Consider the following 144,179-nt stretch of genomic DNA (forward strand, 5'->3'; position numbering starts at 1 on the left):
GAGTGTATTTTCTCACGTCCTGAAAATGGTGATGAAAATATTTGATTTTCAAGGAGACTGTTGATGATTCATTTACCAATCTAAAGCACTAGTGCCCCGCACTCGTAATCCATAACTTGAGATGAACACACCAAAGTGTAAATATCTTATCCACCTAATCTGTGTAAAGTTTGTAACACCAAAATATTAACTTCTGTTTTTGATCACTCAGCCTCCATAGTTATTCATGTTGCATGATCTGATTCGCTCTTTTAGAATTTCTCATAGCGTCAGGGACTAGCTCAAAGTAACAGGAGCAACTGCTTCCTTCCATATCCCACATTGAGGAAAACACATTTTGCAAGCCGTCTTAAAGAAACAGGTCAACTTAGTTGAGGGATGAAACTTAAAAGCAAGCTTCGTCACAAAAAACACAGTTCAACACCACCTCGCCCGTCTGCTGGCAGCTCAAAGGAGAGAAAGAGAGGCCAAGACATACTTCACACAGCAGAGACTAAACGCCAGCTTTTATCTTTCCCGCTGGTCCTTAAGGGACCAACCGTGCTGATTTTCCGTCATGTTCCGCGCCACTTCCGTTCGCGCACTTTAATTACGTCAGGCGTCCTCTCTCGCGGTATCATCCGGTTGCTGAGGCCCTGTAATAAAGGTCTCGCGAAATTTGTTCTAGAGGTCCAAGCTTGCTTCTTAGTTTACTCCACCCCACCCCCAACCTGTCCCTCCTTTTCTTTCCAAGTCACAAAATTCTCCCCTTCCCTCCCCCGGAGTTTACGGCCCACCTCCTGTTTCCGATTTCAGCCCGGAACCGGAAGTGTAGTGGGCGGGGCCCAGCGGCGGAAAACGCAGCGGAGCCAGATCCGGACCCGGCTGTGGCCGCTGCCGCTATCCCCGCCACGGATCGCCGGGTAGCAGGACTGCGCGGCTCCAGCCTGAGGGTCGGTCCGGAGGCGGGTGGGCGTGGATCTCACCCGGATTGTCCGGGCGGCACCGCTCCCGGCCCCACCGGGCGCCGCGAGGGATCATGTCTACAGCCTCTGCCGCCTCCTCCTCCTCCTCGTCTTCGGCCGGTGAGATGATCGAAGCCCCTTCTCAAGTCCTCAACTTTGAAGAGATCGACTACAAGGAAATCGAGGTGGAAGAGGTGAGCGAGGCCCTGCATGGAGACGCCGGTACCGGCCCGGCCCGCCCCTGCCTCTGTCTGGTCCCGGCTCTGAAGGTGCCTCCCCGGCCCCTCTAATTCGCGGGACCCTGTGGGGTCCACCCGGGAGACCCAACAGCCTTCACTGACGTGGGAGTGGGGGTTACTCTCTGAGCTCAACTGCTTGGGAGTAGCTGCCTTTTTTCCTGTCTTGAGTACTCTTGCTTTTGGATTTGATATTCCGGTGATAAACAGGAGAATGAACTGGTGAGACAGTGTGGTCCTCCAGTTCTCGTATCTGTAAGTAGTAGTTTCAGCGAAGATCGTAGCCGTTCTGGAGTTTCAGTCCGCTGGACGTGAAGTTCTTAATGGCCAATAATTGTATTATGTTCGACTTCTACTTCAGTATCTGGCATGTAGGGGATGCTCAATAAATGCTTGTTAAATTAGTAGATCATCAAGTCTAATAAAGTGTTTCCCTTAGCATCGAATGGTTCTCAGTTTCTCCGATACCGCACAGCAATACTCGTAATGTTTAAACGCTCGGCTTTCAGTTGGGCTAACGTAGGTGAATTTCACCATAAGTAACACAGACTGGTCTACGATCAAAAGATGTTTCAAGTAGCATATTCTGAAGAGATAACGAATGATCGGTGACAATCAGAATATAACATTAGACTGGAAATCGCTATCAGAAAACCCATATCCTTTCTTTATTCTGCAGTAATTCATTTTAGAACAAGCTATTTCAAAGTGACTTTAAAGTGTTGCTTTTCAGATTAACAGAGAGGTAAATTGGGTTCTAATGACTATAAAATTTAGAAAAGTAAAAGCTGCATATATATTTTTTAAAGAGACTTTAGAACTTGTTAAAAACTTTGGCTGAAAATACTATATCTTACCATTTATTTGCCGTTTTTTTAATTTATTAAGCACTTGCGTTATATATCCCGTGAAAAACCTAGTGAAATATTATAGATTGTCAACAAGTTATGTCTACTTTAAAATTCTAAAATTATTTTTAAGTGTCAGCAAGTTCGAAGTAGTGAGATAACGTTCAACAAATAAATTTTTTTTTCCTGTGCATGTTTTGGAAGAGTAATGGATTACTGAATTATATACTTTTTATCACATAAAGTAACTTTAGAGATCATTGAGAACATCCTCATTTTACAAGATAATATGGTGGGAAAAGCAAGGTCTTTGGAATTAGAGGAAAGTTCAATGTATCAGATATGCCATTATTAGCTGTGTGATTTGGGGCAAGTTTCCTAACCCCTTTGAATTTTAGTTTTAGAAAGGGCTAATAAATTCTGTTTCATCTTATCTGCATAACAGATCTTAGTAGACATTATATGCAAAACACCTACCACAGGGCCTGACACATATTAGGAAACCTAGTTCCAGAGAGGAAATGTGACCTGCTTTAAGGTCACATGGCTAAAAGAAGACCTGTATTTTGAAAAGAGGGGGGAATGTTTTTAAGTTTTTTTTTTTTACATTGAGGCTATGATAAATTCCTTTTCCAGAAGTGGATAGTTGATCCAACTTTCATGGCTAATATTCTTTTTTAAGAATAAAAATTCCATGAGTCAGTATACAAGAATTGCAGTTTTTAAATAAGCGTTTACGTCTCCTCTGTGGTGAATTGCTATGCTTGTAGACTACAAATTGTTATATAATAATAACTTGTGCTTTATGGTCTACCAAATGCTTTCACAAACTTACTTCATTTGGTTCTTACAACCTTAGTTTTTGTATGCTACTTTCTAAAGCTTTTTACATTCTTGATTCATGGAAAAACAAATTACTAAGGAGGTAGTTATCATTTTGATGTTCTTCCCCTAAAGCTATTTCACTTCTGGTTAGGTTTCTGTGTTTCCAAGACCCTTCTCTCAATTTAGATAATGTTTCAATCTTTGTGTGTATGTGGGTGTGCGTGTGTTTAGGACATTTCTGGGGAGTAGGATTTTGTTTTTAGACGAAAATTTGTTTTTAATATTAGGCAGTCATTTGGGTTTTTTGTTTGTTTTATTCCCCTTCATTTTTAATACTCAGTTCATTTTTGCATTAAAGATTGTATTTGGATCTTTCTGATATTGAAAGCATTACATAATTTCCATCATGTTCTTCATTTGCATACATTAAACCAGTGTTACACAATCCAGAGTGAACCAAGGACACTTATTAGCTATTTGTCAACTTAGATTACACTTCCAGTTCAGTTGTAAGATAACAGAGGAAGATGACCAGAAACAAAAACTACTTTATGTTGCTTTCAATATTTTATATTGTATGAGAATATTACCTTCTAAATTAAGAAAATCATATTATGTATTTCTCAATATAATTGAATTGCATTATATCAATATAATTAGAAACTGTAAAAAAAAATAATTCAACCACAGGCCAAATATGCAATCATTTAGTAGATACATATTTCTAAGACATCAGCTGATCTTGCATTTCTAATATTGTAACTCAATAGTATTAGTTTGTCACATCTTAGATTCAGTTCAGTTCAATCAAATTAGGTAAAGTCTCAGCCTCAGAAATCTGCCTAGGTACTTTTTAAAAGTCATTTAGTGTTTACCATCTAGATCTGGCTGTAAAGAATATTGGAATAAAAGAGGGGATGGGTTGCAAGAAGTGTTACACAGGGTGGTATAGTGGAAAGTGTTCTGGACTGAAAATTAGAAAATGTAGATGCTGTACTGATTCTGCCATAATATATTTTTGTAACTTTGAGGAAGTCACCACGTTTTTCTGGGCCTGTGGTTACTTATGTAAACTGAGGGATTAAACAAGATCATTTAAGGTCTTTTCCAGTTCTAAAATGAAAACACATTCATTTTTTCCAGTATTTAACTGTTTTCTACAGTAACCTTAGAAGTTCTTTACGTACAGTGATCATGGTCTCCTGTAGAATTTAGTTGGTGACCAACTAATCCTGGGTTGACCTGGCAAATGATATACCATTTTACAGATCTTGACAAGCAGTCATAGAGTTTGACTTGCCAGAAGCTGCATGCCTAAGTAAATGGTAAAGCTGGGAATTGAATATGAGATTTCTCACTTGTGAGTCAGTTGCCCTTTCCACTGGATTTACAGTGTCACTCAGTACTTTCTGAAGTACTCTATAAACAAACCTAACATGGGAAAGGGGAAACAAAAAACTGATTTCCTTTTTAGTGTACTTGGTCCTGAGCATTTAATGAGCATTCTCATCTGTGCATAATACTCTGAGGTACTATAAAAGATGAATAGGGCTTGGTGCGATGGCTCCCACCTATAATCCCAGTACTTTGGAGGGCCAATGCGGGCAGATCACTTGAGGCCAGGAGTTCAAGACCACCATGGCCAACACAGAGAAACCCTGTCACTGCTAAAAATACAAAAATTAGCTAGGTATGGTGGCACAAGCTTGTAATCCCAGCTACTTGAGTGGCTGAGGCATGAGAATCATTTGAACCCAGTAGGCAGAGGTTGCAGTGAGCTGAGATCACACCACTGCACCCTAGCCTGCACAACAGAGCGAGACTCTGTGTCAAAAAAAAAAAAATAGATGACAGAAGAATCCTAGGATTACCTCCTTAAAATGTCTGACTTAGTATGATATGAGACTGGAGTAAACACAAAACAGTTAACCATAGACCACAGATTTAAAACTGTGAATATAGTGTAAATTAAACACTTAAGCCATAATTTGAAAATAGAGTTAATAACAGAAGGTTCCATTGAGTAGGGACAAGTTTAAAACTAGGTTTTGAATAAGGTGACCATCATGGGTTGGGAAAGTCACTAAGATGAATTTTCTTTGCAGTTGTTCCTCTGCCTGAAGTGCTGTTCCCCCAGAACTTAAAATGACTGACTCCTCACCAATCAAGTCCCACCTCAAATGTTATTAATACTTCCTTAGAGAAGCATTCCCTGAGCAACCTAGATCTTTGTCATTTCTATTATCTTTCATGGTACTTACCAGTAACTGAAATTGTGTCTCTCCTTCAGCAAAATGTAAGGTGCTTTATTCACTTTTGTAACCCCAATGCCCAGAATCTAGAATCTCTATAAATATTTGTTCAATTAGTACATGAAAGTATCACAGCATAATCATAAGAATTAAATGCCTATCTTGTTCTCTTATATTACATGTGATAAAACGAGCTAAGTTACGTGATTTGGCTAAGGCAACACTTACATTAGAAATGAGATCTGAGTCTTGTTTTAATGTCAACTCTATTATAGTTAGCAGATACTTTTGTTTAGCAGGGATAAAAGATGCTGTAAAGGGCCAGATGCTATGAGTAAGCCACGAATGGTAGGTCTTTACTACAGAGTGCTAAAAAGACCCTATTTACAATAGTTGCTTTTGAAAAGGAAGACCCATAATGCTGACCTCAACTATAGTGTAGGAACAAAGCTACTGTATTGGACACATAAAATTACTGCAGCATTTGTATGTATTCTTCAGCCTTGTTAAGGAGACACACAAAGGTTTTGTTTTAAAAGCTAAAATATACTACCAAGAGGAAATATAGATAGAACTTATACAGTTGCATGTATTTTGTAGGTTTAAGTTATAAATATATGGGGAATTGGTATTAGAGAAAAACCTAATTTATAGTGGTCTAAACAAACTGAGTACGTAGATTTGTTAGTCACTATTTAATTATAGATACCTAAAATAAATACATTCTTTGATGTGAAAGTGACCACTGATTTCAGTAGAAATCTGGAATTACTAAAGAGGTAGCTACAGAGATAATTTTTGTATTGTACATGTGTAGCTTAAAAGATAGCATGAGCATATTATTTGAAATAAAAGCCTAGTAAACGGGTGAGATGTATTGTGGCAGGTATTAAAAGACTGCATGAAAAATTCAGAAGAAAGCTTGAATAATCAAAGCTTTACTTTTATGTTATCAAATCCATCTTGTCAGCAGATGGCAGTTCCACTCTACCACAGTTTATTAATAGATATTGAAGTTCTAACATAGTTGGAGGCTCTAAGTCCTAACTAATAAATGTATGATCTATGCTTGTTCTGTCATGTTCTGCATTTCTAGCCAGAACAATGCCAGTATCACCAGGGGTCCATTCAGATAGTTCATAGAACAGAGCCAGATGAAACTGAAGCTATGGTTACTGAACTAAAAATAACATGAATTCGGAACAATTAAAAGAATTATTTAATAATAAATTAAGAGCACAAAGGCATACATCCTTTTCCATTTAGTTTAGGTTAGGTGTGTGTTTGCTTGTTTTCTTTAACATGACTTGTCTGAAGGAATGGGGTCATCTTGCATCATCAAGAAACTAATTTTTAAAGGAATTTCTTTAAAAATAACACATACACACAAAACGTGACTTTTGTTTTTGTGCCTTCAATAGTAATTGCATGGAAATATTCTATATACCATCTCATATTCTTCTATATTTTTATTAAAAAATTAAATTTAAATCTACTTAATTGTATGAGACTAAAGTTTTAGACCCAAAACAAAGAGGATTCAACCATAGGGGGAGCAATGCTTATCATAAAGTAATTAATCAAAAACATTGTGATTTAGAAAACATTCATAAATTTAGAAGGAAATATTTCCAAATTGACCTCCCTTTTATAACCAAAGTCCTTTTTGCATTCCTCTTGTTTTTCACAAATGAAGGGTCATGAAGAATATCTGGAATATTTATTTGTAGATCAACATTTTAGTTGGATGCGTATGGTAGGGGAGATACTTGTAACTTGATATGTTCTCCTTTTTACACTTTTGATGAAAATTCATCTTTGGGGAAAAAAACAGTCATTTAAAATAATGTTGGGCTAGGTACGGTGGCTCACACCTGTAATCCCAATACTTTGGGAGGCCAAGGTGGGAGATTGTATGAGACCAGGAGTTTGAGACGAGTCTGGGCAACATAGTGAGACCCTGTCTCTATAAAAAATTTAAAAAAACAGAAAAACCGAATTGTTAATTATAGTGTGTCAAATAAACTATATTATTTAGAAAAGAATACAATTCAGAAAGCATGTTTGATTTGTGAACTTGGACTAGAAATTTAGTAGTAAATAAAAAGTGGCCTTCTTTCAGTGGTTTACAACTTGAATATTAAGTTTTTTCATCGTTTACCTCCATTGCCAGTATGTCTCAAGAGTGGCCATATATCCCAGTTTTTTCTATTGATCTACCATATGTCAAGAAAAACATCAAATTTGCTTTCTGTAGTTTGTAACATTGGCTTATTCCTTATCTAATAACGTACATAATCTCCTTATGTGTTTTTAGGCTTGGCCTTGGTAGTCCAGACATATTATTATTCTACATCTGATCTTCTCCACCATTTTATGTTCTTGATTAATACAACAGGGAAATTTGTTACCAAGATATTTGCATTTGAAACATTTTCTTAGAAGTATATGTTATATATATATTTTTTAATCTATACACATGTAAGGTTTTCCCCAGTCAGTGGAGTACTGTTTTACATAGCCTGAGAGAGGTGGAATGCAGACAGTAATGAACTTTCTTAACGAGCGTTTCCTGTTGGAGCAGTGGTGTCCACAATTCTTTGTTTGTCTCCTACTGGTAAAACAAAACACTTTCTATTTTGTATACTCAGTTTTCAGTGTGTATGTATAAAATATTTTTAAACAATGGGCGATGAAAGGTTTCATACTATCATTTGATCATGGCTCAAGTTGCAATAAGTACTTTGGAAATAAAACCTTTCTAAAATGTGAGAATTGACTTAATTAAAATGAGATAATATCTGTAAATCTACTTAACTAATGTCAAGTAAACTACAATATACACAAGTGAGGGACCGATAATGGAGTCAGCATTTGACATATTGAACTTAATAAGCCTGTAGGGCCCCCTGAGTCTCAAACCAGTTTTAAATACATCTTGAGCTTGGGCAAAACCTGGATGGGTGAGATTTGAGAGTATGAAGCCATGAGATTAGAGAACAGATTCAGAAAGAAAAGGGACAAGGACAGAACCCTGGAAAGTAGCAGCATCTAAGCTTTGGACAGAGGAAGGAAGAATCAGTGAAGGAGGCTAAAATAAAACTCTTTCTTAAGCAGAGACAGGCAGAGAAGGGATTGTTGACAGCCGTCTTTGGAGACTACCGTAAGCCCTTTATACACAAGCCTTGTATTAACCCAACTTCATTCTTTTTTCTTAAAGGAGATTAGGGCTTTTTAAAACCCCCTTCTAAACAGCTAAAAATCTGATTCAAATATAATCTTTTGAAGAGTTGATTGTTGTTATCATACTTGCTACCTTTGAGTAGATTTTTCTCTGTACCAGGCACTGGACCAAATCCTGTGTGTATCTGGCAGGCCTCTGTTTTGTTGGCACCATGAAACATACCTGAAAGCTGACTCTGATTTACTAATTCCATGATCCTTGAATAGGTAACTTCAGTTCTTGGAGCCTTGGTTTTCTTCTCTCTAAGGTTGGAATAAAAAATCCTATATATTCATGGGTTTATGGTGACAGACTCCATCATGTTTGTAAGAGCTTTACAAGTTATAATACATTATTAAATATAAGGTTGCATTATTGTTATACAGATAATAAAATTGCATTTCTTTAGAATGTTATTTCTTGAAAGGAATGAGAAGTATATTGGAATGCCCTGCCTTGCTACATAGCACCTTCTGCCACCTCTAATTCCCATTCAGATTTCTCCCTTAGAGAGCTAATATCAGAATGCAAAATATACCAGGAAACAACTTTATTTGTTGTATATATCATCTAATTATTCTATCTTCTACTCTTGTGGATATATGCTTATAGTCTTTTTTGTTTAAAGCACAAAACTCCTGTCTATGGCCAGGTGCAGTGGTTCACACCTGTAATCTCAGTACTTTGGAAGGCCAACGCAGGCAGATCGCTTCAGCTCAGGAGTTCAAGACCAGCCTGAACAACATGGCAAAACCCCGTCTCCACTAAAAATACAAAAATTAGCCGAGTGTGGTGGCACAAATCTGTAATCCCAGCTACTTTCGAGTGGCTGAGGCAGGAGAGTCACTTCAACCAGAGAGGCAGAGGCTGCAGTGAGCTAAGATCGCGCCACTACACTCTAGCGTGGGTGACAGAGGGAGACCCTGTCTCAAAAAAAAAAAAAACAACAACAACAACAAAAACTCCTCTCCTTCTGTCTCTATTTCTTACTTGTTTTTAAAAGTTCAGAAATTTAACTATTTTTCTGTAACTACTATTTAATTATGTCATTCCTCTTTTCAACTCAGTAGAGAAAAGCATTTAATCTTGCCACAACAAAGATATTTACAATGTAATACTTATCTCTTTTAAGTATCTTTGTATTCAGAAATTTCAAGATTAATTCGGTTATTTCAGAATTCAGTCTTCCCTCATAAGGATTTTCTTTTTCCCTTGCTCCTACCCAAGATGACTTATGGGTGCTGTGGAAAGCTTCCACAAATAGTATCAACAGCAAGGGAGGGCTCTCTGGTCTGTATGACGGCTTCCACTGAAATATTTGCCTTATTATGTATTGTTAATGGATTAGCCTAATGCAGTGGTTTTCAAACATTGAAACTACCTGGAGGGCTTGGTAAAACATGGATTGCTTGACCCTACCATCAGACTCAGTAATTCTGGGTTGCACCCTGAGAATTTATATTTCTAATAAATTTCCAGGTGATGTTGATGCTTCTGAACCAGAGACCACACTTTTAGAGCCATTGGCATATGCTTTCACTGTCCTTATATCTGCTTTCCTCCTGAAATGTGTTTTTATTTTGGCTTCTCTGACGCTGTCCTAGTTTGCCTGCTACCATATGGACTGTTCCTTCCTATTCCTTGCCCATTCCTTCTCCTCTCTTGTGATCTAAATGTTGAACTGCTTCAGAGCTCAGTTCCTGGACTCCAATATCTCCATATTTATTTTTGGTTACCTCTTCCAACTGATTGCCTAGAAAAACTGACTACATGCTAATGACTCCCAAGTTTGTATCTCTTTGACTTCTCCATAGATCCTGTCACTCACGTTTCTGCCTTCTTACTTGATATCTCCTCTTGGATATCCAGTAGGCATCTTAAACTTCATATGACTAAAACCAAACTCTGAGTTATTTTAAAAAAAAAAAAAAATCTGCATCATTCTTATCCCTCAGTAAACTGTTGTCCAGTCTAGGTGTTTTCCTTGATTCATCTCTTTTCTTCTACACCTGTCCTGCCCCGATGCAGAGCATCAGCAAACCCTATTAATTCCACCTCTAAAACATGTCCCAGGTCTGCCCGGTTTCTGCACTACCATTGACCTTGCCCTCGCAGCTATTGTTGCTTGTTTGGACTGCTATAATGGCTTCCTAATGTGTCTCTATTTATATATACTAGCTTCCCTACAATCCTTTCTTTAAATAAGAGCTATAATGATTTTGTTTAAAGTCATATAACATCCTTACTTCCTTGAATCTTTTCAGTTCCTTCACGTTGCACTTAGACTGAAATTCAAACTCCTTTTCATGGTTGGTAGAGCCATTCAGGATCCAACCTCTGCCTGTCCCTCCAGCCTTACCTTACAATCACTCTTCCCTCCCTCCACTATACACCAGCCACACCAAACACTCCAAGTATTTTTCTAGATCATTACTAAAATGTCAGCTTTCTCAGTGAGGCCATGACTGACTACCTTGTCTAAAATTGGAGTAAGGCGGAGTGCATACATGTGTGTATACACACACAATTACACTCCTTTTCTTCTTAGCACACAACTCCCTTTTTATTTGTCTCTTTCCACAAGAATATAGACAATGAGAACAAGGATTTTGATTTTGTTTGTTCACTCTTGTATCTTCAGTGCCTAGAATAGCACATAGCCCTTAGATGGGGCTCACATATTGAAGTGAATAAGGTAGTGAGGTTTTTCTTTTCCCTTAGGGCAAAGCTTTATATTCGTTGTTGGGTTTTTTTTGTTTCTGGTTTTGGTTTTGGTTTTGGTTTCTTTTGGTGAGACGGAGTCTAGCTCTGTCACCTAGGCTGGAGTGCGGTGGCATGATCTCGGCTCACTGCAACCTCCGCCTCCCAGGTTCACGCCATTCTCCTGCCTCAGTCTCCCGAGTAGCTGAGATTACAGGCGCCCACCACCATGCCCCACTAATTTTTTATATTTTTAGTAGAGGCAGAGTTTCACCGTGTTAGCCAGGATGGTCTCGATCTCCTGACCTCGTGATCTGCCCGCCTCAGCCTCCCAAAGTGCTGGGATTGGTGCATTGTGTCATCCGAATGTCAGATTAGTAACCTCTTTATATGGCCTTTTCAAACTGCCCGGCCTGGAGCTGCCACTAGTCTCTTGGCCATAGCATCCTATTTTTTGTTGTTGTCGTCGTTCTATGTGGCATTTTTTTAGAGTCTGATTTTTTTCTTACTCATCTTTTGTTTGTATATCGATTGTCTTTTCTCCTTCTCCCCTCCCTCCACATACACTAGAAAATGCATTCGTGTAGATCAGATCAGAGCCTTTGTCTTATTTCTTTCTGTATTTCTGTTGTCCCAAACAGTAGCTGGATGTAGTAGGCACTAAAGAAATATTGGTTTAAGGAGTAAACAAATGAAGTTCATCATTCTTTGAACATCAAGCCTCACTTGCATCAGAAAGCAGAAGACCTAACCCATTTCTCCCTGCTTGCTGACTAGGCCTTCCCCTTGGCTTTCATTAATCCTCTGAAACCCAGCTGTGTTCGTCATTAAGTATTTGAGCTAGCTACCATCCCACAGACCTCTCATGTAGGTCTCAACACTCTGCCCTACCACAGCCACCTTCCTGCAGTCAGAAGACTCCTTAATTCTCAGTTACTTTGCTTTTTGCTTCACAAGAGTTTTTCTATATCCCTTACGTGTTCTACTGGGGCTGAGGGAACCCGAGGTAGGGCCTCCCTCGGTCTGTCTTCCTTGCCACAATCCTTACTCCTTTGAAGCTTCTGGTGTTTGCAGAGCATATTCTGTGAGGATGCCTGCTCTTGGGGATCTAAGTGAGAAGAGAGGGGTATGAGTCTTTTTTCTCTTGAATCCCTACGCTAACCTTATCCTGAAAAGGGGGAGGGAGGAGTTTATTAGCCTTCATCATGGACCCTTGCCTTTGGCTCTCTTCAGCTGGTAAGTGTTTAAAAGTTTTTAAGTACTATTATTTAGTCTTTAATTTCTTCTCTACCGCACTTTCATTCCTTGAAGGCAGGGGTCCATTCTTTATATATATTTTTTCTTCTTATCCCCAGAGTATCTACCTTTATGCTATTTTTTAAAATGGGAAGTCATTTTTGATACACAGAAACTTAATTCTTTAAGTATTAACTGTGCTTATAATCTCACTCCTTTGAATTCACAGCAGTTATTATTTCTATCATATATTTCAGGTCAGTACAACCTTGGACATCTTCACCTTTCTTTGTTATAATTTTAGACCCTGTCATTTCACTGTACATGTGAAATATCTTATGGCTCTAATAAGAATGGAGGCTTCTTGATCCCCTGGGTTCATCTTACAGGGATGGGCCTGTTTTGTATTTCAGGGTGTTCTAGAAAATTGCTTTCTTGAGCAAAAAGGAGAAAGTTTATCGTGTCCTCATTTGGCCACATTTTGTTCCCATGGCTTTAAGTCGAAAGCCTAGAATCAGCTCTACTCTCATCACTAGGTGGCACTTGTGAATTACAAATAGTCAAATGAATTTTTATGACAAACGTGTGATTCACAAATATAGATAATGTTTGGAATCCCTGCATGGACATTCTTCAAAATAGAGAAAATGAAAGAAGGGGATTCCTAGTAAGTACTAGTTGCTGTGATGTATTTATAAATACATGGTTGAAGAATAAATTACTTGATAATCATTTTGTATTTAATAGTAATATCAATAGATATAGTCTGGTCTCCATGCCTGTGTTCTTAGACTAATGTTGCCACAAAGTTGAAATTTTTTAGGACCTGCTTGCTATTCATCTTAGTTTATTGCGAAAGAAATGAGTACTACAGGTCAGGCGCAATGGCTCACTCCTGTAATCCCAACATTTTGAGAGGCTGAGGCAGGGGGATTACTTGACTCCAGGGATTCGGGACCAGCCTGGGCAACATAGTGGGATCCCATCTCTACCCAAAAGAAAAAAAAAAGAAAGAAAAGAAATGAGTACTGTAGCTCTTTACACTGATTCATACCCAATTCCAAGCACTTACTGTTCTTCGTAGTATTTGAGGAAATACCTGGTTTTAATTTACAAATCCTGTAGACATTCACCAGGGAAAACGTCAGCACTTCTGTTTTACTGTTGAGAAAACAGAAACTCAAACTTGTCCACCATTAAGAGCTAATTGGTGGACAGAGCCCTGCATTCAAACTCAAGTCTATTGGATTTCAGAGCCTGGGTGTGCTCTTTCATTTATTCTAATGGTACCAGGTAGCCAGTACCCTCTATTCACAATAAAGTAACTGAATGGCAAGTACAAATGTTTGATGAGAGTTGTGAAGGAGAACAAGAACCTAAACCACAGAACACTGAGTGCCCAGGGCTAGGACGAGTAAAATGGAAAGTCATCAAAACAAAGATTAGCTACCAGAGATGTTGGCCTACTTTGCAATTTTGCCTATAGGCAGCTCCATTTCCTTTAAGCCACTGATGAACAGAAGCTGAATATAGAGTATGTTCATTATTACGTGCTCTAGGCTTCAAATCCTGCCTTCTCTGAATATTTTCTGACCATCCAATCTTGGGCAAGTTACCACCATGTGACTCCATTTGCCTTCCTTTTAAATGGAAGAGGATTAAATATATTAATGCATGAAAAGCACATAGAATAGTACCTGGTACATAGTAAATATTCAATAAATGTTAACCATTTGAGTGGATTTAGACATTGAACAATATGGTAAATGTTCATTCTGCCTTATGTGATTCATGAAGTGGAATTTAAGCTATGGCTAGAGTGGCCATACACATCCCAGTTTACAACTAGTATCCTAATATTATTATTATTAATGCCCCCTCTTTAATCTCCAAAGTGCCCTCAGTTAGATAATAACTCATTTGATCAACTAGCTATAGTCAGCTTTGTTATAGAAGAGTTTTGTGCCAGGAATTTGTTCATGTAAGTCTAAAGTGAAAGTTCCTCCAAGGGAAGATACTAACTTCTGCTTCCCGACATGAGGCTTTATATATGTTACAAATTAGGATTGGTAACATTCCGGTGTTACACTACCCAGCATCAGACTGCACTTTAACACTTGCTAGCTATATAGCCTTGGGCAAGTTAGTTTACTTCTTTAAAGGTAGGGACTTCAACTGTAAAATGAGGATAGCATTAGTACCTTCCTCTAGGCCCGTGTAAATGAGATATGTAAAGCATTATTTAAGTGCCTGCTATATAGAAAGTACATATAAATATGGTTAGAGATGGAGATTTTTCACTAAAGAAAAAGGCCTTGATACAAAGTGCTTAGGTTCATTGGAAACTGAGAGATTGGAGTAGATGGTACTGAACTAAGGTCCTTTCACAATGATAAAATCTAATGAATTTACTCTAAGAAGTATCAAAAGCTATTTTTGTTTTCTTCATTTTTTTATATTAAGGAAAATGTCAAACATTTGTAAAAATAGGACACCATGAGAGAGCAATGAACCCATGCAGTACCCATCAGTTGGCTTCAACAATAGTATGACACATGGCTGATCTTTATTTTTATGACTTTTGAAAAATAACTGTAATGGGATATATTTTACACATCATAAAATTCACCCATGTGAAGTGTACAATTTGGTGGGTTTTGCAAATTTACCAGGTTGTCAGCCACCACCATAAATTAGGTTTGTTTGTTTTTTTTTTAAATAATTTCATCACTTTGTCAGGATACCAGCTACTCATTTACTGTTAATTCTTATTTTCACCCTCGGACCCAGGTATCTATCTATAGATTTGCCTTTTCTGAACATTTTGTATAAATGGAACCATACAACATGTGGTCTCTGGTGTCTGACTTCTTTTGCTTAGCATGTTTTTGGAGTTCATATTGTATATGACATATATCAGTAGTTTTTCTTGTGGAATAAAATTCCATGGAATAAATAATACTATATTTTGTCTGTCCTTTATGGCCAGTCTTTTTAACATCTATATTTGTATCCTTTCTCCTCCACTCCCTATCCCTACTGAATTATTCAAAGGCTATTTTTAATTTCTTAAATATGATAGCTGAAAATATTTATTATATGTTCCTGCTTTTTGTTTTTCCAAATCATCTTCTGTGTTCTCATTCATCTTGCCTGTTTTAGTTTTTTTTTTTTTCTCCGTTTAACAAATCACTTTACTTTGTTCCTCCGTGTGTCTTTTTTGGTTTTTCTTGAGAATGAATGGGTGTACAGAAACAAACTTTCAAAGATAGAGACAAGCGTGCATTTAATTATCTTCTCACTTTAACAAAAATTCATACTCGTTCAGTGGCAAATCCAGGTACTGTTGATTTCCACTTTTTTTTTTTTTTAATTTAAAGTCTTAAAGATTGGCTTCAGTTTTTTATATTGGGCTGGATCTATTTGATTCCGATTCTTGTGGTATTTTTTGTTTGTTTTTTTGTTTGTTTAACTCAGGTTGTTGGAAGAGGAGCCTTTGGAGTTGTTTGCAAAGCTAAGTGGAGAGCAAAAGATGTTGCTATTAAACAAATAGAAAGTGAATCTGAGAGGAAAGCCTTTATTGTAGAGGTAAGTTGAGATGTCATTTCTTTTGTGTAGTTCTGCACTTAAGATACTCTGTGAATTTAATATTATGAAAAAGATTGGTTTCTTAGATGTCATTTCTTTGTATACATGAACATCAGCAATTTGGTTTAATCAAAGGTTAGTGCTGTAGGAACATTTTCTCATTCATACTCTTAATTCTGATTAAAAATTAGGGGAAAAGAGACTTAACTACATAAGTGAATTCACCCCTGAATTAAAACAGTTTCATCCATGGAATTCAGATCTATTTCAAGGCATAGTATTTTAATTTTAAAATAGAAAAGAAATGGTATGCTTTCCCATTATCTAACATTAAGAAATTTTATACACTTATTTTAAATGGAATGTTTTTAGAAACTCAAATTAGATTATTTTAAAGAAAAATTATTTCAAATTTGATTTTTCTCATTTAGCATGAAAATTTGCAACTATTCTCTTAGAAATAGACTAGATTGAATGACGAAGGAAAATCCAATAATCATGAGATTAGCATATTATCAAATTTATCCTTTACTAACTTTGTTATTTTGTATTTTGGATCACATTATTTAGTTAAATCAATGTTTTTATCACTATTAAACCTCATTGGCCAATGGATAAGTGGCCTCTACCTTATAAGCCTTCTGAATTTATATCTGTTTTTTCATTTAATCATAATTTCAAAATATGCTTCATATTTTTTAATGTATAACATGGAAAAATGAAGACTTAATTGTGATATGAGAAAGTGATTTATAAGTGGCTGAATGAGTTGAGAAATGCTGATAAGTGATTTGTTGTCAGCATTAAAAAAGATGATTTCTAGTAGTATGTTCTAGGAGTCTGGCCTCAGCTTTGTCTTATGCAATATTTTTATTACAGTTTAGATAAAGCTATTTATCATTTCCTGTTACATTAGCAGTTTCACAAAGCTGAGTGAAATAACATATGTGTTAAACATTAGGAATCACAAGTCAAAAAGATCATAATAGCGTGAAGAAAAATTTTAAATCCAGATTAGATGTGCATGTAATATAAAATGGTTCTCCAAAATTCTAATGAAAAAGACTTCAGTCTCCTATACCTCCTCCAATCTAATTTTCTGCTTCCCAGAGACAACTACTTTGAGCTCATTCCTTCATTTATGTTTGGTGTCCCCAGTCCAGATGCTATTTATTACCCCTTCTCTAAAGAATCAACCTCTAGTCTTTTGCTGGGATGAGAAGAGATAGTCATTGAGCTATTTGAAGTCTAGGAAGGAATCTTTGAGTCTTTTAAGCTGTCCCCTGCCCTGTCCTTTGATTAGCTCATTTGCATAGGTAACTAGCTCTGCCGCCACTCCCCAACCTTTTGGAAGCTTTGTGAGATAAATCTGGTTGCTTCTCCATTTTTCTCATTGCCAGTTTATGATGCAGCTCTTCTAGGTGGCTGTATCAGTTATTGCTAGTCATTTGCTTTCCAGCTTCCAAAAATGTATGCTGTTTGTGCACTTTACATTATCTTCATCCTTCTGAGGTTATGCCTTAAAATTTTTTAAATCTTAGTGGGAATTAGGGAAAGAGGAGGAAGAAATGCTTGTATAATCCGCTATCTGAATCTCAGTGCTGAACCTTAGCAAGATGAAATATAGTAAATATATTTTCATATAGTAAATAAATACAATAAATAGTGATACTAATTCTTCTATTAGGACCAAAAATCCACACATGTTGGCTCTATATAGATAGAGCTTTTTATTAGCATACAGTATGAAGGTTTAGAGACATTAGTGGACTGAATATGAGCCAGCAGCATAATGTATGTAATAGAGAAGAGGAAGAAGAGTGGAAAAAGCGCAGAAAAGAGAGGAGAAGGGAGAAAAGAATGAAAGCAAGAAGCAGTTTGCTGTGGGGCGGGATGCATTAATAGAAAGAAGTTTGAAGACAGGCATGATGGTTCACACCTGTAATCCCAGAACTTTGGGAATGGCAGATGGGTTGCTTGAGCCCAGGAGTTTGAGATCAGCCTGGGCAACGTGGCAAAACCCCATCTCTACAGAAAAATACAAAAATTAGCCAGGCATGGTGGCTGTGCATGTATAGTCCCAGCTACTCCAAAGGCTGAGGTAGGAGGATTGCCTGAGTCCAGGAGGCAGAGATTGCAGTGACCCAAGATTGTACCACTGCACTGCAGCCTGGGTGACAGAGCAAAACCTGTCTCCAAAGAAAGAAGTTTGAGATCTAGAATAAGAGAAGTGAGTATAGCCAAACCCCTCATTGACCTCAGTATGGATCATTGGATCAGGGATGATTAAAACTGAAAGAGGGAAACCAGCTAGTAGGCTATGATAATCACTGCAGCAGTTCATGTTGGGATTACTAAGGCAATGGCAGTGGGAATGGAGAGGAGAGAATGAATTCAAGAAATGGGAAATGGAATGAAGGCAAGTATACAGAGGGAGTGCACATTTTAAGTCAGATAGACTAAAGTTCAAATCCCACTTAACTACAGAACAGGTCATTTAACTCTCTCTGAGACTTAAGGTTAAAATCTCATCTTTAAAATGGAAATGATAATACCTACCTTGCAGAGTTGTGATAATTATACGATATCTCTAAATTGCACATTAGGGCCCCAGGCAGAGTAGCTAGACTGTTCAACCATAGCTATGAAGATGATGATAACAATGATAACATGACTTCTGCTTTGGATAATGCAGCTCAGTACCATCTCTGGGATCATATCCTAACATTTCTTGGCAGAGTTCATCTCTTCTTTATTCTATATACTCATCATGCCTTGTTCATAACTCCTGTTATAGCACTTTGCACATTGATTTAATTATTTGTTTACATGTCTATCCAGCTAAACTGTATGAACTGGAAAACAGGGATTTTGTGCCGTTCTGGGCAGGCACTTGGTATTTTCAGGCTATGATTACAATGCCTGTTACATAGTAAATAGTGATTGTTGAATGATTTAAACAAATGTTTTGTACAACAGTAAGATTTTAATGATACTGTGAAATCAGTACTTCAAAAGTTATCACTTTATAAAAGAAACCTTAATTTCTTAACAGCTTCGGCAGTTATCCCGTGTGAACCATCCTAATATTGTAAAGCTTTATGGAGCCTGCTTGAATCCAGTAAGTTTGTTACTTTTTCATCGTCACCTATGAGAAATGACATGGCAGATGTGTGTAGTTTATGTAGCTCTTTTGTTTTTCTTTTTGGCTTTTTTTTTAAGGTTTTCAAAAATATTATATTTTTTCAAGATAAAAAGGTACCTCCAATACTTTAAAATATCAGCAGTGATCCCAATAGTTCAAGGACTATTACGAGTACGTGTGACTATTATACACACACAATATGTCATCAACACACTCTAAACAGTGAAAATAGAGCACTACAGCATTGCTCCCACATTATTCTTTTTTTTCTTTCTTTCTCTTCATGTATTTATTGAGTTACTTATTTGTTTTTGATATCTTTTTTTATTATTATACTTTAAGTTCTAGGGTACATGTGCACAACATGCAAGATTGTTACATATGTATACATGTGCCATGTTGGTGTGCTGAACCCATTAACTCGTCATTTACATTAGGTATATCACCTAATAGTGTCCCTCCCCTTTCCCCGACCCCACAACAGGCTCCAGTGTGTGATGTTCCCCAACCTGTATCCAAGTGTTTTCATTGTTCAATTCCCACCTATGAGTGAGAACATGCAGTGTTTGATTTTCTGTCCTTGTGATAGTTTGCTCAGAATGATGGTTTCCAGCTTCATCCATGTCCCTACAAAGGACATGAAGTCATCCTTTTTTTTTTCTTTTTTTAAGATGGAGTCTTGCTCTGTCGCCCAGGCTAGAGTACAGTGGCGCAATCTTGGCTTACTGCAAGCTCCGCCTCCCGGGTTCACACCATTCTCCTGCCTCAACCTCCCAAGCAGCTGGGACTACAGGTGCCCACCACCACGCCTGGCTAATTCTTTTTGTATTTTTTTTAGTAGAGATGGGGTTTCACCATGTTAGCCAAGATGGTCTCAATCTCCTGAACTCGAGATCAGCCTGTCTCTGCCTCCCAAAGTGCTGGGATCACAGGCGTGAGCCACCACGCCCAGCCGAACTCATCCTTTTTTATGGCTGCATAGTATTCCATGATGTATGTGTGCCACTTTTTCTTAATCCAGTCTATCATTGATGTACATTTGGGTTGGTTCCAAGTCTTTGCTATTGTGAATAGTGCCGTAATAAACATACATGTGCATGTGTCTTTATAGCAGCATGATTTATAATCATTTGGGTATATACCCAGTAATGGGATGGCTGGGTCAAATGGTGTTTCTAGTTCTAGATCCTTGAGGAATCACCACACTGTCTTCCACAATGGTTGAACTAGTTTACAGTCCCACCAACAGTGTAAAAGTGTTCCTATTTCTCCACATCCTCTCCAGCACCTGTTGTTTCCTGACTTTTAATGATCGCCATTCTAACTGGTGTGAGATGGTATCTCATTGTGGTTTTGATTTGCATTTCTCTGATGGCCAATGATGAAGAGCATTTTTTCATGTGTCTGTTGGCTGCATAAATGTATTCTTTTGAGAAGTGTCTGTTCACACCCTTCACCCTCTTTTTGATGGGGTTGTTTGATTTTTTTCTTGTAAATTTGTTTAAGTTCTTTGTAGATTCTGGATATTAGCCATTTGTCAGATGGGTAGATTGTAAAAATTTTCTCCCATTCTGTGGGTTGCCTGTTCACTATGTTGGTAGTTTCTTTTGCTATGCAGAAGCTCTTTAGTTTAATTAGATCCCATTTGTCAATTTTGGCTTTTGTTGCCATTGCTTTTGGTGTTTTAGTCATGAAGTCCTTGCCCAGGCTATATCCTGAATAGTATTGCCTAGGTTTTCTTCTAGGGTTTTTATGGTCTTAGGTCTAACATTTAAGTCTTTAATCCATCTTGAATTAATTTTTGTATAAGGTATAAGGAAGGGATCCAGTTTCAGCTTTCTACACATGGCTGGCCAGTTTTCCCAGCACCATTTATTAAATAGGGAATCCTTTCCCCATGTCTTGTTTTTGTCAGGTTTGTCAAAGATCAGATGGTTGTAGATGTGTGGTATTATTTCTGAGGCCTCTGTTCTGTTCCATTGGTCTGTATCTCTGTTTTGGTACCAGCACCATGCTGTTTTGGTTACTTTAGCCTTGTAGTATAGTTTGAAGTCAGGTAGCGTGATGCTTCCAGCTTTGTTCTTTTGGCTTAGGATTGTCTTGGCAATGCGTGCTCTTTTTTGGTTCCATATGAACTTTAAAGTAGTTTTTTCCAGTTTTGTGAAGAAAGTCATTGGTAGCTTGATGGGGATGGCATTGAATCTATAAATTACCTTGGGAAGTATGGACATTTTCACAGTATTGATTCTTCCTATCCATGAGCATGGAATGTTCTTCCATTTGTTTGTGTCCTCTTTTACTTCGTTGAGCAGTGGTTTGTAGTTTTCCTTGAGGAGGTCCTTCACATCCCTTGTAAGTTTGATTCCTAGGTATTTTATTCTCTTTGAAGCAATTGTGAATGGGAGTTCACTCATGATTTGGCTCTCTGTTTGTCTGTTATTGGTGTATAAGAATGCTTGTGATTTTTGCATATTGATTTTGTATCCTGAGACTTTGCTGAAGTTGCTTATCAGCTTAAGGAGATTGTGGGCTGTGCCGGGCGTGGTGGCTCAAGCCTGTAATCCCAGCACTTTGGGAGGCCGAGACGGGCGGATCACGAGGTCAGGAGATCGAGACCATCCTGGCTAACATGGTGAAACCCCGTCTCTACCAAAAAAATACAAAAAAAATTAGCTGGGCACGGTGGCGGGCGCCTGTAGTCCCAGCTACTCGGGAGGCTGAGGCAGGAGAATGGTATAAACCTAGGAGGCGGAGCTTGCAGTGAGCTGAGATCCGGCCACTGCACTCCAGCCTGGGCGACAGAGCAAGACCCCGTCTCAAAAAAAAAAAAAAAAAAAAGGAGATTGTGGGCTGCAATGATGGGGTTTTCTAAATATACAATAACATCATCTGCAAACAGGGACAATTTGACTTCCTCTTTTCCTAATCGAATACCCTTTATTTATTTCTCCTGCCTGATTGTCCTGGCCAGAACTTCCAACACTACGTTGAATAGGAATGGTGAGAGAGGGCATGCCTGTCTTGTGCCTGTTTTCAAAGGGAATGCTTCCAGTTTTTGCCCATTCAGTATGATATTGGCTGTGGGTTTGTCATAAATAGCTCTTATAATTTTGAGATACATCCCATCAATACTTAGTTTATTGAGAGATTTTAGCATGAAGCGCTGTTGAATTTTGCTGAAGGCCTTTTCTGCATCTATTGAGATAATCATGTGGTTTTTTGCCTTTGGTTCTGTTTATATGACAGATTATGTTTATCGATTTGCATATGTTGAACCAGCCTTTCATGCAAGGGATGAAGCCAACTTGATCATGGTGGGTCAGCTTTTTGATGTGCTACTGGATTCAGCTTGCCAGTATTTTATTGAGGATTTTTGCATCAATGTTCATCAGGGATATTGGTCTAAAATTCTCTTTTTTGTTGTTGTGTCTCTGCCAGGCTTTGGTGTCAGGATGATGCTGGCCTCAAAAAATTAGTTAGGGAGGATTCCCTCTCTTTCTATTGACTGGAATAGTTTCAGAAGGAATGGTACCAGCTCCTCTTTGTACCTCTGGTAGAATTTGGCTATGAATCTGTTTGGTCCTGGACTTTTTTTGTTTGATAGGCCATTAATTATTGCCTCAATTTCAGAACCTGTTATTGGTCTATTCAGGGATTCAACTTCTTCCTGGTTTAGTCCTGGGAGGGTGTGTGTTTCCAGGAATTTACCCATTTCTTCTAGATTTTCTGGTTTATTTTCTGGTGTTTCCAGGAATTTACCCATTTCTTCTAGATTTTCTGGTTTATTTGCATAGAGGTGTTATGGTATTCTCTGATGGTAGTTTGTATTTCTGTGGGATTGGTGGTGATATCCCCTTTATCATTTTTTATTACATCTCTTTGATTCTTCTCTCTTTTCTTCTTTATTAGTCTTGCTAGTGATCTATCAATTTTGTTGATCTTTTCAAAGAACCAGCTCCTGGATTCATTGTTTTTTTTTTTTTAAGGGTTTTTTGTGTCTCCTTCAGTTCTGCTCTGATCTTAGTTACTTCTTGCCTTCTGCCAGCTTTTGAATGTGTTTGCTCATGCTTCTCTAGTTCTTTTAATTGTGATATTAGGTTGTCAATTTTAGATCTTTCCAGCTTTCTCTTGTGGGCATTTAGTGCTATAAATTCCCCTCTACACACTGCTTTAAATGTGTCCCAGATATTCTGGTATGTTGTGTCTTTGTTCTCATTGGTTTCAAAGAACATCTTTATTTCTGCCTTCATTTCGTTATGTACTCAGTAGTCATTCAGGAGCAAGTTGTTCAGTTTCCACGTAGTTGAGTGGTTTTGAGTGACTTTCTTAATCCTGAGTTCTAGTTTGATTGCACTGTGATCTGAGAGACAGTTTATTATAATTTCTGTTCTTTTATATTTGCCGCGGAGTGCTTTACTTCCAACTATGTGGTCAATTTTGGAATAAGTGCAGTGTGGTGCTGAGAAGAATGTATGTTCTGTTGATTTGGGATGAGGAGTTCTGTAGATGTCTATTAGGTCCACTTGGTGCAGAGTTGAGTTCAATTCCTGGATATCCTTGTTAACTTTCTGTCTTGTTAACTTTCTGTCTTGTTGATGTTGACAGTGGGATGTTAAAGTCAGCAATTATTATTGTATGGGAGTCTGAGTCTCTTTGTAGGTCTCTAAGGACTTGCTTTGTGAATCTGGGTTCTCCTGTATTGGGTGCATATATATTCAGGATTGTTAGCTCTTCTTGTTGAATTGATCCCTTTACCATTGTGTAATGGCCTTCTTTGTCTCTTTTGATCTTTGTTGGTTTAAAGTCTGTTTTATCAGAGACTAGGATTGCAACCCCTGCTTTTTTTTTGTTTTCCATTTGCTTGGTAGATCTTCCTCCATCCCTTTATTTTGAGCTTATGTGTGTCTCTGCATGTGAGATGGGTCTCCTGAATACAGCACACTGATGGGTCTTGACTCTTTATCCAATTTGCCAGTCTGTGTCTTTTAATTGGAGCATTTAGCCCATTTACATTTAAGGTTAATATTGTTATGTGTGAATTTGATCCTGTCATTATTATGTTAGCTGGTTATTTTGCTCGTTAGTTGATGTAGTTTCTTCCTAGCTGCAATGGTCTTTACAATTTGATATATTTTTGCGTGGCTGGTACCGGTTGTTCCTTTCCATGTTTAGTGCTTCCTTCAGGAGCTCTTGTAAGGCAGGCTGGTGGTGACAGAATCTTTCAGCATTTGTTTGTCTGTAAAGGATTTTATTTCTCCTTCACTTATGAAACTTAGTTTGGCTGGATATGAAATTCTGGGTTGAAAATTCTTTTCTTTAAGAATGTTGAACATTGGCCCCCACTCTCTTCTGGCTTGTAGAGTTTCTGCCGAGGGATCCGCTGTTAGTCTGATAGATTTCCCTTTGTGGGTAACCCGACCTTTCTTTCTGGCTGCCCTTAACATTTTTTCCTTCATTTCAACTTTGGTGAATCTGACAATTATGTGTCTTGGAGTTGTTCTTCTCCAGGATTGTCTTTGTAGCGTTCTCTGTATTTCCTGAATATGAATGTTGGCCTGCCTTGCTAGGTTGGGGAAGTTCTCCTGCATAATATCCTGAAGAGTGTTTTCCAACTTGGTTCCATTCTGCCCGTCACTTTCAGGTACACCAATCAGACGTAGATTTGGTCTTTTCACATAGTCCCATATTTCTTGGAGGCTTTGTTCATTTCTTTTTATTCATTTTTCTCTAAACTTCTCACTTCATTTCATTCATTTGATCTTCAATCACTGATACCCTTTCTTCTACTTGATCGATTTGGCTACTGAAGCTTGTGCCTGCATCATGTAGTTCTCATGCCATGGTTTTTGGCTCCATTAGGTCATTTAAGGTCTTCTCTATGCTGTTTATTCTAGTTACCCATTTGTCTAATCTTTTTTCAAGGTTTTTAGCTTCTTTGCGATGGGTTCAAACATCCTTCTTTAGCTCGAAGTTTTTTATTACCGATCATCTGAAGCCTTCTTCTCTCAACTCGTCAAAGGCATTCTCCATGTAGCTTTGTTCCATTGCTGGCGAGGAGCTGCGTTCCTTTGGAAGAGAAGAGGTGCTCTGATTTTTAGATTTTTCAGTTTTTCTGCCCTGGTTTCTCCCCATCTTTGTGGTTTTATCTACCTTTGGTCTTTGATGATGGTGATATACAGATGAGGTTTTGATGTGGATGTCCTTTCTGTTTGTTAGTTTTCCTTCTAACAGTCAGGACCCTCAGCTGCAGATCTGTTGGAGTTTGCTGGAGGTCCACTCCAGACCCTGTTTGTCTGGGTATCACCAGCAGAGGCTGCAGAACAGCAAATATTGCAGAATGGCAAATGTTGCTGCCTGATCCTTCCTCTGGAAGCTTCGTCTCAAGAGGGGTACCTGGCTGTATGAGGTGTCAGTCGGCCCTTACTGGAGATGTCTCCCAGTTTGGCTACTCAGAGGTCAGGGACCCACTTGAGGCAGTCTGTCTGTTCTCAGATCTCAAATTCCATACTAGGAGAATGACTACTCTCTTCAAAGCTGTCAAGACAGGGACGTTTAAGTCTTCAGAAGTTTCTGCTGCCTTTTCTTCAGCTATGCCCTGCCCCCAGAGGTGGAGTGTACAGAGGCAGGCAGGCCTCCTTGAGCTGTGGTGGGCTCCCCCCAGTTCAAGCTTCCTGGCTGCTTTGTTTACCTATTCAAGCCACGGCAATGGTGGGCGCCCCTACCCCAGCCTCGCTGCTGCCTTGCAGTTCGATCTCAGACTGCTGTGCTAGCAGTGAGTGAGGCTCCATGGGCGTGGGACCCTCTAAGCCAGGCATGGGATATAATCTCCTGGTGTGCCATTTGCTAAGACCATTGGAAAAGTGCAGTATTAGGGTGGGAGTGTCCCGATTTTCCAGGTACCATCTGTCACAGCTTCCCTTTGCTAGGAAAGGGAATTCCCCGACCCCTTGCACTTCCCAGGTGAGGCAATGCCCCGCTCTGCTTCAGCTCACACTCCATGGGCTGCACCCACTGTCTGACAAGCCCCAGTGAAATGAACCTGGTACCTCAGTTGGAAATGCGGAAATCACCTGTCTTCTGTGTCACTCACACTGGGAGCTGTAGACTGGAGCTGTTCCTATTTGGCCATCTTGGAACCTCCTGTGTAGCTATTTTGATCTACTATCTTAGATGTATTTCTGAAAGAACAGTTATAGTTTGTTCATTTGACTTGTTTCTAGTCTTTTAGCAAAACAGGGTGTTGGAAGAGCTATTTTAGGTGATCTTGTCCAATAACCTCATCTTCTTATGAGGCTTTTGATATCCTGTGGTAGCACCTACTTACTGACACTGGAGAAAGTCCCCAAAATATCTTGTGATTGTATTTTACATATATCTTCACTCTTAGCGGACTCCTAGAAGACAGTCTTAGGTCATAGATATCTTTTCTTTCCCTAGTACTGTTCACATAGTGGGGGCCCAAGAATGATTTTTAATATATCTGTAAAATCAGGGGAGTGAATTAAAGGCCCTAAGATGCTGGAGCTTCTTGGTTAATGCTTCTTGTATATGTTTCCTTTAGGTGTGTCTTGTGATGGAATATGCTGAAGGGGGCTCTTTATATAATGGTGAGTGTCACTAGACCTGTCTTTATCTAGCAGATTAAAATAATTTGAAAACTTCTAATATAAACCATAAGTTGTTTAACATTCTTCACAATTTGCCATCAGAGTCTCAAAAGGACATGATTTTTAAAAATCTACTAAAGAATAAAAATGGAAAGATAAGATTCTATAACATTAGTTTGTGAAATTCAGAGGTCTGTCAATTTTTTAAGTAGATGGTACTTTGCATTTCATTAAAAGCATTTAAGTAAAAATTTACTTTTTAAATAGATTTTAAAATATCTTCAGATTTTTTTCTTTTTGCCCTCATAACGTTGAGCCTCCTCATTTTAGAACTCTTTAACCATATTTCCATTTCACTCTGCTTTATTTTTTCTTTTTAAAAAAAAAAATTGTGAAAACTCATTTCACACAACCTTTTATTTGTAGCAATGAAAAAAACCTTGTGTAGTTACCTTTGTAGAACAGAACTCTTTTACCCTAAAAATACCAACCATATGCAGACATGTATTGTCTCTTGTAGCACTAGTTATATAAAACAAATTGTTACATCTTATTTTATAATTAATATTATTTTATGTAAACTTTTACTTATATTTACTGCCCATGTGTTCTTCACTGTTGGTGGATATCTAATACCCTATTGTTTTATTTGATTGAACTACTTCTGGTTTTTAGCCATTACAGAAAATACAGGTGCAAACATCTTGATATACATTGTTTTGTTTCTTTCTGTACTATGCTCTGCCTCTCTCTTGTAGTAGTGTGCCGTAAGACTGCTCATAATTTATATTACTTTATGAAAGTCTTTATGTGTTTGAAAAAGTGTGGTAATGTATATTTGATTTTACTTGAATGTAGAAATAACATTTAATAGATGTACTATTAAATGTTACTATTATGGCAGTTATCCACTCAAAATTATTAGATATTTTCATCCTTTTTATTTAGAAAAAAAAATTAAAAGGCCAGGCATGGTGGCTCACGCCTGTAATCCCAGCACTTTGGGAGGCCAAGGCAGGCGGATCATGAGGTCAAGAGATCAAGACCATCCTGGCCAACATGGTGATACCCTGTCTCTACTAAAAATACAAAAATTAGCTGGGCGTGGTGGCACACACCTGTAGTCCCAGCTACTTGGGAGGCTGAGCCAGGAGAATCATTTGAACCCAGGAGGCGGAGGTTGCAGTGAGCCAAGATCGCACCACTACACTCCAGCCTGGCGACAAAGTGAGACTCCGTCTCAAAAAACAAAAAGAAAAAAGAAAGAAAACAATTAAAAGCAGAACTGATAGAGCATATGTATATGTAGAAAAATACCCAGTCATGTATTCTGATAGTGCTTGCATTCACGTTGTGTCTTTTGTTATATGCAATAAAGTTCTTTTTAGTTTGTGCCTTTTTTTTGCAGTGCTGCATGGTGCTGAACCATTGCCATATTATACTGCTGCCCACGCAATGAGTTGGTGTTTACAGTGTTCCCAAGGAGTGGCTTATCTTCACAGCATGCAACCCAAAGCGCTAATTCACAGGGACCTGAAACCACCAAAGTAAGTTCTAATAACGTGACACACCTCAGCCCCTTCCTCCTTCTCTCTCACTCTCGAATTCAAGCTGATTATTGTACAGGAGTTTCTCTTTTCTCTATTTGGCTTACTCAATGTTTACTAACTCACCTTCATCATTGAGTCATTTATCTAAGCTTGTATTTTAGATGTTGTCTTTAGTGGGATTTTTATTTTTGGTAACTTCTACCTTAGATTAGCATACTTCTAGACTCTGTTAGCCTATAAAAATCTCATTTTGTGCCTGCAGTATATAATATTGCTGTTAGACAATTCCTTGAGGGCAGAGACAGGTCTGACGTTTTTCTTGCTGTGTCCCTAACACCTAGCACATAAACATTCTACAAAAATTTGCAGAGTTGTTATTACTTGCTCTTTCAGAGGGAAGTAAAAGAGCATTTCTTGGTATCTGGGTAGAAATTGAAAATATTCTGGATTCTTCATAATGTGACTACTTGGGACTTTAAAAAACTTACAAATTCCTTAGATAAGTATTTTAAAAGACTAAAACTTCGGGGTTTTTGTTTGTATAGATATTCAGTTAAAGAAAATATACACATAAAACATATTGTTTCCTTTTCTCTCTTTTTTTTCTTTTATGCCCCTGTGACAGAGTAAAAATAGTCTCCACATATCTTCTTTACCCTTCCCCAAGCTCCCACCCCAGCACATTAGTCTTTACAGTAGAGATTTCCCTTAGGAAATCAATATAGTCTTCAGTTATTTCATTCTCTTGATACTGGGTTAAAGCATTAAAACATCCCTTCTGGGTGTAACTTGTCACTCTCAGGTCTAATCTGATATACTCTACATAGGTTCCAACTCTTAGAATCACTGTTCTTGCTAGTGTATCTTATCTCTGCTCCCAAACTTAAACTGATTTCTGTTTCCCCAGGTCACTGATAAAATAATGTTTAAGCTTTTATTTTTCCTGAGGCTACTATCTTGGTTACCTGCCTTAAAATTAAGTGATTTCTTAATGAAGAAATCACTCCATCTTTCTTTTCCTGGTTGTGAATATTCCCACTATATTAACAGAGTTGAATTATTAAAGCAAACTCATGAGAATCACAGCTCTTAACCAGCAGCAAATTGACAAATGATCCAAAGGATATAGGCAAGCATCAGGTACAGCCAAAGCATTCTTTTCCTAAAAGAGCCTGAACGCATCTGATGCAACACCCAAAAGTATCCCTTTTCTCCTCATTACAATATGTTTTGGCTTTGGAATAAATTATTAGTTATTGAACAATATATGGAGAAGTATCTTACAAAAGGAAATCATTTCCATTTTTTAACATCTTTTACATTGCACTAATTACACAGCTTAAACGACTATCCCTAATCTTCACCCAACCGTGCCACATAAATTTTAGGTTTATTTAGTCAACCTAGTTAGACCAGATGTATCCTTCTAAAATCATTTGTAGATAGACACTCTTCTTTTGCTAGTAAATACCATTAATATATTTACAGAAGGTCTGGTCTAGGTCATGTATTCCAGGCCTCTCCATGATTGGATTCATTTTGCAGATCATCTTTGGAGCCCCTGGTATACAAGTTGAACTTTAGAATCAGAATTGATTCTAATGCAGAAAGTACTGGGTAAAAGAAAGTTCTTTGGAATGGCTATGCTTTTATATACAATTGGACGTACATGAATACCTGCTATATCTTTTTTTCTTTCTTTCTTTTTTTGAGATGGAGTCTTACTCTGTTGCCCGGGTTGAAGTGTAGTGGGACCATCTCAACTCACTGCCACTTCCACCTCCCAGGTTCAAGCAATTTTCCTGCCTCAGCCTCCAGAGTAGCTGGGACTACAGGTGCCACCACGCCTGGCTAATTTTTTGTATTTTTAGTAGAGGCGGGGTTTCACCGTGTTAGCCAGGATATTCTCAATCTCCTGACCTCGTGATCCGCCCGCCTCAGCCTCCCAAAGTGCTGGGACTACAGGCCTGAGCCACCGCTCCCGGCCAATACCTGCTATATCTTATTGTCAGTGGAAAACCTACAGTTTCTGTGGTCAGGAAGAGTTCCTCAAATGGTATCTAAAGAAGGTACCTGATGATCTAGGGAGGTGTTTTATACACAATCAAGTTGTGCTTGTGCTTGTATTTTATCTTTTGCAAATTTATTCACATGTACATGAGAAATAAGCCTACAAAGATAATTTAAGTTCAGATCTCAGTGAGCCTTGAATTTCCTGTTCAAGGCTGGTGAACTTTTGAAGTCGAGTAAAGGAGTACTAACATAAAACTCATTCGGGAAAATTATCTTGAATTATCAGAAATTATCTTGATATCTTGAATATACCAGTGTAAAACAAGGAAACTAGTTACAGAGTTCTTATAATTTTCTTGGGTAAAAAGTGTAAGAGTTTGAACAAGAACATCGAGATGGGGGAAAAAGTTTTGTTGAAGTACATGTAGAGGTATACTGGATTTAGCATTCTTTTCATTGGAATGATTATGAGAGTCTTTTTGGTATTATGGAACTGTGAATAGTAGTTTATCTGGCTTATTTTAGTCACATTGGACTAAAAGAAGAAATTTCCAAATAATCTCTCCCAATATAAAAAGTTTATAAAATTTGTAATTAAAATGAATTCCTATATACTGCTATTGGATATATTACTACAATGTGATTGTGCAAATTATATTACCCATTTCTATTTCTGTTTGTCGTGAAAAGCAAAACATTGTAAGTAAGAGTATGCTACTTGGTGATTGTAGTTGGGTAACAGTACACTTAGGAAAGTCAGAATCCTAAGTTCAGAAAATTTTCCGGAAGTCTCTCATTAGGTCATTTTAGCTATAATAGATTTTTATTCCTCCCACACATACATAGTCTAAGCACAAAAATGGTTTTGGGATTGAGCATTTTTATAAGTATCTTCAAAATAAAGATATTAAATTACAAACCATTTTTTTCCTTCTATATTGGCTTATTTTCTTTAATTAAATTATATAGTGTTACTATTTTTTAAGTAGTACATATTTATGATTAAACTCTCATTTTAGGATACCGTAATGTTGACCTACTAGAAGTTTTTTAAACCCACATTTTATTTTGGCCGGAGAGAAGTATAGTCAGGAAAGATTATGGAGCTAGAGATGAAGACATCAGAATGTGAGTCTAGCAGCCTTCCAAAGAGAGCTAGGTTATGGTCAATTAATTTTTGCTTATATTTCTCTGAACTATTAGGCTTTTATAGTAACTACGTAAATTAGTCATTTCACAGAAGTTGAATGATAACATTCATTTTGCTTAACCTTTTCCATTTCCACAAATGTCTCTTCTTTTATTGAGAATAAAATGTTGGCCTTGTAACTTTTGATGTTTTTTGTTTTTTTTAAACAGCTTACTGCTGGTTGCAGGGGGGACAGTTCTGAAAATTTGTGATTTTGGTACAGCCTGTGACATTCAGACACACATGACCAATAACAAGGGGAGTGCTGCTTGGATGGCACCTGAAGTTTTTGAAGGTAAAATGGCAAAAGTATGGTATGTTTGATAATCTCCCTCACTCCTTGTGAATTCAATATGTTTTTATAGATTTCCCCATTTCCATGGTTTTACTTCTGCATAATACATAAAGTATACAATGAAATCTAAGGGGATATTAAATGTAGTGTTATATCCTAAATTTTATAGTAAGATTTAAATCTTCTATGCAGGTTCAAGCATATGTACAGTTGATCGTCATTATTCACCAATTTCTTAATTGCAAAATTGCCTATTTGCTAAACTTTATTTGTAACACCAAAATTAATACTCATGGTGCTTTCATGGTTATTTGCAGACAGTGCTTTCATGTATTCGCAGACAGTGTTCATGCACTGAGCAGTGCACATTTTGAGTCATCTAACACATGTTCCCAGCTAAGCCTGAACAAGACAATGCTCTTCCGTCTTGTTTCAGCTCTCATGCTGTAAGCAGGTGTCTTTTTTGTACCGTTTAGAGCCCTTTTTCATTTTTGTGATTTTTGTTGGTAATTTTGGTACTTAAAATGGCCCTCAAGCATAGTACTGCCTAAGTACAAGAAGGCTGTGATGTGTCTTAACAGACAATATACATGTGTTAGATTATCTTCATTCAGGCATGAGTTACAGAAATGTTGGCTATGAGTTCAATGGTAATGAATCAACAGTATATAAGAATCAGGTGTCTTTAAGCAGAAACACACATGAAACAAGGTTATATATTGATCAGTTGACAAAAACGTGGTGACCAGAGGTGCACAGGAACCTACCCCTGTATTTTCCCTAGGAGCGATGATTCGGTCTTCACTAATTCAGTGTTCTCAGAAACTTTATAGAACATAAATACCAGGAATAATGAGAATTAACTGTGTTTTTGTATTGGTTTCCTAGCAATTAAAAATTGAGAGCCCTACAGTTTAAATGAGGATGCCTTAGAAAGAATGCAAGTGGCCGGGCGTGGTGGCTCAGGCCTGTAATCCCAGCACTTTGGGAGGCCAAGGCGGGCGGATCACGAGGTCAGGAGATCAAGACCATCCTGGCTAACACGGTGAAACCCCATCTCTACTAAAAATACAAAAAATTAGCCAGGTGTAGTGGCCAGCGCCTGTAGTCCCAGCTACTCGGGAGGCTGAGGCAGGAGAATCACTTGAACCCGGGAGGCAGAGCTTGCAGTGAGCCGAGATCGCGCCACTGCACTCCAGCCTGGGTGACAGAGCGAGACTCTGTCTCAAAAAAAAAAAAAAAAGAATGCAAGTAATTGGACAGAAATAAGATACTAAGAATTACAAATAAATTGCTTGACCACCAATAAAGGTCAAGCTTATATGTTTACCTTCTTTTATACCTCCATATGTCACTGAAGTTCTGAAAGAGTTGTCTGTAAATTATATACTAGGTTTGTGTATAAAAACATCAAATTATCTTTTAAATGAGAGAAGTGGAACTGAAGATGTGTGATTTGTATGTTAGGAAGTGTGAATGCCCATAAAATTCAGATACATTCAGTTAATCAGACTCTGGTTATAGCGTATTTCTTTTATTTTTGATGACTTTAAAGTTTTTGGGTTTTCTGTTTGTTTTTAGCCACCCCAGAGAAAGAGAAATTGCAACGCAACTAGTCACCTGAGTGGAGCTCTTTTGCCCTAAAATTCAATTTAATAATGAATGAACAATCAGGTGTTATATTACATAAGATTAAATAATGCCTCCTGTTTCATATACAGAATGTATACATTTGACATTGTTTTAAAATTATTTACTTATTTAATATACTTTTATGTGAGTTAAAATGACCTAATGTTACTGTATGTGGAGAGCAAAAAGATTTGTTTATACAAAAGACTAATTTTATTGCTCTAGACAACCCTTAATTGTCTAGAGCAACAAAATGCAGACTGTTAGGCTGTGTGTCTTCATTTCTGAAAGATGTCAGTCAACCTGTAGCCCAAATTAGATTGTAGCATGGTTGTAGTGCTATATTACAGTGTACTGCTTAGCATGTAAAGCTATAGCTATAATAATTGTTCATTCTTACAGTGGGTTGAGTTTTTGTTTTTGGGAGATTATGAAGGGTGTTTACTGTGCTGATTCAACCACCTACTTAGTTTGTAAATTTTGCTGTATAACTTGGGTTATCCATAATTTTCATTACTTACAACTTACATGTAAGTTACAAATTAAGAATTTCCCTTCACCATATATTAAGGAAGAAATTGTAACACTAAATTAGAAAGTTCTTCTGTTTTGATAGCAGAGTAGTGCTGTCCATCAGAGAATGGGAAGAAAATTTAAGATTAAAATGTAACAGAAAGGAGGCTAGGCACAATGGCTCATGCCTGTGATCCCAGCGCTTTGGGAGGCCAGAGCGGGAGGATCAGTTGAGCCCAGGAGTTTGAGACCAGCCTGGGCAGCAATGCAAGACCCCATCGCTACAAAAAATTTAGAAAATTAACCAGTTATGCCAGCGCATGCCTGTAGCTTCAGCTACTCAGGAGGATCACTTGAGCCCAAGAGTTTGAGGCTACACTGAGCTCCAGCCTGGATGAGAGTATGAGACCCTGTCTCAGAATAAAATAATAATGAACAACATAAAGGAACGTACAGATGTTTCATACTCTGCCCCAGAGAAAGTATCAGTCTAAATACATAAAAGTCAAGTCCTATGCCTCATGATGAAAAGATAGAAAATAACCAAGTTTCTGAAGTAGATTTTCTTAGTGTATCGTTGATACTTAATTTAAAAATGTACTTGTTGAAAAGACAAAGTACTTCAGAAAGAGTAGTTTCTTAGTTCTATGTGTGACAGCCTTGTTTTTATCCATGATACCCATTCTCAAAATGTAAGCCATTGTTTCTGTAAGTCATGTGGAAAAATAGTCTTTAGGTTATATACCACCTTTTTTTTTCTAGGTAGTAATTACAGTGAAAAATGTGACGTCTTCAGCTGGGGTATTATTCTTTGGGAAGTGATAACGCGTCGGAAACCCTTTGATGAGATTGGTGGCCCAGCTTTCCGAATCATGTGGGCTGTTCATAATGGTTCGTAAAACGCAATTTTTCTTAAATGTACTTACTGTGTTTTCTACTTGGAAGACTGCTCCTGTCCCCTTCCCTAAATAATATCATTTATCTGTAACATTAAAATGTACAATTCTTTGTTAAGAGACTCCTTTACCATTATCAGACTCTGCCCTGTCCCTGCCCCAGAGTCCAGCAGAGCAGGATTAAGAGTAGTCCTGGTCTACACATGCAGCTGAGGATGTTCACTGGCTGCGCTAATTAGGGAAAGGCCATCAGTACACAACCAGAGCCCACTGTCTAGGTTGGCTGTCTCTTAGGGAGAAACCTCAGGCTAGATCCTGGAAAAAATAAAAAAATACATACATAAAATCTCTGACATGGTTAATATAACTGGAGAGTTGTAGCCCTTTTCTCCTGAAGAAGCAAGGGCCTCATCAAGGAGAAAAAGCAAAGCATAATAATGCTTCACATATTGTTCCTGTTTATATTCTCACCTACCCTTAGAAGGTAAGTACTGTTGCCTCATTTTACAGATTAGGAAACTGAGGCCTAAAGAAGTTAAATAACTTGCTTAATATCACAAGATTAGTAAGTGGTAGAGCTGGGATTCAAATCCAGATGCTTCTGACTTGAATGCTCATATCTTCAGTCATATTGACTTATGGACTCAATGTCCTTGCATCCATCCTGTTTCTTTTATAGTTCTGGTATTGTTTTTAACCACATATGATGTTAGAATGCATCCTTCATTAGTAAAGTTACTTTACATTTGCTTGGGAAAATAGCTTTTCATGAAGGAAAATTACTTAGCTTCTTAACTTTAGCGCCACTCTTATTTCATTTCTATGCCTTATTTATAATCATGTAACTAATGGCCATTTTTTACATTATTCCACAAGTATAAAAACAAATGTCTGCCTAACTATTTAGGTCGTTCATAGATTTATCAAACAGTACCATCATCTGAGTAATCTTAGCTGTTTTTACCAGTTTCCTATACTGCCTTTAATATTACTACCATTAGTATCATTGTAGAGACTGTGACAGCATTGACCAGGACAGCTTGCTTGCTTGCTTTCTGTCAGTTTTCAGTAAATAATTGAACGTCCATGAGGTAAGGAATAAAAGAACTAACTTATTAATTGATAAAATTACAAAGCACTTTTATTACTCCAATATAGATCTTAAACTACAAGATCTATAAAATAAATACCACTTTGGAAATATGTACAAAGAGTTTGCATCATTCTTTGGGTAAATACATTCTTCCCCTCTTCCTCTAATTTTCAACTGTAGGTACTCGACCACCACTGATAAAAAATTTACCTAAGCCCATTGAGAGCCTGATGACTCGTTGTTGGTCTAAAGATCCTTCCCAGCGCCCTTCAATGGAGGAAATTGTGAAAATAATGACTCACTTGATGCGGGTATAATCCTTCTTTTGAGGGGCTTTGGATTTAGGGGAATTTAATATGTGCTGAGTTTTAATGATATTCTGCTTTATATATTACTATGTTTTCTAAGTGAGAATGGGCATTTATTACTCATAGTCAGAAGAGGAAACATTATTTTGAGAGGAAAAATCTAGTTCTTTATCACTGGAAAGATGGCTGGACTAGGTTTCTAGACTTGCTTTTTTCTTTTTGCTTACATTAGTGGACAAGTATGTTTGTCCCTGGGCCTGTTGCCTCATCTGTAATGCGGGAGAAACTGAAATAATCTCTAAAGCCGTCACAGGACTTAGATACATTAATATTATGACTTCAATATATGCTAAACTAAATTTTACATTTTTCTGATGCCAATTTTCATCAAGCGTTTAGTCATTTATGCAAGGCAATAGGTTGCATTCTCAGACACATTTATTTGAGTGACTTTTACTATTTGGCCTATTATCAGGTTTTTATATCCCAGTAAAAAGTTAAACTTCCTTCTATTTAGAAGAACCCTTTTTAAATTATTATCAAATTTTCCTAGTCTATGAATTAAGCACCATTAGAATTATTTGGAATATTTTACACGTCTGGTTTTTGGTACATTAACAAAAACTGTGAAGTGATATCTTGACTTTAAAAAGTTCACGTATCTGTGAAAGTGCCTGAATTTTGGAACAGTTTGTTCAGTAGAAGAATCTTACAATCTTCTTAAATATAGACTGAGTGATTTCCTAAATGGTAAAAGGTTGTTTATTCAATCTATTAAAAATTTCTTAGGCAAAGCAGCTTGAACTAATCTACTAAAAGTTTACCATCATATTTGGATACCAGTCATATGTAGAACCTTTTGCATAAGAAAACAACTTAGTCTCTGTAGTCAGATTACTTAAAACTTTGGGATATATAAGTTGTTGAAGTCTGTGCTTTGTCTAATTTGAGGAGAATACCTTTCCTTTTTTTCTCTAAATTCTAATATTTTTGTCCAGCATATACTTTGAATATTATGCCTCCAGTTTGTAGAAAGATATTCATAATCTATTCTCTTAATATTTAAAATGTTCTAACAATTATTCTATGGTATAATAGTCTCAGTTATCAGACTAACAGTCATTGCAACAATACGGAAGTTTACATCACTATTGTGAGAACATGCATATGTTTTATATAATTATGAGAAATGATACTATTTTATTTCATATGTTTCTCTAGAGAAATATTTGCTGTTTTCTTCAAGACTATCTAGACTCCAATGTAAGCTAGATTCTTAGGTAGGTGCATGGCATTGATCAAAGTTGAAATCCAAGAGTACATTATTGTAATCTTTGTAAAATAAAAAATTTAGGCACCTACAAATTTAGTATATACCTTAGGGAAAATAAAGCATTAACAGGATTTAATTTGTATTAAGGAAATTTTAAGCTGTGGTTTACTTTTTTATATATAGTACTTTCCAGGAGCAGATGAACCATTACAGTATCCTTGTCAGTATTCAGATGAAGGACAGAGCAACTCTGCCACCAGTACAGGTAAATGGATAGATTGGAAGAGTATCAACTCGATTTTTCTTTCGTCTCTATTCCCGTGAAATTATAATCAAGAAGTAATGAATAATGTCCCCATTTACATTTTAATTCCTTCATTTCATATGATTGACTGCAATTTAAGTTTACAGGTGCATCATTCTTCATGAAGATACCCTGATTAAAGAGTTATTGAAGACCTGCTTCCAAGTCTTGGAATTCCTACATAATTATGAATAAAAAGATGGCATATTGTATTGCAGTAAATGTCATTCTTAACTTTAAAGATAACTTTTAAATGGATACTACTAGATCAAGTGGTATTAGAAATTATTGTAAATGTATTTAACACATTTCTTCATCATGAACACCCTAATTTTTGTTCTTTTCTACAGAGACTGTGATTTAAGAAGCTATGTTAAAAGTTCCTTAGTTTTCCGAAATGTGAAGTAGTAGTGGGACATGTAATTTGTGGTCATCAAAAAGATAGTAGAAATAATACTGTAACTTAGAAATATTGTACTTCTCAAAATATAGTGGCATTATAAGCATTTCATTATTAATTAAAACTAAAAACTACATGTGTGTCTATATGCATATGTATTTACCCTGCATTTATTGACGAATACTTTTACTGATCTATTTCTCCCACCTCAAGAATAGTTTTATTTATTTTGAGATGGTTTATGGTTTGGCTAGTTATTCTCAAATTCCAGTTTTACTGAAAATATTTTGAGTTGCTCTGAATTCTAAAATGTACTTCTCTAAAATTCTATAATTTGCATCTCCCACGTCCTCCAAACCCTCTCTTCGTTTCCTTACTGTGACCTTGAGGTTTTTTAGCCTCCCACCTTTTCACTGGTCCTCAGTCCTCTTAGGTCCTTTTTTATTTCTCCCTCCACTTAATTCCAATCAACTATTATAATTCCTTTGGGAATAATTTTCATCTTTCTAGCCTCTCTCTCAAGCTTGCTTGGCTAAACCACAAGCCTAATAAAAGCTAACACTCGGGTTACCCCTTGCCTGTACCAGTGCAGGTGAATATGGCTGGAGATATCCTCACATGCATGTTTAGTGCTATTGGACAGTTGTACTATATTGTAGTTCATCTCTTTCCTCCTATATGTCTTAATTTTATACTGTAGCCTCTCCTCGGGCTTCAAACACCTCCTCACCACTCCTCACTCTCAGCTGATTTTGTTTGCCCTTCATCTGAGAAAAGTGGAGTAATCAGAAGACAGCTTCCACAACATCTGTGCCCATCTACTCTGCCTTCTTCTGTTACTCTGGCTGAACTATCCATACTTCTGGCCAAAGGTGTACCTTTCTGCCTGTGCATTATATCCCATCTGCATTATATCCCATCTACTTTTCTGAGCAATTCTCCTCTCTCTCTTGCATCATCAGCTTTAACTTTCTACTGGATCATTCCTGGAACATACGTAGTCTGTATTTGCATTCTCTAGCTTCTCTTTTCCCCTTCTTTCTTGAGCCGACTCCATTCAGACATATTATGCCAGTACTTCAGAATTGTTCTTGTCAAGGTCACTAGTTATCTCTACATCACTACATTTAAGGAATCATTTTCATTTCTCATCTTGACTCTCAGTAGCACTTGATCTAATTCATTACTTTCTCCTTCTTACACACAGCACTTTATTCAGTTGGCCTCTGAGATACCATACTAGCCTAGATTCCATCTTACATCTCTGGCCATCTGTTCTCAGTTTTCTTTGCTGGTTATTCCTCATCTCCCCAACCTAGAAATGTTGAAGTGCCCAGGGCCCAGTCATTTGGCTTCTTCACTTATCTGTCTGCACTCATTTCCTTGGTAACCTCATCCAGTATTGTGGTATTATATACCATCTGCTGGCTCATAATTTTTTCCATCTTATACCTGAACTCTATACTCATATATCCAACTACTTTCTATACATCTACTAGAAACTCAATATTTTCCAAACAGAGTTCCTGATACTTCCTTCAAACTCAATCTTCCTGTAGTCTTTCCCCATCTCAATTAATAGCCCTCAGTTCTTCTACTAGCTCAGGTTAAAAACCTTAAGTTATTCTTGACTATTAGAAGACTATTTAGGCATCTTGGTTCCTTTTTGTGCTAGCCTTAAGTTTTGCTTAAAATGGGTTTGTTTGGATATCTTCATTAGCTTGAAAAGTCTTATTTCTGTTCCTGCCTGGCTAGTTTATAAAAGAATGTAAGTTACATAATACTAAGTGAAGCATTTTTATTATTTCCAACCAGTAGTCATAAATGTTTCTGCTTTTCCTAGGCTCATTCATGGACATTGCTTCTACAAATACGAGTAATAAAAGTGACACTAATATGGAGCAAGTTCCTGCCACAAATGATACTATTAAGCGCTTAGAGTCAAAATTGTTGAAAAATCAGGCAAAGCAACAGGTTTGTTTTGTTATTACAAGTAAAATTGGTAACCTTAACAGTAGTCACAATATTATACTAAATGAAATTAATTATTTACCATCTTCTATTTTATAAATCCTGAATTTTCTTCCTGAAACATATAGAAGAGCTTACAAATAGAGACTTGTAATGAGATTCTCCTACCATTTATTACCAAATGGTTTTTCCTTCTAATGATTGCTACCTTTGCCAACTCTAACTCCCTATCTATAATAATCCTTAAATGTAATGGTTGATGGTTAAAAATGTAAAACGGATATATTTTGGCTGTGCTGCCCAGTTAGAGGAGTTGTCCTAAGTGTATCATTTCATGCTATTCAGATTTATATTTTTGCCGTTGTTGATTTTTAAAAATATTGTAAGGAGTGAGTTTATTCATTTTGCCTGAGGCATTTAGGTTAATGAATAATTGGGGCTTTTAGCCCCAGTTCTAGTGACTACTCTTTCATAAAAACAGTATCTGCAGCTTGCTTTCCCTTACTGCTGTAGCTCCCTCTCGTGCAAACTTCCCTCTCCTTTCAGAGCAGAACAGGATCCATCAGAATCCTACTTGCCATCTTCCTCCTTTTAGGTTGCCTAAGACTGCTAAATCTAAAGAACTTCAGTAATTCAGATTGACCTGTAATTTTAACAGAGTGAATCTGGACGTTTAAGCTTGGGAGCCTCCCGTGGGAGCAGTGTGGAGAGCTTGCCCCCAACCTCTGAGGGAAAGAGGATGAGTGCTGACATGTCTGAAATAGAAGCTAGGATCGCTGCAACCACAGGTAAAAAGGAACTACAAGTCTGAAGAGTGAAATGTATATAAGCCTTTTTGGCCATGGTAGTTTCAGTTGTCAGAGGTTTTGTGTGTGTGTCTTTTTTTTTTTTTTAAATAGGAAGTAGGTTTACAATATATTTTTCTAAGTTACTAGCAATAATTTTGCATTTATCTCAAATTCCAAATAAGGAAGGTATGACTTGTAAAATTATTTGGATGAGAAAGTATGCCTTCCTCATTTACAGATTTTATCAAATGTAATTCTTTCTGCTCAAACATGAGTTGAAAGTCTGAGTGAGAAATTCTGCCAAAACCGGAATATTTTGGGGATTTTGAGTGATACTACTAGATTTTTGTGCTGAACTCTAATAATAGCAAATATTTTGTTTCAAATTTAACAGAAAAATGTATTCCAGATCCACGTATGATTTGACCTTCTATCTGCTCCTTCATTCCAGTGACAAAATATTAGCTAAGCTGGTTATGGTTAATTTTTTTAATTGTAAAGTAAAAGATCATAATTTTATTGGATCTTGGAAAAGCTAGCATTTAAATTCCATTGTTCAGTTCTTAAAATTATTAATCATGGAAGAACTGGTCAGCACAAAAACAATTACATGTTTTGTTACCTAAGTAAACTGGCAACCTAATTTTCTGACCAGGTTTCATTTTAGTAATGCTGGTTTAGTTTGGACTTTGTTGTTTTTTGCTGATTCCTTCCAGGGATTGGTGGGAGCTGATTTTAAAAGTAAACACATTTCTGTTGTGGAAAATGTGGAAATGTAAACAAGCCAAAAAAACTTACATAATTACCCCACTCAGAGATAAACACTTAACATTTTTGTGTATTTACCCCAGTCTTTTAACTATATATATACGTATAAATGTGTATTTCTATGTGTATTTGCATCTTTTTTAACTTAGCTAACCAATTTTTTAGGTATTTTTTTCACTTATTTGGTTTTTTTCTAAATAGAATATTCTTATTGTGTGTGGAGCTCTTTCAGAAAGAAGTTGTCATGATGGACCATCATACTATACTTGTCTTCAACTAATCATGATCATTGATTTTTATCAGCTAGTATTAGAATCCGTTAGATATAACAGATTTCCAAAATAACAGTGTCTATAACACATAAGCATTATTTTTCAGACATAAACAAGTCTGAAGGTAGTGGGCTCTGTGATCTTGAAGTAACTGGTCTCCTATTTCTGTGCCGTAATCCCTATTGTATAGCTTCCATTCTCAAAGTTATCCTGTGCTCCAAAATGGTTGTTAAAGTTCCCTTTCATCACTTCTACATTCCAGGCAGCAGGAAGGAAGACATGGGGGTAGGGCAAATAGGCATCCAAGTTCTTTGAAGGAACATTCCCAGATGCCTTTCCTAACAATGTCCACACGTCATTGGTCAGAGTAACATGGTCGAATGGCTACACGTAGCTCCAAGGGAAGAGGAGATCTGCCCTCTTTTATCTGATGACTTTTCTGTCCTAAATAAAATCAGAGTACTATTGCTAAAACAGAAGGGAAGAGTAGAGACCGGCAGAAGATAGCTGTGTCTGCCACAGATGGATCTTCAGAAACTATCAAGTTGAGAAGTCACCAGCCACTGACAAGCCCAGAGTCTCCATGAATCACAAGTATTTCTTCGGAGCAGGGTTGTCTCACTGTAGTGTCAGATGAACCCTACTCACAGGGACATACCCTCACGCTTTGAGGAACCCTTTTCACTTCAGGCATGTTATTAAGGATAGATCTGCCACATTCTGATTGCTGTCTCAAAACTGAAAATTGTTATAATAATGGTTTCATGTCTTTGCTGGTATCATATTTCTAGTCAAGCACTGGTTTTTTATTATTATTTACAGAAATGACTTTGCAAGAAGGATAACCACACACATTAAAATTACCCTATCTTTTTTTGCCTAAATGTAGAACAAATGCTATTGTACATCCTTTGAGCTTTACACAATTTATATTTTTTCATGAATTGTCTTACTTGGAAAGATTCATACTTTCCAGCCTTTTGACAGACTTTGTGTTTACTGTGAATGTACCCTAAACTTTGGAAAATATAATAAATATTTGGTTTACTAGAAATATGTATGATTACAAAAGTATATACATTTCACACTTTGATTCAATAATTAGTATTTAATCATTGAATTTTACTTTATAGCACACTTCAAGAATCACCTAACTTGAACATATATTCCTGTGTTTGTGTAATTAAAACAAATATGACTACTTACTTTTTAATGCCTTTCTTCCTTTCCTCCTTCGTTCCCCCACCCCCATCACATATCAGTGATTTCACTTAGGTAGAGTGTTTCTATGAATATATTTGAAATTTTGCTTCCTCATTACCCTGCAGCTTTGTCTCTGTTCTTTTTATTTTTTCTGCTGATTAAAACCAGTGTGTAAGACATCTTGTGTTTGGTAGTTGTTTGCTCTTTAATCTCGCCTTTTCTGAGCATGGATGAAAAGTTAGGTAGTTCTGCATGCCATTCTGCATGAAATGTTATTAACATGAACTATTTGAAAATGAGTCTATTTTTGTAGTTAATCATTTTCTGTGTTACTGTTTGTGGTTGTTTGCATGTATACTGTATATATGTGTTTTTGCAGCCTATTCCAAGCCTAAACGGGGCCACCGTAAAACCGCTTCATTTGGCAACATTCTGGATGTCCCTGAGATCGTCATATCAGGTATCACAGACCACCTGAGTTGGTCTAATAACTGTGGAACCAGAATAATGATCCCTGGTACTTGTAAAATGCTTCTTGCTCCAATTTTTACAGGACATGAAAAATGGATACCTTGCATGCAGTAATTAGGGAGACATATTGAAAAACTACATTTATTCTGAAGCAGTCTTGAAAAGATACCTCTGATCTGCAATAAATGAGCATAAAATAGAAGAGAAAGTAAACCTTTTTGGAGAAGGGAGAACACCAACCCAGAATTTTACCAACTTCCTCTCTACTTTTAAGTGAGCACATGAGCTTAAACCCAGACCTTTTTTGCACCCAACAGAAAGAGGAAACTCCTAATTAAAATTTGTTCTTTTCCTTGGCTCCTTTCCTTCCTGAGTTACTGCTTTTGGGGTCCCCTCTAGACTTTCTATCCTAGCCTCTTTCTGTTGGTAGCAAGTGAATACGAAGTTGAGAGAAGAGAGTTGCTAAATAGCATTTCGCCTTAACCTAGAAAACAAAAAGTAAAGCTAAATGAGATGTGCTGTTTTGCAGGGTATCTTGCCAAAGAATCATGTAAAATAATTGGTCAATTCTGATTTTTGTGTATTATCAGGAAAATCTCATAAATTACATGTTTTTATACCTAACTTACACATGGTACTTTAGTGTCTAAAATTGGTAAACTGCTTTATTCTTATGGTGATCATTTCATAGATGAATATGTTACCATTTTTAATAGAAATTTAAATGGCATATTGACCTTCAATATTGATTAATGTGTTATCAAAATGATCATTTATTTATCCCTTTAGGTTTTTCTCTACCTCTTTACCCAAAATCTTGATAAGGAAATACATATTTTCCACACATGTTCATGAGTGTGAGTTAGATGAATTCTTCAGCACGCTGTCTTTTACCTGTGATTGTTTTTAGTAGTGTTGATACTCTAGTTGAATACTTAATGGTTATTTTCTCCTCTACTAAACTGAAAACTATGTGAGGATAGAAACCATATTTTTGTGCATTATTTTTTTGTTGGTGGTGGTGGTTATTATTGATTTTATCAGCAGTTGCTGGCTCAGTGCTTCACATATTAAGCATATTAACATAGTGTTTAATAAATATGTTTATTAAGTAAATGAACAGACTTACTAAGCATCTCCACTGGTGAGGAACTAGCATACAAAAACGAAAATATGAATTATACAATTCTTATGTGCCATTTTGTCTGTACATAACTATTTTATATTTATTTTTCCCTGGTTATCAAAGTGGTTTCTTATTTTACAACATCATCACTATTGCTATTTAAAGAATAGAGTTAACCCATTTTTCACTTGGTGATTTGTACTTATTGAATCTGGACTGCTTTAGAAATGAGATTATTTTACATGGAGATCATTTTACCTCCATGCTGAAAGGTACTGTGTATAAGGGACTAGTACTTTAAAGAGGTGGAAGCATTTAAACTTACATACTGCTGAACTGTGATTCCCTTAAATGTTTGAGGGAATCAGGAAAACTTAGACAGTTGGCAGTATAATCTTATGGCTAAGCATTAAGAATAAATTTATATGTGGCAGTATAGCCCATACTGTACAAGATAATGGGGGAGGGAAAAATAAGGAAAGAATAATAGTTTGCAAATGTCAGGTACTACTGGCATCTAGTAGACAGAAACCAGGGATGCTGCTAAACATCCTGATTTGTACCAGGCAGTCTCCTCCAACAAAGAATGATCTGATCCAGCCCAAAATGTCAACAGTGCTGAGGCTGAAACCCCCCGATTAGATGTTCTTTGTGCCCTACAAAGTAGCTTAAAGTACATATTATTTCACCTTTTTGACAACCTTATAACTAGGTTATCAGATGAAATTAAAGCCGTTTAACAGATGAAGAACTTAGATCTGATGATGTTTAGTAGTTTTTACAGAATCATATAGCCAGGACCATGACCTGGATCTTTGACTCCAAATCACATCCATTTTTTGTTCTTTTGTGTAAGTCAGAGAAGCTAGAGTAATTTCTTCTTGCTTTCTCTTAGTGTTCACATTAAGGAGAGCTCTTCAGCCAGGGAGATCCTCTTTTATGACATTGGGCCTTTATGGAATCAGGTAACCTTAATTCTCTTAATTGCCAGAGCAGCAGTGCTATTCATGTGAAAATATTATTCAGTAATACCTTTAATTTTTTTTTTTTTTTTTTTTTTTTGAGACGAGTCTCGCTCTGTGCCCCGGCTAGAGTGCAGTGGCGCGATCTCGGCTCACTGCAAGCTCCGCCTCCCGGGATCACGCCATTTCTCCTGCTTCAGCCTCCTGAGTAGCTGGGACTACAGGCGCCCGCCACTGCGCCCGGCTAATTTTTTGTATTTTTTTTTTAGTAGAGACGGGGTTTCACTGTGGTCTCGATCTCCTGACCTTGTAATCCGCCCGCCTCGGCCTCCCAAAGTAATACCTTTTATTAAACATTCTTTTTAGGCTTCTCCCCCCTCAGATATCAAACAACTTACTCAGATGCACTTTTTTTAATAGAAGAATACAAGCTGTAGAATTGATACTAGTCGTCATAAAAGCCAGTTATGAATGTGCTCATAGGTAATATTTTTTAATTAAATATAAAAATACCGCCCACCCTTTAGGAATATCTCAGATTTCATACATGACATTTTAATTATAAAGAAGGGTGATAGTTAATTTCCAAAATTTCTTAATACTTTCTAGAATTTTTTTTTGTTCTAAGTGGATTTCCCACAAGCTTTATGGTGTTAGCAAATACGTCTTGATATATTCAAACTGTTTAATTAGCATTGAAACCCAATTGCAAGCATTCTTTTTAAATATAGCTTTTTTAAAATCTTATTTATATGGATAAGTAGTTTCAATAATACTTCCCTTTGGCCAAGTGCAATATACTAAGTCTAATGTACTTCTTGGAATGAACTACCTCTCTTAATAAGAGCAATCCTTCAAGCATCACAAAAAGGTTTTGTATATACATCTTTATAGTCACGAAAATGTCCAACCTAGTCATAGATAAAGAAATGCGAAGACCCTAATCTTGTTTTTTGCTTGCTTTTCAAACCATGTATACTATGCCATCAGTCAAATGTGAAAGAAAAAAGCAACTTAGCAAAACAGCAGTATTTATCAATTTAGTAGTCTCTCTGGTCATACAGAAATTAACCTTTAATACCTTAGGACTCCCTGTGGGTCAGACTGTAAAATTTTTTATACCTCTTCTACCATATCACTGGCTCTGAAGAAGAATTGGCAAACCTTTGTATGGTAATCCTTCCTTCTTTCCACTGTCCATCTGCCCTTAGAAGAATGAGCTTTATAGATTAGCCTGGCTCCTTTTTACAGGGAAGACACGCAGCTAAAAGCAAATTACCAGTAGAATGTGTGACATTTTGCTGACTCTTCCTTTGTAGAGGAGGTCCTGCCAAGCGGCAGTGTGCTACCTAAGCAAAGTAAATGTAAATGTGGAAGTTTGTTGCCCAGTATTTAGACCTTTTGAACTACAGTATTCTAATACATTTGCTTGCTGATAAGTTGGAAGGGACTTAGAGAAAAAAATAGGTTTTCTTAAATGTTTTTTGTTAAAACTTGAGTTTTAAAAACCTTATCTTTTCTCCTTTCAGCCAGTATATCTAATTTGTTACACTTACATTTGAAGAAAAGGGAATGGGTGGCAGATTATCGGATTCCTTGAAGTTTTTCTAGGCTTTTTTTGTTGTAGGACTTTAATAAGGGCAGTAAGAACATAGATCTTTGTTTTGCTTGGATTTTCTTTACTTTCCCCCATATTTTCCTTTTGTCACTATCCAAGCTTCCAAGAATCTATTTTTCACCCACCTTCATCTCAAATACACAAATGAAATAGATTATTGTGATTGTGAAACTATATAATACATTCAATGCAGTTCATCTGATGTTAGAAGAATACCTAAGTTTTACATTCCTTTTAAAAATCCAAGTGTCAAAGAGGAACAGGTAGAATGCCTAAATATTACCAAAAAAGAGGAACAAACTTTTCCAGTTTAACATGTAGAGTAAGAGAATAAGTAGTTAAGAAAGCGAATTTTTTTTTCATGTTTGTAGCTTCAATAATGGAAGATGGGCACTTCTGCTCTGGAGCCTTTGTGTGAGTAGTTATAGCATTTAAGGAAATAAACTGTAATGATAATGCATTCTAAAACCTACTGGAAAAAAATACTGTCATATACTTACCACCTATAAACGATTTAATTAAACATTAGTCTTCTGCACTTCTACTCTGATATAAAATTTGTTGTACATGGTTCATACCTGCTTGTTTGCTTTTGTAAAGTGAAACTAGTTTCCCAAATGTGATATGCAAGAGTAAAATTTTCTAAATTACAGAAATTTTTAATGCTATTATATCATCATAGATAATTCTGAATTTATTTCTTAGTTCAGATTAGATTATAATATTTGATTTCATTTTAAGTACTTGAAAACTATCCATTCTATAGATGAGCATTGCTTTGAAGTGCTTCAATTTGAGAACCTTGAACATTGTACCTTTTGTTATTTCTAAGCCCAAATAATATGGCATAACATTCGAGAGCAATAAAATGCCTTGACCAAAGAGGATTTTCTGTCTTACATACTGTTCTTAAGGATATGCAAGAGAAGATTGAATATACAAATGTTTTTGAGTCAGATCTTACTGAAATATGTAAGATTTTTGTCTAGTTTCCTGAAGAGCCTGAACTTAATTGATATTTATTGTTTGTAATATCATTCTTAAAGCTAAAAAGAAACCTTAGGTGTCCTTATGATTTCAGCCGCATTTAGATCAAAAACTTAACACGTATTCGCTTTTAATTTCAGTCAAGGACGTTTAGCTCTATTGTATATTGGTTTTTTAACTTTTTACTAAGAGTATGATACGTAGTAAATTGTAATAAGTAGAATGTAGAAAGGCCCAAACGTTTTAACAGAAAAATAGATGGATAGTTAGGCTTCTAATACTTGTATCTTGTTGCCCTCCTTCAGAAGTTTCAAATGTCAGGTATTGGCAAATAAATTACCTAGGTGGGGAGGGTTTTATAGAATGTTTAAACAACTGGAAGCAGAGATACTTTTCAAGGACATGTGAGCACTATTTTGCTTTCTCCACCAGGATGAAAAGATCACTCTTTTAATACTATATTTGGTTCAAGGGCTGGTCGATAACTAATGTTTGTAAGCCTATCTTTAACTGGAAGCATGTAAGTTATTAAATATTTCCCCCAAACTACTGCAGCACCAATATGAAGAGGCAATGAGAGACAGAATTGAGTTTTTCTAGATCTGGCAAGTTCTTACCTAGCACAGGTAGTGTCATTAGCAGTTGTAAGCCTTTGATAGGGATCCTGGGGTTAAGGGGTGCTATATACTAAGATGTACTGTACTAGTTTCTGTATATAGCCACCTCACTTTCAATAAAATTCTGTATTTGTGGCAAATTAAATAGGGAAGTTAATCTAACTTTATAATGAATATTTAGGTGGCCTTTCTGCCATATTGAATAGTCTACCAAGATCACTTTTTGTAGTCTAAAAAAATTCAACTCTAACCTAATAAAGCTGTTTTATTGCAAAGCAAATAAACCACCTGACCGACCTTTCCAGTGAAAGAGCCAGAGTTTGTTGAAATTAGTAAAGAAATATGAAACTTTGGCCACCTAAATGAGAACATATATTTTAAAATTACATGTTCAGTTTACCATGAAGCAGTAATGTGATGCTACTATATCATGCTATGCATTTTTTTTTAATCTTGGGTATTTTACACATGAAGAGAATGGTGTCCCATAATTTGTAATATTCAAAACTTGTGAATCTCAAAATTTCTAACATTTAGGTTAAGAGAGGTCTCCCGGAAAATGTAGTGCTGATTTTTACATGAAGACAGTCTTCAGGAAGTTTTAAAGTAGAAAATAAGAGTAGTGTAAGTCAAGGAAAACTATGAGCTTAACTGATAAGAAAAATTATAGGAGTGACTGTCTGGGATCTAAGCCAGCAGTCTCTGGAAGAACTCCGGGATAACTTTTAAATACCAGCTCAGGAAATCAGTTGTACTTAAAAGAGCAGCTTTTTTGAAGAGGGGCTCTGTCTTAATGACATTACTGTAAAAAGAATGGAACTGACCCCTAAGTTGCTTTCTATTTGCAGGGGGCAGGAGTGCAGATTTAGTATGCACTGGCAATGTGATGTATTCTTAGAAGTCATTCTAAAAAGTGTAATTTGTTCTCTATTATAAGACATGAACATTCCAGAATTCATTACAGAATGAAATACTCAAGATAGCATATGCAGGTTTCAGATTCCTTGATCAGGCATCTGTTTACATCATGCTGTCCTCCTTTCTACTACTTTTTCATCTACACTACCATGTATAATATAGGTATGTACATATCAAAGGACCAAAAAAGGTAAAATGAGTGAATGTCTAAATTAGTATTCTGTTGCAAAAAACTTCAGAATCAATTCAAATTTACTGAGAACACACCCAGTAATTTTCATTTGAAGTAATAGGAGGTTGATTTTTCTTACATTCATATTTCTAAATTATGACTTAAAATTTAATATTGGAGCAACAAGTATTTGTTGATTGCAATCCTGTTTTGCTTTGTCTGAACTATCTGCCAGATGGTTTCTGCCATGGTTGTGCTAATTAAAATGCATTGCCTAACACTGCTTGCTTTGATTCATGTGGTAGCTTAAAGATTTTTCGTTTTATGGCATTTGTTAACTGTCAGCTCTTCTTTACCTTACTTCCTTAAAAGTTTTTACTTCCCTTTTCTCCTATTCTTCCACCTAAATTTGAGTTCAGTTTTTGTTATTGCAATGGTGATGTAATGGTTTATAGACACATGTGTTGGGTGGTTCCTCAGATTCACAAATGTTGCCGTGTTGCTAATCTGAAAAGAGAATTCCAGACACTTTTTCAAGCCTGTCTCATCACCGCTAATTTTAGAATGAGTGTGTTGAATGAAATGTGCCTAAAATTGCTTATTAGTCATGGTTGTGGGGATCCTTTTTGTCCTCGGGAAACAGGGGTAGTTGAAAGTATTCATAAAAGTGATCTAGTGGGTCTAATTCAATACATGCACAGTTTATTGTTTTAATTTGTAATGAAAAGTTGAAATTTTTGGAATAAAATGACATTTGAAGTAAATTTGAATTCAAATTATGCAAAGAATCATAAAACATAACTTAAAATGGAAAAAACTGATGATGTCTTACATTTGCAAGAGGAGTTACAAATTTGAGTTTTTATATTCACTACATATATTATTCCATTAAACATTCTTATTCCATTGTAAGGTCCTTTTAGTTTATCTGCAGCATAATAATGGGGTCATGTGGGTTAAGGTGCTAAGTTATATTGCTGATTGGTTTTAAAAAGATGTTTCTATGAAAGATTCTGGAAGTCTAAAATTTTAAGAATGAATTCTGTCTACTAATCAGGAAACTACAATTAGAGTGAGTACATGTTCTAAGTGTTGCCACTAGTTGAGAAATTACATAATACAGATTTCAGAGTCAAAAGAATTTCGAGTATTGTATCAGCTGTTACTGAGTATTTTGGTGTTTCCTTTTAGACAGCTGAGCTTTCATGTTAGAAGATACTGCATAAACAGCCTTATTCCCAAATAAAAGTGCTGAGTGAAGCTATTGCTCAATTCATTGTTTTGCTGAGGACTTATATGTGTATAATTCTTTCATAAATTGATTTTTAATTAAATAAATTATAAGCATAGAAGTTTCTAAAGCAGAATTAACAAAATAGCCCATTTCAACAAGCTGTGTATTTGAGAACAGAGTGACAGTTATTAACATCCAGTGGGAAATTAAGAGTTGTTGTTCACAAATAATAAATTACTGGATTCTGACAAAGACTAATGGGGATTAAGTAAGCGTGACTCAGTATAATAAATTTAAGCCTAAGCATCTTTTAGACCCTGAAATGAAAAAGATATTGCTGCCAGTTAAAGTCAGTTGTGTCTTACAACCTGCTAGCTGTCTTGCTGTAAAAACTGTAACGTAAGGCCCTTGAAATAGATGCCGTCATCAGCCCCAGCCCCCAAGCATTCATCTATTTAAACACATGACAGAAGATGGTGGAAGAGAGTTCAGCAGCTATTCATGTGGTAGAAGTGGTTATTGTATTAGGACATACTCTGTTGTAGGCCAGCAACTTTTGAGTTAAAACACTGCAGCTGTTTCTCTTCCTTTCTTTACATCTTTCTCTTCCTTTTTTTTTTTTCTTAGCAATAAACTCACTTTTTTTTCCCCCCACAAACATTTTGTGTAGATACAAGGAGCAACAAATTCCAACTTTCTGCTGTAGCAATTACTCCCTTTTTGTCTGTTTGAATAGATTTTAGTATTTTACTTTTTTTCTTCTTTTTAAAGGCAACGGACAGCCAAGACGTAGATCCATCCAAGACTTGACTGTAACTGGAACAGAACCTGGTCAGGTAAGACAGTATTCAAATTTTCTATCTTTGAAGAATACTAGGCAGAAACCAAGAATTAACTGTAATCTACTCTGCAAAACTAGTTTTATGAGTTGACCTAAAGTTGTGATAGAGAAATTCATTGCACCTGAACTTAAACACTTAGGGGGAAAAAACATAGGTGCCATTGTTAATTTAACTTGAAAGATAATTTCTGAAAGTAGGTTTATTAAACTCCATGAAAAAGTAAATTGTTCTTTAGCACTGTATATGTGTTATATGGTTTTTATATACGTTTTAGTAAGTATTCGATTTTATAATGTAATGATTTATCATTAAAGTGTCCTTTAAAGTTAATCATTAGTGTGTCTCCTTTTTACTAATAAGGGTAACAAACATTTCCCCAATAAGTTGCTACTCCTCTAGGGTCACATAGGGCATTGGCATACGTGGAGAACTCTAACATCTTTTAACTTGGCATATCCACTGGATTAATATTTTTTTCAAATATCCTTAAAATAATATTTACTGAGCAAATGTGTAAACTCTCGAAAGCTTCTATTCCAGTTGTTAAGATTTCATTGTTTATATTTCTGGATCCTCCTCTAAACTCTCCTTATCTCTTTATTACTGCTCTGCAGATGATGCAGACAGTGTTATAATTTAAGCCATTACTGATTAGTACAGAGTTTTAACCCACCAGGTATATAAAAGTAGCTCAATCATTGTTTTTTCTATTATTCAGATTAATACACTTGACATATATAATTTATTATATACTATATTCTGTAAAATGAATGAAGATTAATTATGAGGTGTTTGTTTTCAGCTGTATAAGTTTTATGAGAGCAGCATAAAAGTAATGAAATTAATAAAGTAATGAAATTATTATGTATTAAGAAGTATTAAGCATTAAATTATTCAGTATTAAGTAATGAAATTATTACTTCATGATCCATATTTTTATAAAATTTTACCATTTATATATTAAAAACAATCTGATGTAATTTATGATAATGTATATTAGTACTTGTCATCCTAAAAAGGTATTTTATTATTATATCATTTTCATAATATACTTTAAATTTTGGAGATTCTTTGTAGTCATTAATAAAAAAGCCTTTTATACCCATCAACTTAACCAGCTTACCAAAAACCACTTCAAATATTTAAGTGGTGAATATCCTTGATCTTCATTTATATCTGGAAATATGTTTATTTCACAAAATGCTTATAAACACACATATATAAATAAAATATATATAGACACATTAATTTATTATGTTTTGTGATACTAGTGACTCTAAATCTTGATTTCATTATTTAATGATAGTTTTTTTCGGTATATCTGTTTTGTTAAGACCCCAGAACTTTTGGCTGAAGTTTCCCATTTTCTCCCCCTCAGATACTTAAAAGTTGTAATCAGCCCATTTAGTAACAGATAGTTTGACATCTGCTATTTGCTTTGATTCTTTGGAGGCTTGATGAGCTCAGCCTTTTAAACTCTGTTTACTATTGCCACTGATATTCCAGTTATGAGAACTTCTAGCCAAGTGTTTGACTAGGAATGAGAAGCTTGCCCTAAGACATATCAGGAGCAGCTACTAGTTTGAAAGCTTTTCTGTAGACTCTAGAATAAAGGTGTTGCCATAATTCAGGACTGATCTTCCCACACCAGGTCTTACTTATTTCTTCACAAGTTCCACATTATTTGAGATTTTGGTTGTTATCCTTTTAATTCACAATACCTTCAGGTAGTAAAACGCTGGAACTGAGGCCAACTATGAGTGTGGGACAGTTATTTGTGGAACTGTCATAGACCACTCTGAAAGATTTGGGGTGAGGGAGAGTTTGATATGGCAGTAAAACCTGTTTTGAAACAGGTGATATATGACCATTGTGTAGCCACATTTTAAAACTGATCCACTCTTTCAAAATTATTTCTGTTATAACCTTAAAATACCTAATGTTCAGCTTGGCATGAGGGTGGCAAATACTAATCCTAATGTGCTATGAAAACATTTCTCCCAAAAAGTGTATGATAAGTGACCATTAAGTCTTTTAAATTACTCACAAAGATAATATTCATTTGAGGAAGAAAAGTATTCACAATATGTGTTTTCAAAATTGGAAGGTGCCGTCCTTTTTGAAGTCTGGCTAAGTGTGATTAGGCAGATGCTCAGAGTTAATTTCTTTTTCTTTTTCTGGCCATGGGAATGCATGAAGAAAAGACTCTGGCCCACTGAGTACAATCATCAGAGAAGAGAGAGAGAACTTCCTAATAAAATGTAATAACATTACATCTTGTAGAGGAAAGTAAACTGATTGTACTGTGGCTCTTGACTCAAAACATAATCTTAGTAAAATCACTTAGAATTTCCAACTGTAAACTAAAATTAAATTGGTTTTTCTGCTGCCATTCATTTGAGAGGAATAGTAAATGAAGCAAGCTTCTTAATTAAAAGTAATGATATAAGTATAGTTGTAAAAGATTGCATTCTTACAACATACAACTCACTTTTAAACATGGTTTTTTCATTAATTCAGGAAGCTTTTTAAATGCTCAATAGATGTGACTTCCTAGAAGCTTTGAAAAGATACTGAGAAAGAAAAAAGCAGTCCCTGACATCCAGGAACTGATTTGACACTGTGGCCTCACTGTTGTTAGAAGCTGGCGTTACTCTCAATGACTGGCTGTCAGAGCTAGACCATGTTACTGTCTTATTGGACATAATCTCTCAGAATACCAACATCAGACAAGATAATGCTGAGCCCATGATAAAAGGAGACAAAACAAGACTACATCGGAATGTTTTCTAAGCACAGACAAAAACAAGGTCACTGTGCCACCCACAAAATACTTAACATTGTCCTCTCCCAGCTATTAAGAGTGACTGCTGCTTCTGTACCTATTACAGCTTGGTCCTCACTCTGGACTGCCCTCCCTGTGGAATTGCCCTTGCTTTCTGACAGCAGCCAATCTGGAATGAACCCCTCCTTCCTTAGAGTTTCCCCAAAATCACCCAACCAAAGCCTAAATTCTATAATACATTCTTTTTCTAAAACCCTCTTACTGATACAACCCATGCTGCCCCATGGTAAGCGTTCTCCTTCACTGCAATAAATATCAAACCCAACTCTTTCCACTATTGGTGTGTTCCTGGCAGTCTTTGGCTAGAGGGCTTTGACAATACCAATAAAGCCTAGTCCCCAAGCACCTCATTTGGAGAGATCAGACTTATGCCCAAATCAATTAGAAAACTAGAGTAATAACAGCTTCCATTTGTTGTGCACTGACTTTGTGCCAGATAGGCTCTTAGTATACATTATCAGAATGTTAATCCTGTTATCAGGATCTTAATCCTGTGAAGTTGGTACTTTTTCATCTCATTTGCAGCCAAGTAAAGTGAGGATGAGAAAAACTGACCTAAGTCTCTTACTTCCTTATACTGCCAGTAATTCTTATAACCAGGTTTTGTATCCAGACCTGATTCCAAAGCACACAAACTCTATACTCTAATCATTCTATCTTGCATGTGAAACTAGATGTGATGCATGCTGTTATAGCCCTAGATCTCTTACATTTGGGTATTTTAGCTTCTAATAGTCTGCATTGTCATTAATTATTTAAATAGTTGTTAAGTGATGATGAATTGTAGCTGTGTCATATCATTGAGCAAGGTTAACCTATCTTGGTAATAAATTTCTACCGACGACCGCACAAATTTATGTTTTATACACCTGGGTAAGCCATTCTGTGTTTCACTAAAACAATATACATTCTTATAAATGCCTGAATACCACTTCTGGAATTGTATTCAGTATAGATCTATATTCAAGAATTCTCTTAGAGGGGGCTTCAATCAGTGAAAATTATGACTGCAAGATGATACAGTTATGATTATTTAGAGAAGTGGACATATTACATTTCCATATGGACCTTATAATCTACTTTTATTGTCAAATATGTGACTTTGGGCGAGTTCTTTAATTTCCCTGAGCTTCTGCACCCTTATCTACAAATAGGGACCATAACACCCAGCTCCCAGAGTTCTTAACAGAGGTGAAAGTACCAGGGCACACAGTAGATACTAATCCATGTTGTATGCCGGCCTCTCCACAGTGTGCCTCACCGGGCTCTTGACGCCACTTCCTTGCTCTCATGACAGTGTGTTACCATCCAGAAACAAAAGGAAAATAGCACTTGGAAAGGGAAAGAAGTAAAACCCACCAGTGTTGTTTCTGTTCATAAGGAAACCTTGTGTCGAGGATCATGGAAAGGATTTGCTTTAAAGGTCTCGTCGCATATTGAGTGATATTAATATACATTGTTATTACGTATTTAAGGGATGTGATTTATCATACTACTTTTGTCCATCTTCATTCTGCACCTCCTTTTGTGTAAACAAATGTTCTGTTAAACTCTAAATCAAAAACTTACATAATAGTTTTGAATAATTCCTTCTTCATACTATACCTTTCTACTGGAGAATAGACACCTTTCTTTTTTTTCTTTTTTTTTTTTCTGAGACAGAGTCCCCCCGTCAACCAGGCTGGAGTGCAGTAGTGTGATCTCGGCTCATTGCAACCTCTGCCTCCTGGGTTCGAGTGATTCTTCCACCCCAGCCTCCCAAGTAGCTGGGATTACAGGCGTGTGCCACCATACCTGGCTAATATTTTTTTTAATTTATTTTTAGTAGAGACAGGGTTTCACCATGTTGCCCAGGCTGGTCTTGAACTTCTGACCTCAAGCGATCTGCCTGCCTCAGCTTCCCAAAGTGCTAGGTTACAGTCGTGAGCCATTACGCCCAGCCTCTGTTGGAGAATAGACACCTTTCTATTGTAGAAGACCATGTAAGAATAATAAAATTCTGAAATTCCCTTATGAAACACTGTAGTGAAGCCAAAATTAGATCAAGCCTACAGACCTTTAGATTAGAAAGAATATTTTCAATACAACCTTCATGTATAGATTTAATTATCTGTGACTACCATATAAAGTACCCATGGAAATCCACATTACCAACTTATACCCATTTTAAAAATATTTATATTATTGAGAAGTTACTTTAGCAAAAATATCATATAAGTCATCATTTAATCTCTGTGTTTTGTGCTTGTATAATTTTAGCTACTAAGATTTCTGAGGGTATTAAATAGGTTTTAAATGTCAGTCTAAATAATAACACTGGGCGTAAATTCCTGACTTATGAAAATATTTTCCTAGTCTTTCAGGTAAGATATTAAAAGCTGAGCCTTATTTTTGTCTGTAAAATAACTTCCAATTCCTTTTTATAAATATAGGGATAAATTTCTGGTCAAAGGCCAATTCTAGTTCATGTCTACTGATGGTAGACTGCCCCTGCGGTTTAAATTTGGCTTAGTATTCTTTTGCTGCCTTAAATTGCTGTGTTGCGTTTCTGTACTCTTGGAACCACTTTCATATCCAATCCTTTTAGTAAGTCAGGTTTGCCTATATCTCTTAAACTTTGCAGTTAATGTGGGGATAGAATAAGTAATTGTAAATGTCTTAAAGGAAGGAGCAACTTAAATGAGTTTCAATAGTTTGAGAGCATTTGTGACTCTTAGAATTTTATCAGTGATTTTAAAAAATAGCTACTATAAAAACTTCTTCGGTAGTTGGTTACAAGCAGTAACATAAATTCAGCCACAGACTACTTTTGAATTTTTTGGTTAATTGTCAGACGTTATGTGTTCCTCTTATTTGTGTCTTGTATTATTCACATATTCAAAAACTACAGTTATGCCTTGTTTTTAAATATTTCCTTAGTTTTTTATACAAATGTATTAGCATATTATTTATTGAGATAGACATTTCTTAAAATATAAAGATTTGTTTATTAGTTTATGGATTTAAATCTAACTCTATGCTGATCTAAAGACAGTTTTGAAACTTGCACTAAAAGTGCGAGTCTTATATTTCTTAGTTTCATAACTGTTAGAAATGACAAGGGGGACAAACAAGCATGCATAGAAGGTGTTAAGAGTTTCTTGGAAAGTAGAAGGTAAAAAGAAACATGTAGCAAAGAATCGTTTTGCAAAAGATTTAAACTTAAGGAGTAGTACTGTGAAATTCGTATTAGGGCCAACTTATTTGTTTTAATATTGCAAATGTTCAGTGGCGTCTTTTTTAAATATACTGAATCCATTCTCATTTTTAAAACCTAATTATTACTTCTACTGTATCTTGTTGATTTCTCACAACTGATACTGATTGTCACATGTCACAAACATGTTTCTCTTTTTAAAATGTGCATTAGCAATACACTGACCCATAAATATGTACCTACTATATACCCACAAAAATTAAAAATTATTTTTAAAAAAATGAGAGGAAAACAAAGTACCTCTCACTGTTTATTATCCTGAATCCATTGTGGGTTTTCAAGGCCTGAAATCATAGAATTTTAGCACTATATGGAACACTTCTCATCACATTCTTAACCCAGCCCCAACCCCTCTCCAGATAAAGAGAGGTTGAAGTGATCTAAAGCAGACATTACAGCATAATTAGAACTCACATACGATGGATTCTACTCAAAGGTACTTTTGTATTGCATTTCGTTTTACTTGTTGCAGTCTTGAATTTGAGTGTTTTATGTTAAAGCTAGATATGAAATTCTTCATGAATTTATTTTATGTTTTATTTTCTATAACTCTGTGTACTTTTTAAGTTCTTTTTAAGTCTCCTTTTTGGTACTCAGTAACACATCAAGGACTTTTTAAAAAGTCCTTATGAAATCCATTTTGGAGACTGGGCGCGGTGACTCACACCTGTAATCCCAGCACTTTGGGAGGCCGAGGCGGGCGGATCATGAGGTCAGGAGATTGAGACCATCCTGGCTAACAAGGTGAAACCCCGTCTCTACTAAAAATACAAAAAAAAAATTAGCTGGGCACGGTGGTGGGCACCTGTAGTCCCAGCTACTCAGGAGGCTGAGGCAGGAGAATGGTGTGAACCCAGGAGGTGGAGTTTGCAGTGAGCCGAGATCACACCACTACACTCCAGCCTGGGCAGCAGAGCGAGACTCCGTCTCAAAAAAAAAAAAAAAAAAAGCCATTTTAGTTTCTGTATCATTTGAAAGGTTTTAATATATGAAATATTAATATGTAGATAAGAATGCATATAATATATAAGTTATGAAAATAATAAAATGAACACTTGTGAACCCACCACCCAGCTTAAGGAATGGAACACTAACAATCCCAGTGAGGGTTGGTCCCTGTGTGTTCCTCACCTGTGACCTTCCCTGTCATTCCCCCACCAACCCTCAGTGCCACATTCTGTCGTATATCATGTTTCCAGATATTATAAATACCTTTTATCTGATTAAGAAATCCCCTTCCCACTGGGCACAGGGGCTCACACCTGTAATCCCAGAACTTTGGGAGGCCAAGGCAGGAGGATCGCTTGAGCCCAGGAGTTCGAGACCAGTCTGCACAACATGGGCAAGACCCCATCTCTACACAAATATATTTTTTTAAAAAATTAGCCATGCATGGTGCCGTGAGCCTGTGGTTCCAGCTACTCAGGAGGCTGAGGTAGGAGGATTACTTAGCCCAGGAGGTCAGGGCTGCAGTGAGCTGTGTTGGTGCCATTGCACACCAGCCTGGGCAACAGAACAAGACCCTGTCTCAAAAAAAAAAACAAAAAAACAAAAGAAAGAAAGAAAAAGAAATTATCTTCTCATACATAGAATTTAAGTTTGTTAAATGTATTTTTTATAAGTAGATGTTAAATGCTTTTTCTGCATCTGTTGAGGTTTTGTCCTTTAATCTGTTGATGTAATGAATTGTATTAATGGAATTTCCTAATGTCAGATGAGTGACCTTTGCAGTCATTTGCGAAGTTGGATAAACCAAACTTTTTAATGATTTTTATTGCTTGTACACTGCCACATTATATTTGCTAATATAGTTTTTAGAAATTATGACTTTTGTGTCTCTTTTTATTTTTATTTTTTTATTTTTATTTTTTGGAAGTGAGGTTCAGTTGTAACTTTCTTTCTCACACTGTCCTTATATATTGATTTTTACTGCCTTCACAGAATGAGTCAGAAAGTTTCTTCTTTCTTTGTTTAGGATAATTTAAGATTGGGAAAATCCTTTTCTTGAATGTTTGATAGAACTTACCTGTAAAACCCTCCACTGTGCTTGGTATTTTCTATAATGTATAGGAATTTTGGAAACTTTTTTTTTTAAGAATGTGTTCATTTTTATAGTATTGTCTCTGATTTCAAAATACTATCTTTTACTATTTTTCATTTTGGGAGGCGAATTCTTTTTTTTAACTAAGGTCTCTAGCTTATAAATTATCAGTGTTTCTGGTTTTTTCATATATATATTTAGAGTTAAATATTTTCCTCTAAGTGCTCTTTTAGTCGCATCCCCAAGTGTTAGCATGATCATGTTAAAATTCAGTTCAAGTATTTTCTAATGTCCCTTTTGTTTTCTTCTTTGACCAATGAATTATTTAGAAGTGTTTTTCAAAACAAAAGATTTTTAAAGGTTTTGAAATCAGTATAAAAAGTAATTAAATTATGATACTGAAATGTTTTTAACTTTTTTGAGATTTGCTTTATAGCTTAGTACATAATCAGTTTTCATAATCAGTTTTCATCAGTGTCCCATGAATGCTTAAAAAGAATGTGTATTCTTCATTTGCTAGGCATAAAGTCACTTACGTTTAGATTAAGCTTGTTTTTTAATGGAGTTCAAGTTTTACTGTGTGTGTATGTTTTATTTTTCGATCTCCTTTTATATAATTTACAGAGGAATATTAAAATATCTTACTGTGGGGCTGGGCACAGTTGCTCACACCTGTAATCCCAGCACTTTGGGATGCCAAGGTGGGAGGATTTCTTGAAGCCATTAGGTCAGCCTGGGCAACATAGCAAGATCCCATCTCTACAAAAAGTTTAAAAATTAGCCAAGTGCAATGGCATGTAACTGTAGTCCCAGCTACTCGGGAGGCTAAGGCAGGAGGATCACTTGAGCCCAGGAGTTTGAGGGTACATCCTTGAGTTTTTTTGCTTTATCTGTTTATATGTACAGCATATAAATTTTGAATTGTTGGCCAGGCACAGTAGCTTATACCTGCAATCCCAGTGCTTTGGGAAACTGCGGAGGGAGAATCACTTGAGGCCAAGAGGTTGAGACCAGTCTGGGAACATAGCAAGACCCTGACTCCACAAAATATTTTAAAATTAGCTGGACACAGTTGTGTGTTCCTGTGGTCCCAGCTACTCAGGAGGCTGAGTTGGGAGGATCGCTTGAGCCCAGGAGTTTGAGGGTATAGTGAGCTATGATGGTACCACTGCACTCTAGCCTGGGCAACAAAGCAAGACCTTGTCTTTAAAAACAAATCTCACTGTGATGGTGGATGTGTCCTTTTTCCTTGCAGTTTTTTTGATTTATCTATTTGTACATATAGCATATAAATTTGGAATCGTTGGCCAGGCACAGAGGCTCATGCCTGTAATCCCAGCACTTTGGGAGACTGAGGCAGGAGGGTCACTTGGGGCCAGGAGGTTGAGAGAAGCCTGGTCAACGTAGTAAGACCCATGTCTACAAAAAATAATAATAATAATTTTTAAAAAATAAATTTTGAATTGCTGTATTCTGAATTGAACCACTTATCATATTTCTCTAGTAATATTTTGCACCCTAAAATATATTCTCTCTGATATTAATATAGGTATTTTATTTGGGGTAGTTTTTGCCTGGTTTTCTTTTTTTATCCTGTAACTTTCTGTTTTCTCTGTCTCTGTAAATTAGATATATCTCTTATAAATAGCATTTAATTCATCCTGACAATCTGATTTTTTTTTAAGTATCTTAACTGGAGAGTTTAATTCATTTACACTTATTATGGTTACTGATAAGTTTGCTTTCTTATGTTTTCTCTTATTTCTCTTTTCAGCTTTCTTTTGAATTGAATAAATTTATTTTTAATTGTATTGTTTTCTTTCTGGTTTGGGAGTTACATATTACTACTTTTTGTAAATACCTTTGAAATTTTAACATTCATGCCCAACCTAGTAAAGATCTGTACAATACAAGGATTTTTAAATCAGTGCTCTTCATGCTTTTGCTATTGTTATTTATAATTTTAGTGCCATCTTATTTATTTGTTTGATACTTCTATAAATTCACTGTTTCCATCACTGAATGTTTTCAGTGTGTAGATTTATTTTCTGTTTATCTCTATTCCTTATTGTGTCTTGATCCTTCCATCAAGTAAAATTTTTCTTCTTCCAAAAATACGTGCTTGAAAAATTTCTGTGGTAAAAATGTATGGAAGGTAAACTCAGTTTTTGCCCATCTAAGAATGTTATTTTGGCCTCATTCTTCAAATTTTGTTGGCTAGACAATTCTAGACTGGCAGTTACTTTCTTTCAGTACTTCGAAGATATTGTTCTACTTTCTTCTGGCTGCTTTTTCTATCTCCTATTGATTGTTTCCTAGAATTTGAATGTATACGTTCCATGTTGAACTCAATTTGTGAGCTTCTTCCTATTTCTTATGCTTGAGATTTGTTGTGGTTGGAATTTGTTGTAATCTGCATCCAAACTGGAAATTTTTTGTGGATTCACAGTTAATACATTTCTCCCTTCCACCCAGAGCCACTAACCCAAGAGAGACAAATTGATTTCCTGTCCGCTTTTGTAGGACAGATTTTTTTCCCCTAGTTGTGTGACCTTTTCTCTGAGAATGAAGCCTTTGCTGAGCTTTAGCTTTAAGCAGAGGTTTCTGCAGTCTTACTTCCATCCTACAAAGGCCCAAGGCTTTATGATCCATTCCTCTGAGTGCAGCATCCTATGAAAACAGTAGCTCTAGGCCATTGGTGTTCAGTTGAAATTCCCAGGGCTGTCAGCTTAGGCACTTGCTAGTTTCCTGATCTTGTTTTGTTTCTAATCTCAGAGTATTTCTTAGTTTCTTGCAAGTTCATCAGTTTTTAAGAGGTATCATGTGTGAGTGCATATAAATTTTTACATATATATAAGAGAGGATTTATTTTGTTGTTTACAAGAGTTTTTTGGAGATCTCTAAGTCTCTTCTTTGCCTTTTAATGGAAACGTTCTCATTTTTTGATCAAAAAATCACATTTTGTTTCTCCTGTCACTTCTTGTCGTAGGTGAGCAGTAGGTCATCCAGTCCCAGTGTCAGAATGATTACTACCTCAGGACCAACCTCAGAAAAGCCAACTCGAAGTCATCCATGGACCCCTGATGATTCCACAGGTGACCAGTCTGTTTCTTCATACTTACGAAGTTCAATCAATCATGTTTATATTCATTTTCATTTGACCATGTCATTACTCTAATTTTTACAAAGGCAGGCATTATACTGCTGTTTAGATTTTTATATGAAATAAACTATTTAGGAATACGTGTTAAAATGCCATTTTGAATACAGAGACTGCCTTGCCTTCTGTATTTTTTTTTATCCAGATACTAAACATGTATTTTAAAGATCATCTGTCTGGGGTTTTTTCCAGTTGCAAAGCATATTGAATTCTTGATACTTCAGCCTGTGATTTTCCTACTAGATGCATCTTACTAGATGATAGTAGTAAAGTCATTATTTTTTCAGTAACCAAAATCGGAGAATGGTAAAAATCATCCTTATCATCTTCCTCTCAGTCTTTTGTTCTAAGGACATAAGATGTACCTTAAGGTGAAAAAAATTCTGACCGTTGACCTTTTGAATTATTTTTAACTGATAAGAGACCCCATTTTCAGTTATACAAATATTCTATTAGACCTTTAAAAGCCTGTGAAGAGTTATTAAAGCTCCCCAACATGAATAACTAACTGGTCACAATATTAGTATTAATGTCTACCTGCCTAAAGGTAGTGATGGCACTGTTTCACTATGGGCAAACAGGAAATGATGTGCCACAGTAGAATTAATTTTTCCTCTAACTTTAAAAGAATACCTTGATAAATGTTCTTAAGTGTACTTATGAAATTTTTTATTTATATTAAGTCATGAAGGGAAAGATGATCTCTTAAGCCCTTGGAAAATTAAAGCATTTGGTATTTTATATAAGATCGACTGTTATTAATAGTAGCAATTAGATTGAAGTTTAAAAGTCAGCTTTCTGCCTTTACAAACTAAAATACAACTCAAGTATTTATAGTTATCTGATGTGGTTTGGTCAAGTTTAGAATTTAATTTAAAAAATTAACTGGGTGGTTTTTCTCTGTGTCATGTAAGATAGAACTATGTTTAGCCAGGGTGTACTCTCCAGTTTTAGGAAGTTTAAATTTAGTGGTGGCAAAAACTCCTGTTTCACCCCTAGCACAGCCCAACCTAGGACTGTCCAGAGCATTCACCACTATGCAGCACATGTATAGAATTCATTATAGACTTGCTCCTCCCCAGTGGTAGACAGGGAAATGCTCTTACCCAATTTTATCATTAACATTCATGTGACAGCAGCTCTTTTTGATTTCTGAACCCTTTGGCAAGGGAGTACGCTCCCTGACATTACAGCATTTGCCCAGGTCTGGTACTCAACTCAGCAGAGCCTCCTGTCTTCAGTCTATACTAATCTATATATGCCAGTCAACAGTGTGGCAGATTGTGACTTCATGGGGGTAAAATAAAAAATGTTTAAGCCTCTGTCTCACATAACTGCTACATTTCTGCTTCATGTGTTGCTTCTACCTTCCAACTCCTGTCCCACTGTTGCTTTTTTGTACCTAGAAATACCACAAAATACCAATTGCTAGAGATAATTTGCAATATCAGTTGAATTTTGTCTTTGCCTCGAAATATATTGCAAATGTGTGGCTATAATTTTGAATACATTTTGAAAATGGATGCTCTGGTTTAAGTTTATAATTAATTCAGCTTTGCGGTATTTCTAAGAAAACTATTGATAGCCAAGCTAATAGATTGGGAACCCTAAATTAGGGAACAGATAGGTAAAGTCTTTTTCTTTGCAGGCCCACTGACCAAGGAAAAAATTAAGAGTGTAAACCTAAGTTAAAACAACCTAATTAAATTTTTTTTAATTTGAGAGGTTTTTGCGTATTTTCAGAGAAAGCTAAAGAGCAAAACAATTTAATAATCCTAGCCAATAATGAGTGCTCTTCAGTTCCTATTTATAATATAATGGGTGTTTAAAAAGATACACATACTGAGAGGATCTAGTGAGAGAGATATCTAGACGCACAATAGAGGGAGCCGCAGAGGGGGAAACTCACTAAAGAATTTTCACCTGTGCTTAGTACTTTGTGAAGATGTATTAATATAAAGTATAAGGCATGACCCCATTCCTTGCAGTCTGGTTAGAGGCATAATACTGACACATTAAAAATAAACTTATACTATATAATAACTTACTAAATTTATAGTACAAGCTGAGTGTTTCGATAGTTATAAGAGAAATCAATTAAACAAGACCTGGCATGGTCTCTGACCTTTTCATAAAATGATGAGACTTGTTCTTTAGTCATAAAGCAGAAAGGAGAAGGCAACATTCCACTGAAGGGAATGCATACTCAAAGAATATGAGATAGTAACAAGTGTTGTGTTTGAAGGGTCAGAAAAGAGAGTTTGCCTAATTTAACCAAACCGACATGTGCCTTGACATTCAGGAGAAGCAATTAGATTTGATTAGCAATTGAAACACACACACACACACACACACACAACTTTCATTAAATAATCTTCCAATCTTTGACCAATTATTGCTAGTAGGGACTGGAAGTTCAATTTCAATTTAGTTTGAAAGTGAGAAAGTGAAATCCCACTTACTTGTTTTAGAGAGAAGATGAAATTCAATGAAGGACCTTAAGTTCCCCACCATAGAAGGATTTTAATTATTTGAATAACACAATCCTTGGACTTTTTTCCCACTCTCAGAATACCGTGCAACATTGATGCATTATACTTAATTCTAAAATACATATCAGATACAGGGTGCTGATATAATGAGATAGATAATGTATCAGTGATCTAAGAAAGAATAATAGGAATGGAAATCTTAAATTGAGTAAACTTTTTCAAGACACTTAAATTTTTCTAGTAAATCAGAAGGAAATCAGTCGTTTTAAATCAGTTTTAGTTTTGTGGAAAGCAGTATTTATGTGGGAGCATAGTTTGAAACTACTGTTGGGGTGGGAGGAGAGTTGGTCAGAGAAATAACAAATTAAGTGTATTTCTTGTTGAGCCACTTCAGAAAAACACACATTTATGTTAGTACTGTGTATGAGCTTTAATGGTAAGTGCCTTAAGTCTCTACTGTTGTTCTGTATTGCCCTCCAATATTTAATAAACATTATTTTTCAATATGCAATTCATACTGTACTGTTTTAAATTGTTCTTTCTTTCTAATTCTCCATTTAATATGAATGATAATGATAACTACCATCATGTGTTGAGTGCTTAATATACGCCAGCATTGCATGGTGTTCCTCACAGGTATTATCTCATTTGGTCTGATTTTGCTAATTAGCTTTTGGAGTTTCTTGCAAGCACATTCTCAGTGGCTTTAAAAAAAAAAAAAAGCAAAAAAAGAGAAAAAAAACTGGAATATCAGCTAACAATAAATTGGAAGATTACTGAGCCAGCAACCCATCTTGAGTTTTTTTGGATTGCATACAGTGCATCTGCTGTCATCCTGACTTGCCTTTATCCACACCACTCCTTCAAGGAGTTATTCGCCAGAAAAAGGCTGAACAGCTCACTCATTTAGCTCATTTTTTCTCTACTAACAGTGGGAAAGCAACTACTTCTGAAGTAGAAAATTCTATATTACTTCAGAGTTATTCTGCTTACTTCTGGAACTGTTCTACGTAACCATTAATGTTGAGAAGAGACTATCCCATGCATCTCAGTCAAGTTGTATGGCGGTTTTACCTCTTTTGAAATATAAACAAAAGCATTCTATTCAAATAATTTTATAAAATTGACTGGTTGTTTGAATTAATCAACTTACCTGTTTTGGGCATGACATTGAGCCACAGGTTTCATCCTCTTTTTGGTCCCTTACTGTTCATATTTGTAATACACTCTCATCACCAACATCTCATTTTCTGCAGTGATTCTTACTAGGAAGGGTGAGATGAGTGGTGGGGGTCACATTATAACCTATATAAATTGAAAGTGATCTTCTGGAAGAGAATGTATCTCTGCTTTCTCCCTTTCCCTGTTAAGGAACATGGATATTAACAGAGTTGACATAGCCTTCTATAAAATAAACTTAGCATGATAAAGAAAAGAGATGTGGGGTTTGATTAGATAGGGTCAATTAAGACTGAATTTAAAATATAAAGGTCTCATATCACTGTTTTTGTTTTTAATTAACTCAGAGCTTAGAAGCTCTGATATATTGTGTTCTATTCAGTTTATAGTCAACTTAAATTATAGATATGAGAATATGATTGCATTCTAATATCTGATAATTGAATATCCTTTTTTTAACCTTTAGAATTCAGAAACAGACTCTTCCATTACCAATAGCCATAACTTTTAATTTACATAATATTTACTTTAGGAAAAAAAAAGCATTTCATTCATGCTTTCTTGCTGTTCATTTATAACTATTTGTGACAGAAAATGAATAAAATACCTGCTTGATTCCAGATACCAATGGATCAGATAACTCCATCCCAATGGCTTATCTTACACTGGATCACCAGCTACAGGTAAAGGAGTACTTTCTCATTGGAAGCTGACTTTTTTCTTCTTAGAGACTTTAAAGCTGATAATTGTGTTGCCACCCATCATTCTATAGTCCTTAATTTATCCTTTTAGTTGGCCTCCTTAAACTTTTTAGAATCAAATCAAAATAAACAATTTTTTTGGTTAAGTTAATTAAACATTAAATTGGCAGACTCATATTCTTTTCAGTCATCTTAAAATCCTCCAGTATCTTTCCTTAGTACTGCTAAGCGTTACATTTTCACTGTTTAATTTTAGTGCATTAAAACAAAACTCATAGGTTTATTTCTATCTAATACATTTGTGATACATTCTCGTGTTCGTAGTGACTGAAAATGTAAATAATATACTTCAGTGCCTCCTCATGAGTATGAGGTCTATAAACATCTTTTAGTTTGATCCTGTTTGCAACCTGAAATGTCATACCAGAGACTACAACTCCAACAATCATGGTTCTCTGTAACAAACTGTTAAAACAGCAAGAGTAAATTTAAATGCTGAGTTAACTCTGACAAAAGGACCCTGAGATTTTCTAGGGCATGGTTTAACAGTTATTTTTAAAAGATCATTGCTTTAGTGCTATAAAAATATATCACAGTCTCTGTGTTAACTCTCAGCCAGATATTGAAATTTGATGTAATTATGTTTTAACATTCCTGATTATTTTCAGCCTCTAGCACCGTGCCCAAACTCCAAAGAATCTATGGCAGTGTTTGAACAGCATTGTAAAATGGCACAAGAATATATGAAAGTTCAAACAGAAATTGCATTGTTATTACAGAGAAAGTAAGTTATTTTTTATGAATAAAAATAAAAATACATTAGTATTTTGAGTTTAAAATATGATAAGGTGCAATGAAAACGTAGTTTTTAGAATTAGTCATTAAGTATACTTTCAACTTGTTTAAGCTTTAAGCACCCTTTTACTAAAAATTTTTTATGCAAAACTCAATCCTTTTGACTATATCATATTAGTGCTATGGAAAATAAACTGTTGCTCTATACCCATTGTTTTATGTTCTCAGAGCTGTTTAGATTTATTGGTATAAAGACTTACTGTTTTCTTGTACATAGATAAAATAATTTGATTTACTAACATTCAGTTGTGCCTTATCTTAAAAACATTTTTGTAGATACACTTTTTCCAAGTGTATGTTTAGGATTGGATTACTTATTAAAAGACTGTATTTCATAACTGAGTGTTTTTCTAAGGTGTTATAGAAACTGCCTTCCTCCCTTTTTAAAGAAATCCAGTCTAATTTCCTTACTACTACATTCACAGTTCTTAAATATGTATGTATCTTCAGTTTTCTTAAGCATGACCTTCAGGAAGTTTTATACTTAGGAAACTAAATTATTAGTGGTAACTAAAATGAAGTGTTAAGGAAAAAATTTTGGCAACTTTATATATGTATGATAATAGGATTCCCTTCATTAATTTTAATCTAAATAAAAGTTTTTTTTCCTAAATTTGTGAAAAGCTTTCTGTATGTGCTTCAAAAACAAAGAGAGAATAGATTGTTTTATCACAATTTATTGATACAGTGATTTAAATGGAACCAACCTAGTATTTGAAAGGTAAGCCTAAATAGGAAATTAAATACTACAGTCTGGAAATCGTAGAAGTAATTATGGAACTGCTGGCACTTTATGTTGAAAAAGCTCGATTTCTTATTTCACGTATTTAACCTATACTTTTGCCATACTTTAATCATTTGAAAGAAGAATTCTATGCTGGGAAAAAACAAATGGTAGAGTAGGCTGTTGGCTGTGAAAACTGTGACAGTTTTAATTAATTTTAAATACTTTCAGAAATAGTATTAGGTAATTATTTTGCTTAAGGACCTTTTATTATTCATTTATATCCAGTAGCCTCACTTTAGGAAATGCCTAAAGATGCATCTTTTTTGGGAATACTTAATAGTTCCCGAATAAAAGGGACTTAAATAAGTTTATCAGACTATAAAAGAATGAGGGTCTTTCCTGAAAATGCTTGCAAATGTAAGTATTTTAAAAGAAGTGGTACTTTGTAATTTTTCTCACTGCTTTAAAATGGGAAAAAGCTTTAAATTCGATAGCATTTATTTTAATTAGCTTGCAAATTTTCTGTTAGCTTACCACTCTCTACTATAGTTAAGTAGGATTGTGACTTCAGAATGCGAATGAGTATAAAAGTAGAATGTGAATGATAAAAACTTCATGATATTTTCCCATAGCCAGATAGAATCTTTCCCAGCCTTTTTTCATCCTTCCTATACAAAAAGAGGATAGAAAATGAAATTTTCTGAAACTTTTATTTTACCATTTTATCTGCTTCACTATTTATCCAAGTACAGTTACTTAATAAAAGGATTATGATATTTATATGATTACACTAGAAATAGATGAGAGTTCTACCCCAGTCCATAATTATGCTTGAGCAGTGTACCTAAGATGCAAAATGATAAACCCAGAATAAAAATTCTCATTAATTGAGCTTCCATCATCAGCCAGTAAGGTATGAATTTTTCCATCATGTGTAATATTATGTGGTATTTGTTTGTAGGCAAGAACTAGTTGCAGAACTGGACCAGGATGAAAAGGACCAGCAAAATACATCTCGCCTGGTACAGGAACATAAAAAGCTTTTAGATGAAAACAAAAGCCTTTCTACTTACTACCAGCAATGCAAAAAACAACTAGAGGTCATCAGAAGTCAGCAGCAGAAACGACAAGGCACTTCATGATTCTCTGGGACCGTTACATTTTGAAATATGCAAAGAAAGACTTTTTTTAAGGAAAGGAAAACCTTAAAATGACAATTCATGAGTGTTAGCTTTTTGGCGTGTTCTGAATGCCAACTGCCTATATTTGCTGCATTTGTTTCATTGTTTATTTTCCTTTTCTCATGGTGGACATACAATTTTACTGTTTCATTGCATAACATGGTAGCATCTGTGACTTGAATGAGCAGCACTTTGCAACTTCAAAACAGATGCGGTGAACTGTGGCTGTATATGCATGCTCATTGTGTGAAGGCTAGCCTAACAGAACAGAACAGGAGGTATCAAACTAGCTGCTATGTGCAAACATCGTCCATTTTTTCATATTAGAGGTGGAACCTCAAGAATGACTTTATTCTTGTATCTCATCTCAAAATACTAATAATTTTTTTCCCAAAAGATGGTATATACCAAGTTAAAGACAGGGTATTATAAATTTAGAGTGATTGGTGGTATATTATGGAAATACAGAATCTTTGGGGATAGTTCAGTGTAAGGGCTTTGATGCCAGCATCCTTGGATCAGTACTGAACTCAGTTCCATCCGTAAAATATGTAAAGGTAAGTGGCAGCTGCTCTATTTAATGAAAGCAGTTTTACCGGATTTTGTTAGACTAAGATTTGATTGTGATACATTGAACAAAATGGAACTCATTTTTTTTTAAGGAGTAAAGATTTTTAATTCTGTGATTGTGTGTATGTGTGTTGAAACTGTAAAGCTTTTATGACTAATATTAATCTCTTAAATGAAATTAAAAGGCAAAAGAACATGATTGAGCTTAAATGATCATTTCTTCCTGCAATGATTCTTGGATTGTTTTCTCATGTATTTGAAACAAAAAATGAAGAAAAATAATGGAAAATGGAAATTATTGCTCCAGCTAAAAAAGGCTTGGGCTTAAATTTCTTTTTATGATACCAAATGAGGAATAAACCAGGCAAATCAGAAGGAAGTTAAAAAAGTAAATATAAATTCAACAAGTATCCTAACTATCCTGGATATTGAAATATTTGATTTTCCTTACAATCCCATAGAATGCCTGCGGCCTTTCTACACTTTTAAAATAATTTCAACACTTACAGAGTATTTATATTGTTACCAGTAATTTTGCTACCAAAACCTTCAGAATAACTTTAATAATAATATGACATTGAAATAATAGACTATGCAAACTATATTTTTTCAGTTGGTGTTAAAATAAGTCACATTTTGATACCAATACAAGGTGTCTTTCAAACAAGGATGTCATCAATCTGATTTTTATAGCATTAATGTTTTAGGAAGAAAAAGTTCAAAATGAAGGCATTAATTGCTGTGATTATTAGAATTCTGTCATGACCGTATTGCAGTTTTTGCTCTATTTCAGATAAGCAAGATCTAAGAAGTTATCAAAACTATTCTTTAAAATGCTAAAGCAGGTAACTTTTTCTTCCATTATTTTTTCCTCCTACCACTGAGTTTTATAATGAATTCCTTGTGTATACAAGCAATACAGGTGAAGGACAGTTTGTACTAAACTGTTATTTTTAGCTTCTTCAAAAGCTATTTTAGAAAGCTTCCCGGAAATAAATGTCTTCTATCATTTAATTTAAATAAAAGGAGTGTTATTGTTCCCAAATAATTTGATTACCTAGCTGAAACAGATATTGGGTTCAGCATAATAATAGTAAAATAAAATCGGCAGAGAAAATAACTGTAGACTAGGATAAAGCATGACTCCTCCATAGCATTGTTGCTTGTATGTACATGTCACTCCACTGAAAGGGACCTAGTCGCTTTAAAGAGGCCTTTTATCTCAGAGCACGAGATATCCAAGCGTGAATGCTAAGGCTTGATGTTGCCATTAGGATTTAGCATTCAAGATTTCAGATTTTATTTCTAGTCATTGATGTGTTTTGCTGTATCATAACACACTTAAAGGGAAATTTTATTACAGTTTTTACTTGTAGTCATTTCATAAAAATATCCAAATAGCTAAATGGAAGAAAATAGTAGATTTAGTCATGGTACCAAATGCAAGAGGCTGTTGAACAGTTGCTTGTTTGTTTACAGTAAGTTCCTTGGGATTTTCAGTACTGTAGTTGCCCTGGACAATTGAGTACAGTTCAGCCTTACTCTGTTTTTAAGTAGTTGTGTTGTCAATTTCATGCTTTTAAGTCCTGATGATCCCTGGAGATGGGAGAAAAAGATACCGGGGATAATTAAAATCCACAGCCAGTTTCATCAGTGTCCTTATCCATCAAACCTGCAAATAAAAATGTTAACAAGGAGCCAAACTTATTCGCTCTGGTTTTACAATTTATTTTGACCTTCCTTTTTTGGGTGGAAATCGCAAACAGCCAAGCAAGTGGCTGGAATGCTCCAGTCTAAGAAATTCAAAAACAATCACTGAGTAAGCCCTAATTACATTTTACTCTTGCCTCCAGGGAAAGAAAGAAAGCTTTTATCTAATCTAGTGGGAAGTATTCATGAGCAATAAAAATCACTTTTTTGAGTTGAATGATAATCAGTTAAGAATATTTACCGTATAGCAACACAGCGTATAAAGATTTGTTAAAAGTTGTTTACAAATGTTTGACTATTTTTGCTGAAGTATTTTAGAGTATTGAATGTCTTCTCTCTTCAAGTTTCTTTCATGTTCCTAATTTCAGCTCCTGTAGCCAGAGATCACAGGTCTTCCCTGTGAAACTTTGGTTTCTTTCTATAAATGTGTGTGGTTTTCAGCGCTCAACTCCTGTCTTCAAATGGTAGTAAGTTCTCCTTCTACTTCTGTCATTCAGAACATTTTATGTCAAATGATGTAATGCAGAAATTCTTGTCCATACTTGTAATTGAAGGAAGCTTTTTAGATTTATTTTTGTTTTTAATAAAATTCAGATTACTATTCTAAACTGGTACGTAAAAGTGGTGAATGACTTGTATCAGCAAATGAGCTGTGAGGTGTTCTGCTGTAGCACCGCGTTTACCTTACACAGAATCTAGTCAAAACTGAAATGGCACTTTTGTACGACAATCAGGGTTTTTAAGAGGCTGGGTAATTGGCCGGTTAACACATCATCTCTTGCATTTCAACGTTTTGTGTTAAATGGAGCTCTTCACAATTTCGTGAGTCCTAATTTGTATGAAGCACAACACGTCATATATCGCTAAGTGATTCTTCTCATCAGAAAGCTGTTTTCTTAGAATATTTCTAAGTTAAATTAGGTATTTCATTCCTTTATCAACCTGCTGGCTTTCCAACCTAAACATATGCACACATTCTTATAAACTCTACCTTCATTTAAGTAAATCCATCCATTCATTTGCTCATTCTTTTAATAAATATTTGTTTATCATATATTATAAACTGCACTGCTATTACCAATACCAAGTTACATGTCCATTTCAGTCACAGTAGTTAGATAGTATTCCCATCTTACAGATGGGAAAATAGGCTCCTAAAGGTTAAGACTTGTGCCTAAGTCTGCTTTTCCATCATCATCTGTTTCAGGCAGAATCTCATGCATGGGGACGCCGTGGCCACTGTTAGTCCATGATGCAAAGAAAGCATAGGAAAAATCTTAGATTGAATGGCAAACAAAGGAAGAGAACGAGATAACATAACTAGAAGATGCAGGGGCTTTGTGACCGCTCTATAGATAGCAACAAAGCCAACACTGAGACCCACCCCTGTGTCTTTTAAAACCCAAGTCTATTATCTAAACAACTTTGCCATGCTGTAATTTTAAATGCTCTCCAAATTCTGAGGTGATTTAGCTTTCACATTGACTTATTTGGCAGGTGGGAGATCTGCATGGTTTCAAATTGGGGTATAATTCATGTATGATAAACTGCATCCAATTTTTTAAAATGCAGATATCCTACCTGCCAAATAAGTCAATGTGAAAGCTAAATCACCTCAGAATTTGGTGAGCATTTAAGTAAAAGTGTGCTGCTCACAGAGTTTTGACTTATATATTCACTTGGGAAACCACACCAGCAGTCAACATCCTCAGTATGTCTACCACCCCCAAAAGTACCTTCTTGCCCCTTGCATTTGAGCCGTCCTCTCACCCCAGTCCCCAGACGACCACTGTTCTGCTTTCTAATAATATAGATTAGTTTGCATTTTCTACAGTTTTACATAAATGAAATCCTAAAATACGTACGCTTTACTTCTTAAGCCTTTTCCCCCACTTGAGTAGTTTTTGTAATTCCTTTGAGAGGAATTTTCAATCTGTTGTTTTTCTTTTCTTTATTTTTTTAAGTTGCAGCTGCTTTCTGTTTGCTCAAAATCCCGGGAAAGACTAGGTTGGTTGTTATGCCACAGAACAATTTGCAAAACAGTATTTTCAGTAACAGTGAAGATAAGTCTTTGTAAAACTGTTTGACACTGTCTTACACAGATGTTGTCAGTGGTCCTTCCTGATATGGTGATGCACATAGAAATAATATTTGCATTGGCAGATGATATAACGCTTAACACCAGGCCCTATGCTCCTTTTCCATCCATGACTAGACACTGATCTTGGAGGTTCCAACACCCCCTGCCATGCAGTCCCACCAAAACAGAACTTCAGTTTAAATGACCTGCCCATCAGTTACTTTAGGCAGCCTTTAAATCAGTAGCATCTGTGTTATGCATAACTTGAGTCTTCCAAAATACATACGTCCACTTTTCAATGAAGCTTTTTTGAGAAATGAATGGCTATTTAACTCTATTTGAGTGTCATGGTACTTTCAAATTTCCAAGTCATGAAAGGCATTCCTTTTCCTTTAATTTAATGGTTAATGATATCTTATCAGTGCCATATAGCAGCAGGATTATTGCTTTGAAAGCACCAGAAATTACTGAGTAAATGCTGGATATTTATCCTCCGAAAAGCAACAGTAACTTACAAAATGCAGTTACTTTTCAGACTTATTGCCTGTTTCTATTTGTGGATACCTCTTCTTTAGTTATTACTGGAATGATTACATTAATCATTGATTGGCCCATTTACTAAATTCAAATTAAGAGACTGAAGAAACCTGAAAATGGGTGTGACTTAGGTTGTAGAATTAATGGTGGTATTCCCTCATCACATGCTCTAGAACCCTTTTGGCTTTTAATCAGTTTCCTACAAAAGTCCTTAACTAAATATCTATCCAAAATGTGATAGACATCTTACTTAGAAAAATTGACACCACTCTTGTTCCTTTTGCATGTATCCTGAGAATATTATCTGAGTTGCATATGAAATGGATGAATTATATGCTTACAAAGCAGATCTACTTCTGTACATTGGGCCCGTGATACTATTAGTACATTCTTAGAATTATGTAGTCAGATTTCAGTTTCACTATCTTCGCATTCATGGTTCCAAGTTTTATGTTTAGGAGGACTGAGGAAGTAGTATAGATTTCCTTGGCCTACACCGAACATTTCTTCCTATTGTACTTTCTTTTTTATCCGTATCAGAAAATTCCTTAACCTCAGTGCCTCAGACCATGTTCACTATCTCTCTATATTCACTAGGATGTAAGTTTGGCTGCTGCCCAAAATAATGGCTGAAACAAGTTAGCAGTTCTTTTTTTCTCATATAAAAAACTAAAATAGTATAATTCTACACATCTGTGTTGCCGCCAAAGGGAAGAGGAAAAGGATAAGAACTGGGAAGGTGCACATCATTTACACTTATGTTTTGACCAGAACGTAGTCACATGGCCACTCCTAGCTGCAGAGAGGCTGGGAAACATCTGTATAATGGATAGCCACATGCTTCACTTAGGAGATCAGATAGAGTTAAATTACAGGTGGAGGACTGAAAGGTTGTAGGGGACAAGAATAGCCTCTGCCACACTCCCTTGGGAAGGAAAGTAGGCCACTGCCTTAACCACTTCCTCCTTCCCCACTCTCCACAATAAAAGGGGAGCAGGAAAACTTGGCCTCTCCTAGAATGCACCAGTAACTTGCATCTTCATTAATGTAAAACTCTGATCAATATGGTGTACACATACCTGGAGATTTTCATGTATTTATAATTGATACAGCTTGGAAAAATAAAACTTTAAAATGTATTTTAAGTTGAAACACCTTAGCTGGAAACTAGACTTGAAATCATTTAAATATTCAGTATCAGACAGTGTCCCTTAGAAAAGAAACTTTGGTAGGAAGTCCATTATGAAAAGAAAACAAAATTTAACTTACAAGGATAAAAAGGTGTTAACAAACTTAGAGATGTCAACAAAGACAAAGAGAAAGAAACTAACATTTATTAAGTGTATATTATGTTTCAGACATTTCTTAAATGTGACCCTTGCTTTAGAGGTAAGCTGAAGCACAGAGGAGTTTGAAAGTTTGCCCAGGTAGTAAATTATGGACTGTAGTTCAAACCCAGGTCTTCTAAGCCTTAAGCCCTACAAAACTCTATTTTTAATTAGTGTAGAACTTGGAGTGTATTTTCTTTTTAATAAAAGGGAAGAGAGCTAGAGTCCTAGGCTCATTCACAAAAAGTATATTTGATCCTTAATATAAATGAAATAATAATGCCATTGAATGGAATAATTACAAAAGCCTCTGAGAGAAAATTAAAAAGTGAAGTGGTTAATGTCCAGATGTTGGCATTGTGGTGATTTTTCCCTTTTAAAAGTTATTTCCCTTCTTACTGTTTTCTGTGCAATAAAAATAAAAACCAAGATGTGGGGAAGTCTTAGACAACACTCTGACCAAGTTTTATTGTTGTGGGGAACTCCAGAGGACAGCTTAATGGGCCAGGTACCCAGGCCCTTTGCCATGGACACAATTACATTCAGCCTACAAGAGCTGGAATTTCTCATCCCACTATTGACCCCAACCTGGATCCCTCCAGGTAAGGGTGGATCTGAAAGGAGGGGATTCTAAAGGTATTCCCATGGATTTGATGGGAGAAATGCTGTTTCCAGAGTTTGATGGGAGAAAGTATACATTCTGGGGAAATTCTGCTTCACAATGACAGTGTAGGACCAGGGATATAACTTTTTTCCCTATTCCCCAAGTGATTCTGTTGCACAAATGTGGGAACCACCAAGACTTCTGGTTCCAAAATGGTAGCACAGAAGCAAGCTTGCTTTACTCCCCACCCCTCTAACTCCCACACACAAAAAAAGACAACATATAGTGCTGAAATTATCACCAGCAATATTCTAGAATTAAATATAAAGAAGATATAGTTCCTAGAACCATAGAGAAGTTAAAAGACCACGTAGTCAGAGAATTGGACCTCCATGTCCACAGTGCCCTTCCCCCCAAAATTTCACCCCCCAGCTCAGAGTTCCTACACTGGAAAAAGAGATCAAGGTTAACAACCACCTTCCCCACCATCTTGAGTTCTCTGTCAGGAGACCTGTTCCTGCCTCAACCCATGGGAAGCATCAAGAGTGCCTGAAGGGAAAAATATCCCTGAGGTCATCCAGAGACAAAGGCAGGAGGCAAGCCTTGGCAGCTCTGTAACTCAGCCAAAGGAAATACCAAATCAGAGTGGCTTCTCAGCAGCATCAGGGTATATAAGGTTCATTCCACAGGCTCCCTGGGCATGAACCCCTGGCCAGCCTTCCCACACTACCAAGATACCCCTTTGGGTACCTCTCTGCCCCCATTTGGGTGGGTGGCAAACCTGGGCTTAAGACACCATCTAGTGCCAGAAAAGAGGCAGCGACTTGGGGGTGGGGGGGGATGGGCTGGGAAATCAGTAGGTCGATGGCAAAAAAATCTCTAACAAACGTATCCAAAAAAAAAGCCATACAGAGAAGACAAGAGTAAATAACTAATGCTTTGATGCAAAGACATAAATGTATATCCACAGGAAACATAAGCAAACAGGGAACTATGACCTCCCAAACAGACAAAATAAGGAACCAGGATGTCAACAAGGTTGTGATATGGGAACTCAACAAGTATGCAAAATAACAGTTAAAATGAAACTCAGTGATCCTCAAGATAACACAGAAAATCAATTCAGAAATTTATCAGAGAAATTTAACAGAGATTGAAATAATAAAAAACATCTTGGAATTGAGAAATATTTGCTGAATTGAAAAATTCCCTAGAGACTTTCAACAGCAGAATAGATCAAGCTGAAAAAGGAATCAGTGAACACAAAGATAGTCTGTTTGAAAACAGAGGAGAAAAAAGAATTAAAGTAACATACCAGATACAGAAAATTACCTCGAAAGACCAAATGTAAGAATTATTGGTGTTCAAGAGGGAGTTGAGCAAGAGCAAGGGGTGGAAAGCTTATTCAAAGAAATAACAGAAACCTTTCTAAAACTTGAGTAAGAGATAGCCAGATACCGGAAGGTCAGAGAACACCAAACAGATTCAACCCAAATAAGACTACCCCAAGGTATATAATCAAACTTTCAAAAGTCAAGGACAAAGGCGAGACGCGGTGGCTCATGCCTGTAATCCCAGCACTGTGGAAGGCCGAGGCGGGCAGATCACTTGACTGCAGGAGTTCAAGACCAGCCCGGGCAACATGGCCAAACCCCATCTCTACTTAAAATACAAAAAAAAAAAAAAAAAATTATTAAAATATAAAAAAATTAGCTGGGCATGGTGGCATGCACTTGTAGTCCCAGCTACTTGGGAGACTTTGATAGGAAGATCGCCTGAGTACAGGAGATGGAGGTGGCAGTAAGCCAAGATCACGCCACTGCTCTCTATCCTGGGTAATAGATTGAGACCCTGTCTCAAAAAAGAAAAAAAAAAGTCAAGAGTCAAGGAGAAAAGAATTCCAAAAGCAGCAAAAGGAGAGAAGCAAATAATATATTAAGGAGCTCCAGTTCATCTGGCAGCAGACTTAATGGACACCATGCAGGCCAGGAGGGAGTGGGATGACCGTTCCAAAGTGCTGAAAGAAAATAACTGCCATCTAAGAAGGACACAACCATCAAAACTATCAAACAAGAGAGGTGATCTTTGTAGATGAGCAAAAGCTGAGATAATTTACCTCCACCAGACCCATCTTACAAGATAAACTAAAAGGAGTTCTTTAATCTGAAAGAAAAAAAATAGATACAAAAATCCTCAACAAAATACTAGCAAACTGAATTTAACAACATATTAAACAGATCATTCACCATGATCAAATGCGATTCATCCCAGAGTTGCAAGGACGATTCAAAATATGCAAGTCAATAAACATAATACATCACATTAACAGAACCAAGAACAGAAATCATATGGTCATTTCAATAGATGCTGAAAAATATTCAATAAAATACATTCCTTTATGATAGAAACTCTAAATAAACTGGGTGTAGAAAGAACATACCTCAAAATAATAAAGGCCATATATGACAAACCCACAGCCAACATACTGAACAGTGAAAAATAAAAAGCCTTTCCTCCAAAATCAGGAACAAGACAAGGATGCCCACATTCACCACTTTTATTCAACATAATATTGCAACTTGTGGCCAGAGCAACTAGGCAAGAGAAAGAAAGGGCATCCAAATTGGAAATGAAGTTAAATTAGCCTTGTTCACAGATAACATGATCTTAATAATTAGAAAAACCTAAGACTCCAACAGAGAACTGTTAGAACTGATAAATTTAGTAAAGCTACAAGATAAAAAATCAGCATACAAAAATTAGTAGCATTTATGTACTCCAACAGTAAGCCATCTAAAAAAAGAAATCAAGAAAACAATCTTATTTACAGTAGCTACGAATAATATAAAATACCTAGGAACCAATCTAACCAAAGAAAGATTTATAAAGGAAAACTATAAATCACTAATAAAAGAAATTGAAGAGGGCACAAAAAATGGAAAGATAGTTCATACCCATGGATCAGAAGATGTAATACTATTAAAATGACAATACTACCCAAAACCATTTGTTGATTCAATGTATTTCCTATCAAAATACCAATAACATTTTTACGGCAATAGAAAAATAAAAATCCTAAAATATATATGGAACCAAAAGAGATCCCAAGTAGCCAAAGCAATCCAAAGCAGAAAGAACAAAGCTGGAAGTATCACGCTACCTGAATATTTTTTAATATTCTAAAAAGCTATGGTAATCAAATCAGCATGGTGTTAATACTAGCATAAAAATATAGAGAGGCCAATGTAATACCATAGAGAACTCAGAAGGAAATCCATGTGTTTGCAGGCAACTCATTTTTGACAAAGTCTCCAAGGACATACAATGGAGAAAGGAGAGTCTCTTCAATGAATCATGCTGGGAAAACTGGATATCCATATGCAGAAGAATGAAACTAGACCCCTATCTTTGACCATACACAAAAATCAAATCAAAACGAATTTAAGACTTAAATCCAAGACCTGAAACTATGAAACTACTAAAAGAAAGTAAAGGCTCCAGAAAATCGGTCTGGGCAAAGACATTTTTTGTGTAAGATCTCAAAAGCACAGGCAACCAAAGCAAAAATAAGTGGAGTTACATCAAGCTAAAAAGCTTCTGCACAATAAAGGAAACAATAAAGATACAACCTACAGAATGGAAGAAAACGTTTGCAAACTATTTGTCTAATAAGGGATTAGTAACCAGAGTACACAAAGAGCTCAAACAACTGAATAGGAAAAAACAATACAACTTTAAAATGGCCAAAAGATCTGAATATACATTTCTCAAACAAAGACACACAGGTGACCAATGGGTATATTAAACAATGCTCAACCTCACTAACCATCAGAGAAATGCAAATCAAAGCCACAAGGTAATATCGTCTCACCCCAGTAAAAATGGCTTTTATCAAAAAGGGAACAATTTGGTGAGAATATGGAAAATGAGGAACCCATGTACATTTTTGGTGGAAATGCAAATTAGTACAGCCACTATGGAAAACTGTATGGACGTTCCTTAAAAAACTGAAAACAAAACTACCATGTGACCCAGCAACTCCACTACTGGGTATATACACAAAAGAAAAGATATCAACACATTGAAGAGATATCTGCACTCACATGTTTATTGCAGCACTATTCAAATAGCCAAAATATGGAATCAACCTAAGTGCTCATCAGCGGATGAATGGATAAAGAAAATGTGGCATACAGAGTAAATGTAAAACTATAAATTATTAAGTCAATGCCAAAGTAATTGTGGTTTCTGTTGTTACTTTTAATGGCAAAAATCGCAATTACTTTGGCACCAACCTAATTTTAGAGATATACTACTCTATAATTAGGTTTATCACAGCACTGAGTAAAAAGAGAAAAAGACAACTTAAATACTCATTAATCAGGGTTAAGTAAGTTATAGTAGAGCTACACCATGTAATACTGTGTAGCCATTAAAAAGCATGATATAGTTCTGTTGGTGAAATCTGTCCATATTGAATCCCTTAAAATATTAAAAGATGGACACACCAAGAAGCAGGGTTTATAATACAAATGCAACATTTTCATTCATTATGTATTCATTAGGTAACATGTTAATTATGTAAACAATTATGTAAGCAATGTGCTGAATTATATAATCAATTATGTGATATATTAATTAAATAATTTAAAGGAGAGAAACTAGTTATATCAATAGATGCCCAAATGACATTTGATAATACTTACAAATAAAACAGGATTAAAATGAAATTTCCCAAACTTGATAATATAGAGGGTTCATGAGACTCTACTTAAATACTGTTAGAATTAATAAGAGAATTTGATAAGGTGACTGTATCTGATATATATCAAAATCAGTAGTTTTTCTTTATAATAATCGGAAGTAAAAAATGATGTTTTTAAAAACTTAGTGGCAAGAGCAATAAAATTATAAAATATCAAGAAAAACATTTATCAGGAAATAGCGCTAAAGAGGCTTCATTAATAATGCAAAACAAGACCTGAATTTAACATTTTCCTAAATGATAAGACAGTATCAAATATTTGGTATAGATATACATGCATATAGATTATGTATTTGTTTAATGCAATTTCAATTGGAAATCCAATGGAGTTGAGATTGGGTTTATTATGAACTGGACAAAATGATTTTAAAGTTCTTAAGAAATAAATGCTCAAAGGTTGAGGTATAATTTATATGCAAACTGTACATGTAAAGTGTACAATTTGATAGGTTTTGTCAAAATGTATTCTCCTGTGAAACCACCACAATCAAAATGGTGAGTTTCCCCAATCCCAAAAGATTCCTTGTTCCCTTTGATAATACATCTCTCCTCCACCCTCATCCCTAGGCAACTACTGGTCTACATTCTATAACTATAATTTTTTGCATTTTATAGAATTTCATCCTACAAGATGTAGTCTCTTTTTGGCTGACTTTTTCACTCAGCATGAGTTGATATTCACCCAAGTTATTAACATATATTAATAGTTTCTTCCTTTTTTAAAGCAGGATTCCATTGCATAGGTGGAACAAATTTTGTTTATCTTGTCACCTATTGATGGATATTTTGAGTTATTTCCAGTTTGGCACTCCTACAAAAATGAGTTGATATGGATGTTTGTGTACAAGTCGTTATGTAGACCTGTGTGTTCATTTCTTTTGGGTAAATACTTAGAATAGCTGAGTTTTATGATAGGTATATGTTTAACTTTTCAAGAAACCGCCGTACCTTTCCAAAGTACTATGTGATTTTATATTCCCAGCAGCAGTGTATGAGAATTGTGTTTACTCCATATCCTTGCCCACACATGGTATAGTCAGTCTTTTTCATTTTAACCATTCTAATAGGTGTGTGGTGGTACCTTATTGTGGTTTTAATTTGCATTTCCCTGATGACTACTTTTAGCCCCTTGGCATGTACTTATTGGGCTTTCATATAATTTCTTTTGTGAAGTGCCTTAAAATATTTTGCCCATTTAAAAAATTGTGTTGTTTCCCTTCTTCATATTGAGGTGTAAGACTTTGGTATATTCCTGTTACAGTTTGTTGTCTGATATTTGTGCTGTGAATATTTTCTTTTATGCTTGCCTATTTTCTTACTGATATTTTTCAAAGAGAAAAAAGTTTAATTTTTATGATATCCAATTTATTAATTTTTTATTTTATGCTTCCTGTGTTCTGTTTTGAAAAATCTTGCCTACCCTTCACAAAGATTTTTCTTTCTGTTCCTTCTGGAAGTTACTTATTAGGTTGGTGCAAAAGTAATTACTTTTAATGGCAAAAACTACAATTGCTTTTGCACCAACCTAATAGTTGAGCTTTTACATTTTGGTCTGTGATCCCTTTTGAGTATTTATTATCTTTGGTTTAAGGTAAGAATCAATGTTCATTTTTTTTTCCATACAGATATGCAGCTGTATTCCAGCACTATTAATTGACTTTCTTTTCCTCATTGAATTGCCTTATTGCTTTTGTTGAAATCAGTTGACCATATGTATATGAGTCAGTTGGATAATTCACTATTTTTCTCCATTGTTGTAGCTTTTTCCTGTTGTAGCTTTATAGCACCTCTTGAAATCAGTAATGTAAGTCCTCCAATTTTGTTCTTTTTAAAAACTTATTTAGTAATTTCTGCATAAATTTTAATATCAGCTTGTTAATTTTTACCAAAAAAAATGTCTGTTTGGATTTTGATTGGGATTGCCTTAAGTTTATAGACCCAAGTTGGGGAAAATTGACATCTTAACAATGTTGAATTTTCCAATCTATGAACATAGGAATTGTCTCCGTTTAGTTAGATCTTTTCTAATTTCCCTCAGCAATGTTTTGTAGTTTTTAGTGTAGAGATCTTGGACTTGTTTTGTTATAGTTCTTACTTAGAAAGTATTAATATATTATTAATTTTGTTATATTTATTATATATTATATATGATAATAGATACATAATATATTATATTTTGTTATTACTTAGAAAGTATTAAATATAACAAGGCAAGCATCTATTAAAAGTAAAATTATACCCTTGGACACAACATTCCTACTCTGAGGAATCTGGAGCATTAAGAACATCTGTATATAAAGACATAGATACCAAGAAGTTATTTGAAACAGTGTGTATAATGGCCCCCAAATTTTTTATTTAAAAAAAACCTCAACAACAAAAATGTCTATCAATAGGGGGAAGATTGAACCAATTATGGTAAATTAATATTGTATTTTTAAAGGAATGTATTCAATCTATATATATAGATCTACATGGATGTCTGTGACCTATTGCTACATGAAAATAGGACATTGAAGAGCAAATATTCTATTTTGGTTAAAAAAACTTAAGCAAGACAAAAATATTATAATATGACATGCATATGAATACAGAAAACAGGAGGGAAGGATGCTCTTAACAGTGTTTATCCCAGGAAGGGTGGATGGTTTTGGAAAGGTTATTACCATTTTTCTTATACATTTCTTAATCACTTGACATAAAAATACATGGTATAGGCATTATAGCATATATAATACAACTGTCCCTGATATCAACCTGCTATATTTACCACAGTCTGTAAATAGCATGGCAAAGAATCTAACCTTTTGAGGAGAGATGTGAAGAAAGGAGAGAAGACACAAGAGCCCAGCATAATGAATCAGTCTGTAACAATTGAGAGAGAACAAATTGTGACTAGCAGTTTTCCAGATTATTCTACAGTAATAACCACCTACATATACGTGAATCATAAATCTTTCTGCAGCCCAATAAGGTTTTCAATCTGAAGTACACAAGGAAAGCTACAGGAAGTGGTATTGTCTCTTTTGAGGGAAAGAAATGGAGGCACATTCATTAATCTCTGAGAAACAAATCTCAATCTCTGCTTGCCCTGGAGACACTTAGTTTATGGAGTTGTCAACAGACTCATCAACAGAACATACATATGAATCTTGCACAGACAAAAGCACCTTTATGCCTAACTGATCAGACACTGAAATTGGGAACCAAAGGAGCATGTCATCTTCATGCTTACATACCTTTAAGAACAGAGTGAAATGGCCTTTAAACTTTGCTTAGTCATTCATTCAAACAGATAAAGGGAAAGTTTCCTGCTGTGCTCTTGTTCAGGCCTTGCCAATAGATGACACTTGCCAGCCACTTGGGGACATCACAGCAGACCAGAAAAATTACCCTAGAGAAATACCTTAGTTTTAAACATGGTTTAGCGTATTTGCACGTTTGGGAGGCATCGGGTTAATCTACTTTTTCCCATATTAGCCATGCCAATTATTGCAGTTAAAACTGCATACTCCTAATTTAGGTGACTTTATGTTAAAATCAACAGAAATCACACACTCTTTGGGTCGGTCTATAAATCAAAAATATAGGAAATATGCATTTTTTTCTTGCCTAAACAAGCTTGTAGTTGAGACAATTTTGCTGCCTGAAATGTTTAAGCATTGTTGCTATAATTGGTCCTTAGAGCTTCATTCCTTAGTGCTTCATTTAGGCTTTCAACAACCTGCCATTCCCCGTAAATAACAACCTGTCATAATGACAAATGTGGAGGTGGTTGGTCCGAAATGCAAAGTATTCAGGCAGGCTGTTGTAGCAGACTGTTCCGTGGGTAAGCAAGAGGCAGGTTCATCAAAATGAAACAATGAAACAGCCAAGTTTGCCCCAACTCAGAGACAATGCTTTGATTATTTGAGAGAAAAAATGTCTTATTTTGTACTTTTTTTCCTTTTTTTAATTTATTGTATTTATTTATTTTTTTTAATTTTTTTTTTTCTTTTTGAGATAAGGGCTCCCTCTCGCCCAGCCTGGAGTGCAGTAGTGTAATCACTGCTCACTGCAGCCTTAACCTCCTGGACTCAAGTGATCCTTCCACCTCAGTCTCCCACATAGCTGGGACTTCAGGCACGTGCCACAACACCCAGCTAATTTTTCAATTTTTTGTAAAAATGGAGTCTCCCTATGTTTCCCAGGCTGGTCTCAAACTCCTGGGCTCAAGTAATCCTGCACCTTGGCCACCCAAAGAACTGGGATTACAGGCATGAGCCACCATGCCTGGTCATTATTTTACACTTTTAAAAAGCCAAATGGGACCACCAATTAAATATTTATTACTTAAAAGGTCTCCTTTACCACCTTTGTTCCAAATTCTCTTATACTGCTGGCAGTTAGGAGTAGGGCATTTTAGTAGCCACAAATATGTGACCTTTCATCTTACAAGACTGTCCCTCTTCAAGCTGATTTTAAGAACATGTGGATATGCTCCCTTTAATTATTTTTATGAGTAACATTTTTTAGTGATCTTTATATGTGTGTATATGTGTATATATACATATACTGCATATATGTAAATGTGATTTATATACATATACACAGAGGGATAGCCCAGATCCAATTCCAAATGCCTGTAATCTTTCAGTATTGTTAATGTTACCATCTCCATTCTCCACTAGGGATAATTCATTTCCTCCATTACAGATATTTCAGGTGTTAATGATAAAAATGTATCAAAATATTGGGAGAAAAATAGAATTAATGTGAATTTGTTTATTCCTCCTTTTAGAAAAGATGCTAAATCCTCTCACAGTTACAACAATATTAACATAAATTCTTCACAGTCATCTTGAAAACATTACCTTGATTTAAGAATCAGTAAGTATCCTGGGAACAAAGGTAAAGGTCAGGCTCCCAGTGGAAGATCTCTCAGACAGTAGGAAGAGTCCTTGTGCCAAGTTACTGCTGCTCTGTAAAGGGATGCATATATATATACACACACACACACGCATATACACACACATATACACACACATATATACATGTATAGTGTGTATATCTGTATAAAAGTGTATATATCTGTATGTATGTATACATATGTACATATATATGTATTTACCACATATACGTATATACATATATACACATGTGTGTATAAGTGTATATATATATACATGTGTACATATATGTGTACATATTTACAATGTATATGTACATATATATTTTCTTTTATATAACAAAGAAAATTATACAGAATATGATATATATGTATATAAGTTTATATATATATATATATATAAAGAAAAAGAGGAAATGGAAAAGGGAACAACCATAGTAATGGGGACACAGACTATTCACTGACATGACAATCTCCAGTTTTTATTATTTGTAATTCCAAGGTAGGCTTGCCAACTAATGAGTACATTTCTACTTTCTCTTACATCAGCATTCATAAAATTGCACTAGGATGCAGGAAAGGAGCTGCAGTCATCAAATGAGTTTGACTTTGGAGCCTCAAAACAGGATGATTCGAGCTGATTGCATGAGCAAACAGCAAAGATCTGGGAGGCAGATGCGTGCTGGCCCTCACTGGACACCGCTTCGCAGTTTGATCTGGTCAAGCCTGGCCCCAGTTTCTTCACTAGGTGAACGCAGAGGGATGGCCCAGATCCAATTCCAAACGCCTGTAATCTTTCAGTATTGTTAATGTTACCATCTCCATTCTCCACTAGGGATAATTCGTTTCCTCTGTTACACATACTTCAGGTGTTAACGATAAAAAGTGTATCAAAATGTTGGGAGAAAAATAGAAATAACGTGAATTTGTTTATTCCTCCTTTTAGAAAAGATGCTAAATCCTCTCACAGTTACAACAATATTAACATAAATTCTTCACAGTCATCTTGAAAACTTTACCTTGATTTAAGAATCAGTAAATATCCTGGGAACAAAGGTAAAGGTCAGGCTCCCAGTGGAAGATCTCTCAGACAGTAGGAAGAGTCCTTGTGCCAAGTTACCGCTGCTCTGTAAAGGGGTGTGTTGGCAATACCAGCTCACTAGCAAGTCTTTAGGATAAAATGGCAGGGTAACATTCCCAGATACAATATACGACCCATTGTAAGTCTTGTTATATAAACCTGAGGGACACCGAGAAAAACAGCTGCTTCCAAACATAAGTGGAAATTGAACTTAATACTCTAATCACCATAAATTGGAGCGATTATTTTTGTAAAACCATAAATGTACACTATGACTAAATGAGTCATTTACAGAATATCCCTTCAGTTATTAACGTGGCATGAATACTAATCCCTGAAGATTAAGTTGAACACTAATCACTTTGAACATTCAAGGACCTTTTGTAATCCTGACTTTTGTATGTACATATGGTAATTTCCCCTGTGATAGCCGGGCATAGCTAGTAGGGCAGATCATTGCCATGTAAGCAATAATGCGTGACAAGGCATGCTGTAACAAGGAATGGGGTTTCCATCTTTTCTCCCAGTTCCCCCCTCCACCTTCATTCCCCATGTGAGCTTAATTAAAACTCCTCAGAACTTGGCTCTGTTTAACGCAAGGGCAAAACAAGCCCAGAAGTGCTGACAAGCTCTTCCACCTCTGCCTGCGGGGTCAGCTCATTAAGGGCCATGATTTTATGGCACATGCATGGTGGCCTGGCCACAGGTTTGGAGAAGCCTCAAACCAATAAGCAGAATACACCTTAGTAAATTAACAATTTGCCTTACCTTTTAAATGTCTTTTATTGATGAATTTTAATTTTTAAGATAATTCATGCACATAGTTTCTAAATCAATTTTTTTTTTTACAAAATGAGCAGCTGCTGCCCAATCTCCTGCTCTGAAACCATTTCTTCTATTTACCCATATGTGTAAATAACATGCTTATACTGCTATTTCCTCATTTATCAATATTGCACACCAAAATTTTGACTAAACCATTTCTCAAACCATTTCTTCTATTTACCCCATATTTGTAAATAACATGCTTATACTGCTATTTCCTGATTTATCACTTTTGCATACCAAATGTTTGACTAACATGATAGTAATGGAGGATTTAGCTGGTTTACGCACACCTCTGCCATCTCCTTTACCCTCTTATCCCTGTAGCGTTGGATCACAATGTTAGAATCGATCACAGTAAATATTGCATTATTATTTTATAATATCAAGCTTATGACTATATAATTTATGTTTACTGCTGATTCAAGTAATGTAGTGCTATGATTGCAATGGTCTGAATGTTTCTCTCCTCTCAACATTTATATATTGAAATCTCAATCCCCAAGGTGATGCCATTAGAAGGCACCTTTGGGAGGTGATTAGTTCATGAATGTGGAGCCCTGGTGAATGGGATTAGTTCCCTTATGAAAAAGAGACCCTGGAAAACTCTCACCCTCCTACCATGTGAGGACACAGTGAGAAGATGGCAGTATGAACGAGGAAGCGTGTCCTCATCAGAAGGCAAATCTGCCAGAACTGTGAGAAATAAGTTTCTGTTATTTATAAGCCACCCGATCTATGGTATTTTGTTGTAACAGCCTGAATGGAATAAGAAAATAATTATATTGCCTTTCTCTTAAGATTATTTGTTTTCTCCTGGTACATTTTTCATTTGCCCATAGATTTATCACCCTTTTAAATACGTGCTTCAACACATGTATCACCCACATCTGTCAATAATTTTTCAACGCCAGACTGCTCAAACACCAGACCTCTCAGATCCATTTCTCCTTCAAAGACATCTTTCTGCAGCTGCCTCATACAATTTCTCCAGCTCCAGTACAAACTCTGTCTAGGCCGGTGCTGAGCTGTCATCCTGTGACTTCCTTTTGCTGTTTTCTTGGGATGGATCCCTACTTCCTGGATTTCATGTTTTTCTTTTTCATGGCTTACTCTTTCATTCACTGATTTTGCCCAATGGTTTCATCAGAAAGGGCACAAATGAGGTAAATTTTTAAATTCATTATACGTCTGAAAGTATCTTTATTCTACACCAGCTGCCCAGTGGCCCCTTTCTTTCTTTCTCCGAAGATGCACCCAAGTTCTGCAGTCCCTGCCTTCTTACTCAACTGTTTTTGGTACAATTTTAGACTTGGGGGACTGGTCTTTTCAGCATTGAAAGGTCCATCCTGTTAACAGTTAAGGAAATTCTTGCCTAAAAAAAAAAAAAAAAAAGAACCCTTGGGTTTTTTTCTGTACAAGGACATGGATTGGGATGAGGGGAGGGAGAAGGTACGAGTGAAGAACTCAGTGGCCTGAAATCAACTCTCTTTGGACTATAAGGACTTGGCCATTTTCCACAACAGAAAATGTAGAGGAATGCTGTCTTGTGCTCCCCCTCATCCAGCACCTTCTGCCCTGTCTCACCGTGGGCCACAAGGTATGGTGGCAGGTCTCATATGCTCCAACATCTGGCCCTGAAGAATCATGGTTGGCCAATCTCAGAGGGAGGAATGAGCTGCAAACCTATAAGAAAATCAACACCAATTATTCAAAGCAATTCTACATACTTCTGACAAGGAAGCAGGAAGGGGAATCTAGAGTGCTGCTCAAATTAAAGAGAAAAAGAGAAGAAAGATTATTGGCTACCACCATCTCACTCACCCTTCCCCCTTGCCTGCCTCACTCTGTAGAGGCTAGAAACACAAGATTTGCATTTCCGGCTCTTGTTGCAAATCAGAGTAGCTGAGTGACCCATATTTGGCCAATGAGTACTTGGGGAGCAGGCTGCTGGGAGGCTTCTGATGGAGCCTTCTTTTTCCAGACAAGCAGAGGCTTGGGAGGAAGCAAGCTCTTGCTCTCACCTGTCCTTCCTTTTTAGGATGTGCTGTGAGGACCTAGTGTCTGCAACTATCATGTATGAAGGTGACAAAGAGCCCAAATGCAGCTGAAGGAGCGGAGAATGGGAATGACCTTGATGGGCTGCACCAGCAATCCTGAGACCACACATCTAACTTCTTAAGGAAGCAATAAATGTCCCTTTGCAGTAAGTTACACCAACTCAGGTTTTCTGCCACTTGTAGCTGAAAGTATGCCTAACTGATGCCAGGAGTCATGGAGAGCCTTTCCTATACCACCATGTCCCTGCCATGATTGTTCATTTGCTTGGTTCAGTCCTATCCACAGATGGGGGATGTGGGTCATGCAGGGACTTACCATTGACTTCTCCTTACTGCTGATCTAACTCTGAGCTTGTACCCTCATAGGATGACTGCTTCACTTTAGGGTTGGAGTCCTGCCTTGATCTTCCCTTGCTGGCCCTAAACCCACCAATGCCCATCATGGAATCTGAAATTTTATATACCCCATTCTGTCGGTAGGGACCCTCTTAGCAGCACACCCATCCTTCTTGGGCTGGGCAATTCCATGCTAGTCTGGATAAATATGGTCTGTTCCCAGATGTCCCATCCAGCAGCTCATGAGACCCTGTCACCCTCTGGTGGACCTTTTCAAGGTCAGCTACTTGCCTGAATGATCACACCATTACCTTCTACTGGGCACCTTGCTCTCTGGACACCAGAGTCCTCCTGCCTGGATAAACTTCTTTCCTGACCTTCAGCTGAGTTTGCTGACCTTTCCTTCCCCAACCCTTGTTCAATCTCAGAGAGGTGCCTGGCTCCGTGTCCTGCCCCCTGAGTAACATCACAGTACCCAGCAGATGGCATCTAGGCCAAATGACTTCATCCCTTACATGGCTTCTAGTCTGATTAAATCCCTCATTCTATTACCCATTATATTGCAGTTATAACTACTTCTACTTACTTTTCAGATGAGCAGAGTATAATTGCTCAATAAACTGAAGGTTAATCAGAAAGTGGATAGAATAAAAAATGTCTCTATCATGTAGTTTTGCTTAAAGAAAACAAAATCATCCCCTCAAAAAATACTTTCCATTCCTAATTATTCCTAATACTGTCCCAGATTATTTTTTATCAATTAAAGGCTTAATTGATATGAAAATTAAGTTTAAGCTGTAATGCCAGAGAATGTTCTCTTTTCCTTTCTTTTGATAGGTGGGGATTTTTTTCAAACAGGCTAGGGATTCAAGAGAATATTTTTATCTGTTAAATCAACATCATGGCTATGATAACCAGACCAAGGTTCCCAAGGCTACTGTGACTCCAGAAGGATGTGTTTTGCTCCCGTGGGTGACTGGAGTGCAGCAGTCTTCCTGGGCCCGACATTGGCTGATCTGTCTTCACTCAGCAGATAAAGGAGTAGGTGGGATTGTGCAGACAGGAGGTCGCAGCAGCCGCAGCTGCACAGCTTCTGTTGCTTCCTCTTCCTCAGATGGGATTTGTTACTGGTGCAATTACCAGCCACTATTCTGAGTGTATTACAAGTATGAACCTACTCCATGATTACAAAATCTTTCTGAGTTAGGTACCATTATTATCCGCAGTTTACAAATGAGGACAGTGACGGAGTTCAGAACACGCTACCCCAGAATACGTCATCTTGGCATACTATGTATTTTAGACTCGAAGGAAATTGAGAAAACCACAAAAGCAGAAGGTGACTCTCTGATCTTCCGTCGCCCTCTTTCCCCTGAAATGGGCCATTAAACCTCACTGACCTTCCCCTGAAAATTGGTCGTAAAACTCTCGTTTCAGAAGGACCCTCCCTATACCCGGAAGAAAAAAATAAGACACAGAGAAGACTGAACAAACAGACCTTACTAAATTCTGCCCCCCGCCCCCACAGTTTATTACCATTAGACCATAGCCTTTCGTCCTCCAGTCATACTTCCGTGCAACTATCCATAAAAATACAGAGCCCCCTCTTACTCATGGAAATACATTCCAACATCCCGAGTGGATGCTTGAAACCATGGATAATACTGAACTCTATATACACTGGGGTTTTTTCTGTACATACATACCTATGACAAGTTTAGTGTATAAATTAGGCACAGTAAGAGATTAACAGCAATAACTGATAATAAAGTAGAACAATAATAAAATATAACTGTAATAGAAGTTATGGGAATGTAGTCTCTCAAAACATTTTAATATACTCACCTTCTTGTGATGAGGTGAATATGCTGGACAAAGGATGTTTCACATCCTAGGTGAAACACTCAGAAGAGTGCACAGTTTAAAACATGAATTGCTTATTTCTGGAATTTTCCACTTAATACTTTCAGGCCATGGTTGACCTCGGGTGACTGAAACCATGGATTAGGGAAGACTACTATACACGTATTTCCCTGTTTCTTGAAGTCTTCATTTCTGAAAGCTCCCGTGCCCCATAAAACTTATATTAAATAAGTTTGTATGCTTTTCTGTTGTTTTTGTTCATTTGTTTTTAGACTGGGTCTCACTCTGTTGCCCAGGCTGGAGTGCAGTGATGCAATCTCAGCTCATTGCAGCCTTGACTTCCTGGGCTGAAGCGATCCTCCCACCTCAGCCTCTCTAGCAGCTGGGACCACAGGCACGTGCCACCACACTTGGCTAATTTTTTGTATTTTTTGTAAGGTTGGGGTTTCACCACATTGCCCAGGCTGGTCTACAACTCCTGAGCTCAAGCAATCCGACCGCCTCAGCCTCCCAAAGTGCTGGAATTACAGGCTTGAGCCACCGTGCCTGGACTTTTCTCTTGTTAATCTATCTTTTGTTATGGGAGTCTCAGCCATGCACCTGATGGGTAAGCAAAATATTATGTTTGGTCCCTATCACACAAAGGCGTGGGGAGGTGAAACGGTTTGCCTAATGTTACTTAGCTAGTGAGTGGCAGAGGTGGGATCAATGTGGGCAGTTTAGCTCTGGACTCAACATTGTGCTGAAGTCTGAACACCACTCCAGGGGAGACAGTAGGTGAATGTTTTGAGAAAATGTAAAAGTCCTGAAAAACATTGAAATGAATTTTTTTCTGAAATTTTTTCCCCAAAAGAGGAAAAAAATTGGCCAGCACTTATAATCTGAGTATGAGATGTTCATTAGAATTATAATATCTTGATTAAGAAATCAGTTATAAACTGGCAGTTTTCATATTAAAGAACTAGAAATGTGATCACGGAAAATGAGGGAAATTTTTCTGCTAAAAAACATTTCAACATTTTCCAATGTGTTCTCTTTACAAAGGAAAGTAATGGTGAGAGGCTTGTTCACCACTGAAAAGTTTGGAGAACTAAAACATAATTCAAGCTTTATAAGGATAGAGAGATTCTGAAAAGTGGGAAAAGGTGAGCACTTCAGTAAGGGGCAGTATCTGTGGGAGATGGAAACGAACATCCTCAGGAGAAAAAAGATAGGGGTTAAACAAGAACTCAAGGGAAGATTGAGGAGCACCACTTGAGTTCTAATTCACTTCTCTTGAAAGAATTCATTAATTTACTCAGGCGCATGTGCTAGTGACACCAGGACAAATGAGTTTCTGCCCTAAGGAATTCATTACTTAAGGGAAAAATTCAGGGGGATAAAGGAGGCTGTGGCCACCTGCTATGTATCCTCTGTGGTAGAGTTAGGCTCAAAGTGCTGCAAGGTGCTTCAAAGTCAGGCCCTATTAAAGCCTGGAGCCAGGACAACATCTGGAAGGGGGTGATGCCTTAGCAGAATGCTGAAGATTGGAGAGAACTTGGCCAGGCAAATATGGGGAAACATGCCCAAGGAGGAGCAGACTGTTCCAAGGCCTGAAGAAAAAGAGCTCACCTCTTGAACTTCCTATGGCTAGAGCAGAGAGTGTGAGGTGGGCAGAGAGAGAGACACGCCAGGGGATCTGGGGAGGGACTAGGTCGCGGAGCCTTGTGTGTCCCCTGGAGGGATATGGACTAAATTGACAGCCCCAGGGAGCCTTGGTCACCATTGTCCTTCCCTGTAGCTGCTGTGATTGTGCTCCTGTGGGCCATTTCCACAGAGCAGCAAGAATGAACTTGAGAACAGATAGATTGTTCTGTCGTGGTCCCTGGCTGAAAGCCCTTCAGTAGATTTCCCAAGGCATTTGGGTTAAGATCGGGGACATGTTGCATGACCTACAGAGTTGTACCACATCTGGCCCCTGCCTCCCCTCAGTTCCATCCCATACCCTCTTCCTCTTGCCAGGGACATGTTCTTCCCTACATCCTTCTCCCAGCTAGCTCTTGCTCAGTCTTTAGGTCTCAGCTCAAAACCATCCTTGATCTCCAATCTAATTTAAGCCCCTTGTTATACTCTTTTTTTAAATGGAGACGAAATTCACATAACAGAAAATTAACCACTTTAAAGCGTATAATTCAGGGTGGCATTTAGTACACTCACAATGTTGTGCAACTACCATTTCTATCTAGTTCGAGAATGTTTTCATCACCCCAAAATAAAACCATATACCCATTAAGCCATCATTCCGTATTTCCTCCTGCCCCCAACCCCTGGAAACCACCAATCTACTTTCTGTCTCTATGGCTTTACCTGTTCTAGATATTTTATTTAAAAGGAATCCTATCATATATAACCTTCTGTGTCTAGCTTCTTTCACTTAGCATAATATTTTTAAGATTTGTCTCTGTTTAGCCTATATCATTGCTTCCTTCTTTCCTATGACTCAGTAACATTCATTGTAAGAACAGACCACATTTTGCTTATGCATTCATCATTGATGGACATCCGGATTCCTTCTTCCTTTTGGCTATTGTGACTAGTGCTGCTGTGAACCTTCAAGTGTTGTAGATACATTTGTTTGAGTACCTGTTTCCAATTCCTCTGAGTATATACCTAAGAGTAGAATTGCTGGTGATTTAGTAACGCTATGCTTTATGTTTTGAGAAACCTCCAAACTGTCTTCCACAGTGGCTATGTGCCTTCCAACTTTTTTTTTTTTTAATGTTTCTGTGCATCTTCCTGTTTCTGTTTTTTACCTGCCTTGCAAGCTCTGTGAAGGTCCCAGCCAAGCCTGGTTTACTCACCACTGTATCTCCAAGGGCTAACAAAGTAGATACTCAAAAATATTTGTTGGCTAAATGAAAAATGAGTGAATGTGACAGATCAGTCTAGACAGATCTTAACTGTGAGTCTAGACAGATCACTCCGGATGCAGGGTGGTGGGTGGATTGGAGGGGTGAGTTGTTACAGAGACCAATAGGGGCCACTGTGCTAATCAGGAGCCTGACTGAACTCTTCGACCGGGTGAGAGACCGGCCTGCCAGCTGTCATCGCCGCAGAGCATGGCTCCCTCACACTGCACAGCACACTGCAGTAGACCTGTTTGCTTGACTTCTTCCCCCGCTGGGCTGTGAGTTTCTACGGGCAGCTATCAAGTTTTCTTGACATTGCCAAAGTATATAGTAGATTCTCAACCAAGGTTTGCTGAATGAATGAATGATGAATTAATGTGAATGGAGAAACAGATACTAGCTGTATGATCTTGGGCAAGATACCTACCCTTTTAAGTCTTAGTTTCTTCAGTGGTGAAATTGAGACAGTGATGTTCCCTGCCTCATAGGATTCTGGTGAGGAGCAAAAGAAATGAAGCCAATAGGGCTTTTGGCACAGTGCACAGTGCTGTGCATTCTTTATGACTCTGAGGTCGTAACTAGAATGAATGGGCCTAAGGTAAATGGACAAAGTTTCAATTAAAAAAATAGAAGAACATTCTAATGTAAACTTTATGAGAGTCAGACCACATCTATCTCACTCCCTTTGGTATCCCCAGTACCCCCTGCACAATGTCAAGACAAACTGTTGAGTGAATGTTTAGTAAATGAGCCTGATCAAAGTGGAACGGGCAGCCTATGAGTAGAGAGCTACTCATTACTGAATAGAATGTAGGCCCCTCAACCTCAGACTTCTCAGCCTCCAGAAATGCAAGAAACAAATCTCTGTTGTTTATAAATTGCCCAGTCTCAGGTATTCTGTCATGACAGAACAAAAAGAACTAAGACACCTGCCTTGGTAAGATGATGGACAAGTTTGCACAGAGATCCCTACATTTCTGAGATGATTCTTGTTTTGTGATTCCTCTTATAAGACGGTGAACTTCTCCAAGGCAATGATTGAGAACAAAGGAATACAAAAATGTCTCTAGAGATAAGGGCTACAAAATATAGTATTTTTATGCTCTCTCATGGGAAAAAGGAAGCATGCATTCAAATGCTTCAAAACTGAAGAGGCCAAAGGAAACCAAAATTTGGAATTTTCTTGGGAGTCTAAGTTTAAGGAGGAAGGAAAGCTACATAAAAAGTTAAGAGCCTAAGACTCTCATCAAATTATGCTTCAGTTAATATGCTTTTCCATAGCAATTGCAGATACTTTCATATTTGCCAGTTGTACAATTCTGAATATTATTTTTATTGTGGTAAAATATACATAACATAAAATTTACCATTCAACCACTTTAAACTATAGAGTTCAGTAACATTATGTACATTCACATTGTACCATCACCACCATCCATCTCCAGAACCTTTTCGTCATTCAATCTAAACATTACTTTTAAATATAAATATTTTACCTAGGAAATGTGTTCAAAAGTTGGAAGTATACTATTGATCAGCAATTAGCAATTAGCTTTTTTTTTTTTTTTTTGAGATGGAGTCTCGCCCTCTCATCCAGGCTGGAGTGCAATGGCGTGATCTTGGCTCACTGCAACCTCTGCCTCCCGGGTTCGAGCGATTCTCCTGCCTCAGCCTCCCAAGTAGCTGGGATTTACAGGTGCACAACACCAGGCCCAGCTAATTTTTTTATATTTAGTAGAGACGGGGTTTCACCATGTTGGCCAGGCTGGTCTCGAACTCCTAACCTTGTGATCCACCTGCCTTGGCCTCCCAAAGTGCTGGGATTACAGGCATGAGCCACCACACCCGGCCAGCAATTAGCTTTTTTGAAAAAAGGAAAACCGGGCCAGGTGCAGTAGCTCATACCTGTAATCCCAACACTTTGGGAGGCCAAGGAAGGAGGATCACTTGAGCCGAGGAATTCAAGGCTGCAGTAAGCCATGATCATGCCACTGCACTCCAGCCTGGACAACAGAGTGAGACCCTGTGTCTAAATAAATAAATAAATGGAAAACCAAATATAATGTTATTTTTGTCAATATAATCAGATGAAGTTGTTATCAAGAGGAGTAAAGTAACTGAATTTCCTGAATAGAAAAGGTGTTTTGAAGATATTTTCTATGTTTATTAACTGTTGTTTAAATGTCCTTTATGGATCTGGAGAAACAAAAAATGATATAGATTTTATGCATATAAACCATGCTGGTCAATAAAAATCCCCCAAGCCTTCTATGTCAATAGCCAATAAATGCAGCTTTATAATCATAGGTGCTACTAGAAAAATTAAAATCATTAGCCTCAGGTAATCTGGTTATTTGCTTTATTTGCAGCTATTTGAAGTACGGTTGCTTTCACAGCCAGCAGTATTAGCATCTCCATGTGCCCAAATCAGAATCCTACAGATAAAACTTGAAATCTACTAACAATCAAAGTCATTTTTGACAACAGAGTTGGTTCCTATTTCTTCTCCAGATGACCTCATGGGGCATCTTGAATCAGGCCAGCTCTGTGTGCAGGGCTTCACAGGGCCTGAGCTGCACAGATCACAGTCACCTGGGAGGCCACACCATGATGGTCCCACCACAGGGCCTAACAAGAGTGCACAGCTGGCCCACCAAGACCGATTATAATCAGCTTCATATTGTTTTATTTTACTCCCTTCATTTGATAGAAACAAAATCACCAAATCCAAAAGATTACTGAGCAGCAAAGGTGAATGAAGCAGACAGCTAATATCAGACACCGTTTCAAAAGCAACTGCCCGGATAAGCCTCTAATGGAATTTCCCAGTTTACAGCTCTGAAGATGAAGAAGGCAAGTTACCATGGAAACAAATAGTCTCTTTAAAGAGAGACAGGCTCTTCTCTTAGTCTGAGCTCTTTCCAGAAGGGAGGAGGGGGGAGGTGGAAAAGGCAGGCCAAGGATCTATGACTAGAACAATGAAGGGAAGTTTTCTTCTCATTATTAAAATTTTACCAATGAAATCTGTGTGGAGGTTCAGCTCAAGATTCTTTCATTTTCTTGGCTATACCATTAAAAACTTCAAGTTAGACATTTTGAGATACTTAAACAGGATGACTTTTTACTGATAATTTCTTTAAATTGTTTTTCTTTATTCAGTTAGTAACACATGCTGGTAATATGTGGAGCCCTCCAGTACAATTACATAAAAGACAGAAAAGAATCACGTTTGCTCTTCTTCCACCTCAACACACACTCTCTGAGGTAACAGCCTGTTGTTTCTATACCTCTGCCTTGTCTATATATACATTTAAAAGAATATTTCCAAGCAAAAACCACACAACTTAATTTAAAAATGGGCAAAGGGCTTGAATAAACATTTATCCAAAGAAGATATACAAATGGCCAATAAACACATGAGAACATACTCAACATCACTAGTCATTAGGAAAACATGAATCAGAATGAGATCTCACACCGAGATACCACTTCACATACTTTAGGATGCCTTTTATAAAAAGAATAATAATAGCAAGTATTGGTGATGATGAGAAGAAATTGGAAGTCTTGTGCACTGCTGGTGGGAATATAAAACGGGGCAGCTACAATAGGAAATAGTGTGACAGTTCTTCAAAAAACTAAAAACAGTATTGCCATATAATCCAGCAATTCTACTTCTGGATATGTAACCAAAAGAACTAAAAACAGAGACTTAAACCCCCATTTGTATACCCATATTTATAGCAGCATTATTCACAGTGGCCAAAAGGTGGAAGCAACCCGAGTGTCCATTGATGGATGAATAGAAAAGGAAATGGGGCCGGGTGCAGGGGCTCACACCTATAATCCCTGCATGTTGGGAGGTTGAGGGGAAGGACCACTTGAGCCCAGGAGTTTGTATATACATACAGTGGAATATTATTCAGCTTTAAAAATAAAGGAAGTTCTGACACATGCTACAACAGGGATGAACCTATATTAGGCTAAGTGAAATAAGCCAGTCACAAGAGGACAAACACCATATGACTCCACTTCTAAGAGGTTTCTAGAGTAGCCAAATTTATAGAAATAGAAAGTTAAATCGTGCTCACCAAGGGTTCTGAGGAGGGGACTGGAGAATTATTGTTTCATGAGTATAGAGTTGCAGTTTGGGAAGTTGGAAAAAACTCCAGAGACAGACAGTGGTAATGGTTGCACAACAATGTGAACATACTTAATGCTATAAATCTGTGTACTTAAAAGGAGTTAAAAAAGTTAAACTTTATGTATATTTTAACATAACATTTTTTACTTTAAAAATATATATGCAGATGTTCAGGAGTGTTGGGTTTTGTTTTTGCTTTGCTTGCTTTCTCTTACTAAAAGAGAGTTATAACATACATATACTTCTGTGAAACAAACCACAACCCTTAATGATACAAAACAGCCAGTTAATCATGCTTAGAATGAGGGATTCTATGCAGCAGAAATTTGACTTTGGCACAGAAGGGACAGCTGTGTCTGCTCCATGGCATCGGAGGCCCCCTCTGGAAAGACTCAAAGACTCAATAGCTGGAAGCTGGAATCATCTGGAGGTTTCTTCACTTATGTGTCCAGCACTTGAATCTGGGTCCTCACCTGGACGGTTGATCGGAACACCTATCTGTGGACCCTCCATGTGGGCAGCTGCTTTGCACTTCCTCATAATGTGGCAGCCACATCAAAGGGCCACATTCCAAGGTGCAAAGCAGAAGTATATAGAATTTTTACAATCTAACAGTAGAAGAGAAACTTTACCCAAAATAAATTTAACAGAGTATCTTTGAGCAAAGAATGACTTGAGAATTAAGTAATCCTCAGAACAAGAAAAGGTTCCAAGAACGCCACTCTGCAACATGGACAGTTGAGAGAAAAAGGCCAGAGAAGGCAGAAACAAGGAACAAAAAGCAGATTGGTCATTTCAAAGCTATTTTCCTTGTAAAGCAGAGTGGATTTTCCTATCCTGCTGGCCAAAAGTGATCTGTTTCAGAATTTGGCTATTATTTCTCTCTCTTTCCTGATTCCTGGGAAGGTCAGACAAATATTGGTGTGGTGATATGAAACTTTGGCATGAGTGATGCTGTTTTGGTTTGGTCTGTTGAGTCTGCAGGAGCTCAGTCCAAAATAGTGAACTCCTGTAAACTGTACTTAACACTAGCCTCACAAGTTACATTGTGTCACTGCCAGAGGCCTTGGACCCAGAGTGACTTCCTCTTGAATAGGGGCTGGGTAAAATGAGGCTGAGACCCATTGGGCTGCATTCTCAGGAGGTTAGGCATTTTTAGTCATAGGATGAGATAGGAGGTCAGCACAAGATACAAGTCACAAAGACCTTGTTGATAAAACTGGAAGCGGCGTAGAAGCCAGGCAAGACCCGCCAAAACCAAGATGGTGATAAAAATGACCTCTGGTCACCCTCACTGCTCATTATACATTAATTATAATGCATTTACATGCCAAAAGGCACTCCCACCAGCACTATGACCATTTACAAATGCCAGGGCAACATCAAGAAGTTACCCTGTATTGTCTAAAAATGGGAGGAACCCTCAGTTCTGGAAATTGCCCATCCTTTTCCTCCAAGTAGCTATTCTTCTGCTCCTTTACTTTCTTAATAAATTTGCTTTCACTTTACTCTGTGAACTCACCCCAAATTCTTTCTTGTGCGAGGCCAAGCACCCTCTCTTCTTGGGGTGTGGATCAGGACCCCTTTCCAGTAACATCACTTCTACTATGTTCAGCTGAGGCAGTGACAAAGGTCTGTCTGGGTTTTGGGGGAGGAGCTCAAAGGAGGAGTGTTAAGGTCCCATGGGAAGAGGAGCATGCAGCAGTGGCAATCTTGTGACCATCTTTGGAAAATTCAATCAGTAAGGTGTAATTTCTCAATTTTTCTCATTTCTCTATCATTACAAAATTACTTAAAATCCTAAAAGTAATATAAATACAGTAACAAAACTTAGAAAACATAAAAGAAAAATCCATAATTGTCCTCCTTCATGTAATTGCCCCACAGGTTCTTCCTGCCTGCTGCACGGACAAAATCAATCCACTGACACCATGGCATTGCAATAAAGAAAGAGTTTAACTGAGGTGAGACTGGCACACCAAGCAGGGGAAGGAGTTATTATTCAAATCAATCTCTCCAGAGGCTAGAAGGTTGGGGGGTTTTCAGGTGGTTTGGTGGGCAGGGGCCTAGGGAAAGGGTGCTGCTGATTGTTGGGGGATGCAATCATAGGGGTGTGGAAAAGGGTCCTTATGTGCTGAGTCCCCTTCTGGGTTGGGGCCACAGAACTGGTTGGGTCCAGGTCCAGGTGGGGCCATCCAGTCATCAGAAATGCAAAAGCCTGAAAAGATCTCAAAAGGCCAATCTTAGGTTCTACAATAGTGATATTAATTACACGAGTAATTGGGGACATTTCAAATCTTGTGACCTCTCCCATCCCCTTAACCTGGCGGACTTGTATTAGTTTTACAAGGGCAGTTTTGTTTTTGGGAAGTGTTGTTATATTTAAACTTTAAATTTCTCCCAAAATCAGTTTGGCCCACACCCAGGACAGCTTGGAGGATAGAAGGATAGCTTGTACAAAGAGTTTAGGGAGATTTTTTAATTTTTCTTCTTTACATTTTTTTGAAGAGACAGAGTCTCACTCCATCACCCAGTCTGGAGGACAGTGGCCCTATCACAGTTCACTGCAGCGTCAACCTTTTTCTATTTCCCCTGTGGAATATAAGCTCAAAACTTTTGTTTTGCTTTCACACTGCTGATAAAGACATACCTGAGACTAGGTAATTTATACAGGAAAAGGGGGTTTATTGGATGTACAGTTCCACATAGCTGGGGGGGGTTGGGCTCACAGTCATGGCAGAAGGGAAGGAGGAGCAAGTAATGTCTTGCATGGATGGCAGCAGGCAAAGATAGAAAGCTTGTGCAGGGAAACCCCTCTTTATAAAATGATCAAATCTCCTGAGACTTATTCACCATTGTGAGAACAGCACGAGAAAGACCTGTCCCCATGATTCAAACACCTTCCACCAGGTCCCTCCCACAACACTTGGGAATTGTGGAAGTTACAATTCAAGGTAAGATTTGGGTGGAGACACAGCCAAACTATATCACCTACTCCTACCTAAAACTCACTAAGAAAGATTACATCGAGGCTTCCTTAGTCTTCCATCTTCTCTCTCTAGTGAACATGAAGCAGAGCCACAACACACCAATTATGGAAAGTGCTGTCAGCATTACTTTCTGACAGTACTTTCAGAATGTCAAGTAACGCCTACTTCCATAGTTGCGGAAAGAGGAAGCAGGTGACTGCCCTGGGCATAGAATGCCAGCAGGTGAATCTTAACTCACTTTTCTGCTACAGAAGGTTGGCTTTGGCGTTTCTACAGAAAACAGGGATCTAGCATATTAAGTTAAAAACAGCCATTCCCAAACACTAATCTAAACTACTGCCAGTTTTCACTGGTCTCCTGTAAAATGAGAAAAATAACTACAATGTGCTGTGTTTTTAATAAAACTATATTCAATTAAAAAAAAAAACCTGGGCTTTATTCTGAAACAGTTCCTTATTTTTTAGTATAAAACATTTATTTTCTTTAAGGCATAATTCTGGCCATATATTTTCTTCGTATTCCTAATTAGCAAGATTAAAAGATGGCAATCCTACAGTCATTCCCATATTGAGTTTCAAAAATGTTACCAATTTGTGACACCCAGTGATCCCCTCCAAACGACTGCCTTCTGGGGACTCTTTGGGGTCCTTGTGCATTGCTTATCAAAAAGGGATTCCCTTCTGAGGTCAGAACAAACTGCTTGGCATGAGAAGCAGGTCCAAAACTCTGAATTCTGCCTGTGACAGTCCAGTTGCCTAGACTCGAACAAGTCATTTATCCTCAGGGCCTCTTAGCCATCAAATTCAGTCAATAACTCGGGCTTCCCCCCCACTGGGCCGGGAGAAGTGAAAGGCTTAATTGTGGCAAGAGCAGAGCGCTGTGTAAGTGCTGAGTGTCTTCATTGTGCAGCATCCTAGGAGCTTTCCTTCACAAAGCCTGCTCAGCAGGTCCTGTAATAGCTGGAGAAAAAAATGTGAGGAGGGAGACTCTAACACATCAAGTATTTCCCTGGGAGTTTCTCATTTCAATGAGAAGAATATTCTCTAATTAAAATGCCACTACATTTTTTTAAAACAAATTGCTGTCTAATTTCCCTTTGATCTTTTTTCTTCATTTGGGTTGTAAGGTTTTACAGAAACTTCCCAAACGTTTAGAGTCTGCAGTTATTTTCTTTTATTCTGATTAAACTTCAAAGGACAAAACAAAAAGCCATCACAGCAAGCTAAGCTTTTTTTCTGCATATGCAATAAGCGTCTATGGGGCATCTCCAGCGTGCCTGTCATTGTGCTGGGTGTTGGAGATACAAAGATGAATAAATACAACACAGAACTTGCCCTCACTGAGTTCAATGTTTCCAGGAGGTGATCACACCATCAACAGAACACTGGAATGCAATGTGGTAACAGCAGAAACACCATCACGCAGCCATCTTACATAGGGCACTGTGACTGAGCTGACACTTTAAATGAAACTTAAAGGATGACTAAAATTCACCCAAAGGACAGCAAGGACATCCCAGGCAGAAGAGATAACATATAAGCACAGGTTCGGGGGTGGAAAACATCATGTCATGGCCTGTGTGTGTATGTGTGTATGTGTGTGTGATTCTGTCTCCGTAATGAGAAAGGGTCAGTGTGGCTATGGTTTAGGGAGACTTTACTGAATGACATGGGCACAGGCCTGCTAACCTGAAGCAGACCATAAAAGAATTCCCTGAGCTTCCCCTAAAGTAGGTCATAAGGCCCTCGTTCCATGGGTGAGGAAACGATATTACCTTCCCTCCCCTACATTGTTATTGTGGGGTGTGACTTCTATGCATGAAGCAAGGCCAGCCACATCTTACATCACAGATGGGTCAGGATTCAAAGGTTTACTTTAACAATCTGGAAAGAAATTTAAAAATGATTCCTGCATAAATAAATTAGACTTTAGTGCGTGTTTTAAACACAAACACCCCTACTGAAGGATTTGCAGATACCTTTGCTGACCCTGGAGGGAAGAATTATCTTGCCAACAGTTCTCCTGTGTAGTGATTTGAGGGGCATTTGCCCACTAGGGGCCAACCCAGGGCTCAGAAGGAATGACTAGAAATCTTGTTAAGATGAAGATTCTGATTCAGTGGGCCAAGATTTATCATTTCTAACAAGCTCCAAGGTGACCGCCAGTGCTGCCGGTCCACAGACAACACTTGAATATTGAGATCTAATCCACTCGCTGCCCACCCCATCCCCCAGTCTTGATGGCACAGCAACTGAGACGAACCATAGGGATTCACTGCCCTCAACTCCATGGCCAACAGTGCAGAGGCTGCTGGAAGATTGTCCAGATCCTCCCTGCACCCGAGGCACAGGGTCCCATCCAGCAGGAGTCCAGCCAGGCCCTCAGGGCTGGCAGAGAGCTGACTAGTATGTAACTAAGTCCACGGACCCAGAATTGGATGGTGGGGAGGAAAGTGGGGAGGAAGGAGGTAGAAATTGTGGGATGGAGCTGGTGCTTGCTCAGAAAATGGGCCCCGATATCTCCTATGGAAGGAGCTAAGAAAGATACTAAGGGACATAAAAAGAAAGATAGACGAGCTTGGACAAGGGACCAGGCAGAGCCTCTGAGTCATGGCATCAAGCACTGATTTTGTGCCAGGGACTGTTTGCATGCATCACATAGATGTCACATTTCATCTCCACACAACATCCTTGCAAAACAGATTTTAAATCCCTGCTAACAGATGAGAAACTTGAAGTGCAGAGCAGTTCAGCAAATCACCCAATCTCAGCTGGCACACAGTGGAGCTCAGCTCACACCCAGGTCTGCACAATGTGAAAGCCCAGGTCTTTCAGGTACCCCCTGCCCCCACTGTGCACTATCTTCATAAAGATGGATGATACAGGACGTTGTGCCCTAGGGGAGGGTCTTTAGATATCTGAATCTGAAAGCAAGTGATATCAGTGATGACTGAAAGAGGTGCTAGGCCAAGAGAAAGCAGGTCAAGAGAAGGTGACATCTAAAGAAGACCTGAGTATCTGGAACTGGACCACCTTTGGACAAAGTGACCTGGTCTTCCTGGTCCTGAAGGGAATTTGCCTTCACGTGAGCCAGCCAGGGATTCATGGCGCCTCATAGTCTTGGCATGCACTGGTTGGTGGGCATCTTGGCAGAAATGGAATATTTACCTGAGAAAAAAGAAGACAGATGTATTAGTTCATTATCACACTGCTATGAAGACATACCCAATACTGGGTAATTTATAAAGAAAGGGGTTTAATTGACTCACAGTTCCACATGGCTGGGGAGGCCTCAGGAAACTTACAATCATAATGGAGGATGAGAGAGAAGCAAAGTCACATCTTACATGGTGGCAGGCAAGAAAGACAGCAAATGAGTGAAAGGGGAAGAGCCTCTTATAAAACCATCAGATCTTGTGAGAACTCACTCACTAGCACGAGCAAGGCTCATGGGGAAACTGTCCCCATAATCCAATCACTTCCCACCAGGTTTCTCCGTAAACATGTGGTGATCCTATGGGGATTACAATTCAAAGAGAGATTTGGGTGGGGACACAGAGCCAAACCATATCAACAAAGAACTAAATGGAAAAGACTATCACATGACAAGGTGTCTAGAACACAGTAAGCAATCAACACTTGGTAGCTGCTATTTACTACTATTGTTGTGGTGGTGGTGGCTGTTGATGAAGATGAAGCTCAGGACATGCTACCACAATACATAGCACCTCAGCATTTTAGAAAACAGAAGCAGGAAGGTCTCTCTGACCTTCTCCTGCCATTCTGCCCTGAAGCAGGCCATGAATTATCTAACCTTCCTCTGAAGTAGGTACAAAGGCCCTCATTCCATGAGTGAGGAAAAGATACTACCTACCCCTCCTTACACTGTTGTTGTGGGGTACTATTTCTGCACATGCCTAATAACCAGTCAGCAGTACGCTAGGAACATTCTCAGGCATAATTATACACAGAAGATTTCTGAAAATCCAAAGTCTGCGTAAGTCCAGCTAGCTGGCCAAACAAATCAGCCAAAGTTGCATAACTTATTATGAAGGTGCATTCACCCCATGGTGTTTTACATCACTTTTATTTAGGTATCAGGATGATGTTAGCAGGTGGTCAGTCACTGCTTATGCCTACTTGTCCCTCCTTACTGAGTTGTGATAGTTTAAAAATTGTTTTTCTAGATGGAGGGAGTCTCCCTGCCAAAAGAGTCTCCGCCTGGAGTTGAAAGACCCACACTGCTCCTCACTGATGTGCTCTCAGTCTCATCATCTGTAAAATGGGGACAATCAAATCACACCTGTGCTGCCCACCTCAGGATCACTGCTGTGAGGACCGAGCAACATGATACATGTGAAAGAGGGGCAAAATGGCCACGTCCTCCACAAGTAAAAGCCATGCTGACTTTGCAGACGTCTTGCCATTCTATTCTAATTTGGGCACTAACTCTTTATTAAAGCTTTATTTTTATACCTTCTGTGTTTCCTCTAAATGCCTCAGATTCTCTGGGGAACCAGCTGGCATTTACTTCCATGTATACCTCCATAAAAGTTTACATGGAACTTAAATGAAAACTTACATGCATATATCATTCATATGTAGATATATGTATGTATACACACGTAATTTTTATATATACATAAAATTTCTTCTCTGTACTACATTTAAAGGGCTTCTTGTTAAAGTGGATGAGATGTTTGCACAATCAGTTTAAAAGATTATTATTTAAAAACGGAAATTGCCCAAGGCAGACAACTGGAAATCATTCCTCACTGCAACTCAAAGGGAGGAAGTCGTCTAATTCTTGGGAATTTAGACACTCGTCTAGTAATGTAGCACAAAAATGGGCCTGGCTCAATCTGCTCTTCACATTTTGGTAATTTAAAAGGACATAACGGAATTTTATTTTAATGGTAATTGCAAACTCATGCAGAAAATGTAAATGCACATTTCATGATTAGCTTGCAGCATAAACTATGGCTTCTATTAATGTATTCCAATTTGTAATTCTTTTCACAGTATGAGATTTGAAAGCTGTGATTAAAATTAATTAGGTTAAGTAAAGTTTATCCCCCCTGAGCACTGCTATTGGGAACAAGCAAGAGGAAAATGCGAGCTACATCTGGCTCTGCAGGAAGCTGTGTCTTCACAAGAAGTCGGCTGACTTCTTTTCTCCCCACAGAGGTTGCATGCTGCTTATTTGGCATATCTCAACCACCATGTATCTCCTCAAGGAGCTAATTGAACCATTAAACTATTCTTTGCTGGCTCACAAAACCACATAGGCTGTGACTACATCATCTTCAAATAATGATAGTAGGTGGATCCATCAATTGTTTAAATACAGTAAATCTTGCGGGGGGAAACGCATACACCTGGTAAACCTGAGGTAATGGTGGTTACCCCAAATCCAGTACCGTAATTGCTATAGAAGAGGTGCCAAATGAGGGAACAATCATAAAGACAGTAACTAACACCAGTATGGGCCTCTCTGTTTTACACATAACTGTCTCAAACATTACCTCACTGGATCGCCTTAACGATCCTGAGAAGTTCTTATTATATAGTCCCATTTTACAGATGAGGGTGCTGATGTTAAGTGAGGAGCCCAGAATCAAAGGGCACTGGAGAGTAGACCAAGGTCTTCAGAGTTCCCGTCCTATGCCCCTTTGCGCTCACACACCACACTAGAGAAGTTTAAAATTATCTAACAGTAGGTTTACAGACTATTGACCCTTAGGATCTTGAACCTATCACTTCAACACAACACCCAAATTTTGTGTATCAAGAGCTTGGCACATTTGGGGGCAGAGCTGGTGTAACTGTTGCTATGTCAAGGAGAAAAGCACCCACAGAGAACGGGCCCATGTAAGCACTGTTTGATATTCCTGGAGCAGTTGATTCACGGGAACAAACCCACGTTCTGAAACCAAAGGGTCTCCAGAGACAGAGACTATTTCGCTCAAATTCAGAAATTAAAAAGAAATGCAAAGAACGTGTGCTTAGAAGCCAGAGAACATGGGGCCAGGGAAGCAGCATGCTAGAAAGAGGAGAACAAGTGTCTCCACATTTCAACCTCACAACCATTTACTGAGAGGTACACTTGGGGAATTAACTTCCATTTTTTTCCTAGAGAAAACAGAAGGTTTAAGCCACTTCCTCCAAGTTACACTGGGAGTTGTCACTCAAAGGAGACTTTGAACCCCTAGGCTGGTGCTCTTCACTCTGTTTTGACTCTCACAAACTTTTCAGTGCTTTGTTGGGGGAATGATGAAATTAAATTAGGAAATTAGCATGCCAAGTTTTCAATAACATATTCATCTTATTAAATTTTCATGAGGAAGATGCTGACTTAATGATTGACTGCATAGCTCGGACTATGGGATCCAGGACCCTTCCCAGAGCGGGCCTTACTTTTTTTAACCACTAGGTGGCAGTACAAGCACAGCCTTCCAAAGACCCCTTAACGTTGCCTGCTCTCAGCGGTGACGGGAGAGTTTTCTTACCCGGGCAGGGTGAGTCATCGCACAGCTCCAGTGTGTGGTGTCGCTGTCAGTGTATTTGGTAATCTGGAGTTTTCTCTGTGCTCTCCAGCCTCACGAGAGGCTGTGTAGTTTTGCTGGGGAGATACCTACTCTGGGATCTTGAATATAGTGAATGAGAGAAGAGCTTAACTGGACTCCCCACCGTTTAAATACCAAGTCATTTCCATCCTTATGAATAAGCAGGGCCTCTCGGATCCAGAAGGCGACACTTCAGATCTCCTCTACAGAAGCAACTCCTCAGGCTGCAAACACTCCAGTTCCTTCCACGTTGTGACCAGCCGTAGAGTACGCGCTGTTAAAAGGAAATCAGAGACTCAGAGGTAGGGATTTACTAGCAGCAAATTTCTTCCAAAACATGATGTTCAGCACACATCTCAAAGCATCTTTTAGGATGATCCAGCCTGCTTGCCTCTAGAAAGGAGCACCCTGCACCAATGTTATTAATATTAGTTAATGCACATTGGACACACAGTAAGTGCTACATTATATACTTTATGTAGATTATCTGGTTTAATCTCACAATGGCTTTAAGAGGTAGGTGTTCAAATGGCCTGATTTTCAAACAAGAAGGCTGAATATTAGAAAGGTGAAGTGACTTGCCCAAACCCCAGAATTTGAAATCAGGGCTCTCTAATTGAAGGTTAGAATTTGACTCACGATATTAGTGTTTAGCACATCGTTTAACAGGGCATAGCATCTCACTTCACCCATCTCTGCCACAGAAGGTTGCACACCCGTGTTCTGGTTCAGAATTCTTTGGTGAGGTCAAGCAAGATGGCAGGAGGGAGAGCGTGAGCTGACCCTCCCCACCAGCCTGGAACCTGAATGCAGTTCCGACAGGCCTGGTTCAGGAGAGGTTCAGCTCAACGACCCCATCCCTAGGGCCAAGGAGGCTTAGCAATCATCAGTTTTGATCCTGACAAACAGAAGGCTGAGGTGGCGCAGATGAAGAGGGAGGTGGCTCAGCAACACACCCAGTACATATGCAGTGATTCCTGTGTGCTCGCCTCATCTTAGTGAGTGTCCTAGTCCATTTCCGCTGCTATAACAAAATACCTGAGACTGGGTAATTTATAAAGAAAAGGAATTTATTTCTCCCAGTTCTGGAGGTTGGGAAGTCCAAGATCAAGGTGCTGGTAGGTTCAGTGTCTGATGAAGGCTCATTCCTTCCTCATAGATGAGGCCATCTAGGTGTTGTCACGTGGTGGAAGAGCAACAGAGGAGTCTAAGCTGGCTCCTTCCAACCCTTTTATAAGGCACTAAACTCTTCATGAGGGTGGAGCCCTCACAACTTAACCACTTCCCAAAGGCCCCACCTCTTAAGACAATGCAGTAGAGATTAAGTTTCAACACACGAATCTGGGGAACATTCAGACCACAGCAGTTAGTTTTATCAAATGGCAATCCCTGTTTCTTCTTTGTGCCTCTGGACTGAAACTTTACTTAGCTCTTAGATTCATTTTGAAAATAACATACCGCAAGATCAATTATCTTAATTTCACTCATGGAAACACAACCTGGAATTATAAATCTTCCTCTAGGTTTATTTCCCAAATGCTTGTTCATGATGATTCTTTCACTGGTCTGCATCAAAATGGGCACAAAAGGACAGTGTGGTAAGTTTTTCATAAAGCTACATTTGGGGTTTACAAGATAATTGCTTGTTTTGAGATTCTGTCCTTTCTATTTCTTCATGATTAAAATGTTTCCCTTAGGGAGCAGTGGAAGTTGATTTATATCTTAATGATGTCCCCTGGCAAAATAAAAACTTGGCAAGTCAATGGCTCTCTCCTGTTTTCTTTTTTAAAGGCAGGGTCTCATTTCGTTGCCCAAGCTGGAACGCCCAGAGTCTTGTTTTGTTGCCCACACAGTGTGATCATGGCTCACTGCAGCCTCAACCTCCAGGCTCAATCAATGCTCCCACCTCAGCCTCCCAAGAAGCTGGGTCCACAGGTGTGTGCCACCACACCTGGCTAATTTTTTTATTTTTTGTAGAGATAGGGTCTCACTATGACTGGTCTCAAATTGTACTCAAGCAATTCTTTCACTGCAGCCTCCCAAAGTGCTGGTATTACAGGCATGAGCCACCACACTCGGCCTTCTTTTTCTTTTTAAAAAATTTTACAGATGAGAATTTGGGAATCGCAGCTCTGGGCAGTTTTCAAACTTCATTCACCTGAGCATCTAAGAAGTGTTTTATATACTGTCATCTAGTGGTCATCCCAGCTCACCCTCGCCAACTCTTCCCTTTGAGAACACAAATGGTAGGACTATGGAGCCCCAACGTGTGTGTGTGTGTGTGTGTGTGTGTGTGTATGTGTGTGTACATTAAGATGCCGACAGCAGAGATGTGCTAGTATAAAAAAATGCAGGTTTTGAAGATTGCGTAGAAATATTCAGAGGGAACAAACCTCCTGCACCAAACTCATGTGGGCAGAATTGAAAGCAGGCGCGTAGGATTAGCAGTCTATTTTTTTCCAACGTACCCAAAGGGCAGCAGCACAGAGACTTTCATGCTCAGGAGTGTTCTCAGCTAAAAGGACATGAAAAGTTCTAGAAGAAAAGTCTTCAAAATTGCAACCAAATGTGTTCACAATTGAACAACAGAAAATACCCCTTCAAACTCTCAGAAGACCTGTCAACCTTTCAAACATGGGTAAGTATATATTTCTTCAAGAGCCTGGTGCCCTAGAGGCAGGAGGGGAGGTGGTGCGGGTTTGCAAGTGTCAGACAGTCCTTGCCTTTTGAGTATCCTCCATGTACACATGGCCTGTCCACTAGTGCTCCCACATCCACCTCTGTCCTGCCCTCCATGGCTGCTGCAGTCTCTGCAGCTATCTCCCCTCAGCCTCCCATTGACATCCTCCTCCCAGCCAGCCGTTCCCCCTCCAGACAAAGGGGACTCCATTTCTCACTGTTTACTTTTTTTTTTTTTTTTGAGATGGAGTCTCGCTCTGTCGCCCAGGCTGGCATGCAGTGGCATGATCTCAGCTCACTGCAACCTCTGCCTCCCAGCTTCAAGCAATTCTCCTGCCTCAGCCTCCTGAGTAGCTGGGATTACAGGCACCTGCCAGCACGCCTAGCTAATTTTTGTGTTTTTAATAAAGATGGGGTTTCGCCCTGTTGGCCAGGCTGGTCTTGAACTCCTGGCCTCAAATGATCCAACCACCTCAGCCTCCCAAAGTGCTGGGATTACAGGCATGAGCCACCACCCCCAGCCCACCTCGGACTGTTTAATAACAGAGAGATTAAAAGGGAAAGAAGAAAAGCAGAGAGATGGCAAAAAGCCCCAAGGCTGGGGACACAGGAAACTGGTGGTTGGCTCTTTAGAAGGTCTGCATGTGGACAGCCCTTCTGAAACCCAGAAGACCACATATAAAAGGGATTTCAACCATAAGGTGTTCTGTAATTCACCTGAGTCATTTTCAACTGAAACATAGAAAAGCAGTTTTTGGACCTTGGTGCACAAGCAGGCGGCATATAACTTGCTGGCAGTTATGTTCTGAAATGCCACGTGTATTGCTACTGTTTGAAATTTGAAACACATTTACACACAAACCCAGTGAATGACAGCACTTAGGTTCCCAGGCTAGCTCAGGAAATCCCTTTAAGCTTTTCTGTATTTCTGAACTTTGGTTCTGACCTCCTTCAAGCCACCTGAGCTTTCCCTATGCTGGGCAGAGGGTGGGGATGAGGAGGTTCTGCAGAAACTTAATTGTTAATTCTTTTAATGATTCTCAAGTACAGACCCTTAGCACATCAGGAAAAAAAAAAAAAAAAAAAAAAAACTAGAAGTAAATAAATCTAAATATCATTAATCACATTTGCCAAGGGGATGTGTTCGAAGAATTCTTTTTTTTTTTTTTTTTTTTTTTTTTTTTTTTGAGACGGAGTCTCGCTCTGTCGCCCAGGCTGGTGTGCAGTGGCGCGATCTCAGCTCACTGCAAGCTCCGCCTCCCGGGTTTACACCATTCTCCTGCCTCAGCCTCCAGAGTAGCTGGGACTACAGGCGCCCGCCACCTCGCCCGGCTAGTTTTTTTGTATTTTTTAGTAGAGACAGGGTTTCACTGTGTTAGCCAGGATGGTCTCGATCTCCTGACCTCGTGATCCACCCGTCTCGGTCTCCCAAAGTGCTGGGATTACAGGCTTGAGCCACCGCGCCTGGCCTCGAAGAATTCTTAGAGAAGGCAGCAGCCAACCAATAAAGAAAGAAATTCCAAGAGTGAAAACAGAATTGTTATGATGCCCTGGCTCTCCTGGGCTTCTGGACACCAGGGTTTACTTTCAATTGTTTCAGTTTTCTCCTTGACTGTCTGCCAGTCAGACTGTATGCTACAGAACAGCTCTGCACCCCTATGGGTGTGGCTTACAGTTGGTACACAATAAGCATCTGATGATCCGAACTGCCAAAACCAGACATAATCTATTTCTTTCATTCATTGTATTTACATTAATCAAGTGCCTACTATGAACAAGGTGTGTGCTAAGTAGTAGGATCAACAGCGAGCAAGGCAGGTCAAGTCCCTGCTTTTATAGCTTGTCTAGGCTAAATACTGAGTCCTCCAAAGATGTTTATATCCCAATCCCCAGAACCTCTGAATATGTTAGCTTACATGGCAAAAGGAATTTTGCAAGTGTGATTGTGTTAAGTATCTTGAGATGAGACGATTATCCTGGATTACCTAGGCACGCCTGATGTCATCACAAAGATTCTTCTGAGAGGGAGGCAGGAATATGGGTTAGAGAGCTGAGGACCACGATCCAAGGAATACAGGCAGCCTGTAGTCCCTGGGAAAGGCCAGGACACAGATACTCCTCCGGAGCCTCCACAAGGAGCAAGGTCCTGCTAACATCTTGATTTTGACCCAGTAAAACTGATCTTGGAATTCCAACTTCCAGAACCGTAAGATAGTGAATTTGTGTGTACTTAAAGTCACAGCGTTTATGGTAACTTGTTACGACAGCAATACGGAATGAATACAAGCCGAATGTAGCTTTAGTTTATGAAACATCTTGCCTCATGTTTAACAGACATTTAAAAAGTCCCAATACAATGTGATAATGCAAGAAGTATAGAGTGCCATTAGCTCATTCACCTTATTGTGGCTTCGCAGACTGGCTTAATAATTTATTCTTCTCTTTGCCAATCAGAGTACCTGCCTATCTGAGGCTATACCTTCCTTGGGTAGCAGGAATCCAGTTTGTAGCTTCCAGTGCCAAGGCCTGAGGCTGCGAATACTTATAGAAATCATTGAGTAGTGAATCCCTCACCATCGTGACAGTTTGTACTTAGGAGGAACGTTGCTCCTTAATTTTCAGTCAAGTTCAACTTGGTTTTGCAGTCGTGGTACCTTTAAGAAATAGAGGGGAGCTCTTATTTGCATCCCCTTTTTCCAAAGGGGAAACTGAGGCAGCAATCTCCTCAAGTTTCCTTCACCACCCAGGAGCAAGAATGTGAGCTCAGCTCTTTGACACCTAAAACAAGGGTGTTCCTCTGGCCTCTACTTACTGTTTCCCAAGGGAATAAGGAGGCAAGAGAAAAGGATTACACTTATAGGAGGAAGGAGATTGTCAAGGTACCAGAGGGAGAGGAGAGGAATTTTGGGGGGAAAAAAACTAATCGTTAAAACCTATGAAATAAGAGAGACCTCAGTTTTAAAACTTAAAACCTGGGGGAAAATTTGACAACTGGATGCATTTCATTTTGAAACTTACTTAACCCTAAAAGTCAAAATGAAACTCCAGGGGTGCAAACCCACAACAATCAAAATAAAAACAAGTTTTTACAAGCCTGCTGCAAAGCTAAATATAGATTTTTAGCTAGACCTACTCACCTCCAAGTTCATGACTTTTTTGAACGATTTCAAACATTATGTCAAAAAAGAATGTTAAGCAAAAGAAAGGTAGTTTTATGTGGGAGGTGGAGGACAGGCTGGGCTGTATAAATATGTGGGAGGTGGAGAGTTTTTTGTTTTGGCCCCTCCAAACCGTCGAGATGTTTTCAAATACCATTTGTGGTCACTACACTGGTAATATTTTCTAACTGTGGTCAAAACAAGCTGACTAAAGGTTCATGTATTTGTTGCAGAAGGAAATGTTGCTGTCATGTGCCACTGCCTTAGTGCACAGGTGCCTTCTGTCATCTCCTTTATGACCTTGTTTGCTGGTGCATTTGGATGCAACTCTCTTCATTCTGATATGATGAAAAGCAAAATTAAAATTGGAAACCAGGCCGCTTGTGGTGGCTCACACCTGTAATCCCAGCACTTTGGGAGGCCGAGACGGGCAGATCACCTGAGGTCGGGAGTTCGAGACCAGTCAGGCCAACATGGTAAAACTCTGTCTCCACTAAAAGTACACACACACACACACACGCACACACACATAAAGGTTTGGTGTGGTATCAGGTGCCTGTAATCCCAGCTACTTACTCAGGAGGCTGAGGCAGAAGAATTGCTTGAACCTGGGAGGTGGAGGTTGCAGTGAGCCGAGATCACACCACTGCACTCCAGCCTAGGTGACAGAGCAAGACTCCATCTCAAAAAAAAAAAAAAAAAAAAAAGGAAACCAAAGTCCTCTGACTTCAGCTGGGAACACTAGGGCCCTTTCCTTTTTCTCATCCCGTAGCACCTCTGGGCTGAGGAGAAGGAAGTGGGAGGGTTCAGGATTGACAAAGATGAGGGCGTCTCTAAAACACCCTGTGCCCTTGTGCAATCTGTTCAAAATCACCCGTGGCCTGAGGGTTACCCGGAACAATGGCCTCAGGTTCGTCGCCTTGTGGGGAGGGCTTTGAACCGGGGCGTTTGAACTGCTGAGCAATTTCTTATTAAGGCATGAACAGAGTCAGCTGGGGTTTTAGGCTTTTATTTGTGGTGGGCTGTTTTCCTGCCACAGTTGTTGTGGTTTACCGTCTACCTGAGTGTTCAAAACTGCTTTGCAAAATCCAGTGACTTTGTTTCAGATCAGGCGCCTCTCCTGTGCCTGACCGGCCTTGGTTCCCCGTGACACGCCGCTGTCCCATCTCTCGGGCCTCTGTGAGTTACCATCAGGAGAATCAGCTGGTGAACAAGCACTAGCATTCTCAGACCTTCAGCATAATGTGTGTCTCTAGGAATGGTCATTTGGGGAAATCTAAGATGGACCTCCAGACTGCTGTGCAAAAGATAATTTCACAAACTGGGCAACAAAAGCCAATCATCAAAGCATGCAGTGCAAAAAGGAATGTTTTGTTCGCTTGTTTGGAGACAAGGTCACACTTTGGAACCCAGGCTGAAGTGCAGCCCCGGCCTCCCAGGCTCGGGTGATCCCCCCACCTCCACCTCTCGATTAACTCAGACTACAGGGATAAGCCACCACACCCAGCTAATTTTTCTATTTTTTGTAGAAACGGGGCTCTCCTTATGTTGCCCAGGCTGGTCTCAAACTCCTGGGCTCAACTGATCCTCCTGCCTCAGCCTCCTAAAGTGCTCGGATTATAAGCACAGGCCCCTATGCCTTGCCAAGAATTGTTAAATTAAAAGGCTTAACATTTTGCAAACCACTCCTAGAGATTTATGCTAAGGAAATAATCATAAATATGTAAAAAAAAAAAAAATAGTCACAAGAGTGCCCACTAGGAGCTTGTCTATAATAACAAAAATGGGGGGAAAAACCTCCTAAATAATCAATAGGCTATTGGTCAAATAAATTATGTTAACTATATTATTGCCATAGTCAATAACTAGCATTTACTGAATGCTAACTATGTGCTAGGTGTTATTAATTGCTTTATGTGTATTATCATCACATTTAATCCTTTAAACACCCCAGGGAAATGACACTTAGAGTACTCAGGAAGTAAGGCTCTCAGAGACGCTCTCTTAGAGGTACTCAGAGAAGTGAAGTTCCTTCTCCATGGACACAGAGCCAGGGTAGCAAGATAAACAATGACTCCCCTCCCCCAAATTCACGTCCACCCACAACCCAGAATGTGACCTTATTTGTAAATGGGGTCTTTCCAGATATAATTTGTTAAAGATCTTGAGATGAAATCCCCGTAGATTTAGGGTGGGCCCTAAACTCCATGACTGATGTCTTTATATGAGAAAGGAAGGAGCGACTAGAGAAACACACAGACACAGAGCAGAAGTCCATGTGAAGGTGGAAGAGAAACTGGAGTCACGTGCTTCCAAGCCAAGGAACGCCAAAGGTTGCCGGCAGTCAGCGGAAGCCAGGAGACAGGCAGGGGACAGACTCCCTCTCAGACCCTCCAAAAGGAACCAACTCTGCCAACACTTGGATCTTACACTTCTGGCCTCCTGAACTGTGAGATTAAATTTCTGTTGTTTTAAGCCACCTGGTTTGTGGAAACGAACACAGCTAGTGAGTGGTACGCTCCGGATCTGAACCCACAGTGACTCCAGAACCAGAGCTCTTCCAGCCCACTATGCTGCCTCTAACAGCAGGGCCCAAGACTGCATGTACAATATCACATTTGTATAAGAAATGTGAATATATGCATGGAAAAGAAGTGGAAGAATAGACAGCAAAATGTTTCTTTCTGGGTGGTGGGATTCCAGATGGATTTTAATTACCTTCTTTTGCCTGTCTGCTTTTTCTTTTTTCAGCACTGAAGTGCAATACTTTTCATAGTGAGATACACTGAAGGATGTATGAGTAAAGCAGCATCGTGCTGTAACTTACTTTGAAATCATTCAGACAAAAAACTAATAATGTAGATACACATGGAGAGACAATGATAGAGTAAATAGGGAAATCAACTATTGGAGAACCTGGGTAAAGAGCATGTGGAAATTCTTTGTATTATTTTTGCAGCTTTTCAGGAATTCTGAAATGAGTTCAAAATTTTAAATTTACCAATTTTTTTTTTTAATTTTGAGAGTCTTAACATGAAAGAAGTCCACAGCTGAAACAGAAATGACTTTATAAACATAAATACCAAGAGGACTGCCAAGAATTAGAAAAGTTTGAGGGACAGAAGAGAATATTTGTGTTATAGCAAAAATAACTTTCAAAGGAAAAAAAATGCAGAGCGTAAGAGAGAGAGACAAAGAAAGAGGTAATAGAACAAAGCCATGCCCAGACAAAGTCCCTGTTGAATGATAGGCTAGGATAGGCTGTGCAGCCTCACTCAGCTCTCAAATATCATTTTTTGCACATACTTAAGACCCTATAACATAGGGTGCAGCCTAGACAAGAAGTCAGAAGATGAGGGTTCGCCTGACCTGCAGGAAGGGAAGAGAGGCCAAGATCATCTTTACAGTGTTTTCAAGCTCTGACAGCAGCTTCGAGTCACTGGTTACTCATCCCCATAGAGGGTGTTCATCAATAATTCTACAGGTGACATTTAAATATAATACAGATAGAGACAAGCCAGAAGAAGGTTTTGTGGTCGTTAGAAAATGTTAAAGTATTAACAAGCTACTCGATATTTTTATTTTAGTAGGACAGAGATTCTAATTATGTGCCAATTTTAAAGCTCACTTCCAACCAACATGTCTCGTTTACCATCTGGGCAAATACAGGGAACAGTATGTCCGTAATGTGGACTTATCTAAAAGGGGAAAAAGTCACATTACTAAATGGCATTATTTCAGATGGCCCACTTCTCTCTCACGGATTTCTATAAAAATCTGTGGCCATTACAAAAACTAACCTAATGCTATTGGCATCATTCGACTTGTGTACAAGATATTGTGCAATGGAGCTAGTTCTCATCCATCTGAAGGAACTGCTTGTTCCTTTCATTCCAAGTTGGTAAGGGCCAGGGCTAGGGCCAATGGGCCTTGGGAGTAGTCCCACCCTCAGTCTCAAACAGCAGAGGTAAATATATGGTTTGGCAAAAGCAGACCGAATATATTATGTGCACTTAATTGAGTCAAAGAACAATAGGTCCGTTTTTATTCTACTCTCAAGTTGTTTCATGTTCAGCATTCCTTCATCACAAAGGTTTGCTAATTGTTCCAATTTGCAGTGCCAAGTAATTTGTGCCTAGTAATTCCATAAATGTTGGCATTTCTGGGTTCCTACAAAGCAATCCTACTTCACAATGCCTCCAAGTAGCCATTTGTAAGGAAATGGTCCCCCAAAGAGCACAGGTAGAGTGCGCACCCTGTCCTGCCATCACGTGTGCATATTGTATGTGTCCCTGAAGACACGGCGAGTACACAATGATGTATCAGCTGCACAGGATGCCACCCACAGACCCTCCAAATAGAAGGACCAGCAAGGGGGAGGGTGTCTGGGCAGGAGGTTTGTTGTGTGTATATGTATTTTTTCCTAATGTATTTAAAACTCATTTGAAGTACAAATGGGAAGATTTCTTTTTAGCCTGACTTCTTATGGAAAGAAAAGCAGCGTCTTGGTAAGATTCCAGGCCACCAGCCCCAACCCCACTTCAAGCTGTTTTGAACCCTTTTTTTTCTGGTTTTATTAACACTTTCTCCTTGGAGCCATCATCATGAGGTACAAAGAATGTTTCCCTTTAAGCCCCCAACCCTTCTTTTCAAAGTAAACTCTCCTCCCAAAGCCTGTAGTGGTCAAGGCATTTTGGATTTTTGTTCTTATTGTGTGTGTTACAGCAATAGCGCTTACAAACTTACGCATAAAGCATGACCTACTGATCATAATGAACTCTGAGTCTAAGAGTAGTTTTTAAATCAGTTAGGTCAGCCAACCTTAACAGATAAATATCTGTGGAGCTGGTGACATGATTAAGATGCTTTCATCCAGCCTGGGCCACTAGACCCACAGTCCTGCAGAGAAAGGACTGAAGCCATTTACTGATAAATTTTTAATGGATCCGATGATAAAGTTAAAACCTTGCTTCTTGGAATAACACTGAAAACAGTGTTATCTTTTCAAAAATGACTAGTGTTTTCATGATTTTGGTTGAGACTGTGTTTTCATATTTGAACTCGGGGCACTTCGCCTACATACATTCTCCGGTCTGTGTTCCTCTAGTCCACTGATAAGGGAGGGAAGAACAACATTGTTGCATTTCTTTGTATACTTCCAGGGCACAAGGATTACATACATTGTGTCTGATGAATTCCATTTTGTCCTAGACTCAGAAAAATGTTTTTCCCTGAAGGTTTACACATTGAGTTCATGATGCTTGGGGCAAAGGTATCTTTTATAGCATTGGACCCCAACCTTTTTGGCACCAGGGACCAGTTTCGTGGAAGACCGTTTTTCCACATAAGGGGTGTGGAGAAGGAGATGGTTTCCAGATGAAAATCATCCACTTCAAATCATCAGGTATTAGATTCTCATAAGGAGTGTGCCATCTAGATCCCTTGTATGCACAGTTCACATTAGGGCTCTCACTCCTATGAAAAATGATTGCTGGTGCTGACCTGGCAGGAGGCAGAGCTCAGGTGGTAATGCTCACCTGCCACTCACCACCATCACGACCCCGGGTTGGGGACCCCTGTCTTAGAGGGTTACTTATCTCTGAGACAGTGATTCTTGAACCTGCAGTCAGTGCAATGGTCACCAAGCTAGCAAAAGTGCCTTGGGTTTAGGGAGGTGACTCACAAACTCCAGTGTCCGTAAGAATCACCCATCAGTGATGGAAGTAGTAAGAGTGTGGGCTCTGGATGGGTGTGGTGACTCATGCCTATAATCCCAGAACTTTGGGAGGCCACGGTGGGAAGATCACTTGAGCCCAGGAGTTCAAGACCAGCCTGCACGACAAGTGAGATCCCATCTCTACAAAAAATTAAAAAATAAAAATGTGGGCTCTGGAGCCCCTACCCCAGGTATTGGTTCTGTAGGCTGGGGGAGATTTGCATGTTTAGCAAATACTCTGGGTAATTCTAATGCACACAGTTTGCATTGAGAAACACTGTTCTGTAAATTCTGATGGAGAATATTTAGACATGTGCTTTATAGTTTTCAGATTTTCCCTTCAAAATTGTATTATTTCAAATATCTTTCTTAATAAGAAACATTTAGGACATGAAAAGATAACCAACACCATTAGTCATTACAGTTATGAAATTGAATTGAATTATGTAATAGAAAATTGCAATGAGACACTACTATACACTCATTAGAATGGCTGTAATCAAAAAGACTGACAATGCCAAACATAGAGGATGTGGAGGAACTGGAACTCTCACATACTGCTGATGGGAATGCAAATGATAAAACCACTTTGGAAAACAGTTTGGCAGTTTCTTAAAAAGTTAAGTATATACTTACATATGACCCAGTAATTGTACTCCTAGCTGTGTACCCACAAGAAATGAAAACATGTCTACACAAAAACTTGTACATAAATGTTCATATGAGCATCATTCATAATTGCTCTAAACTGAAAACAACCCAAATGTCCATCTACTGGTGAATGGACGTACAAAATGGGATATATCCACACAATGGAATATTATTCAGCATTAAAAGAATGAGCTTCCAATACATGGTACATGGATGAACCTCAAAAACATTATGCAAAATGAAATAAGCCCGACACAAAAGACTGTAGATCATACGATTCCATTTAGATAAAATTTCTAGAAAATACAAATCTATAGAACTCTATAGAAAGCACATCAGTAGTTGCTTGGGGCGAAGAGGAAGGATTAACTGTGAATGGCAAAAGGGAACGTGTTAGTGAGATGAGATGTTCCAAAACTGGACTGGGGGAATGCAGAACTCTAAAGTTACCCCCCCAAAATCATTCAACTATACAGCTACAGGGATTAATTTTCAGGTAGGTAAATTATACCTCAAAAAAGGTGTTCGAAAAAAGAAGACTCCCCCAAATGGCAATTGAATGGTAGATGAGTGAATGAATCTAACAATTAAACAATATTTCAAAGTATTTAGGAGATGGCGTTCAGATATATATATCTCTATATGACTAGGTAGTGCTTTCTGCATTTTGTTATCAGTTATGGTCAAATGTCAGTCTCGCTCGTAGGTGGCTTTTCTTCTTTTCAACTCACTCTGAGTCACAGTTTCAGCCCCAGCCTTCACTAACTTATCCACAACTCGCAAGCAGCTTTCGTCAATTTTAACTACCGTGAGGCTCTTCCCCTTTAGGCTAAGAGGCTATTAGGTCCTTTCAGCTTTCCTAACGGCCAGAGAGGACAGCCCACCATTACCTCTGACTCATCTGCTTGCTTTTCCATGTGGCAGGAGAAGAAAAAAAGAGTTTTCAGTCACATTGCATGTCTCAGTGTCAGCAATTCAATTGTTCCCTTAGCAACCATCGCTTTTACCGCTGGCTTTCTGAGACACACTGCCTTCTCAAAGAGCTGAGAGTCACAGAATGTCTTGGTGCATGCCAGAAGCTGTTTTCTAAAAAGGCCAGTATGTCTTCTAGAGCAAATCCTTTTGAAAACAATGTTCAAACATAGGATACCATTTTTAGACAAGGGTGATAATGGAGACAATGCTGAGGAGATGATACTTCTTGGGGTCATTTGACTTCCACTGAGATAAGGGGTGTGTGCAGTCACAGACTCCCTGCTCCCATCCCCGCCGCTGGATGTGATGGGTCACAGGGAACTCAAGAGTGGAGAGGAGGGAGAATGACTCTGGGCAGAAGGAATGCAGTGACTCTCCTGCCCATGGAGGGATTGATGGAGATACTGCTTTTGCGTATGAAGCATCCAAATTTACCATTTTCTTATCTGACTCATGGGAGTATACTGCCCCGCCTACATTTCTACAGCCAGGTGACAACTAAGACCAAGGGATAGCTCAAAAGTGTGGTTTCCTTTATTATTCCATCCATGATTTATTTTCAAAGAGGACCTTGTGATGGTTAATACTGAGTGTCAACCTGATTGAAGGATGCAAAGTATTTTTCCCGGGTGTGTCTGTGAGCGTGCTGCCAGAGGAGAGTAACATGTGAGTCAGTGACTGGAAGAGGCAGAGACCCACCCTCAATCTGGGTGGGCACCATCTAATCAGCTGCCAGCTCTGCTAGAATAAAGCTGGCAGGAGAAGTTGGAAGAGCAGACTTGCTGAGTCTTCCAGCCTTCATCTTTCTGCCGTGCTGGATGCTTCCTGCCCTCAAACATCGGATTCCAGGTTCTTCAGTTTTGGACTCTTGGACTTACACTAGTGGTTTGCCAGGGGCTCTCAGGCTTTGGCCACAGACTGAAGGTGGCACTGTCAACTTCCCTACTTTTGAGGTTTTGGGTCTTGGACTGACTTCCTTGCTCCTCATTTTGCAGATGGTCTCTTGTGAGACTTCACCTTGTGCCGTGTGAGTCAATACTCCTTAATAAACTCCCTTTCATATATACATCTATCCTATTAGTTCTGTCCCTCTAGAGAACCCTAATACCTGTGTTTAAAAAACAAAAAGCAAATATTATCGGTTTACTACTATTTGAAAAGCAAGGACATCTCAGAATGTAGAGATCATGTGAAGGTTGTCCAGAAAATATTTCTCAAACACTTTGAACCGGATGTGGAGTCTGTGATAATTTTCTACTTCACAGGTCCATCTCTAGGAATAAAATATCTTACTAACAACTTGATAGTTTTTTTTAATTAGTAAGAGTAGAGAGGTATTTTAGCACTATTTAACGGTACCTGTACTTCAAACAATTGATACCAAATCTCTTTAATGAAACTGTGCTAAATATTAATTCTTATGTACTAGAAGTTGGGTAGATTAATTACAAGATTCTGGTAACTGCCTTATTTTTATTTTTTAGAATTTCATATTTCTACTTTTCTTTTAAATCAGTTCTCTCAGGTTTTCTTTGAGAAGTGCAAATTAAGGAGATTTTCCTATATACAAATATTTCAAAACTGTTAAGCCAGGGTCTATTGACCCAGTGGGCTTTCAGAAAAGGGAGGAAATCCTCTGTTGTATTTTATAATCTGCAGGAGAGAGACTCCTGGCTGGTAACAGTGTGCCCCTGCTACACTGTTGCCAAGAATCCCAGCTTTGGGGCATGCTTGTCTCCAAATCAAGGTGTTTGAAAAGATTACTTTTCAGGCCCATCCGCTTCCTTAGGTTTTCCCAAAATAATACTAAGTTACCAAGAATGAAAAATCCAAACCACAAGATAAAAGTTCTAACTCCACTCAGAAGGCTCTGAAGATAAGATCCACGGGCGATTTATCTTGCACAGCCTACGCGTAAACACATTCAATCTTTCCCCACCCACAGAAAGACGAAGAACGATTTACTTTTCAGTTCAGAAAAGGAAAAAGGATTCATAACAATTTGAGTTTGCCTTCAGGAAATCAATAAAATTTGGGACCGGGTACAGTGGCTCATGCCTGTAATCGCAGCACTTTGGGACGCCAAGGCGGGCAGATTCCCTGAGGTCAGGAGTTCGAGACCAGACTGGCCAACATGGTGAAACCCCATCTCTAATAAAAATATAAAAATTAGCTAGGCATGGTGGCGCGTGCCTGTAATCCCAGCTACTTGGGAGGCTGAGGCAGGAGAATCACTTGAACTAGGGAGGCAGAGGCTGCAGTGAGCCGAAATCACTCTACTGCACTCCAGCCTGGATGACAGAACAAGACTCTGTCTCAAAAAAAATAAAATAAAATAAAAAGTTTTCTTATGACAGAGGAAGAATATATGTCTTCTTAATTCCTCTCTTCTTAATAAAAACCACCACTTCTCGCTGAAGCAGGCAGACATGCGTAGGTCTAATCTGTGGTCACTGAGCTACTGAAGAGTAGGGCTTTCCTGACATCTCTGGGTGTATTCCCTCACCTGCAAAGAGAGGGGCTAGAATGAATGTCCTCTGGGGTCCCTCATGGCTACGATCTATGTTTCTATCTACTTCCTTCTGGTGGACTGCGGAATTTCAAGGCTTTCAGCTTGTCTGTCCCCGCTACCCCCACCTTTTCCTGGGGACCTGTTTCTCTCACATGCAGTGTTCCTGCCTTTCAGTGGACACAAGCATTTCTTCTCACCACCAGCAAAGTCCCAGTCAGAGATGTGAAAGGGAAGAAGGAAAAAAATAGACACAAACACATACATGTGAATACATGCACATATAAAAATATGTGTTCTAGAGCAGATTCAGAGAACTGGGATAACCCTGAGTTTAGTGCTCTTTCATCTCATCAAGTCTCATCAAGGTAACTCTCCTAGGCAGGAAATGACCCAGTGAACATCCTGCCCAGTCACATGGGGCCTCCCACACATCCTGTTCCTGGCTGGGGAAGGCTTGCCTGCCACCCAGCTTGACTTTTTAGGCTAGAGTGGCTGACCGATTGGGTATCTCCTAACCATTTCGCAGTTTCTATAATAAAGTTATAGGGCAGCGTGTCTCAGGAAATGGCATGCTACCACCCAACCCCTCAGTCCCACTCTCACACATGCGGCCTTCCTAGTTCCTTAGTAAAACTATATGTTAAGAAACTGCATGTCCCGTGCTCATTTGCCCTGAGTCAAAGGCTGATAGGAAAGCCTGAAGCTACTCACTTTCACAGTTGTCTGCTTATGTTACAAACAGGAGCCAATTTATTATTTCCAGGGGTTTTGTTGTGGTTTGTTTTTGGGGCAGGGTCTTGCTCTGTTGCCCAGGCTGAAGTGCAGTAGTGCCATCTCAGCTCACTGCAACCTCTGCCTCTCATGTTCAAGCAATTCTCTTGCCTTAGCCTCCCTAGTAGCTGGGATTACAGGCATGCACCACTAGGCCCAGCAAATTTTTGTATTTTTTAGAAACAAGATTTCACCATGTTGGCCAGGCTGGTCTCAAACTCCTGACCTCAAGTGATCCTCCAGCCTCAGCTTCCCAAAGTGTTGGTATTACAGGCATGAGCCACTGTGCCTGGCCTATTCCTAGGGTTTTTCACTCTCATTCAGGAAACAAGAAACAGAAATCTCCCCATGCTCTTGTCTCAGGTTTGGTCATCTGCTCCTTTCCCCATCAAAAACAGGTCAGAGCCAGGATGATTCCCATGTTAGGTGAAGGCTTTGAGACTGTGACTTGCTGTCACTTTTTTAAATAAATGAATTAATGATCAATTGCTGTGTGACTGCCAAAGTAATACTGATGTTCATTATAGACAATGGCTTTCTGGGCTATCACAGCAGGGACTGGGTAGGGGTATGGATATTGAAGGTGTAGAATTGAAAAGGGGCAGGAGGGAACAATCAAAAGAGGAAAACAAAGAAAGACCACAGTATGAAAGTATGTAACTTATGCATATATACATGCATCTATTAAATCATATTAAAAGATTTGGAAAATATAGAAAAGTTCAAGGAAAAAAATTAAGTCTATAACTTTGCTTTGCAGAGAGGACCTTTGCTAAAACTAGGAGTATTTCATGTACCTTATTTTGTTTGTTTACATAAATGTAATGTAAGCCTCCATTTCTGTAACCTGTCTTCCTTCCAGCTAATAATATATCACAGACCATTTTCATGGCTAGTAGCTGTGGGTTCCAGGCAAGTCTGAGCATCTTGAATCACTCCAGAAACCACTGCAACGATTTATTACTTATTTTATGACCAAGGATGCAACCTTTGGTTTACCTGGGTTCAGTGATAGACTCACTCAGTCCTCAGATCCTCAGAATTATAGCCTATGAGAGCTCAAAGGGACCATGAGTGATCCTGGAGATCAGGCCTCTCATTTCAGACGAGAAAACTGAGGACTGAATCAGAGCCAAGCACAGGACTAGATCCAAATCTGCCACTCAGGGTCTATTTCACCCTTGCACATCCAAAGGATGAAAAGTCTAACAGCAAACAGCCCACAAGAGGACTCGAAGTGGAAAGGGATGTGCAGCCTTGTACAGGATTTTACTTAGTGGTGTGTGCTCATCCTCACAAGTGGAAGGAGAGGCCATGGCTGGGGGATGGGGAGGGCATGGGCTGGGGATTTGGCAGGATACAGTGGACCAAAAGCCCAGCTGTTCCAACACAGCAAAATGCAAACTCTACTGTTCCAGAGAATGGGGCCTCAGGTGTTGGAGGTGTTAGCTCTGTCTTCTGTGTGAAGAATTGGGCCACTTCTCAGCCCTCTCCTCAGCTGCCACCCTGTTCAGGGCCACCTCCTGTTTCCTGGATTATTGCAGGGGCTCCTTACTGGAATTCCTGCTTCCACCGTGCCCACCACAATCCTTAGGCTGAGCTCTTACAAAAGCCAGCCAGACCCTTTTAAAATACAAAACCACTCAAAATCTGCAGTGGCTTTCTATCTTACTCAGGCCAAAAGGCAAAGTCCTTCAAGTATCCACAAGGCTCCACCCTGCTCGCTTGCTTCCTGGTCCTCCCACTGCTTTTCTCTCCTGTTTACTGGGCTCCTGCCACGTTGGTCCCCTTAGTGTTTCTCAAACTTGTCTCCACTAGAATGTAAGTTCTAGGAAGCCTGGGATTTTTGTCTGTCTGTTTACTCAGGCAAGCCCCTTTCTTGCTAGTCATAGAAACCAACTACAGCTAGCTTAAGGGGAAAAAGGAAACAATTTACTACAAGAACTCGTGAAATATAACGGCAGGAGGGAAACCTGGACTTAAGAAAGGATTGGATCTCTGGGAGAAGGCTCTGCTCTCCTGTTGGCCTCTGAATCATAGAATAGGATATGACCACTCTAACTCCAATTCATTTATTTAATTACTACTTTTTTTTTTTTTTTTTTTTTTTTTGAGACGAGATTTCACTCTTGTTGCCAAGGCTGGAGTGCAATGGCGTGATCTTGGCTCACCACAACCTCTGCCTCCCAGGTTCAAGTGATTCTCCTGCCTCAGCCTCCCGAGTAGCTGCAATTACAGGCATGAGCCACCATGCCCAGCTAATTTTGTATTTTTAGTAGAGACAGGGTTTCTCCATGCGGGTCGCGAACTCCCAACCTCAGGTGATCTGCCCACCTCAGCCTCCCAAAGTGCTGGGATACTACTAATTTTTGTATATTGTAGTGGCAGGCACTGGTGTGCGTGCTTGGGCTGCGTCAGGAACAATGCTACATTCTAGTAGGAAAGGTAGACCATGAGTGTAATCAATGAGCACATATAGCTTGTTAGATGATAAGGGTTGTAGAGAAAGAAGGATGGAGTGGAGTAAGAGGGGATCCAGAGCAGGAGGTGGCCTGAACAGGGGTGCTGTGGGCAGGATGCACTTTTAAACATGGGCAGAGTAAACCCCAGGGAGAAGGTAAGACTTGAGGAAAGACTTCTGGTCACCACAGAGACTGACTTGGAAACCCCCAGGTGTTGTCCACCTCTGGTCCAATCAACTGTCACTAGGGAAGGCAGAGTCCCATGAAGCAAGCATGGTTTCTGGATGGAGTGGAAAGGTGAAAGCCATTCCCAGAGAAGACGGAGTTATCCTGAGCTGGGAAGACATCTCCAAATGTATCTTCCACTAGAGGGATTTAGGGACCGTCTGTTCTTACCGCTGGAGTGCCAGCAGTGACTTTATAGCCTGCTTTTTTTTTTTTTAAGTTGTACTCAAATTAAACTGTTCAGGTGACTCCCCTGTTGGAAGTCTGTGGTGAACCAGACACCTCGCCCCCCACCCTCACCCCACAATCCTGCCACATTTGTGGGAAGGTGGTGTGCTGCTAATTTCCTGCTGAATTGCTGAAGACAAGAGGATAGAAATGGTGATATCATAAGGAAACTTGCTGAATGCATATTGACTCAGAATGACTGAAAATGATGCACCACATCCCCAACTGACAGGCTGTTCCTGCCTCCTGGGGCAGGGTGGCCCATTTGTAGGACAAGTGAACTCCTTTCTCATCCCTACCCTAAGGATTTTATCCCTGGAAGAGCAAAAAGTCACAGAGAATTAAGGGCTTGAGAGGGAATAAGGCATGAGACATATTGGATGACATAATGGCAAAAGCTATGCAATTTGGGTTATTTCCTTGTAAGGTAAACAAAAACAGGAATGGAAAATTTGATAAACCCCAAGTCCTCTACTGCTTTGCAAGAAAAGCCTGAAAGAATTTTGAGTCTGGAGGATGAGCTCAGAGGACCCTCAGATATTTACAACCTTATCTGAATTGTTAACCTTTGAAGAGGAGAGAAGTGATATTTATAAACTGATGAACTTAGAAATGTTAGGGCCCCATTATTAGAAGCAAATGACGTGAGACTCTTCTGGAGTTTCATGTAGTTTACTATGGCTGTGAGGTCATGGCAGAGCTCTAGGCTGACCTCTGAGTTTGGAAATCTCTCCCCTGCACTTCCCACTTTACAGGATTTGCAGGCAGCAGACACTAAAGTCTTGACATGTGGAACTCCTTGCTGGTGGAGAAAAATGCTGCAGGTAAGGTGGAGACAGAGTGGAACTAAAGGATGTTCTTTGTTTGCCATGGTCAAAAGAAGAGTGTGTGCATGTTTATGGCTCCAAGTCCCCGGGGCGTTTTTATGGGGGCCGCCTGCCCAAAGCCATCCAAACCTGAAAGAAAGTCCCATTCTGGCTCACACCAACCTACGGGAGCCAGAGGCTCCTGGGAGCTTGTTGGTAAACAGAAGATGCATTGTCCCTGGGTCACCCATGATGGTCTGCCTCCTGAGAGTAAACAATTAATGCATACAATCCCAAGGAACACTGAGGATTTGCAGGAGTCAAAATTAGGAAAATGTCTTCTGATTTGCCTTTGAGTCTCAAGAGAATGCTAAGCACTGACTAGCCTGCAGATCTTGTTATATTTACCTGGGCTTCCCTTCCATAGTTTGAAGCAGATCCCTCAGAAGCTGTCTCCACCCACGGGTGGCTTCTGACTGTTCAAGGGATCATACAGCAAAGACTTCAAAAGCATTTTGGAGAATCCCAAGGCCATGAGAGGTTGGTCTGTAAAGCTAGGGGATCTTGGTTTTATAAACCCAGTAGAAAAATATCCCCATAGGTTTTCTGGAACAGAGGGAAAGACTCCCAAGTGCAGCTGGCTCTCTCTCTACAGAAAGTTCCATCTGAGGAGCCACCAGAGGTTCTGTGTGCTGCACCTTGGCACAGCACCCAAGGATCAGACTTCAGCAAGCCAGGCCCCTCTGCCTCACATAGGTCCACTCCCTGTGCCGGCGCAGAAGCATGGAACCCAGGGCTGCCAATTTGCCACATGCTACTCCCTGCTTATTTTACCATTGTCCAGTTTGGGCCCCCCCAGGAACCTGGGCTTCACCTTGCCACTGTAAAGCTGCTTTCTGTAGAAGTAATATGACCATAGCACTTTCACTTTTCAAACTGTGTGCCTCCCATATTTCCCAGATACCTGACTGAGTTCCTGGAAAGATGAACAAGAACCTGCCAAGCAATGCGTCATCCTGTAGACGTACAAGAGCACAAGGGACTGCTGTACTCAGGGGCCAGTGGAGAGTCCCAGGGTGAACTGGCTGCCCCCACTCAGTTCCAGACAGCACTCGGGTGATATCTTCAACATCAGGATGACACTTTTTCTCTTAAATGACTTCAGGGAGTTGTAAGGGAGCAGCAACTGAGTAATACTTGAAGCCTCTATAAAAAGAACATGTAGAGATTATGAAAAATGTATATTCTTTCGTGTGTAGATTACTCCAGGCTATTTTTGTTGGAGGTACAGAGGCAGTGACTCTGTTGGGAAGAGCATAGGCTTTAAAGCCATGTAAACTCAAGTTCAATTTCTAACTCTGTCATTTCTTCATATATAGTCCTGGGCAAATCATTTACCATCTCTAAGCCTCAGTTTCCTATCTGTGAAATAAGGACAGTGATCTTCATCTTGCAGTGGGGATTACTGTAACTATATTGGAAGCAAGGTAGAAAAGTCAGCTAACACAATGCCAGGTACACTGTAGGTAGTCAATAAATTATAGTTGCAGCTTCTGTTGTCATTTTAAATAAAAATAATGACAGTAATGAAAGTAAGAAAAATGAAATGATCTGGGAAGGTATATTCAGATGCTTTCCTCAGTGCCAGAGAAGCAAGTTAATAGATTAGGCAGAAAGACCTACAAAATGTGGTTATCAGTGTGGGCTGGCCATTCCTAACCCTCATTCCTTTTTGTTTCTTTTCCACTGTGGGGACAAGAAAAGCTAAATAGCCACTTTTCCAACAAAAGATTGCCATAAGATATAGTTCTGGCCAAAAAGATATGGGCAAAGAGCTTCTTTCTTGATAAAAACATGGCCAGTGCAACTTTTCCTTTCCTTCCTCCTGCCATGAATGGGGGCATGATGGATGGAGCTAACACGGCCACGCTGTACCCATGAAATCATGAGCTAACATGGTTAGGATGTCAGACGAGAACGAAAAAAGTCTTAAGTTCTTATCAACATCGTTGAGCTGTTGCATCAGCCTTGAGCTGCCTACTTTCAGACTTTTGTTTTTTGTTTTGTTTTGTTTTGTTTTTTGAGATGGAGTCTTGCTCCGTCACCCAGGCTGGAGTGCAGTGGCATGATCTCGGCTCACTGCAACCTCTGCCTCCCAGGTTCAAGTGATTCTCCTGCCTCAGCCTCCCGAGTAGCTAGGATTACAGGTGCCCACCACCACACCTGGCTAATTTTTGTATTTTTAGTAGAGATGGGGTTTCACCACGTTGGCCAGGCTGGTCTTGAACTCCTGATCTCAGGTGATCCGTCCGCCTTGGCCTCCCAAGTGCTGGGATTACAGGCGTGAGCCACCGTGCCTGGCCCAGACTTTTTAGTTTTATAAGAAAAAATACCTTTCTATCTATTTCAGTGACTCAGATGGGCTTTCTGTTGCTTACTGCTGAAAACATTCTTATCTGATAAAGAGTTTTGTGATAAACTTCTGAAATACCTTGCTGACCTAGCAGAAAAATTCAGTCACTTTGACTTCCTAATCACACTCTCAAGAGCATTAGCTTTGTAGACATTAGATAATCCTAAATATTTTAGTGAAAATGAATATATATCTATGTGTATATATATACACACATATATTTATATAGCAGTTTATGAAATCTGAGAGATTTGCTTTAGATGCAATTCTTGACCTTTAGTGTGCACATGTGCATCATAATCACAGTGGAATCTTTTAAACACACCCACGCCTGGGCTCTAACGCCAGAGCTTCTAGCTTCACACACCTCCAGTGAGGGCAGGGCATTACAAAGTTTTAAAGCTCCCCAGGTACCTATGTACCAAAGGAGAACTACAATGGAGCCCTCCCTAACGGGGACCCAAGCTCAGAAAACTCTGTCTCCTACATAACTAACTCCTCCAAGAGTCGGGTTGGAAAGGTACAATAGTTTTATGGGCACCCTGGCATAGCTGTACTATTTTAACTTAACAGAATTATTGCACATAATTACAAAAAGTTATCAAGCTTCATAAAACACAGAATTTATATATAACCTTCTACTGTAAATTATACAGGTTTTTACTTTAATTTTGCACAACACGTGGTCTGGATTAGCCTCATTCAACCTGTGTTGAATTCTGATATTTCTGGGCAGGGACAAAAATATCAGAATTGCTGCATTATTATCTTATTTTACTAACTCAGATAACCATGATAGAAATTCATATGCTAGTATAGGGCCCATGAGCTAAGCCCAACATAATCAAACATGGCAGAGCAGAGCTCTCTTGATGATAGGCAGGCAGCCGACTCTTCACCTTTTGAAAGGTTGCTATAGTGTGTTGCATCCCTCACAATGTAAAGTATTCATATAGTAAGATGAGAATCCCTCACATTGCTGACCCACTGCATATTTTCCTCTGAATTTTAATTTTTTTACACTATCTGTAGCTTCTCTGTCAGAGTTACACACTTGCTTATATTTCCTGAATAGATTTTAAATGAGACATTTATGTGCATAAAATAAATATGTATAAATATCTGGAGGATTTTTCTTTTTTGTTTTATCCAGTAGCAAAATGTTTGTTTCGTGGGACAAATCTGTTGGCTTGTCAATTAAGCTTCTATTCTAATGTAATCAGTAGAAGTTATTGCTAAGAAATCTTAGGAGTGACTTATTAATACCAGTATAGTAATACATGGAGACCAGACATGGCGGCTCATGCCTGTAATTCTAGAGCTTTGGGAAGCTGAGGCAGGAAGATTGCTTGAGACTGGGAGTTCAAGAACAACCCGAGCAAGTATAGCAAAACCTTGTCTCTACAAAAAAAAAAAAAAATGCCAGGAGTGGTAATACACATTTGTAGTTCTAGCTTTTCAGGAGGCTGAGTCAGGAGGATCACTTGAGCCCAGGAGTCCAAGGTTACAGTGAGCTGTGATCACTACACCACTGTACTTTAGCCTAGGTGACACAGTGAGACCCTGTCTCAAAAAAAAACACCAGGGAGTACTGTGTTAATTCCTTCATCAACCCACCTTTGAAAAATAATTAGAATTCACAATACCTGTTGGTGCAATTTATGGCAACCCATCTTTACACTGCATTTTTAGTTTTCACTAGTAGTAATAATGGTACAGTTTTAAAGAATTCTAACTGTATACCAATAACTATGCTCTATTCTTTATATGAATTATTTAATCCCCACTACAACTCGGTGGGAGAAGATACTGTTATTATGACCATTTTACAGATGAGTAAACTGAGTTAAATTACTTGCCCGAAGTCCCAAAGCCAGTAAGTGGTAGAGCCAGGCTTTGAACCTACATGTGGCTGATGCCAAAGTCCACACTCTTAACTACTGTGCTCTGTTAGCACCATTTATTATCCATATTTGTCAACCATATTTTTCTCTAAGACATGTTGTAAGAATCTTTGTAACAATTATCCTATCATGAATCACCAGCAATAAACCCTCCAGCCACGTTCTGTTATACCTTCGTCTATGAAATCCTTTTCTTTCCTTTCTTTCTTTTTTCTTTTTTTTTTTTTTTTTTTTAGACAGAGTTTCGCTCTTGTCACCCAGGCCGGAGTGCAATGGCACAATCCTGGCTCACTGCAACCTCCACCTCCCGGATTCAAAGGATTCTCCTGCCTCGGTCTCCCAAGAAGATGGGATTACAGGCACCTGCCATCATGCCTGGCTAGTTTTTTATATTTTTAGTAGAGATGGGGTTTCACCATGTTGGCCAGGCTGGTCTTGAACTCCTGGTCTCAAGTGATCCACCCACCTAGGCCTCCCAAAGTCCTGGGATTACAGGAGTGAGCCACCACTCCCAGCCTATCAAATCATTTAAAAACAGCAGTGGATCTGAGTTATACTTTGTTTCTGTGATCATATTTGTCCTAAAGTCACTTCCACAGCTACTGGTATGATGGAAGGAGCACAGGTTTTGGAGTCAGATGTTTCATGTGGCTCAGACAGGAAACATAATCCCTTTAAGCTACAGTTTGCACATCCATAAAGGGGAGGTACATTCACACACCTGGGGAGTTTATAGAGATGACTAAACAAGCTACTGCATGTCAGAAGTGCTTTGAGGCCAGGCACGGTGGCTCACACCTGTAATCCCAGCACTTTGGGAGGCTGAGACAGGCAGATCACTTGAGGTCAGGAGTTCAAGATCAGCCCAGCCAACATGGTGAAACCCTGCCTCTACTAAAAATACAAAAAGAATTAGCCAGGCTTGGTGGCAGCTGCATGTAATCCAAGCTACTTGGGAGGCTGAAGCAGGAGAAGCTCTTGAACCTGGGAGGCAGAGGTTGCAGTGAGTCAAGATTGCACCATTGTACTCCAGCCTGGACTACAGAGTAAGACTCCATCTAAATAAATAAATAAATAAAAGAAGTGCTTTGAGAACAGTGGTGTGAGACACACATGTTATTTTTAACTTTCTTTTAACCCAACTTCCTGACAAGTTTCACTAATTCATGGCCACAAATCTCAGACTGGCCTTTAGTGTTGCCTTATAGTCCTACATACTCTCCACATCTCTTAACTCTTTCATTCTTCAAGGTAACTATTTCACATCTCTCTTTACATTGTCCCCACTCCAATTCTAGCTGGTGACCGTGCCTCACACTTCATCAAAAAAACTGAAACAACCAAAAAGACCTCCCTCATCATGTTGCATCCTCACCACCACCCTACGGACCTGATGACTTTTTCTTATCACTAAGGATCAAGTGTCCCATGCTCCAAAAACCAACCACCTTTCAGCTCCCATCGTCCTTCCCAGGGACTTTTTTCTCTCTTTCTTCTCTTCAGCATCACCCATTTTACTTTTTCTACCAGATAGTATGATCTTTTACCTCCCATATTAAATAATAGAAAGAAAAAAGATTAACTTTCTTGACCGTGTATTCCTGCCCAGCTCCCACCATTTTACTTTGCTCTCCATCACAGCAAAGCTTCCTGAAGTCCTTGATTATTATCACTGCCTCCACTTCCTCATCTCACATTCTCCCCTCAACCCACTTCTGCTGAGTTCCAGGCCCCCTGCTCTTTATGCTGCAGAGTCCAACCTGCAATACCTGTCCTCATCACACTTGAGCTCTCAGCAGAATTCAGCAGCATTTGCCACTCCCTCCTTTTAAAATCCTTTCTTCTCCTACCCAGCAATACCCTCTCCTGGTTCTGCTTCCTCCTTGCTAATTGTCTCTTGTCCAGCCCTTTTGCCAAATTTGCTTCATTTTCCTGACTTCTAATTCTTAAAGTAGATCAGGATTTGTGCTCTGACCTCTTCTTTGTCTGCACTCATTCTCTAAGTAGCCTCACTCAGTGTTACGGCTTTAAATACTTTGTATATACCACTCACTCCCTCTCCCTTGCACCAGCTATTTGAACTCCTTGGCACTGCTGCATGGATGTTAAGCAAGTATTTCAAACTTATGGCCAATCAAAATTTTTTATTTTCCCTCCCAAAGTTTCTCCACCAGTCTTCTCTATCTCAATATGTGGCACCATCATGGTACCACCAATCGGAGCCATTAAATGATACCATTTGCTTATGACAAAAATCTAGAAATTATCTTTGATAACTTTCTTTGCATCACCCTCACACCCAAACCATTGGCAAAACTCTCAAGTTCACCTCAAAACATAGGCTGAATCTATCCATTTATATCCATCTTCTGCCCACACACATTGGCAGAAGCCGTTATTACCTCTCCTGTGGCATACTTCAACAACCCACTAACTAATCTCCTTGTTTCATTTTTACTTTCCTATGATCTCTTTTTAACACAATAAATGGAAGAAAGGAAAGCTCTTCCTTATAGTTGAATTCCAAATAATAAACATAGAAATGACGTATTTAGAAATTCACCAATGTGTGCTAAAACTAGTAAAAGTTTGATGAGCAACAGGCTATTTACATAGTCTCAAAGAAACTCCTCAGGAATTACTTATTAATTACAAAGGGAAAATTAGTCACTTTACAGAGGAGAGACTTGGGGAACATCACCTTAAGCAAGTGATCAAAGCTAACATCACCAGTACTGGGACAAACAATACTCATAGGTCCGCATGGCTGGGGAGGCCTCAGGAAACTTACAATCGTGGCAGAAGGCACCTCTTCACTGGGTGGCAGGAGAGAGAATGAGAGCCAGCAGGGGAAATGCAAGATGCTTATAAAACCATCAGATCTTGTGAGAACTCACTCACTATCACAGGACCGGCATGGGGGAAATCACCACCATGATTCAATTACCTCCACCTGATCCCACCCTTGACATGTGGGGATTATTACAATTCAAGGTGAAATTTTGTTGGGGACACAGAGCCAAACCATGTCACCATTCTTGCAAATTTTTTGTAAGTTTGAAATCATATCAAAACGAAAAGTTTCCAAAACACTATACTCATCCAGGCATGTCATTTTTCTGCTTTCTGCCCCTCCAGTAGTTTCCTAACTTATTTATAGTAAAATTCAAAGCCTTGCCATGGCTTACACAGACCTCTGTGATCTGGCCCCTGCCTGCTGTTCATATCATGCTGCATCATTCTTTCTCAGCCTCCTAAACCAGATGTTGACAAAAAGAGTCAAACTCTGTAAAATATTTGAAGAGATTTATTTTGAGTCAAATGTGAGAGACCATGGCCCATGGCACAGCCCTAAGGAGATCCTGAGAACATGTGCTCAATGTGGCCAGGGCACAGCCTAGTTTTATACATTTTAGGGAGACATGAGACATCAATCAAATACATGTAAGATATACATTGGTTTGGTCTAGAAAGGCCTGTAAGGAGAAAGGAGGGCTTCCAGATTATAGGAAGATTTGACAATTTTCTGATTGACAATTGGTCAAACGCATTATTATTAATAGAAAAGAATGTCTGTGTTATGATAAGGGCTTGTGGAGATCAAAGTTTTATCAGGCAGATGAAGACTCCACGTAGCAGGTCTCAGAGAGCACAGGTTGTAAATGTTTCTAATTAGACTTACGGTCTGTGTCAATGTTGAATGCTGGTCAGTTTTTTGTAAATTTCAGAAGTGGGGAGGGTATAATGAGGCATGTCCCACCCCCTCTTCTTGTCATGGCCTGAACCAGTTTTTCAGGTTAACTTTGGAGTGTCCTGGCCAAGAGGAGGGGTCAATTCAGATGGTTGGGGGCCTTAGAATTTTATTTTTGGTTTACACAGGCCAGGTGTCTTTCTGTCCCTGAAATATACCAACCTCTCTCATCTTAGTTCCTGAGAGCTGTTTCTCTGCCTGGAATGCTCTTCCCCTCAACTTTGCATATTTGGTTCTTCCTTGACATTCAGACATCAGCTTCAAGGTCACCTCCTCAAAGAGGCCTTCCTTAGCCACACCTCCTCACTCTCTCTCATCCTACCTTACAGTAGGCTCCATGTAGAGCACTTATCACTCTGTGTTTTCTTTATTTACTGATTCGCTTATTATCTTCCCCCTGCAGTGGACCATAAAAGCACGATAACAAGCTTTTTGTCATATTCGTGGCTGCACCTTTCTTGCCTAGAATAGTACGAGTCCCTAGTACATGCTCAATAAATCAGTGCTGAATGCAGTTGGTGTTTTTTACGTATTTTGATAATGCTAATAAATGACAATAAAATTCTAAGTCCCTCTCTCTCATTGATGGGTCTTCCTTTCAGCCAAGGGGACACAATGAAACCTGAGAATCTAGTTCAGGTCATGATGGAAAGGTGGGGGGCAGAGAGGGGGTTGGAGTCTGTCTGACTGAACAGACTCTTTGTAGCCATAAGATACCAAATTTCAACCTCACTATTAGAGCATCACATCACAGATGGCAGGGCCTTGAAAGAAACTCAAGTTTTTTTGACCCTAAAATATGCTTACCTGACATGTTTTGAAATGGCCCTGCAAAGCTGTCTCTTGTGGGGGAAAGTTAGCATTCTGTAGAGAAGCTGCTTCCTTTACTAGGTCTCTCCAAAGAGTCTGATACCTTTGGTAAGAGACATTCACATATATTCTCTCTGAAGCCTGCTACCTGGAGGCTTGTCTACATGACAAAAACCTTGGCTTCCACAACCACCACCCACCCCCGCTTACCTCAAGCTGACTTCAACTTTTCAGTCAGAGTTCAACCCTTTCAACCAATCGCCAATTTGAAAATCTTTGAATTCACCTATGACCTGTAAGCACCCCCCGCCCCCCGCTTTGAGTTATTTGGCCTCTCCGGACCTAACCACTGTATACCTCACATATATTGATTGATGTCTTATGTCTCCCTAAAACATGTAAAACCAAGCTATAACCTAACTGCCTTGGGCACATGTTCTCAGGAGCTCCTGAGACCGTGTCATGGCTCATGATCCTTAACTGGCAAAATAAACTTCTAAATTGATTGAGATTTAGATCTCAATCAATCACAGATACTTTTTGGTTTACACTACGTATTATTTTCATATTGAAATAAGTCACCTGGTAATAGAATCTCCCTCTCACCAGTCATGGATACCCTTTCCTATATAACTCCAGAGTTTTCAGTTCTGGGCATCATTCTGGTTATGTTCAGAACAATAGCTATTTTCTTTCCGTTCTTTTTTTCTAGAGAGCCAAATCTCATTAAGTCCCTTCCCCGTTAGGATCCTTGGGGACCAAGGCAATTACTAAGAGGATAATGGGCATTATGTGCTCCCACCCTTCCCAGAAATGATGCCTGCATCTCATAAATGCCAGGGCCTCGGTATGCGGTGATGATTTTTATCCTCATTGTTTTGATACTGCTGATGAAATATCCTCATATGCCAATTCCTACAAGCCATACAATAGCGATAGTTTTCATAAGTTGGGGCCCGGGAGAGAAGTTTGATCCTGCTGTCTTCTGCCAACTCTGAGTGGGGTCTCAGATTTGCCCTTTGAGTTCTCTGTGGCAGCTGCTTCCCTTTGAATTTAGAGAGTGGCTCTTTCAACTTTGTGAATGAAGCATGGGGCCTGCAGAATCAGAAACCTGGGCCTCCTTCCCACTGGTAACCTATCTTCACAATCTCCTGTATTAGTTGCATTCATGAGCGGCGGTGAAACTCTAAGGACTGTGTGTTGTAAAAGAGACCCTTGATCTGATCCATAAAATTTATGCCTGTCATCATCTTTCATCCACTCCAGGAGGCCTTTCAATGGCACTGCCCTTCAAAATCGCCCCCAAATACTCAGGAATATTGCATCTCCCTGTTAACCCACATAAAGGCAGCTAACTACCCCAGGGAGTAAGAGAGAAATGTGTGGACATAAAAAAAACAAGTCTCTCCTAGTGCCTGTGATCCCTAAAAGATTGGTCCTGCTTGCTGCAGATTCGTAGGAACAGATGTGCCCAGTGAGGGAATATTGCTCAGAGGCACCAATGGGCAGATGGATTAATTACACCATCTAATGAAAAGCAGTGATTCGCCGTGGCCCAGGGGAAGGAAGTTTAGAGGCATAAAGAAGACATACGCACTTGGACACTTTCCCACACAGAGATGTGCAGACGGAGAAAATGCCGTGATGGTTCAGGTGAGAAGATGCTCGTGCTTCTTCCGGAACTGCCAAGAAAGCCCCAACCGCATCCAGTCTATGTTCACATCCGCTGCTGCATGGGAACCTGTGTGACCAGCAGCCTCAAGTTACCATAACCCGCAGTACTAACTGCAAATTAAACAAGCCCACGTTGAGATGATGGCTGGAAACCGGCTGGAGAGGATTTAGATGGACTGCAGTGTGATGGTATCTTGCTTCCTGTTAATTACCAGCTGAGTGACCTTGGGCATTTAATTAACCTCCTAAACCTCAAATGACTCATCCACAAAAAGGAGGTACAGGTTAAGCATCCCTAATCCGAAAATCCAAAATCCAAAATGCTCTAGAATTCGAAACTTTTTGAGTGCCGACATGACACCACAGTGGAAAATTCCACACCTGACTTCATGTGATGGGTCACAGTAAAAGAATAGTTAAAACTTTGTTTCATGCACAAAATTATTTAAAATATTGTATAATATTACCTTTGAGCCATGTGTATAAGGTGGATATAAAATATAAAAGAATATCATGTTTACACTTGGGTCCCATCCCCCAGATACCTCATTATGTATATGCAAATATTCCAAAATCTAAAAAAATCCAAAGTCTGAAATGCTTCTGTGTCCCCCAGCACTTTGGATAAGTGATACTCCATCTGTAATAATAGTACCCACAGCTGGGCACAGTGGCTCACACTTTTAATCCCAAGGAGGGAGGACCACTTGAGCCTATGAATTAAAGACCAGCATGGGCAAGCAACATAGTGAGACCTTGTCTCTACAAAAAAAATAAATAAATAAAACTTAGCTGGGAATGGTGGTGTATGCCTGTAGTCCCAACTACCTGGGAGGCTGAGATGGGAAGATCACTTGCCCCCGGGAGATGAGGCTACAGTGAGCCATGATCCAGCCTGGGCCACAGTGTGAGGCCCTAATAAAAAATAATAATATAATAATAGTACCTACCTCCTGTGGTTAATGTGAGGGTTAAATGTTAATATATATAAACACTTAGCACCGTGCCTGGCACAGGGTAACCCTTCAATAAGGTAATAAGGATGTTAGGTATTACCATTACTTCCATTTAATCATTAGGTGCCTAAATGATCTCAATTGTACACTTGCTGCTTTAATAAAATTCAAACTTTTTCATGGCTTACACAGCCCTATACTGTCTCATTCCTACCTGTCTCTCAGACCTCATCTCATATCACTCTTTCTTATTTACACTACTTGAACCGGGCTAGATGTCTTTCTGTCCCTGAAACATATCAAGCTCATTCTCATTTTAGGACGTTCCTGTAGATTAGAAAACAGATTTATAAGCCATGTTCATCTGCTCAGCCAGGGACATTATAGTAAATATAATGAAGTTTGAATTCCAAGTGCAGGACCCAAAATAATATATTCACGAAAGGAAATAAACATTCTTTGTGTAACCTACCTTAAGAGGCCAGGGCTATAAGTGAGAAATCAGTTCTATAAAATTGACAGAACAAGCATAATGCTTAGGATCTCTTGCATATAAAGAGAACCACATTTGAGTAACCAGCTGGTGAGCATTATTTTGCCAGTGAGAAAACTGAAGTTTAGAGAGGTTAACCTTGCCAGAAACAGCACATAACTAATGGATCTGGGTCTTGAACTCAGGCCTGACTCCAAGAACTCTTCTCTGCAATTATTACCCTCTACTGACAAAAAGAGTTTCAACATGGGTTCTCCCATCAGTTTTAAAGGCTATTGGGTCCCATTCCACCCATGGAAAGAGCTTTCAAACTAGGAGGGGCCATTCTGATATCTGTACTTATCCTGCACGCATTAGTCTGATCCAACTTGCCTAACCAGAAGAATTTCTTAAGAGGGCCAGCCTGGCCTACTCTGCCCCACGGGTCTTGGCTCACCTGGCACTGGATCTGCTTTCTGAAAACCCCCGCCCTGCCCTTCAGCCAGCCTCAGGGACTATGCCTCAACTTTCCACCCAAGATCCCTTCCCCAATCTTTTCTCTCCATACCCCTTGGCCCACATTGTTTTCCTCTACCAAGAAACTCCCAGTAGCCACGGTATCTCTTGCTACTTAAAGGACAGTTCTCGGCATCACCCAGGAGCATGTTCAAAATGCAGAGTATGAAGTCCTCTCCCAGACCTGCTCAATCTAAATCTGAATCTTAACAAGATCCTTGGATAATCCATAAGCCCATTAAGGCTTGAGAAGCACGGGTCTTGCCCATAACTTGGCAAAGCTTCCACCACTTCCAACGGTTATAAATTAACTCCATTGTATCTCTCTGTCTGATTCCTCAGCCTCTGTGCAATCAAAACATCTGCCCCCAAAAGTTCAAATCAGCATTTTTCAGCAGCTCCACCTAGTTTCTGCTGCTTCTTTCATAAACCCAGAGGGAATTAATTGGATTTTATGAACAAGAGCAAAATAGAGATGGGAGATCATCCCTTATGACACTTAAAGGTGTCATTCCCATGTCAATTGGCATGAGTCCCAGCCAGCATATTATTGTTACCGCTGAATACTACGTCATAAATAGATATGAGTTCAGCATACTGTCCAAGGATAGGGGAGTGTGGTGACTTCCATTTAGGAAATAAACACAGCAAGCAGGGAATTAGATCATAGGCTTCTCCTGCCTGATTCTGATGTTTTCTTATTAATTATGCTATTTTTGGCCAGTCCTTCAAGGTCAATGGCTGGTAGAATAATGTGTCTTAAAACAAAGTTAAAATGACTTGTATTTGTTGCATAAAGGCACTTCCAGAAAGGCTGAGTGTATTGTTCCAGATTGCAATGAGAGTCTATAAGTTTCTTAATTCTGAATCTGTACATAGTCTAGAAGTAGCAGCAATAACAATGATTGAAGTGACATTGTTGCTTTATAAATACTACTGCCAAGCATTAAGTCAGATATTATCTCCATCTTTATCTGCCAGAAAACCAAGGTCCAGGCCAAAGACACGGTGATTATGATTGAACTTCAGTAACAGTTCAGCCAGTCAAACTGCTATCCCTCCCCCCATGTACAGGCACATTGATATTAAATGTGGCTTCACTTTAAAATGGATTAAAAATAAGAACAGCTTCAGTCAAATGCAACCACATCAGAGATTTCACACTGAAAAAGTCACTTTTAGAAAAGGGGTATACTGAAAGGTCAGATGGAAACTTCCCCTTTCCCACCCCTAAGTGCCAACACCTCTGTTACTGAGGCTAGGCTCTTTAAGAAGGTGGCTGTGGGCAAAAGTGATCACCCCTCTTGTCTGATATATATAGGAACTGTCTTAAAAAGAAACATGAAAATGAGTGCAAGGATTCAGGGAGGTGGGAGTTAGGTGATTTTCCACCATCTGAGGTCAGGTATAGTTAATTCAATTTACTTCCCTTATAAACTCAAGCAAACTCTCTATAATAGAGAAAAAAAAAAGGTGTTACTTGAATTACCTTTGGCCTATTTGATTTTTTTGTTCACATTACCTACTCAAGCCAACCTCTTATCACTTACAAAAAGTGATGAGAAAAATTAGACAATATCTTCTCCCTTTAATACAGCCACTAATACTCAGAAAGTCCAAATTTTTTAATGTTCATTCATGTTTCCTTGGTAGTTTTGATTCTGTTAATAAAGCTTAGGCAATAAAAATGTATTTTGAAGTAAACATTAAACTAGACCAACCCACCATTGGGTAGACATTTCTTTCCAGGAAATAAAATGAATAATTAAAAAATTTAGAAACATTTTCCACAGCCTTTACTTCCTGCTTT

At 38.4% G+C, this 144,179-nt stretch overlaps 1 protein-coding gene and 1 long non-coding RNA gene across 9 annotated transcripts; both read left to right on the top strand.

Annotated features, from left to right (window-relative positions):
- The first annotated feature begins 810 nt into the window (after positions 1–810).
- On the top strand, positions 811–73,344 carry MAP3K7 (mitogen-activated protein kinase kinase kinase 7). Of its 8 annotated transcripts, XR_012434433.1 has the most exons (18): positions 811–1,138; positions 15,742–15,852; positions 18,908–18,973; positions 26,559–26,604; positions 28,013–28,151; positions 31,527–31,651; positions 34,559–34,687; positions 35,966–36,096; positions 37,315–37,373; positions 37,550–37,631; positions 39,914–40,044; positions 40,700–40,829; positions 43,452–43,532; positions 51,949–52,013; positions 63,151–63,256; positions 67,614–67,675; positions 68,362–68,477; positions 70,237–71,305. XR_012434433.1 is itself a non-coding variant. In XM_074039019.1 (17 exons), the coding sequence occupies exons 5-17, from the start codon at positions 28,060–28,062 to the stop codon at positions 70,415–70,417; spliced, it is 1,431 nt and encodes a 476-aa protein (XP_073895120.1). In that variant the 5' UTR covers positions 811–1,138; positions 15,742–15,852; positions 18,908–18,973; positions 26,559–26,604; positions 27,993–28,059; the 3' UTR covers positions 70,418–73,344. The 8 variants fall into 8 exon arrangements, 6 of the variants coding, with proteins under 6 accessions (XP_073895120.1, XP_005552391.1, XP_073895121.1 ...); XR_012434432.1 differs by lacking the exon at positions 43,452–43,532; XM_074039019.1 differs by lacking the exon at positions 37,315–37,373 and having other exon boundaries at positions 27,993–28,151; positions 70,237–73,344.
- Positions 73,345–101,989: 28,645 nt separating this feature from the next.
- Positions 101,990–107,597, top strand: LOC141410218 (uncharacterized). The gene is made up of 2 exons (XR_012434434.1): positions 101,990–102,099; positions 107,312–107,597. It is a non-coding gene; the product is annotated as an uncharacterized lncRNA (long non-coding RNA).
- Positions 107,598–144,179: the final 36,582 nt, after the last annotated feature.

The sequence above is a fragment of the Macaca fascicularis genome, chromosome 4, assembly GCF_037993035.2.
Source record: "Macaca fascicularis isolate 582-1 chromosome 4, T2T-MFA8v1.1".
Lineage (NCBI taxonomy): Eukaryota > Metazoa > Chordata > Mammalia > Primates > Cercopithecidae > Macaca > Macaca fascicularis.

Bases quoted from the DNA above. Each gene is read 5' to 3' on its own strand.
- MAP3K7 (XM_005552334.4), top strand. From the start codon at position 1,019: ATGTCTACAGCCTCTGCCGCCTCCTCCTCCTCCTCGTCTTCGGCCGGT. The intron at 1,139-15,741 runs GTGAGCGAGGCC...TGTTTAACTCAG, and splicing joins AGGAAATCGAGGTGGAAGAG to GTTGTTGGAAGAGGAGCCTT. The intron at 67,676-68,361 runs GTAAAGGAGTAC...GATTATTTTCAG, and splicing joins CACTGGATCACCAGCTACAG to CCTCTAGCACCGTGCCCAAA.